The following is a 139,416-nucleotide window of genomic DNA, read 5'->3' on the forward strand; positions in this document are numbered from 1 at the left end:
CATACAATTCAAAGTTCATGGTTCACGTTTTTTATTCCTGTTCGTACTTAATAGGGAGCCGTATCCTATTCTTGGCACTTTTGATTCACTTCGGCAGTGGGGTTTTTTGAAAGCCACAGAACTAATATTTGGCCACAATATGCGTCGTACTGAAGTGCTTCTTATTGCAAAGTTTCAGGAAATTTGGCCGATAAAAACCCACCATGCAAAAGTGAATTATGGAGATGCCCAAGTAGCTCTGCACCCTACAAGCAGATTCTGTTTCACACGGTATTGATGCAACGTAGGTACTTATCTACTGACGAAACCATATCCTTCCATCAAATGGGGCTTGTCCTAATTGATAAAGGTGTGTCCTCTGTTCAAGCGACCAGCCCGCAAAAACGACTTTGACATGTTTATCTAGATCATGACGGCTTTTCGGAGCTCCTTTGAGCCGATATTGCGCCGGTTGATGGCTTCAAAGCCGTCACCAGCGTCGCCGTTCAGTTGAAAATAAATAATGTTTTCCTGTTTAAATTTAGACTTTGGTTTATCTTTAGCTCGATGGCATACTTTGTAAACATTCCTCCGGGCAAGGACGTCAGTGGGATATTTGAATTTTGTTTAAATAGAGTCAACAGTTACTGTTTAACCAATGTTTAAAATTACTCAATCCCGTTCGAATTCGCATTGGCAACGTCATTGACTTCTCCATGGCGCGGACGGAGATTTCCATCGTGTGCCGATGTTTTTCCGTTGACGTCATAGATGCGCAACTTCGGCAATCTTCGTCGGGACGATGGAAAATTAAACGACGCACTAGCGAATGACGTCAGTTGCCGGAAAATTGCTTTCACTTTTTTTTCGCTCATCGGTATTGCTGCCTGAAAGGGGTGGTAGCAGTAAATGGAAAACAGATGACACTAACACTAGCACAGTTGGATGGGAGGCTGGCTGGCTGGTTGCCGGTAGACTATGGAATCCGTGCTGACGACAACACGTGGTGTGTCTCGGCGCAAACGCCGACGCGTCTTGGGGCGCTAGATGTCGGTCCAGAGATAGGGCTACCATATTTTCAGGACATTATTAAAAAGTTTGTATTAATGTTCAGTTTTGGAACTTTTAGAGTCAGTTTAATAGTACAAATGCAGACATGGCTCCCAAGACCGTTATTATCAGAAAAAAAAAATCTCCATCAAATTTGTGCTCACCAGTCATTTCATTCATTTCATTTCGAAGGGTATCATAAAATACATGCATACAATTTTCTTCCATAAAAGCACTGCCGGCCAGTGGGAGGTGGATTGTATCACACACACCAGTCATTTCTATGACTTAAAGGCTGTACATTAATTACGTTAGGCAATTTCTAGACGCCTCCACCCCCCATGATAAGATTTTATGTATGAAACTCACAAATAATTTGTATGGCACGCAAACAATTTCAAACCATTCAACCACCTTTCATTTCGTACAAGAATAGGTACAATCACGACCGAAATGGTAACCCTATGGATAGAACAAAAAAGTGCTGCATCTTCCCTGGTGTACTGATATTTGGCAGCTACATGGCGGAAAGTTGACGACCGGTGGGAAGAGTACAACTTATACATATACACGTTTGCCGAACCGCGGTCAGAGTGAGGATGGTGCCCTCATTTGCTACCCAGTGTGACGCGATTTTATTTTGGTGTGTTGGCGGTAAAGCAGAGTTGGCAGGTAGAACCATTTTTAAGAAAAAAACATGATGAATTTATTCATTTAATTTTTTTTTTCCTCAAACAAAATTTTTGTTTCTTAATTAAGAAAACATTTATTTTAATCTTTCTGTGGATTCTTCTTCTACTTCTTGGCAGTAACGTCCTCACTGGAACAGAGCCTGCTTCTCAGATAAGTGTTCTCATAAGCACACAGTTATTAACTGAGAGTTTTCTTTGCCAAAGTTGCCATTTTCGCATTCGTATATCGTGTGGCAGGGACGATGATACTCGATGCCTAGAGAATTCAAGGAAATTTCCATACCGAAAAGATCCTGGACCGAACGGGAATCGAACCCAGACACCTGCAACATGGCTTTGCTTTGTAGCCGTGGAATCCAACCACTCGGCTAAGGAAGGCCCCCTTGCGGATTCTACCATATAATTTTCAACGCAGTTAGTTGAATTTGCCTTTTCCTCACGTTTTTAAGGTGGATCAAGAGGTGTAAGATCATCGTCTATAATCACGGATTCGAATTTTACTTCACATTTTGGAATCGAAATGCTTCAACAATGGAATTTGTTAAAGTTTCAAGAGCATTGTCAATATCAAGTTTTGTATATAAAGAAATTTTAACATCAAGATTAGAGTCAATATATGTTTCATATACAGTGGGATTCCGTTTTTGGTATGCTTCATTTTTGTCACCCCTCGATTTTGGCAAATAAATGGATCCGTTTTTGGCAACATTTTTGAACACCATTAAAATTTGTAAGTTTTTGTAAATATCATCGTGTATGTCGCTTTAGTCATTTGGACAACAGGTCAGAAACACACCGACTGCATTCCAGAGCTCCATCTTCGTCGATACTTCCCTCAATCCCATCAACTACTAAAGGCTTTCGTAGGCGCTTATTTTCTTCGGGATGACCATTGGTCATGCATTCACAACGTTTCATGAGGTCAATAATCTCCACCAGTATCTCAACTAGAGACCAACCTTTTTTCTCAGGAACTCGTACTGTTGACTAGCCCACTAATCTGCCAGTAGTTGATACACATAAAAAACACTTTTCTTCAGTTTTGGAACAGCTCGTTCGAGTTAAGTACAAGTACTGACACAGGAGCGTTAGCGTAGAAATGTATACTTCGTAAATTGGACACTAGCATAAAAGCAATAACCAGTCTCTGACTCACACAGAGTTTAAATCATCAAAATTGTCATACCTTTTCAGCTCACAGTTCTTATTATAATGGAATTACATTCATTGCTTATGAAAAAACACACATCAGTAATAGAATTGAAAAAGCAATAAGTCGTGTGTCTTAACTTTTAAGGAATTTCATAAAATAAATTGCGTTATTCTAGTGAATTGCAAAAGTGTTTATTTTTTAATTGATTAGAGCTACGTTCTCTCTTTGCTACAGATTTTTAAAGCGAAGTAGGCCGTCATTGAAATTTGTACCCACCGTTGATGATTGTTGCTAATTCATCTCACGATCTCGAATCAAAAAAAAACAGGTGGTTTTACACTGACACAGCTGAAAAAGTATCAGCACACTTTATGCATGTTAACGCGTGCAGTGATACATTTTTCAAGTCAATATAAACTATCAAGAATGAGTTTTATTAATTTGTAAGTGCACGGAGCAAAGTCATCATCGCCTTAAAGGGACGATGCATAAACAGCATTTTAGTTAAATAAGCCATTATTTAGCTACCAATGATGCCTAGGTATTCAAGATTTTCGATCAAGGATACGGGTCTCATGAAATGAATAAAAAAAATCTTACGAGCTGGCTCTATGAGTTTCCTCTCTGTACCCTTGAGAATCCTTAGGGGATTCTTGGTTTTTGAGGAGCTTCTCAGAACCTAGGATTCTAGAGGTGACTAAAAATTCCTATGAGACACTGGGAGGTTCTTGTGGGATTCTGAGAATATATAAATGGTTATTCGGGATGTGGTAACTTGGGAAAAACAAAATTTTGAAAATATTCGTCGGAGACTTGAAAATTTTCACCTATATCGCAGCGGAATCTTAAGATTTCAAACGATAATCTCAAATTTTTTAGCTAACTTTTCGGCATATGTTAATTTTCTATTGGAATCTTTGACGAGATCCTGAGAATTCTAGGTGAGTACCTTAATATTTCTATCAGGTTCTAAGTATTCATAGAAGGATACTGCAAATTTCCGTTGATTTTATAAGGTAGGTTTAATATTTATCAAACTGAACTTCTGGAAAAGAAACGCATCGTATTTATGGAACATTAGATGTAGTTGATTCGATATTGACGGCAGTCAATCATTCGTTATGAGAGTAAAGCATCGTGAAAAATATGTATACATTAGAGCAGCCAATATAATTTATCGAATTCTGTCAAATTTTAGGAGAGGTTAGAGTCAAACTGGTCTTTAACTGGTACTAAATATTCAATAAATAAAAAAAAAGCTCATGCAGTCCCAGAGCATGTCAAGTTATTGAAAAAATGTAACTTTGTGGTTATTGTTTTTACTTGGCCCACCCATACAAATAGTGTACATAAAACATATAAAATCTTTGAAGACATTTAAGTGATAAAAAGTGTGTAAAACGTATGCCACAATTAACATTACGGGGTTATAGATTCATAGCATAGTCCAACCGTACGGAAATCGACTTCGAAGTGGACCGTTCCGTTGTCTCGATGTCATATGCAGGGATGGGAAAAGTACTGTAGCCAACATTTAACACCTCTACATTTACTTGTTTCTACACAACCTATAGCCGTGTAGTTCCGGCGTATAGAATAGAACTACGGACGACCTGTTCCGGTGGTAAGAGTCCACCAAACGGGGTAACCCCAATTCAAGGTGTGATGCGAAAAACCGTGCTGAGGAATGAATGGTCGAAGGGGTAAAAAAGATGTTCGGCCGTTAACGGAGCCTGTGGGGCACCTGGGCACCCCTCACAGTATTTTGTCCCTTACCGCGTTAATGCAGGGCTCTGGCGTGGTGGACCTCTTTTCCCGTGCTACTCGTGGGATCCAATCATGAATACAAACTTAAACCAAAATCAAAATAATAGTAGTAGTGCAGGTAGTAGCAGTAGTAGGGAAGCGAACCCCTTCGCAAGAAGTGGGTTAGCTAGGTCTCCGTTGAGGAGAGCGGAAGCAGGAGGAGGCAGCAGTGCACGTAGTGCCAGTGCTGGAAACCATATTTCATCCCCGGCTAACGCATCGGGTGAGGTTATGGATGGAGCGTGGTTGATGAGGGCCATCAATAAAAGTAGAGATGGGCTCTCTGCGATGGAAGTAGCTGCACAGCAGCTCGACTCCATAATTGACTTTGCGTCCTCGAAGTCTAACATCAGCAAGGACCTCAAGCAGGCCCTGTTCAGACTTCGTAAGTCGATGTTCGCGGCCAAGCAGAACCATGCTGAACCCATGGTGACTGTGGCTGCGGCAGAACCCGTGAAATTGAAGGTGCCGAAGTCTACCCAGACGAAGCCCTTCGTCTTCGCGGGTAGCCCCAAAAGTGCGGAAGCGAATGCTTACAACAAGCAATCGCAGAAGCGCGCGAGGCAGCCGTCAGGGGAGGAGCTACCCGGCGGCGCTCGCAAGGCCAGGCGGATATTAACCCCGAAAACTGGCAGAAGTGCCGGAAAATCGGACCCCAGCCAGGCGTCCCGGAAAGCCGAGAAGGGTGGGCCCGAAAAGGCTGGCCCCTCACGGAGTGATGGGAACAGGGGGTTGCGACCTTTGAGAGGTCCTCAATCACCACAGGTTAGGGCGGATCAGGGGGGGGACGCCCCCTGGACAACCGTAGTGAGAAAGAAGAAGAAGGAGAAGCAGGAAGTTCAGGAGCGCAGGGATACCAGGCCTAAGAAAAGTAGGAGGGTAGGTGCCAAGCGCGAAAAGGGTGATGCGATCATCATCAAGACGGAAGAGTCCAAGTACTCGGAAGTCCTGAAGGCGATGCGCAGTGACGCGAAGCTCGCAGATCTTGGAGCCGACGTACGCAGTGTCAGACGCACTCGTACAGGTGAAATGATTCTCGAGCTTAAGCGCGACAAGGAGCGCAAGGGCGCCGCCTACAAAAGTTTGGCGGTAGAGGTCCTTGGCGAGGGTGTCGAAGTGAGGGCTCTGACGCAGTCAGTGACTCTGAAGGTGATGAACCTTGACGAGATCACCAACGCAGAAGAGCTCGTCACAGCACTGCGGCAACAGTGCGAGATTCAGGTGCCCACCGCTGCCGTTCAGCTACGGAAAGGTCCGGCAGGTACTCAGGTGGCCTTAGTACACCTACCTGTGGCGGACGCAAATAAGTCCGCTAAGGTAGGCAAGATCAAGGTTGGTTGGTCAGTATGCTCACTGAACATACATGAGCAACCGGTGATCTGCTTTAGGTGTAGGGAACCAGGACACAAGTCCTGGGGCTGTAAAGGCCCTGATAGGACCAAGTTGTGTAGGCGTTGTGGTGAGGAAGGTCATCAGGCACTAGGCTGCAAGAACCCTCCCAAGTGCTTGATTTGTTCCGGCAAGTCCGTGAACAACAATCATCCAACGGGAGGCTCAAGGTGCCCGACCTTCAAACGAGCCATTAACGAAAAGTCACAGTGCAGGTAACGCAGCTGAACCTGAACCACTGTGACGTAGCTCAGCAACTGCTGTACCAGGCAGTTGCTGAGTGGGGGACGGACATCGCCATCATATCGGACCCATACCGAGTACCCGCCGGCAACGGCAACTGGGTCGTGGATGGATCCGGAAAAATGGCGGCGATATGAACGACGGGTAAATACCCCGTCCAGGAGTTGGTGTCTACTACCTACGAGGGCTTCGTGATCGCCAAGATAAACGGGGTCCTCTTTTGCAGCTGCTATGCGCCTCCGAGTTGGTCGACCGAGCGGTTCACGCAGATGCTGGACTGCATGACGACCGTGTTGACAGGGCGAAGGCCAGTAGTAATAGCGGGTGACTTCAATGCCTGGGCCGTGGAATGGGGAAGCCGCATCACGAACCAGCGAGGTCAAATCCTGCTAGAGGCACTGGCCGTGCTAGATGTCGATCTGGCTAATGTTGGTACCAAAAGTACCTTCAGCCGAAACGGAGCGGAGTCGATTATCGACGTTACTTTTTGTAGTCCTGGCCTAACGAGTAGTTCGAACTGGAGGGTAGACAATGCCTACACTCACAGCGACCACCTGGCGGTTCGCTACAGTATCGACTACAACAACAGCAGGCAGCGCGTAGAGGAAGCGGCTAGGTCACGGCCAAGCCCTCGTAGGTGGAAGACATCGTACTTCAATGACGAAGTACTTAGGGAAGCGCTCCGTCGTGAGCGTAACCTACTCGGCCTAAGCGGGGACGAACTGGTAGCGGTGCTTTCGCGTGCGTGCGATGCGACCATGCCTAGGAAAGTCCACCCTAGAAATGGGAGACCACCGACGTACTGGTGGACTCAAGCAATTGCGAACCTGCGCCGTGCCTGCCTACGGGCCAGGAGGCGGATGCAGCGAGCACGTACCGAGCAGGAGCGTGAAGAACGACGGGCGGTGTTCACCGCTGCCAAAGTCGCGCTGAAGTCCGAGATAAGGGCAAGCAAAAAGGCCTGCTTTGAGAGACTCTGTCAGAGTGCCAACGTGAACCCGTGGGGTGATGCCTACAGGATCGTTATGGCGAAGACAAGAGGTGTAATTGCTCCTACGGAGCAATCTCCACAGATGCTGGAGGGGATCATCGAGGGGCTCTTTCCGCGCCACAACCCTAGCCCATGGCCTCCTTTTGTAGGACAGCCGGGGATTGGGGCTGGCGATGAGGATAGAGTAACCGATGAGGAACTTGTAGGGATTGCAAAATCCCTAAGCATGGGGAAGGCACCAGGTCCGGACGGAGTTCCAAACCTGGCCCTCAAAGTCGCAATCTTGGAGGCTCCCGGTATGTTCAGATCTGCTATGCAGATATGCCTGGACGAGGGAGTATTTCCAGATGCGTGGAAGAGGCAGAGCCTGGTACTATTGCCAAAGGCGGGGAAACCACCTGGTGACCCGTCGGCGTATAGACCAATATGCTTGATTGACACGGCGGGGAAGGTGCTCGAGAAGATCATCCTCAACAGACTGTTGAGGTACACTGAGAGTGTAAATGGTCTCTCAAGCAACCAGTTCGGCTTCCGGAAAGGGAAGTCCACCGTAGACGCTATTCTGACGGTTAAGAAAACCGCTGAGATAGCACTCCAGCGTAAGAGGAGGGGGATTCGCTACTGCGCAGTAGTGACTCTGGATGTAAGGAACGCATTTAATAGTGCCAGTTGGGCGGCTATTTCCGATGCGCTCCTGCGTCTGGGGATACCCGAGTATCTGTACAAGATTCTCGGAAGTTACTTCCAGAATCGGGTATTAGTCTATGACACAGAGGTGGGTCGGAAGTGCTTTCACATAACCTCAGGAGTCCCTCAAGGTTCCATCCTGGGCCCGGTGTTATGGAATGTCATGTATGACGAGGTGTTGAGATTAAAATTCCCGGCGGGTGTGGTCATCGTTGGCTTTGCCGACGATATTACGCTGGAGGTCTACGGTGAATCGATCGAAGAAGTGGAATTGACTGCAGCCCACTCGATCGCAATTGTGGAGGAGTGGATGAGCTCCAGGAAACTGGAATTGGCTCACCACAAAACTGAGGCGGTTGTTGTCAACAACCGAAAGTCGGTGCAGCAAGCGGTGATCAGTGTAGGCGACTGCACGATCACTTCGAAGCGCTCCGTCAAACACTTGGGGGTGATGATCGACGATAAGCTTACCTTCGGTAGCCACGTCGATTATGCCTGCAAGAGAGCCTCCACAGCTATTGTGGCACTGTCCCGGATGATGTCCAATAGCTCTGCGGTGTACGCCAGCAAGCGAAAGCTTCTGGCCAGTGTCGCCTCGTCCATACTGAGGTATGGTGGCCCGGCTTGGGGCACGGCCTTAAGTACCAAGAGCTACCGTAGCAAGCTAGAGAGTACTTATAGGCTGATGTGCCTGAGGGTTGCGAGCGCGTACCGTACCGTGTCACACGATGCACTCTGCGTCATCACCGGTATGGTGCCTATTGGTATCCTTATCATGGAAGACATAGAGTGCTTCGAAATGCGCGGCACAAGAGGCATACGCAGGACTGCCAGACTGGCCTCCATGGTCAAATGGCAGCGTGCGTGGGACAGTTCCACCAAGGGAGTGTGGACTCACAGGTTGATTCCGAGGTTAGATATCTGGGTCAATAGGCGCCATGGGAAACTAACATTCCACCTGACACAGGTCCTTTCGGGCCATGGTTGCTTTAGACAGTATCTACACCGTTTTGGTCAAGCGGGTTCTCCCGAATGTCCAGTTTGTGCAGGTTTAGAGGAAACGGTGGAACACGTTTTGTTCGTGTGCCCGCGTTTCCGCACAATGCGTCGGGACACGACTCCGGACAATTTGGTCCAGAGGATGTGTGAAGACGAGTTTTGCTGGAATGCCGTTTCATCGGCTATCACCCACATCGTCTCGGAACTGCAAAGGAGGTGGCGAGTGGACTCGAGGAGTGGCTAGTGCAGACGCTAAACAACAGGTGGTCCAAGGGTTCGCAGTCGGCTACGTAGGTCATACCGGTGCCCTACGGTCGAAATCGACCCTTACAGCGATTAAGTGGCCGCGGGGAGAACATCCTGGTAGCGCTGCTGTCGTGGCGCCGGCCTACTGGGTGGATACGAGCCTCTGGTTGTTCGGGGCAGGTGGAGGCCCCTTCGTCAGCAATCTCAGCTGGTGCTAGCTGATAGGGCCTGAGCCTTCAGTAGGTCAAATTGCGAAGCCCGCAGTATCAGTTCTTGATACCTGCGGTGCAGCTGGGCGCGGGCGTAGTGGTCGACCCTGCCCGCTTTCAGCGGACAACGGGAGGTGAGGACCACCTGGGAAGCTGGCAAAGCGCCAGCATGCTACCTTGGTGGACCCCCCTAAGCGTGTCATCGATGTTCGTTGCTGCATGGCTACGTAGCTAACCTGGAGGATGCGATGTGCAATAGCCCCTCTCCGAAGCAATGCCTTCTTGGTGGTCCCGGAGAGACGAAGGGTTTGGCGGCAATGGAAATGGTTTAGTGGGTCGGGGGTGTAGTCCTGTTTACTGCTTGCATGTAGTAAATGGTCCCTAACCCCACACGGCGTCTGTTGAGCAGATTATCCCCCCATTGCTTAGAAAAAAAAAAAAAAAACACAACCATCAAAATCCAAAGCAAACCATGACCATTCAAAGCAAAAAATGTCACGGCTCTTCAAAAATGTAATCTTCTTCATCGCAACGTTTTTTCAAACCCGAATGCGAAATGAGTCGAACACAGTGGTGACAAGATTTTTCCGGTTTTCGGGGTTTCACATTTTTGCTCGATAAAGGCAGCATGAACTGAACTTGTTTATATGTATCGCAACGAATGATTGTGCTCTTGCTACTAGCGCTAATAGATTTCAATTAATTGAAAACATAAGCAAAATATTAGCGATTGAATTATTTAACATTTTTTTCAAACATTCATCTTGGAATGGCTGCCCGAAAACGGTCATAGTGGAGAGACAAAAACAGTCAAGCAGTGTGTGGACCGTTGGCAGCGCAACGCCTGATGGTATAGTTGCTGCTGTTGCTTTGTGTTTTGGTTGACTGGCAGATTCGATGAACTGTGGTAAATTGTGGCCAAGCCTGGTCATATGATTCCATAAGGATGATGTAACAATATTCTAATGATGTTTTGAGAATCAATAATTGAAAAATAAAACTTAAAAAGTGGGTTCCGATTTTGGCACGGTTCCGTTTTTGGCAACTGAAAAATTCGAGTTTGTTGCCAAAAACGAAATCTCACTGTATATTCCAGTCGGCTAGAAAATAATTGAAAGTGGAGCTGATAGGATTGAGATTCGCTTCATGGGATACTTGAAATGTAACAAGGGCATTAACAGAATCAAAATCAGCATGAGTAACCAGTTAGCTACAAAGATGGCTAGAGTCGGTTAAGACCAAACCAAACGTAGAAGGGTTTCTATAAGAGGAAAAGCAAGTAGGGCTATAAGGGTATTGAATTGAGAAAAATCCTAAAGAGCACTCATCAAATAAAATGCCTGATTTTGGAATTACTTTCCAAATTATTCCATGAGCGATTAAAGTCACCAATGACATTTTTTTTTATTTATTGCGTGTCAATTTCAGCAAATGATTTTGAAGTATATTAATATGCAAATAGGCAGTATATTTGCAAAGCTGTGTTTCAACACAAACACCCAAAGTTTCAAAAACTTTGATTTCAAATGACAGAAAATGTTGATGTTTCATACGCCTTTGAAAGATGATTGTAACTCCCCACCTGCACCATCAAGTTGATCATTACGATATAAAAAAGGTTTGGACCTCCTTTGAGTTTGGAACCAGGTTTCAAATAAGTTTCAGTTATAACTGCTATATGTATATTCAGCCATTCCATGAAAAACCGATCTAGTGGGCCACCGAATTTCATGAAAATTTGCTCTTTTGTTCCTTATCCGAAATAAGGATACACGTGTTTTGGGATTTTTTTATTAGGGTGACCATTTCCAAAATAAGGTGACCAGAAAAATCGTGATTTTGAAAAAAAAAATATTTAAAGCGTCAAAAGTAATCATTTTTTAAGTGATTACTTTTGACGCTTGACGATTTTCAATTTTCTTGGACGAAATGAAAGCTAAAGATTTTAATTTTTCTGGAAAAATATAAAATTTCACAAAATATGTTTTTTTTTTAACATAAAAAAAATCAATAATTTCCGTTTTTTCGTGTTTTGAAGGCCTCGGGACCAAAGGGGCTATTGTTGTTCTCATTTTTTCTTGAAAGTTCAGAAAATTTTACGTTTACTGTCAAATTTTCAGCGATGTATGTTTTTTTTTTATTTTTTGAGATATTTTTTTAAAAATAAAAAAATCGGTCATTTTTCATCGGCACACACTGTATGTCTCAGCGGAATAGATTTTTTAATTTAAAAAAAACAGCTCAACCGATTTCCAATCTTTTTTAATGGTATGAAAACTTAAAATTTCAACCTTTCAAAAAAAAAAAATATAAAACTCTGAAAAAAAAAATTGACATGAAAAAATATTTAAAAATCTAGAGGTTTTTTTTATTTTTTCTGAAAAGTTGAAATCTTAAGCTAAACAGTATAAAAAAAAACTCGTTTTTTAGGAAATTTTTATGTGTTTTCAAGTTATTTTTTTCAGAGTTTTATATTTTTTTTAAAGTTGATATTTTAATTTTTCATTCCATTAAAAAAGATTGGATATCGGTTGAGTCGTTCAAAAGTTATGATTTTTTTTAATTAAAAAATCTATTTCGCTGAGACCTTTTGTGCGCTGGAAAATGACTGATTTTTTATTATCAAAAAAATATATCTGAAAAAAAAAAATACATCGCTGAAAATTCTACAGTTAACGTAAAATTTACTGAACTTTCAAGGAAAAATGAGAACAGCAATAGCCCCTTTGGTCCAGAGTTCAGAAAATATTACGTTTACTGTCAAATTTTCAACGGTGTATGTTTTTTTATTTTTTGAGATATTTTTTTGAAATAAAAAATCGGTAATTTTTCATCGGCACACACTGTATGTCTCAGCGGAATAGATTTTTTTTATTTTAAAAAACCTTTCGAACAGCTCAACCGATTTCCAATCTTTTTTAATGGAATGAAACATTAAAACATCAACTTAAAAAAAAATATAAAACTCTGAAAAAAAAATAACTTGAAAAAACATAAAAATTTCCTTAAAAACGAGTTTTTTTTTATATTTTTTCATGAAAATATTTTTTTTGAAACCTTAAGAACAAAATATAAAACCCTGAAAAAAAAAATTTACATGAAAGAATATGAAATTTCCTAAAAAAACTAGATTATTTTTAATATTTTTCATGTAAAAAATATATATATATATTTTTCTGAAAAGTTAAAATCTTAAGCTTAAACCATAAAAAAGATTGGATATCGGTTGTGCTGTTCAAAAGTTATGATTTTTTCAAATTAAAATATCTCTTCCGCTGAGACCTTTTGTGTGCCGATAAAAAATGACTGATTATTTATTTTCAAAAAAATATATCTGAAAAAAAACATACATCGCTGAAAATTCTACAGTAAACGTAAAATTTACTGAACTTTCAAGGAAAAATGAGAACAGCAATAGCCCCTTTGGTCCATAGGCCTTCAAAACACGAAAAACGGAAATTATTATTTATTTTTTCATGCAAAAAAAAACAATTCTTGTGAAATTTTATAACTTTCTTGGAAAGTCAAAATTAGCTTCCATGTCGTTCAAGAAAATTGAAAATCAGTCATCCGGTTCAAAAGTTATGATTTTTTAAAAATTAAAAATTTTGCGAAATTGCGATTTTGCTGGTTACTTTATTTTGGAACATGTCACCCTAATAAAAAAAAAACACGTGTATCCTTATTTCAGATAAGGAACAAAACAGCAAAATTTTTACGGAATTCGGTGACCCACTAGATCGATTTTTCATAGAATGGCTGTATTATTAGCTGATAGAAAATTAAACAGCTTGTCCTCTTTACCATTAAAAAAACGAGTATTTAAATTTAGCATATATAGAAACATATTTGGATCCATTAGAGAAATATAATCCGAAACAAATTTTATCAGTAAATTTTTCACCAACTTGGACTGCTTCAGCCACTGTGGTGGTTTGGAACATTTCATCAATTGTTCGGTTAGAATATAAAATCAGAGACAGAAATTTTACTAGAATTAGGTGCATTTTCTGATGATTTTCTTTGGAATTATCAGTTAATGAAGAGACGGAATAGGAGTTACCTGCAGCGTCAGGATTTTTCCATATGATTTGAAACAATTAGAACGGCTATCCGTTGGGGAAGGGGATGCGTTTAAACTGCTTTTGCAAAGAGTTAAAGTTCAATTAGTAGTTTTTTTCTTAAACTGCCTGCTACAATATCGGCATACGAGTTTTTTTTTGGGTACATCAATTCGAAATTAAAATACTCGAACGGCTATCCGGCGGGTGAAAATTTGCTTGTGAATGAGCATGATTAAATTTTACTTGATGGGTATGATTTTCAATCAAGCGATTTTTAAATAAAATTTGCGTTATTGGAGATTCTGCCTGGAGAATCCAGAAAACGAAAAACTTAACCGTGCATCTGCCTGGTATGAGCCTCGTCGACTCGCCTACGCGAAGGGCAATCCCAAAAGGAAGTGCCTTATGGTTGCCCCCGCAATTTGCGCATACAAACTTTGTGGTATCATCCTTCACAAGACAGAAGAACCTCCGCAAATCATGCATTTAACATCCATGCACCAATGTTTTGTGTCATGATCCCACTTTTGGCACCGACGCACAGTGCTTCGTCCCTTGAACAAAAGTCAAAAAATCAACTTTCATATTCGAAAGAATCAAGTAGGCCATGATGTTGACATATGTTTTGAGCGTGTAATACAGATACTAGAAAGTTCGTGCGCTTATCAAAACAAACCAAAACACCACGTGTTGACATGTTGTTTCATCGTTATATATAATTCATTGTTTTTGTGTCAATCAAATCCCTTTTTAATTCGCTTTATTCCAATACTAATCACATTTTTAAAGTGAAAGCTGATAAGGATCGTGTTGAAACTAGTAAGTAGGAGTCATTCCGTTTAATTTTCTGTGATACATTTTAAAAATTGTAGAAAAAGATGCTTCTGAACATTAAGCTCTTTAATACAGAAGAAAATTAAAACTCCTATCTTCTTCTAGCCGATACAAAAAAGTACCTCAAAGTACCTTTCTGAAATCCACTTTAAAATAAAATTTGAAGTATTTTTCAAATTCTGAAAGTGATTCCAGCTGCATATGTTTGCCGATTGTATGTCATTTTATGATTTTTAGGTTATGCTGCCACAATCACCAATAAAGATTGTTTCAAGCAATGGTATTCTGCCAATCCACGTATTCGAAAAAATCATGTTGTGGATTTCATGTAGGGTTGTTATAGTACTGATTCTTTCTCCCAGATATTTGAAAACAAGCTAATTACGTTCAGCAAATTTTATTGCTGCAAAATACACCAAAAATGGGGTAAATATAGAAGATCATACGATATTTTTGTGAAGCAAAACTCCGACTGATTAGCAAAGCCAGTTTTGCTTCCGCACAAACAGAAAATTGACAATGCAGAGTTTTCCAATTCGGCTGTAAAGGCTGGCATGGGAAGGCCTTTTATACCGTTCAATGAATGTTCATGAAAAACCTATATATATCTTATCAACAATAATGAACCTGAAGAGCTCGCGTTCGTAGCCTATGTTTTAAATTGTTTCTAATAATCATCAAACAGAAACCCACGACATTTCAACTCTCTTCGTAGAAAAGAAGATAATGATTCAATTGTTATGTTTTTGGTTGATTAATAGCTGGTAAATGAATTGTATAGCTAATAAAAATAAATTTTATATAACCTTTTTTATTGGGTTTGATTTTAGTCGTTGGAATAATCCGTGCTTTAATATGTTTATAAAAATTTGGTTATTGAGACACTTTCACATTTACGCATACCACATAAATCGTTTATGCAAACGACTCAAGTACTTTTTCATGCATTTTTATTTTAAACATTTATTCAAAATCGAGCACTGTTCTATGGTGTCAAATGTAAAACGTGGCGTATAAGCCACTTATGCCATTACTTATGTAATATGTGTCATTCATGTCAATAATGAGATCTTTTGTGTATAACGACTTTCTCCTCAACTTCGTAGGGCAAAACAGCATAAAACATCCAGTTCTGACTTTTGTCCCCAAGTGCCATACGTTCGAAGCACTGTGCGACGCACAGTGGGACGAAATCAGAAAAAGTGGGACATGTGTGTTTGTGCTGAAACCATTGGGTTTAGCGTTTTGACATGTTCTACAAAGTTTCATCATTTGTTGAGTACTTAATTTAGACACTGAAAAAAATTTCACTTGAAGTGATATACACTGAGAAAAAAAAATAACTTTTTTAATTATTGTCAAAATTGAAAACTGTCTAAGGAATTATTGTAGGCGACATCATTTCATGAAAGTTTGTCGAAGACAGGAAAGCTCTATCTCCTACACTGACGAAGCTAGGGGGTAAAAATGATGGGTCCCCCTTAAAACTCATATTTTCTCTATAACTTCTAAATTTGAATTTTTACATTTTTACAATGTTCTACAATGTTTAAGGTGCTGTAATAATACACATTTTTGCCAAAGACACTGAAGCGCTAGCTCTCCATTTTGAAGATTTACGAACGATTTTCTGATTTTTTCACATCAAATTTAAGTGTGCATATCTTGTAAAGTTGCAAGTAGTAGCAGCTAATATTAGCATCATGCTGTTCCTCAACCTATAGCCTTTTAATATTTGTACGAATAATTGCGGGGTCAAGCGGGGCTCATCGCAGTTTGTTTAATTGAAAATTGTATTTCCCATAATTAAATATATATTTTTTGCAGTTTTTTATATATGTGGTATAGTTTTTAAGTAGGTATTGTTTTCATTTTGCTATGGAATTTTTAATGTTTGCCCATTTTAAACGATGATAACATGTTATGTTTTACAGTTTTTGTCAAAATTTGAACAATTATATTTTTTAAAGTAATATTTATTTTTTCATGTATCTGACAACATTTTTATAAATGTATCAAAGAGCTAAATACCGCTACAAGAATAAAATCAACTGATCAACTGATTCAAATGTATAATTTGATTGTATATACTACAATCTTAGTAATAAAAAATAATTGAATTGCACTCCTAAAAACATTAAAACATAGAAATATACAAATTTGTTTTGATAGCTATCAATGACATTGCTTGGATATCTATTATAGCGTTGTATATCTGTATATGTATTGATTTCCTAGATTTGCAAAATTACAAAAAGTGACAAACGGTATCTAGCATAGGGACAAAATTTAGTATTAAGGGATTAATAAAACTGTGTTTAACTATTAATAAGCCTGATACACTTGAAAAAATCTAATAATTTTCACTGAAACAACAACTTTTTCTCTATAGCCGTGTCAAATTGAAACTTAAACAGTAAACATTATAAATTTGCCATTTGTAAGATGGGCCAAGAGTTAAATATTATAACAAAACATAAAAAAAAATTACCAGATAGAAAAAAAAAAACAATAATTAAATTTAAATAAACTGCGATGAGCCCCGCTTGACCCCGCAATTATTTGTACATATATTAAAAGGGTATAGGTTGAGGAACAGCATGATGCTAAAATTAGCTGCTACTACTTGCAACTTTACAAGATATGCACACTTAAATTTGATGTGAAAAAATCAGAAAATCGTTCGTAAATCTTCAAAATGGAGAGCTAGCGCTTCAGTGTCTTCGGCAAAAATGTGTATTTTTACAGCACCTTAAACATTGTAGAACATTGTAAAAATGTAAAAATTCAAATTTAGAAGTTATGAAGAAAATATGAGATTTAAGGGGGTACCCATCATTTTTACCCCCTAGCTTCGTCAGTGTAGGAGAAAGAGCTTTTCTGTCTTCGACAAACTTTCATGAAATGATGTCGCCTACAATACTTCCTTAAACAGTTTTCAATTTTGACAATAATTAAAAAAGTTATTTTTTTTTCTCAGTGTATATCACTTCAAGTGAAATTTTTTTCAGTGTCTAAATTAAGTACTCAACAAGTGATGAAACTTTGTAGAACATGTCGAAACGCTAAACCCAATAGTTTCAGCACAAACACACATGTCCCACTTTTTTTGATTACGTCCCACTGTGCGACGGCACTGAGTGGGGTTTTGAAAATTTCCTCCAAGTTTCTGGAATTGTTCGCATGTCACACGGAAATCGAACATGAGTCTTGCTTTTTCTTAAGCTTTAATATTATTCAGATCACTTTTGTTAAAGTGAACTAAATAATATTCTTGAGAAAACCCTTTCCGAAGAATGCTAGACTATGTTCTCTTTTTCGCACTGATTACTTGAACTAGGGAAAGTCCAAGTAAATGATTTATTCCATTTTTGATCTTTTATGTGACTCGAGAGTCCATTCAAGACGACTTTGAACAAACGTTTAGTTTTGTCGTCATAAGTAGAAAATGTGTGCTTCTTCTCTTCAAGAGGTTAGAAGAAGTTCGTGATCTGCAAGATCTTCCGGCAAAACGCGACAGTCTCCTTTCTTTGCAATTTGGAAGGAAACCTTGATTTCCCTCCCCCTAAATCACACAAATTCGGAACAACTGACCACGATAGGCGGCACTCTTTACTTCCTCACTTGAATCAAATAAGAGTATGGGCTAGAGGCTGATTCGATTTGGTGTTCAGAAAATTTGTCTAAAACATCGAACTGATTGCTTATTTCGATACAATTATCAGTATTAAATATTTCACCCTTAGAAGAAACGCGCAATTCGGAGAAACGTCCTTTATTCCATTATTGCCACTTTTAGTGATAGCTTAAAATCCCGCTTTTTTGGAAGGAAGTTGTGAATTTAGAGATTCATCCTTGTAGTTGCAATCATGTATAGTGAATAAACGAATGGAAAAGAAACCTTCTAAGAGGTTTTTCCCAAGACGGTGTCCAAGAAGGAATACCACCGCTAGCTTTCACGAACGGATCCAATGAAAAATCTTAGGCACGGGTCCTAAGAAGAATCGCAAAGACATCAATAGTAGAATAATACTTAAAAGTACTGTATTTGAAGGTACGATGCACGCTGTTGAACAAATAATCCACTCACCCCGCCGGTACACTACCCCCACTTTACCTTATAATTTGCTTATCGGGGCTTCTCTCAGTCTTATTTTATTAATGATACAGGAAAAATATATCGAAGGATAGCCCATATGACATGAGGTCAATTGGTATGAAATGATTTGGTATAAAGACGTTTGGCATAATTATATGAAAAACTGAGTAGACATTTGGCATAATGGTCATTAGGCATCCCACTATAGTTTTGTTTTAGATGTTTTTTTGTAAACGGTCCAAATGTTGTCGTTTCAAAACAACCCGGGCAATATGCCCCTTCTGTTGAAAAAAGTTCCACAGAGTTGTAGAAATGTTTTCAAGGAATATTCCACCACCTGCTAAGCTTAAAAGCGTCCATTAGCAGTCGTCTTCCGGTAAAAGTTTTTGTAAAAAGTATAATAGTAAAGAATGGGCTTCATTCACCCTGAGGCTTGCTTATCAGAAGCAAAATTTTAAACCAAAAACCTGATTTTTTATATTTTGAATTTCTATTGATTGTTTTTACTTCTCAAAGGACATATTTGTGTAACATATTTTTTCGGCTGATATTGAAGATGTGTAATCATATCTACGTGCAAAAGAAGCCGTAATCCAGTGTAAATGAAGAGGGGCGTATTACACCGAGTTACCCTACTTTACAAATCATCCGTTTGAATTTCCTGACTATTTTTTGTAGTAATAAATATGAATGACAACATATATATTACAAAATTCCAAACCGCAGACAATCTGCCAGCACTGTCTCCTCGAAGCGCGTACAAAAATCACCCACATCATCCATCGAGCGTGCAGCCAGCAGGACCATTTGCACGACACTTTCCCGCACTAACACTGTCGTGATTGAAGTAGGTATGTAAGGGATAGACAACTCGTAACGGCTGCCGGCATCGGCAGCTGTAAGTGGGGTGTGGGGTGGGTGTTGCTGGGTGGTGGGTGGCCGTTTTCCACTTTTCAGCCAATTTTCTCGGTCGAGGTTTCCCAGCGCGACTGGCAGTTTTCCTTCAATCTTTGCCGCGTGCGGTTCGTTGATCGGTGTTGTGCCTTCTCGTCGTTGTCGTCTCTTTCGGTTTCGGTGTGTGTATTCTATCTCTCTCTCCCTTTCACACACTCGAGCGGATTTTCCACCTTTGGGTGGCTGTGGAGTGGAACGGTGATGTCGTCGCGGTGTAAAATCTTCTACTCCTACGCTTTCGTCTAGGAGGAGTGCTGATGCCATTCGTGGATCTATTTTCTATCCCCACAACATCATCTCACAGTATTTCGGAAAACGGAGCAGAATCTCAAAATAAATGCACCCACGTTATCGAATTGTGATTTGAGACGAACCGGTTGTTCCGGACCCAAAAGTCGTTGGAGCCATCTTTCCAGCGGGAGGAATACTTTATACTTTTCGAATCGACTCCGGTGGAATTTCTGGTGAGATAACCGAAGAGCGCCAGAAGAAAGAAAGAAGTGAATGCAAGTGCTGCAATAAATAACGTAGGAAAAATAATGCTTTGGGGTGGAAAAATAACGAAAAATTGACGGAAAGCAAGTGTAAATGAGTTCGGTGAGCTTCTACACGGACGGGATGTGCACGGAGTCTGTCGAGATGAAAAAAAGTGGTCCATTAATATATAACGGAAAGAGTCGGGAAAATTCCTGCCTCTGTTCGCACTGCTATCGACTACTGCACTGTGGGCCTTGTGGGAGGAAAATCAGAAGTGAAGAATAGTAAAATTGGCTTTCCTGTAAGTCGTGTAAATGGTGATTATATATAGGTCCATTTAAAGAATAGAAGGGACTTATTCGATCAGTGTAAAAAAGCCATTTTTAGTGAATAATACTCTACTTCATAAAAAGTTCCAAGAGTTTTCAGCTGACCAATAATTAATCATGAATATTATACAAATTTAAACATGATTTCGACCAACTGATATCAGGAAAATTATCGTACAGACTAAACATTTGGAGATCATGCAGTGGGATTTGCTATTTGAATTTGAGAAAATGAAACTCTATTAAAGGATTCACTAAATTTAAAATGGTTATTCAACAATTGACTTTTTCTTATTTAATTTATCTAGAATAAGGTTAATTTTACATCTTAGTAATACGTACGGGAAGGTGGAGAGTTTTCAATAAGTAACTTCAATAAGTAACTTGCGTATTTTTAGCTTTTATGTTTATATGGCAATCAAACTAAACAACTAACAAATATTGGAGACGAACTAGCCACGGGCTGAAAATCTCGTTATGAAGCTAATAATTATAATAATAACTAGCAAAGATATATGGACTTCTCATCTCCATGTAATGTGATTACTCTAGATGATGATACTTTACGCTTAGGTGATCGAACAAAATCACAACCAACAGTTGGATCACTACTGAGACCAGAGTAAGTCAAGAGAACCTAGAGTCAATCGGAAAAAAAACAAGGGTGATTGGAGAATAAGTCAAAATAGAAATGAGAATTTCCAGGATTAGTCCAGAATAAGTCGAAATCAAAAATAAATCCAGGATGGGTCAAGGGATAGTTGATAGAATAAATACGGAGTTATGCAAAAAAAGAGTGTGAGTTCAGATTAAATGAAGAGTTAATCAAATTAGTATAAAGTATAATTAGAGAGTAATTTAGAAAAGAGTGGATAGTTACTCGAGATTCAGTCGAAAGTGTGTGTAGTACGAGTTGAGTGAAATGAAAGTCAAGAGTTAGTGGAGATTACGCAGAAAGTAATATAAAAGATATTTTCTTCGAATTGATAGATAAGAAAACTATGTAAGTTATTTTGAACAACTTCTTCTGTTATTTATTTTATTTCCTTCATTCAAATTTGTCATAATGAAGATGGAAGTGGTTAAGAAATGTCTCTTGGAATTGACACTTGGAATTTTAATTGTCGAAACCGAAGAATTTGAAAAGAGTACATTGACACTTATCATGCGTTGATGATGGATTCTTTCTCCTATTTTGCATCGCTGCCGGTTGCCCCTGGTGAAAAACTGCATTCAGATGAGTAAAATGCATCGGAAGGGAAATGCACTTGCTGCCTATCATCATAAGATATACAAGGACGTGTGTGTGGGTGTTATTTCCTAGCTGGTAGTAGTTGGTTTGATTGTGTGGAATAAGAGCGCGAAAAGTGTCGGGAGGGACTGAGAAGAACGTGCTGCCTGGTGATAAAAATGCTTATATCATTCCTTTTAAGGTATCATTGCAAAGGAATGTTCTCAAGGTGCAACTAAAAAAATAGGAAGTGTTACAGAACAACTGTGAGTTTTAAGCGATTCTTAAAGATAGAAATGCTTGGAAGTGATGATGTTTCGAAACATCGTAGTTCAATTGATTATCGTCAGAATTTTCATATTTCAACTTCAATACCCACCAAATATCCCTCCTAGATTTACAGAACATACAGTTGAGTTAGTGCTAGAACATGTTTTAAAACATAACATAAAAGAGAAAAATCCCATCAAAGCTTAGAGGTAAATCAAAAGATATCAGTGCTCATCAAAAAGACTCTGAAAGTTACGAATAATACTATCGCAATGCGAAGAGATAACAACTCAAGGAAAAACAAGGGACCTTGTAGAATAAACATTTAAAGCATTATTTTGGTAGTCATCATTAATTGGACGAATTTATATCATTGGATTTCACTCGGTTGGAGCTCTAGATGGTACAAAGTCCCATAATCGAATTTACAGCTAACGGGTGTTCAGTAAAAAAAGAGAATGATTTCAATACCTTTCCGTAATTGAAGTAAAGAGCGTATTTTTTTTCTCTCCAAGAAAATTGCTCTCTGGATTCTCTGAAAATGGGTGGCGTATCTCTTTTCGCTCAGGTGCTGTCAGTTCAATCGAAGATGGCGTTGGAACTGTAAGCAAGCACTCCACGAGCGTGCTGTCCGGTTTTACGGTTTCACCGTACGTGCCGAAAGAAACGAACTAAAAAAACTTGCCCCAGTGCCGTCCCATTGAGGATTTTTTTTTGGCTCCCTAATTTCCCCAGTGCACAAAAAAAAATGATGGATGAAGGATACGGAGCAGCTGATCACGAGGATCCGGAAGATGGATCTACTGCCGTTCAGTGCTCTTGTGAGAGCATAGCGACTAAGTTGCGTATCAGGTATCAGAAGGCCGGCTCCAAAGGCACGTTCCCCACCAGTTGGGAGATTTGTGCCATCGCCATATTTGAGCCTATTTCATCATCTACCCGATGGGAGAGGAAAGGGAAGGGAAAGATGGGAGAAAATAGGAGTGGGGTCCCTTGAAGAGGGAAGATCGCATAAGCGAAATGAGAGCATGTAGCTCCATACCACAATGGGTTCGAACAGCGCCCTAAAAAGGGCACTGAAAAACGCATGAGCGTAAAGAGAGCCTATAGCTCATTACCACAGCGGGTTAAGAATAACAGAATATCCTGAAGATTCAGGCTTCTGAATTCAGTTTCACTTAATAAGTGTTTACCAAGTAATTGGAATCGCATTTGCGCAAAAACTGGACAGTTACATATCAGGTGATACGAAGTTCCATAATCGGAGTCACAACTATCACACACAAATGAGTCAGCACGCTGAATATTTGCCATGTGATAGTTGAGTCGGCAGTGGCCTGTCAACGCTCTGACCAAGAGACTGCAATTCTGCTTTGACAGATTTGTTAAATACTTCGCCACTCTTGGAGATGGCTCAGTAATGTACAATTTTGTTTGAAGACATGACATGACTCCAAACTATTCCAATATTGCTTGTGCTGAGTTGCCGCCCAAGAATTTATCTGAAGCTTCACCCAGCACTTCGAAATTGGAATAGCCGGCTCAGGGCCAATGAAGTCATGCGATGCTCCATCGCGAGCTAGCTCATCAGCCAATTCATTTCCAACGATGGAAGAATGGCCAGGTACCCATACAAGGTTTACGGAGTTAACTGAATTCAGTTCCACAATTTGAGTTCGACATGCGATAAAAAGCTTTGACCTTGAGTTGGCCGAAGCGAGAGCTTTTATAGCAGCTTGACTATCTGAACAGAAGTATATGACTTTACCCATTACGCGCTGTTTAAGTGCTGATTGCACTCCACACATAAGGGCAAATATTTCCGCCTGAAAAACGGTGCAGTTTTTACCAAGTGAGTAAAACTGATTCAGCCTTAGCTCACGAGAATATACTCCTGCACCAGCTCTACCTTCAAGAAGGGAGCCATCAGTGTAACATACTATATTGTTTGATATACTTCTTTCCAAATAGCCAGACGTCCACTCTTCCCGTGAAGGGAATTGTGTGATAAATGTCCTGTAAGGAAAGTGACAAGCAATTGTGAGATCACTTGGAGCAAGGACAATTTTGTCCCAATTCACCAAAAGTGGAAACAACGAAGTGTGTGTAGATCTACGATTCACTGGATTTTTCTCCAGTAGATCCAGTACCCATAAACGGTAAGAGCAAGAAAGTGCTTCTTGTTTAAGATATATGTGTAGTGGCGCAACGTCGAAAAGGGCCTCGAGCGCTGCTGTGGGAGTTGTAGAGAACGCACCAGACATTGCCATCAAGCACATCCTTTGGAGATGGCCCAATTTTGATTGGATTGTTCTCACTTCGCCCTTTTGCCACCACACAAGACATCCATATGCCAATATTGGTCGAACAACTGTTGTGTAAATCCATTTGATATATTTGGGTTTGAGGCCCCAAGTTTTACCAAAGATACGCCGGCATTGACCGAAGGCCATGCAAGCTTTCTTGACTCTGAAATCAATGTAAGGTGTCCATGAAAGTTTGGAATCTAGAATGGCTCCGACATACTTTACTTGATCAGTCACATTAATCTCAGTGCTAAAAAGACGTAAAGGTCGAATTCCATCGCGGTTTCGTCTTTCCGTAAACAGAAAAATAGATGTTTTATTCGGATTAACCGAAAGGCCATATTGGCGACACCAACTCTCGACTACCTGAAGAGCACTTTGCATCAGGTCGAATAGGGTGCTTATGCACATACCAACTATCAGAGCTAGATAGTCGTCGGCAAATCCATATGTTGGAAAACCGCTATTATTAAGTTGCGTATCTGCTACGAGATTCCACAAAAGCGGTAACAAGACTCCCCCTTGGGGGCATCCGCAAACACTCAATTTTCGAATCGCTGCTTGACGCAATGTCGAGAAGAAATGTCGATTTTTGAGCATTTGATGAATCCAATTGGTAATCATTGTAGGTAGCCCATGGTTTCGTGCTGCTTCCAATATGGCATCGAAAGACACGTTATCAAAGGCACCCTCAATATCCAAGAAAACACCCAAGCAGGATTGCTTCTGAGCGAATGCTTTCTCGATATCGTATACAACTTTGTGTAAAAGAGTCACAGTGGACTTTCCAGATTGGTAAGCATGTTGATTCACATGAAGAGGCATGTTTGCCAAATAAACATCACGGATGTGATGATCGATAATGCGTTCCAGATATTTCAGAAGAAAAGAGGTCAGACTGATTGGTCTAAAACTCTTCGCTTCTTCATACAACGCACGTCCTCCTTTCGGGATAAACTTTACAGTAATATCACGCCAGGATCTAGGAATATACCCGGTAGCAAAATTGCTTACAAGTAGCTTTTTCAAAACATGTTTGATAAACTCAAACCCCTTTTGGAGCAGAACAGGATAAATCCCATCCGCTCCTGGAGATTTAAAAGGAGCAAAACTATTAAGTGCCCATTGAATCGATTCAGTAGTTACGATACTGCGAGCCGAGGCCAGAGACTCGTAACTACATGAAAAGACATTTGGTTCATCCGTAGATGCTATGTCCACACATCCGGGGAAGTGTGTATTGAATAAACATTCTAAAACTTCTTCATCGGAAGAAGTAAAGTCACCATTAGGTAAGCGAATTTCGTTCACTTGGAAATCCTTAGATTTTGCAAGGATTTTGTTCAGCCGACTGAATTCACTCAAACTGGAAACATTTGTACAAAATTTTTTCCAGCCAGATCGTTCAGCAGAACGAAGAGCCTTCTTGTAAGCCTTGCGAGCCGACTTGAACGACTCTGATCCAGCTGAACGGCGTCTGTTCCAACTCCTTCTACATTGTTTGCTGAGTCTAGTCAAATCGGAATTCCACCATGGGGTCCTTCTTGTAGTCTTTACAGACCGCAGAGGACATGCTTCTTCAAAAGCTTCCATAATGTAGGATGTTGTAGTATCAACGGCATCATCCAGATCACTTGGATTTTCAATGGACGGAGAATATCCATGAAATTTGGTCGCAACCAATTCAATATAGAGTTCCCAGTTTGTTGATCGGGGATTCCTACAACGCAAAGTCTGCGCAGTTACATTTGAATGTTCAAAGAAGATGTAGCGATGATCAGATAATGATTCCTCATCTGATACATGCCAATTCGTCAACTCGTGACTGATTCTATTCGAGCAGAGCGTTATGTCTAACACTTCTTCTCTATTAGAAACCATGAAGGTTGGGCGATTGCCTATGTTAAGTAATCCAAGGTCTGTACTACCTAAGTATTCCATCAGACTGGAGCCTCTCAAACTGATATTCGAGCTGCCCCAGATGATGTGATGAGCATTGGCATCACTGCCCACAATCAGCGGAAGGCCTTTTGTTACGCAGTGTACGACAACTCGTTTGAAGTCATCCGTTGGGGATGATTCATCATGTGGTAAATATACCGAACAACAGACGTATTTCCTTTTGAGGTCACCAACAGAAACATCAATTGTGACAGCACATACATCTCTTGTCGTCAACTCAGAAATGAGTGTAGCAACGATTGCTTTATTTACGAGCACGCATGCGCGATGCATGGAGCGCGAGTTTGCCATTTCAAGTTTGCTGAAAGTAGCAAAAACTGGGTCCACAAGGTTACCTATATAGAAGTTCCCTCTACGAAAGTAGGGTTCTTGTACTAGCGCCACTTGGGCTGCACCATTTTGCATGAGTCTGCAAAGATTGATCGTTGTTGTTCTTTTATGCTGAAGATTGATCTGAGCTAACCTAACCGTAGCCACTACCCAAACTAGGCAGGATTAAGCTTTTTGCAATCTCAGCACGAAAAAGACCAGCAACGAAAACACCAGATCGGTATCTATTTAAAGTCGCCAAAGGCGAAAGAGCACAGAATACACTGTGTAAAACGCATAATGCGAATCCATATAGGTGATAATTTAAATTAAATGTCAACATATTCATAATCCCACCCTTATTAAGCCTCAGGATAGAGACTGAAAAAGGGCAGCCGATTGTCTCGGAGAAACACAAGGTCACCTGCACGGTGTCTTTGTGGGGTAACTTTATTACAAAAAAATAGGTAAGTGTGAAATTTCGAACTAAAAACAATTAGACTTTGCTTTTCAATTTGCGACCAAAATCAAAATAATCGGTCGGGGGGTCCAGAACATTTTTTTTTTATTTTGTGTGAAGTATTCATGGATATGTGTTTTTTTTACCGACACACATTGCAATGCATTGCGTTGAATATAGATACGGGACAAACTGCAAGATCAAACCATTTGAACACCTTGGCTTGGAAGGTAAAGTTGTTCTTGCTCAAAAGAGCTGTAATAAGCATATATGACATATGATATACGCATAATTGCAAAACTGTCTCAAACGTCATTTTAGTTATTGTCCACGAAAAACCTTGAAAATCGTACTTAAATTGGTCATAATGATGTAAGAAGTTATTAGGAAATATTTTTAATAGGTAAAGATGCATCGATATCAAACCTCGAATTTTCAAGAGCTTGTTTGTAGATTTGTATCTTGAGAACCTGACAACCTTTTGCGTTGAACTCGCCACCAACGAGTGACCAGTGAGTTACCGGTTGTCTGCTTCTCTAGACTTGTGCTTTTGAAAATTCGAGGTTTGGCTTCTATGTATATTCACCCTTAAAACCATTGATAACCGAGTGTGTAGCTCGTTGTTATTAAGCAAATAAACGGACCAAAATAAAAACTGTCACCGCTGGGAGACAGAGGAGGATCTTCTCTTCGTCGTAGCATTGTGAAATAAAGTGTAAATCTATTCGTTTGCTCAATAATAACAAGCTATGGCTTTTAGGGCGAGATCATAAATTATGCGAGATTTCTCTTTTTACTCGTTACAAAAGTGATTTATCCGCCTTTCAAACAACACAATTTCAGTTATTCGAATTAACTAGTAGAGGGCTTCGCATGTGATAAACCTTGTTATAAGGCATGTAATATACTTGCCCCATGGTGCTGAAAAATACGATAATTTGGATGGTATTTGAGAAGTTTCAAATCTTATATTTTTTATGTTACTTTCTTTATGGCACAGTGCTTATGAAAAGATCAGAAACTAACATCATGAGGCTAAAATGGGTTTGGGATTTTTGTACTTGTTTGCAGTACTATAACCCCATATTAACCCCTCTACCGGAGGCCGTGTAGTTCCGGCGTATAGAATAGAACTACGGACGACCTGTTCCGGTGGTAAGAGTCCACCAAACGGGGTAACCCCAATTCAAGGTGTGATGCGAAAAACCGTGCTGAGGAATGAATGGTCGAAGGGGTGAAAAAGATGTTCGGCCGTTAACGGAGCCTGTGGGGCACCTGGGCACCCCTCACAGTATTTTGTCCCTTACCGCGTTAATGCAGGGCTCTGGCGTGGTGGACCTCTTTTCCCGTGCTACTCGTGGGATCCAATCATGAATACAAACTTAAACCAAAATCAAAATAATGGTAGTAGTGCAGGTAGTAGCAGTAGTAGGGAAGCGAACCCCTTCGCAAGAAGTGGGTTAGCTAGGTCTCCGTTGAGGAGAGCGGAAGCAGGAGGAGGCAGCAGTGCACGTAGTGCCAGTGCTGGAAACCATATTTCATCCCCGGCTAACGCATCGGGTGAGGTTATGGATGGAGCGTGGTTGATGAGGGCCATCAATAAAAGTAGAGATGGGCTCTGTGCGAAGGAAGTGGCTGCACAGCAGCTCGACTCCATAATTGACTTTGCGTCCTCGAAGTCTAACATCAGCAAGGACCTCAAGCAGGCCCTGTTCAGACTTCGTAAGTCGATGTTCGCGGCCAAGCAGAACCATGCTGAACCCATGGCGACTGTGGCTGCGGCAGAACCCGTGAAATTGAAGGTGCCGAAGTCTACCCAGACGGAGCCCTTCGTCTTCGCGGGTAGCCCCAAAAGTGCGGAAGCGAATGCTTACAACAAGCAATCGCAGAAGCGCGCGAGGCAGCCGTCAGGGGAGGAGTTACCCGGCGGCGCTCGCAAGGCCAGGCGGATATTAACCCCGAAAACCGGCAGAAGTGCCGGAAAATCGGACCCCAGCCAGGCGTCCCGGAAAGCCGAGAAGGGTGGGCCCGAAAAGGCTGGCCCCTCACGGAGTGATGGGAACAGGGGGTTGCGACCTTTGAGAGGTCCTCAATCACCACAGGTTAGGGCGGATCAGGGGGGGACGCCCCCTGGACAACCGTAGTGAGAAAGAAGAAGAAGGAGAAGCAGGAAGTTCAGGAGCGCAGGGATACCAGGCCTAAGAAAAGTAGGAGGGTAGGTGCCAAGCGCGAAAAGGGTGATGCGATCATCATCAAGACGGAAGAGTCCAAGTACTCGGAAGTCCTGAAGGCGATGCGCAGTGACGCGAAGCTCGCAGATCTTGGAGCCGACGTACGCAGTGTCAGACGCACTCGTACAGGTGAAATGATTCTCGAGCTTAAGCGCGACAAGGAGCGCAAGGGCGCCGCCTACAAAAGTTTGGCGGAAGAGGTCCTTGGCGAGGGTGTCGAAGTGAGGGCTCTGACGCAGTCAGTGACTCTGAAGGTGATGAACCTTGACGAGATCACCAACGCAGAAGAGCTCGTCACAGCACTGCGGCAACAGTGCGAGATTCAGGTGCCCACCGCTGCCGTTCAGCTACGGAAAGGTCCGGCAGGTACTCAGGTGGCCTTAGTACACCTACCTGTGGCGGACGCAAATAAGTCCGCTAAGGTAGGCAAGATCAAGGTTGGTTGGTCAGTATGCTCACTGAACATACATGAGCAACCGGTGATCTGCTTTAGGTGTAGGGAACCAGGACACAAGTCCTGGGGCTGTAAAGGCCCTGATAGGACCAAGTTGTGTAGGCGTTGTGGTGAGGAAGGTCATAAGGCACTAGGCTGCAAGAACCCTCCCAAGTGCTTGATTTGTTCCGGCAAGTCCGTGAACAACAATCATCCAACGGGAGGCTCAAGGTGCCCGACCTTCAAACGAGCCATTAACGAAAAGTCACAGTGCAGGTAACGCAGCTGAACCTGAACCACTGTGACGCAGCTCAGCAACTGCTGTACCAGGCAGTTGCTGAGTGGGGGACGGACATCGCCATCATATCGGACCCATACCGAGTACCCGCCGGCAACGGCAACTGGGTCGTGGATGGATCCGGAAAAATGGCGGCGATATGGACGACGGGTAAATACCCCGTCCAGGAGTTGGTGTCTACTACCTACGAGGGCTTCGTGATCGCCAAGGTAAACGGGGTCCTCTTTTGTAGCTGCTATGCGCCTCCGAGTTGGTCGACCGAGCGGTTCACGCAGATGCTGGACTGCATGACGACCGTGTTGACAGGGCGAAGGCCAGTAGTAATAGCGGGTGACTTCAATGCCTGGGCCGTGGAATGGGGAAGCCGCATCACGAACCAGCGAGGTCAAATCCTGCTAGAGGCACTGGCCGTGCTAGATGTCGATCTGGCTAATGTTGGTACCAAAAGTACCTTCAGCCGAAACGGAGCGGAGTCGATTATCGACGTTACTTTTTGTAGTCCTGGCCTAACGAGTAGTTCGAACTGGAGGGTAGACAATGCCTACACTCACAGCGACCACCTGGCGGTTCGCTACAGTATCGACTACAACAACAGCAGGCAGCGCGTAGAGGAAGCCGCTAGGTCACGGCCAAGCCCTCGTAGGTGGAAGACATCGTACTTCAATGACGAAGTACTTAGGGAGGCGCTCCGTCGTGAGCGTAACCTACTCGGCCTAAGCGGGGACGAACTGGTAGCGGTGCTTTCGCGTGCGTGCGATGCGACCATGCCTAGGAAAGTCCACCCTAGAAATGGGAGACCACCGACGTACTGGTGGACTCAAGCAATTGCGAACCTGCGCCGTGCCTGCCTACGGGCCAGGAGGCGGATGCAGCGAGCACGTACCGAGCAGGAGCGTGAAGAACGACGGGCGGTGTTCACCGCTGCCAAAGTCGCGCTGAAGTCCGAGATAAGGGCAAGCAAAAAGGCCTGCTTTGAGAGACTCTGTCAGAGTGCCAACGTGAACCCGTGGGGTGATGCCTATAGGATCGTTATGGCGAAGACAAGAGGTGCAATTGCTCCTACGGAGCAATCTCCACAGATGCTGGAGGGGATCATCGAGGGGCTCTTTCCGCGCCACAACCCTAGCCCATGGCCTCCTTTTGTAGGACAGCCGGGGATTGGGGCTGGCGATGAGGATAGAGTAACCGATGAGGAACTTGTAGGGATTGCAAAATCCCTAAGCATGGGGAAGGCACCAGGTCCGGACGGAGTTCCAAACCTGGCCCTCAAAGTCGCAATCTTGGAGGCTCCCGGTATGTTCAGATCTGCTATGCAGATATGCCTGGACGAGGGAGTATTTCCAGATGCGTGGAAGAGGCAGAGCCTGGTACTATTGCCAAAGGCGGGGAAACCACCTGGTGACCCGTCGGCGTATAGACCAATATGCTTGATTGACACGGCGGGGAAGGTGCTCGAGAAGATCATCCTCAACAGACTGTTGAGGTACACTGAGAGTGTAAATGGTCTCTCAAGCAACCAGTTCGGCTTCCGGAAAGGGAAGTCCACCGTAGACGCTATTCTGACGGTTAAGAAAACCGCTGAGATAGCACTCCAGCGTAAGAGGAGGGGGATTCGCTACTGCGCAGTAGTGACTCTGGATGTAAGGAACGCATTTAATAGTGCCAGTTGGGCGGCTATTGCCGATGCGCTCCTGCGTCTGGGGATACCCGAGTACCTGTACAAGATTCTCGGAAGTTACTTCCAGAATCGGGTATTAGTCTATGACACAGAGGTGGGTCGGAAGTGCTTTCACATAACCTCAGGAGTCCCGCAAGGTTCCATCCTGGGCCCGGTGTTATGGAATGTCATGTACGACGAGGTGTTGAGATTAAAATTCCCGGCGGGTGTGGTCATCGTTGGCTTTGCCGACGATATTACGCTGGAGGTCTACGGTGAATCGATCGAAGAAGTGGAATTGACTGCAGCCCACTCGATCGCAATTGTGGAGGAGTGGATGAGCTCCAGGAAACTGGAATTGGCTCACCACAAAACTGAGGCGGTTGTTGTCAACAACCGAAAGTCGGTGCAGCAAGCGGTGATCAGTGTAGGCGACTGCACGATCACTTCGAAGCGCTCCGTCAAACACTTGGGGTGATGATCGACGATAAGCTTACCTTCGGTAGCCACGTCGATTATGCCTGCAAGAGAGCCTCCACAGCTATTGTGGCACTGTCCCGGATGATGTCCAATAGCTCTGCGGTGTACGCCAGCAAGCGAAAGCTTCTGGCCAGTGTCGCCTCGTCCATACTGAGGTATGGTGGCCCGGCTTGGGGCACGGCCTTAAGTACCAAGAGCTACCGTAGCAAGCTAGAGAGTACTTATAGGCTAATGTGCCTGAGGGTTGCGAGCGCGTACCGTACCGTGTCACACGATGCACTCTGCGTCATCACCGGTATGGTGCCTATTGGTATCCTTATCATGGAAGACATAGAGTGCTTCGAAATGCGCGGCACAAGAGGCATACGCAGGACTGCCAGACTGGCCTCCATGGTCAAATGGCAGCGACTCAGTCGGTAGAGCATGAGACTCTTAATCTCAGGGTCGTGGGTTCGAGCCCCACGTTGGGCGCCAGAAATTTCGCCGAGAAAATTCAAACTATTAAGCGGTAATTGAACTGTTACTAAGCAGCACGGTAACTAGTGATTGAGTCGTATTGAGTGTTTTTAGGACTGAGCGTTATTTTGGAGGGCTATTCTACCAGACTTGAGTGAGTGATCATATTCAGGGTGAGTCGCTGATTGAATCTCCAGGGAAGCTGTTGCCAAATGGAGTGCGACGCTTCGGTTGGCTGCCTGGTCACGTTTTCTCCTCGGAGTTTCGAGATGTTGGACGGCCTGCAATCCTTGGGTTGGAAGTGAGGTGTGTGGTGGTTACTTCTTGCTGCGACGAGGATTCCTGTTTTAGTTGTTGGGCCTTCAAGTCAGCAGCAAGTGTTTTTTGTTGGCGATTCGCTCGTTGTCTGTCAGGAATCTGCTTACATAGCTTGAAAACTGGCGGATCATGTTGTTCTGTGTCTAGCAGGTTTATGTTCCGCGAGTGTGCAGCGACTCTTGTTGGATGTAGAGAATGATCGTTTCCGGATGAGGATTCTTCTGGCGCCCAACTAAAATCCGTAACTCAGATGTTGGAGACGCAATTGGCCCTAGATAAGATAGGATAAGATAGTATTGTAAGAGATATTCCGCAGCGCGCTCGCGCAGCGGTGAAGTTAATTTCTTGGATTATCTGGCACAAAATGTGTATCAAGAACCAATACTATACCGTTAGCTAATAAGATTTGTAGTTGGAGTACCGTAGATCAAATAAGGACCGCAATTCTCGATGACCTTAGGAGAACCTTAGGAGAAGATCTGTTCGAGATTGCTTAGGATACAAGTCAATTAGCCTTTCCAAGATCTGATCGTCTGCAGAAGATAGACGAAATTTTTGCGAAATGCGCATTCGCAAAAATTTCGTTGCCCTTTGTGTGATGTTGTGTTACCAAATTTTGAGATTATGCCGACAAAATTGTAAAAGTTTTTTTTTGAGTGCATACCGGTCAACAATAAACGTAGATCATCAGACATCACAGCGTCCAATCCCTCTCGCACACTAAATCAACCGATTGCTATGCCTCCCAAGCAAGCACACACTCTCTCACCAAGGCACATTGTATTGTGTAGTATTGCAAAACTCGAAAGTGGACAATAGAATAGCCAGAATGCTTTCTATAGACCTGGCGAATGGTTGGGTTTTCCCGGTGCAAGCTAATTAGTGCATGTAATTATAAAAGTTCCTATCAGCTAAAGATCGTCCTGCGGAGTGATAAGTGCACGATTATCCAGTTACGAAAGGTAATTGATGTGAATCCGATCCTTATAGCAGCACTAATAGCGACAAATCATTTGCACAGACGAACAACCTCATGCCAACCATGTGCTGATTCGGCCGGAGTTCATCTCGCCATCCTTCGCCATAAGGTAACATGAATCTAGAAAAATCATGCCTCCATATGCTCACAAGTCCCACAGTTCTTTCGCATGATCCATTCGCGCAACGCGATACCCTGGACAGTACAAGACGCCTCTTCGATCTCGGTGTATCGGATGCACCAGGGTGCAATAGTCTCCAAGGCCTATAAGCAGAACCAGGTACTATCATGTCCATCATTAGCTTCACTGGTACTCATAACACCAATTTCAGTTCCAGTCTGCCTGCATGATCAACGTTTAGCAATCTCGAAGTACACGAGACAATAATAAGGCCTTCAACAGGTAAATCCATTGTGGAAAGTTGTCCAACAGAGAGTATCTAACCTGACGTGATGCTCCTTCAATAGAAGGCCTTTTATTTGCAGCCTGAAGCGTCCCACAGACCCGAAAGGAACCCTAGCTCGTAGCCAGGCACCCGGCTGTCCACGCTCCGCGTCTCCATAGCAACACCCATACGCAAACCGCATATCGCGCAGAAGTGCATCGGTGTCGCGCAGATCTGAAACGGTCGGACACACCATACGATCGAGGTTCGCGAGAGAGGCATGCAACAAAGGCTTGCGACCTCGTAGGAGATAGTGTCACACGAGTGCATTGGTTGAGTCGGAGAAAGGGCGTGACGTGCATCAGTGTCACGTCGGTGTAGTGCAATCGGACTTGCGACAATTGGTTGTTGCATGACATTTTGAGCCGAGAGAAGGTGCATCCATGGAACAGAGCAGTCAAACCCTCTTGCTCAAGGGCGAAACATCAGTCGGTGCGACATCGAAAGTGCAGCAGATGCAGCAAGGGGCCCCCACCGATCGTCGTTAGCAGTAAGCGGTGAAATCGATGTAGCGGGTAGAAGCGTGTAACCGTATGTATAAAGCAGCAAATAGAGTTTAGTTGATTATGAGTTACTAGTTATCAATTAAGCAACATTAGTCCCTATTTTCGCCACATTTGTAATTGAGTTCGTTTACTTTTGCTTGATTATGTCGTATTGGCCTATCGGCTGCTAGCACACCTCAATCCATTCGTGAGGCTAGCCGGAGAGCAAACATTTGAGTATACAGGTGAGACACCACCCGATTGACCATTTTGGGACTTATCTCGGTCAATGAGTTTAGTATAAGCACGATTACTGAATCTAAAGCGTTTCCGTTGAGGGATTGGACGCTGTGATGTCTTCTGATGATCTACGTTTATTGTTGACCGGTATGCACTCAAAAAAAAACTTTTACAATTTTGTCGGCATAATCTCAAAATTTGGTAACAAGCGTGCGTGGGACAGTTCCACCAAGGGAGTGTGGACTCACAGGTTGATTCCGAGGTTAGATATCTGGGTCAATAGGCGCCATGGGGAACTAACATTCCACCTGACACAGGTCCTTTCGGGCCATGGTTGCTTTAGACAGTATCTACACCGTTTCGGTCATGCGGGTTCTCCCGAATGTCCAGTTTGTGCAGGTTTAGAGGAAACGGCGGAACACGTTTTGTTCGTGTGCCCGCGTTTCCGCACAATGCGTGACCGCATGTTAGCCACATGCGGTCGGGACACGACTCCGGACAATTTGGTCCAGAGGATGTGTGAAGACGAGTTTGGCTGGAATGCCGTTTCATCGGCTATCACCCACATCGTCTCGGAACTGCAAAGGAGGTGGCGAGTGGACTCGAGGAGTGGCTAGTGCAGACGCTAAACAACAGGTGGTCCAAGGGTTCGCAGTCGGCCACGTAGGTCATACCGGTGCCCTACGGTCGAAATCGACCCTTACAGCGATTAAGTGGCCGCGGGGAGAACATCCTGGTAGCGCTGCTGTCGTGGCGCCGGCCTACTGGGTGGATACGAGCCTCTGGTTGTTCGGGGCAGGTGGAGGCCCCTTCGTCAGCAATCCCAGCTGGTGCTAGCTGATAGGGCCTGAGCCTTCAGTAGGTCAAATTGCGAAGCCCGCAGTATCAGTTCTTGATACCTGCGGTGCAGCTGGGCGCGGGCGTAGTGGTCGACCCTGCCCGCTTTCAGCGGACAACGGGAGGTGAGGACCACTTGGGAAGCTGGCAAAGCGCCAGCATGCTACCTTGGTGGACCCCCCTAAGCGTGTCATCGATGTTCGTTGCTGCATGGCTACGCAGCTAACCTGGAGGATGCGATGTGCAATAGCCCCTCTTCGAAGCAATGCCTTCTTGGTGGTCCCGGAGAGACGAAGGGTTTGGCGGCAATGGAAATGGTTTAGTGGGTCGGGGGTGTAGTCCTGTTTACTGCTTGCATGTAGTAAATGGTCCCTAACCCCACACGGCGTCTGTTGAGCAGATTATCCCCCCATTGCTTAGAAAAAAAAAAAAAAAAAAAAAAAAAAAAAAAAAAAAAACCCCTCTACCGGCAGCCTCATTTTTTCAAAATATTCAAATCGCGATAACTTTTTTGTTTCTCAATATTTTTGAAAAAAAATTCCACAACTTCTCAAAAAACTCTCTTATTTTCAGAATCTGTATCGGTTTTGAACATTGGTCATCTATATTCGGAGATATTCCAAAATTCCTTGGGGGACCGACGCATAGCCATAGCTCTCGTAATTATCTCTGCTTACAGATTTTTTCTCATATTCGATTATTCGCTTTTCAAAACTAAACTTTGATGAAAGTCTATTGTGAAGAAATTAAACAAATCGGTGTAACTGTTTTTGAGCAATGAGCTTTTATGTTTTTGGTACCACTCTAGCCGTAACGAGATCTTGAAAACTTCTTAAAACATCATATTGAAATTTTATATGGGAAGTGTCGGTCCCCCAAGGAACATCGAAATATTTTTAAAACCAGTTGACCAATGGTCAATGCCGACAAAGATTCCAAAAGTAGAAGAGTTTTTTGAGAAGTTGTGAAAAAATGGTGGAAAAATATAGAGAAACAAAAAAGTTATCGCGATTAAAATATATTTTTGTGCTGAAAAAATGAAGCTGCCGGTAGAGGGGTTAAGCTAAATAATAGCAAACAAACTCATGAATATCTCTTCTGCTATCTGTCGAATTGAATTTCTCACTTCAGCAAATTTCTTTATTATGGTTTCAAGAATGAGCTTTTACAATGGGATAATAAGTTTGTACTTACATTACAGTACAAGCGTGTTTGGAACATACCTCAAAATTTCTTCATAGTAATTTCCATATAAACCTACATTGTCTTTGGGCCACCTTAAATCACCACCTAGAAAGCTGCGAATTTCACAGAACACTATATTTATAGTAAGGATAGTAAGGAACATATGTGAGATTGAATTCTCAAACATTTTTTAATTTTTAACCGCCCTAATGTACATAAACACATAAACAGACAAATTCAAACATATGTGCAAGTCTCTCGAAATCAAACAAAAAAAAAAAATTACTCTGGATCCCCCGACCGATTATTTTGGTTTTAGCAGCAAATGAACGCGAGAAACCTAGACTTTATTGTGGAGAAGTTTCAGACTTACCTATTTTTTTGTAATAAACTTGTTCTACGAAACACACCGTGACCTGCACCATTGCTTCAGGTAGCACAGGAAGGACTCAATACTGTGGGGGGCGCCCTGGTACCCCACAGGCTCCGTTAGCGGTTAGGTTTTATTTAGACCCCCCTAACCATTCATTCCTAGGCACGGTACGCATCACACCATAAATTAGGGGTCACCAGTGAGGTGGACTTTTACCACCGGAACAGGCAGTCCGTAGTATAATTTTTAGCCAGTTGAAACAACCGCTACCGACACTACGCGGCTATCTAGGCTGCTCGGGAAAAGGAGGTTAATATTGATGATTAACTCCTGACGTGCCCAAGCAGCCGTACACAAAAAAAATGATGCAGTGCACAAAAAAAATGATGGATGAAGGATACGGAGCAGCTGATCACGAGGATCCGGAAGATGGATCTACTGCCGTTCAGTGCTCTTGTGAGAGCATAGCGACTAAGTTGCGTTGTACGGCTGATCAGGGCCCTTTGTCAAATATTCATGGGCGTTTTTTTTCCTTTGAAGAATAAACATTCTTCTTCTTCTTCTTCTTCTTCTTGGTATTAACGTCCCCACTAGACTGGCCCAGCTCAGTATGGGAGAAAAATAAAGTTGTATGATTCCACGGGGCACCCGCCAGGATTATTTCTTGGGGTTAGAGGAAGCCTTTCTGAAAAATTCAGCTCATTTGGTCGTCCCATGAGCTGGCGCATTTGAATTGAAGTTAATATGGGATTTTCAGCTCGAACATATGAGCAACAGCACATCATCTACTGTTTGGTTCAGGAAAATTGATGATCGCGTTCAATTGGACCCAGAATGTCAAAAACACTACTTGATATAATAGCGAAGAATATTGTAGAAGATTGTATCATGATCAAAATTAACAAAGTTGGTGTTTTAACCATCTGAAGTATATCATGCAATACTGCTTGTATTTCTTCAACATAGCTGGAAGGTAACCACTAAGCGCATCATAGCCACCTATGACGCTGGGCGAGCTGAGGCACATGTCGCATGCATATAAGTGACTGTACGGGAGTGCTGATCTAAGCCTAACTTTCAACAACTGAAAAAGTAATGAAAATGAGATTAAATCCAGATACAACCTTCTGCAATTATGTTCATTAGGGTATCAACTAGTGTTTTTGTCATTCTGGGCTTATTTGAACGCGAACAATTAGTATACGGAACGAAACAGTGACATAGGATCAATTTTCAATATATTTGAGATGAATATCCCATACAAACTTCATATCGATTGCGCCAGCTGGTGGATCAACCAATTGAGTTGAAATTTTGAGAAAGCGTTTTTCTTACCCTAAGGCTCATATCTATGGGGTGCCCCGTTAAGTTTTACAACTTTTTTGTTTAGGGGCCAGTCTAGTCCCCACTGGGACAGAGCCGGCTACTCAACGTAGTGTTCTAAGAGCACTTCCACAGTTAGGGGTAGTCGGGGCGGTTTGACCAATAATGGGGTGGAATGAGCACCTTTTGAAAACTGCATAAATTCTTTAAATTTCATCTGAAATAACATGCAACTCCAAAGCTGATGAGGAAATAAAGCAATAGGCATGTCATAAGTCAGCGTTCAAAAATCAAATAAAAATGAATAAATGAAGTTCGAAAAAACTGCCCATATTGCCCCGAATGGCTCTTTTAAATTTCATCATTTCAGAATGATGATGTTTGACTGTTAGAATGTTCCTAAAAAATTATATCTTCTTGCACGGAGTGTTTATAAATACTAATAACTTTCAAGTGTATTAACAAAATAATTGAATTTTTAGATTATATGAGATTATATTGCAATCAATTATTGGGTGCTCATATCACCCCATCAGTAAAAAACCGACTTGAAAAGACAAAGAAAATCATGCGGATCTAGCGTATTCATCTCAAAATTGTTGGAAATCATGCAAACATTCGAAAAATTCATAATATTTTCAGCACTTTTATGGTCTTTTCCTTAAGGTGGCCAAACTGCCCCACTTTCCCCTATGCCCAGGGAAGTCAAGGAAATTTCCTTTAGGAATAGTTCCTGGACCGACCAGGAATCGAACCCAGACACGTTCAGCATGGCTTTGCTTTGTAGCCGCGGACTCTAACCACTCGGCTATAGAAGGCCCCAAGAATAAACACTATGTTTTTAATAAAAAAAATACTGAATTCGTTAAAACTTTTGTTTTTCTATATGACTGAAAAAAATCTTATCATACACAAATGAACTACCGTTTTGATTCATATAAGGACTCAGGGAAATATAACCCAGCATAGCGCATACAAAATAAATCATTCTGTATGATTCCTTAGCGCTATCGAGCGTCGGAAGCCCTTTACTTTCGAACGGTGGGTGAAGAATACGCTTCCGTAACTTCAATAATTTTAAATAAATGAAAATGTGTGACCTTTTCATGATTCTTATTCCGGACGCTTCCTTACTTTTGCCTCATATTCCGGACACTTTGAATCGAATTCCGGACAGCTCATGCTAATCATTAATGGAACAGTCAAATCATCAATCGATATCGTTTAACCACCAAAGAGACATCTAAGGTAGTTGGGCATTATAAATTTTCAAAGATATTTATGGAAAAAGTTTACTCAAACGAGTCTTGAAATTGAGAACTTTTGAACAGCAAAAATTGAAACATTTCGCGTGAAATGTTTCCCATACAAAGAAGAGTGTCCGGAATTTGAAGCTGCCCGTAATATGAATCAAAACGGTATCAATCGACTGTGGCTAGTCCAAGCAGCACAGTTTGATTCAACTCATGAATAAAAATATCTCTTGAAACTAATCAGAGTCGTCATTTGTTGAAAATATAACTTAAAATAACTCTGAATTGCAATGTGAAAACGAAAGTATAATACTTTATTCATTATGTGCTGTTGATGTGCTGAGTGCGCTCCACACATAAAAGCAAATATTTCCGTTTTTAAAGCAGTGTGTATCAAGTGAATAAAACTAAAGCAGTCTTAGCTCACGATTACATACTCCAGCAATAGCTCTATCTTCAGCGGGCGGCCAATCAAGCTCAAATTACCATAGAGGTAAATGAATCTGTAGAGAAACATGCACCAAAATAACTGGGTAGGGGAAAAGATTTATTAAGATATTCACATATAAATTTGTTTTGATCTTCCTTAAAACACTTCTTGAGAAATAATTTTACCAATTATTGGCAGAATCCATATTCTTGGTTTGAATTTGATACGATACGAGGGCGGAATTTCTAGGCTTTCAGGCAGAATTCTAGAAAACTAGAAGTCAAAGAAGGATAATTTCTAAAGAAGATTCTGATGGACCTTCTTGAGAAATATGTTATACTTGAAAATTTATTAGAGAGGTTTTTTTTCTATCTTTATTAACGAGATTTTTAGCCCTGGGCAAGTTCATCTCGGGACCAACGGCTTTACTTCCCTTCCGAAGGAAGTCGTCACTGAAATTTTTTTAGTGACTATCTCGGGGATGAGATTCGATCCCAGGTCCTCGGCGTGAGAGGCGTGTGTTCTAACCACTACACCAGGTCCTTCCCCCTAGAGAGGTTTAAACTATCCTGTAGTTTACCTAGAAATGATTTAAATAATCTTTTATTGTACCATTACCCGTCTATTGTTCTACCTGTTTTAAAATTTTGTTGTTTCTTCTTCCTTTGCATGACGCTTTGAGAAACTTCGTACAACAATCTTTCAATACTCCAAAAAGCAACATTTCAAAGTATCTGAAAAGGGAAATTATAGGAGTTTTGAAAAATTGCAGAATTCTTCCTGTTAGTCCATTGGGAATTGCTCAACAAACTTTCGAAGTAATGCAAAAGGTCGATAAATAGTCGATAAAAGACCCTTCAAAATATTGTTTGAAATTTCTGAAGTCAGGAAAAAATGTGTTATACATCAATATGTTCCCCATAGTATCATGAAACTTTAAAGTTCATATAAAAGTTTATCTAAGATTTTAGTTACAAATACTTTTAGTAAAAAATCCATCCGTTTTGACACCTTAGTTTTTCTGTGAGGTACATTTTCAACAAGTTTCAGAAATTCTGTGGCTTAATTTTACGACAGGAATTTAGTATTTATTTTCAGAATTATATTTAAGCTGCATCTATTCAAAAACAAAAAAAAAATACCGACAAAGTTCTTTCAAACCTTTATTTGTGTAAGCTTTTTGGAAATCTGATATGGAGTGATTTGTTGAAGCAATCCTTAAAAAATATTGAGATATTCCTTTGAACAAAATATGGAGGGTGGATAAATTTTTAAATGTTATTTATGAAAGGATCCTGAGATTACCATTCGAAAAAAAATTGAGTTATTTCCAGATCCTGAATGAATACTTGATAGAACTGCGAGATATTGCTCCTTGATATTAGAAAACCTAAAAAATATATATCTGTGAAAAAATACAGATAGATTTGCGGAGAACATCTCTGAAAAATCATGAATAATATTTTCTCAATTGAATTCATTGTAACTACTTGAGGAATATTACGAGGAATCCTTAAAGTAACACCTGGAACAGTATTTTTTTTTTGTAGGGGGTTTGGATATTTTTTGCTGAGATTTTTTCAAACAATCTTGTAGAGAAACTATAGAAAGAACTTCAAAAACAAAGTTGGAAAATCTGTTGGCGCACTCTCCTGAAAAATTCGTGGAATGAATCCTTGTTTGATGATTTTCAATATTTTCTTTTGGTGAGACTTTTAGAATTTGTTGTACTATTTGTTGTAATATGCGCCAAACCGGATTCGTGATATTACTCGCTAAAAGCATTGAACGCCGAACAAGTGTTCTTCGCTCGCCCCCGTAGAAGCAAGCGACAAGATCGAAGGATCAAACACTACTAACGCGATTCACGTTACTATTCCACCGTGGTACGCGAACGAAGCGTGACATGTTTGATCCTGCCCTCGGCACCCGCCCCCGCAGGAGCAAGTAACCAGGTCGAAAGATCAAACACTCAAGTTAATTATGAACACAGGAGGATACTTGAAACTAACAATTGGAATTTATATGTTACTAGTGGTCCCGGCAAACTTTGTTTTGCTATCAAGTAGGCCGTAAAAAACATCATGAAACGTCCCATACAAAATTTCAGTTTCGTTCACTCTCATTATTTCGGCTTTTAAGATCTATGTCCTAAGCTTTTTTACATACAAACATATCGGAACACTTCAGGAACATAACCATGAATTTCTAATGATCTAATAAATTTCTAATAATCTTCAAGAGATTTTCTAAACAATTAGATTAAGATTTCGAGAAATTTTCTGGTGAGATCAGAAAGTCTGAGAATGATGTTCCATGGGAATCCCAGGACGAACTCAGTGAAAACTGGTAAATGATTACAAAAAGAATTAGTCTTTTTCGTAGCGAAAATTGAAATTTAGATATATCACTGATGTGCCGCGAAATGAGACAAAATATGAAATAAATGAAATTAATAAAAATCTGTTAAAATTATGAAATTTGTGAAAATCATGATTATTGCAACTGACATTACTTCTGTAAAGCCGAGAATTACTTCTGTATGAGCCAGCCTCGGACTGCAAATCTCGTTAATGAAGGAAATAATAATTCTTCTGAAAAACAAGTATTTGCTATGCCCGCCCTCAGGCCCCCTCCAGAAAAAATCCTAGCTACGCTAATGCAGATTGTCGATCTAAGAGTGTTTTATAATGGGCACGATGATACTTTATGAAAGGGATATCAAGGAAATTTAAATATCGAAATGATCCTGGGCCTTCAATACGGCTTTGTTTTGTATTCGTGGAAGTTATCAGTAGACTAAGGCCTCATCAGCTATCAGTGTAACATAGAAAAAAGGTTTTGTAATATCAGTGATATGTATAAGCTGATGGCCGTTGGTGCTGATGTTGCTGTTGATCGACTTGAATTGTTTCGCAGTTTGCCGGTAGAGATTAGCAAAATCTTAGCGCTCATATTGACAGCGAGAAACTCTGCATTTAATATCTTCTTTCCAGATAGCTAGATATCGACTATTAATATACCTGGTAGTAAAACTGCTTACCAGTAGATTTTTCAAAGTATGTTTGATAAACTCAAACCTTTTTTGGAATAGAACATTATCAATTCAACCTTGTCAATGTTGTATCCTGTGTCAAACCAGAGGAGTTCCACCCTTGTTGTAGTCTTCACTTGGAGTGTCGATGTACGAATAGTATTCATTGAATTTGATCGCAGTCAATCCAATATAGAGTTCCAAGTTTGTTGATAGGTGATTTATAAAATAAAAATTGATGTTACATTCATGTGTTCAACGTAGATGTAGCGGTGGACAGATGATTTCTCATCTGACATACGCCACTTCGTCAACTCGATCGATATTGCTTTATAATTTCATCGAACTGGAACCTCTCATGTTAATATCTGACCTGTCCAGATGATGTAATGAGCATTAGGATCAATACCTACAATTAGCGGAAAGCCTTGCCCCGCCCATCATACCCTTCTAGCTGTGGCACCTTTCTAGATACTGGGTTCACCGAAGAGTTGCACAAGCTCGTGGTTCATTCTTCTCCTCCATACGCCGTTCTCACATACTTTGCCGAATATCTTCCTAAGCACACGTCGCTCAAAAACTCATAGCGCTTGCAGATCCTCTTCGAGCATTGTCCACGTTTCATGTCCCTAGAGCAGGCCTGCCCAACCTTTATGAAACGAGGGCCAAATCTCAGAAACGAAATTTGGAGGCGGGCCAAACTTTTTGTAGTCCACAAAAAATCTTATTAATAATATCGAAATCAGCCAATAAAGCATTTTTTTTTTAATTTGAAAAAACTTACAGCTTGCTCCCTTTATCGAGTTTTTTGAGTATCTTGTTTTCAATTTTATGAGAATGAAAATAAAGTTTTTGAAGGATAACTACTCAGAATTCTTTCAGAATACAACTTGTCCCTGGTTGTCCTGTGCAGGATCGTAAAAAACTGGTCCTGGATTTTTCAAGAAAGCTGCCCAAGATTTTGCCTAGGAATACATGAGAACTTTGCGCAAGATTTTGTAAGAATTGTGCATAGTATTATGTCAGAATATTGTTTGAGATTTGTTTCGTAATCTTGTCCAGGAATATATGAAACTGCTTTTTAGATTTTTAAATTTGAATCCTACTCAGAATTTTATCAAAATCCCACCTAGGATTATGTGAATACCCTACCAATAATTGTGCACCAGATTTAGTGTTTATTTGATCGAGGATCCTGCCGAAGTTTCTGAAGGAATCCTGCCCAACACACACATGAGAATCTTGCACAAGTTTTCCATAGAATTCATGTCAATGATTTTATAAGAATCATGCCCAAGATTTTTTGAAAAATCTTCCTAATGTTTTCAAAAATCCTGCTCAGGGTTTTGTTTGAAATTTTTCTTCTTCTTTCTGGCATTACGTCTCCACTGGGACGAAGCCTGCTTCTCAGCTTAGTGTTCTTATGAGCACTTCCACAGTTATTAACTGAGAGCTTACTGTGCCAATGACCATTTTTGCATGCGTGTATCGTGTGGCAGGTACGAAGATATTCTATGCCCTGGGAAGTCGAGAAAATTTCCAACCCGAAAAGATCCTCGACCGGTGGGATTCGAACCCATGACCCTCAGCTTGGTCTTGCTGAATAGCTGCGCGTTTACCGCTACGGCTATCTGGGCCCCAAATTTTTCTATAATGTGTAAAATTAACATCCAGAGTTTTGTGAGAACTCAGTGACATTTTGTTTGACCAATTTGACCTCTTTTTGTCGAAGTTCTATGAAAATTCAGTATATTTTTCTATCAAGAAGTGAAAAATAGGCTTTCTCATTACGAACATCGAAACTTGAACTTTAAGCTAAATTCCGATGAAGAATTAGTAGGGATACTCAAATTCTGGAAAAAGTGCAAATAATCCAACTTCTAAATGAAGTGAAGTATCCATGAAAAAAATAAGTAAAATTGTAATAAAAGTTCAGTTTGGAAATAAAAGAAAAGGGAAGAATTGGGTTGGTATGCTCTAACTTCAAGTTGGTAAAACTTTGAATGGGCCAGATATGAGACTCTTCGCGGGGCGCACAAAATGAAGCCGTACGTTGGGCAGCCATGCCCTAGAAGACTAATGTCCGTTTGCGGGGGTGAATTTTTCTAGACCGCAGTTTCTTTTGGAGCCCATAGTAGGCACGACTTCCACAGATGATGCGCCTTCATATTTCTCGACTAACGTTGTTGTCAGCCGCCAACAAGGATCCAAGGTAGACGAGCTCTTCGACCACCTCGAAGCAATCCCCGTCTATCGTAACACTGCTTCCTAGGCAAGCTCTGTCTCGCTCTGTTTCATACAAAGCATTCACTATCAGTCCGACCCTTAATGCTTCGTGTTTCAGGTGGGTGAACAAATCTCCAACCGTTTCAAATTTTCTCCCAATAATATCCATGTCGTCCGCGAAGCAAACAAATTGTCCGGATCAAGTGAAAATCGTGCCTCGACTGATAAGTCAGGCTCTCCGCATGACACCTTCAAGCGCAATATTGAACAGCAGGCACAAAAGTCCATCGCCCTGTCGTAGTCCCCGCCGAGACTCGAACCAACTGGAGTGTTCGCCCGAGATCTTTCCGCAGTTTTGCACACCGTCCAACGTTGCTCTAATCAATCTTGTGAGCTTCCAGGAAAAGCTGTTCTCGTCCATAATCTTCCATAGTGTCGTATGCCACTTTAAAATCGATGGACAGGTGGTGCGTAGGGACCTGGTACTCACGGCATTTATGGATTGCACAATAGTTTTCACACTCCAGTTTGTCGCCTTTCTTGTAGATAGGGCATATAACACCATGCTTCTGCTCCTCCGGTAGCTGTTCCGTCTCCACGATTCTGACTATCAACCGATTCGGACAAGCGGTTAACTACTCGGGGCTCATCTTGATTAGTTTGGCTCAGAAACCATCCTTCTCAGCGGCTTGTTGTTCCCGAGCTGTTGAACGGCATCCTTAACTTCCCCCATCGTGGAAGCTGGTTAGTTTCCACTGTCCGCAGTGCTGACGTAGCCATCACCTTCACTGTCTTGACCTTATATGCCTGTATTCTCTGCGCAATTCAGGTGTTTATCGTAGTGCTGCTTCCACCTTTCAATCACCTCGCTTTCGTCCGCCAAGATGCTCTTAACATTATCTCTGCACATTTCAGCTCGTGACATGAAGCCTTTGCGGGATGCGTTGAGCTTCTGATAGAACTTCCGCGTTTCTTGAAAATGGTACAGCAACTCTATCTCTTGGCATTCTACTTTTTCCAGGCGGCACTTTTTGTCCCTGAATAGGCGGGTTTGCTGTTTCCGCTTCAGTCTGTATCGTTCAACGTCCTATCGCTTACCATGCTGCAGCATTGGAGCCCAGCTTCTAGCTCCACGATAGGTTCTGACGTCGGTTGGGTCGGGGAAGTGCCGTCCATTGATCAAAACGTGGTCGATTTGCGATTCTGTCTGCTTAAGTGATCTCCAGGTGTACCGATACTGAAGGCTGTGCTGGAAATAGGTGCTACGAATGGCCATATTCTTGGAGGCCGTTCTCGTTCGTCAGCCGGTGGGCGCTTAACCAACCCCCTAGATTTCCGGAGGACCATTCCCCCTAAATGTTCGGTGGGCCATAGTGCACACTTTAGCTTAGTGCCCTTCTATTGCTTTCGGACGATGATCAGTCGCTCCTAACATGGAGTACATACGCTCCAGGTTTTCAGAAGCAAACCACCCTTCCCTGTCAGTATACGATAAACTTCTATCCTGCCCAAACAGTCGCCAGTGCCGGTTGCTTGTGTTCAAAAAATATTCAACGTTTTGAAAATTGCTCGACATAAATTCCCGTTTCATGCGGAAAAATCGGGCTGCCACTGCAACCAACCAGCCGGTCGTAAAGGTGCATGTCCCCGTTCGTCAATTGGAAAACCGACGACGTCTGAAAAAAATATGTGTGTGGTAAAATGTATGCGAGACGATATAAATAGCCCTCACGTTCCCTCATTCTACAGCTCACGCCATCATCGTTTGGACCCGTCAGCAAAAACAAAAACACCGCACCAGCAACAGCAGCATCCAAAACACACAGAATCGCAGCTCATCGCGACGACTCTTGTTGGTGATCCAATTTTGTGCGTTGAGAAAATAGACATTTTCATTCCGGTCGTATTTTGCGTTGATTCGAAGCTATCACACCTCATCATCACCATAGAGCGTCTCGATATGATGAGCATTTGGTCTCCTAGGTTGCATCGGTATCGGATCAGAGCAGGATTTCTCAATTTTTGTGTGAGTTTACTTTACAATGTCTACACTGATTAACCTATTTCAATTGATATGTTTAACCCGTAGGCTACGGGGCTGACCCACAAAATTCAAATTGCTCGTATTTGAGCACAAAACATTTCTCAATCCCCTGGTGCATCGTAACTTATTAAAAATAACTGGTCTGTACACTTTTTGTATGAAAACATTTAGTTTCCATATGATAAATGAGTTCTTAAAGGAAGTTTATGTGTTTTTTACCCTACCTGACCCAGAGGTGTTCTGGAATAACTTTATCAACAATACTCCGAATGTATACTTTTCCATTACTCATAAAACTACAACTAATAGTGAAGCAATCCTCAAATTTCCATTGAAAAATATCGAATTATACTCAAATACGAGGAATTTGAATTTTGCATGTCAGCCCCGTAGCTTACGGGTTAATATCTGGCTTAATCTCGTTTAATGAATGGCATTTTTTCGTAATAAGGTTTGATCAATTGTTATGTACGCACATTTGGTAAAAGCAAATTAGATATTGTATAAGTTATTCTCACAATAATTCGTTGCGAATTTCTCCAATATTATCTTAGAGATTTCCCAGGAATTTATATATGGATTCCATTCCATTGCACTTAGAATTTCTACCAGAATTCTTCCAAAATATCTCCAGAGATTTATCCTACAATATCAAAAATTCCTTTCTGCAAGAACACGTACAGTAATTCTATAATAATTCCTCCATGAGTTGCTCTAGAGATTCTTCCATTCCTAAGTAATTGGCCAGATTTTGCTTAAAAAACCCACCAGTGTTTTAGCCAGAATTTCTAAAAGGGATTCTCCATGTCCTTCTAAAGTGATTCATTCATTCATTCACTTTAAAGCGTTTAGAAATAGCTTTAGGGATTCCCAAGATTTCTCCATTAGCTCCTCTAGGAATTGCTCGTCCAATAATTCCTAAAACAATTCCTTCAGTAATGACTCTTTAGATTCTTTAAGGAGAGTTCTACCATGAATTCTTAGAAGAACTTCACTGGGTCTATGACGAGAAATAGGAATTCGTCCTGCTATTTCTTTATGAATAACTTCACAAATAAATCAAATATTTTCTGTAGGTATTTGTTCAGGAATTCCATCAAGGTTTTCCAAGGAATCTATTATAAATTATAAGTGGAATTTTCCTTGCATTTTGTTTCCCGTGATTCTAGCAGAAATGTTTTCAAAAATTTCTTCATAAATTACCACAGTGATTTTTTCATAGAATTCTTTCAGGGGTCCCTTAGGAAAATAGTTCAGTGATTATTCCTGGAATTTTCCGGTAGTTGCTTCAAAAAATCAGCTGTATTCGTTTTCCAAAACCTGGAAAAAATCCCCTCCAGGATCGTCTTCGGGGTTTTTTTTCAAGGCTTTATCAAATAACTACTCAAATAATTTCTCCAGGGATTACTATATTTTCATCACGTTAGTGATTTTTGCAGGATTTTTTTATATGAAATCTTTCAAAAATTGATCGTGGGATCCTGCAGGAATTTCTTCAGATTTTCACAAGAATTTTTGGGGATTTTTCTAAGAAATTCTTCAAGTGTGCATACAAAGTTATACGTCTTTTCGGTGAGAACCATACTCACGACTGTTCACTAGATAAGGCGCGTGACCCCTACACCACGAGGGAACCCATGGACGCAGAAGTTAACCTGAATTCGATTTCAACCCAATAATCACGTGGTCCTCTTACGGAAGAGTTAGATGCCCATCCAAACATAACGCATTCAGGTTAACTTCTACGTCCATGGGTCCTTTCGTGGTGTAGGGGTAACGTGCCTTATCTAGTGAACTGAGAGTCGTGAATTCGATGATTCTCACTGAGAAGACGTGTAACTTTTCCGCAAATTCACTTCAATTTGTCCATTTAATTCAATTGCGAAGTATGTTGTTTTGTTTAGTTTTATGGTAGTTGTTAAATACTGTGAATTTGTTTATCGGCATATCGGTCCATTTTGCTCGAAGTAAGAGGGAGCATGGAGAAGAAAGCAATGAATACTAGATGGATAGGTACCGTAAGGGAACGGCGAGAGAAATTGGATTAGATGTTGAAGAGGGCATACCATATTAAACAGTATTACTTGAAACGTCACTTCCTTGTGGCTAACGTCCCCTATGGGAACGGCTTGGGTGTGTTTTGAGAATGACACTACCAAGACACCCAAGCCGTTCCCATAGGGGACGTTAGCCACAAGGAAGTGACGTTTCAAGTAATACTGTTTAATATGGTATGCCCTCTTCAACATCTAATCCAATTTCTCTCGCCGTTCCCTTACGGTACCTATCCATCTAGTATTCATTGCTTTCTTCTCCATGCTCCCTCTTACTTCGAGCAAAATGGACCGATATGCCGATAAACAAATTCACAATAAAATTATCACGGTCGATATCTTTGTATGTTGTTAAATACTAAACGTAAAATTTTCACGATAAAAATGTTCATCACAAGCATGAAACGAGCTCACCAGTTGATAATCCATCCTCGAATATGCAATTGCCACTTTGTCATCAGCACGCTAAATATGTTCATAGGCAGATATATATAAAAGCACGCGTCGGAACGAAATCGCTTTCTTAGGGCTTCTCCAAGCACTCTGTCAAGATTGTAATACTCCTATCTGTCAAAGGATACAAACTCTACTTGAATTAAGTGGTATTATACCATAAAATACTTTATAAGAGTTTCATTTACGTTCTGGTATTCCACTAAACAGTTCGAAGATTTATTATCATGTTTTGACGTTTTGTGCAGATGTTTGCAAAACTTACTATTTCGCCTATAATTTCTTATTTTTCCGTGGGTATTTTTCGGCATTCATGCGGTATTAATTTTTGAAAATATTGAAATTGAAAACATTAATCAATTTTAAGCTTGTTTTTCGATTAGTATTCAACCTATATAATATATTTACGATTTTTATTTCAAAACATAAAAACCCCATCTGATAGCGCTATTTAACCCTTAAAAGCCCGAAACGACCCTAGAATTTTCATATGGCCGTAATTCAGAGACCAGTACATCAATTAATTTGAAATAAATTTTAAAGTAAATTCAGTTAGTTAAGCCCAACTTGTCATTGGGTGAGCCATCTAAACCCTCCCTTATTTATAGGTAATGGAAAAAACATGGACACGAGAGACCCAAAATTGGCCTCAAATGGATATCTACATCCAAATGAGCTAGAATTTTGGTGTCTTCGATGAAGTTATCAGGCATATCTAGGGCTATCTGGCGATGAAAAATCTTATTGAGAATTCATCCACTAGGTGACACTAGTGACATTTTTATTCAATTATCTATATCTCAGGATTCTTATCAGCTAAAAGGTTGGTGTCTTGGATCAAGCTATTCAGCAGATGAAGAGCAATCTGGCGGTGAAGAGTCTAACAGGAAATTCAACCACTAGGAGGCACTAGTAAAAAGAAATCTTCAGTCATCTCTACCTCAAGGTCCCTATCATCCAAAAGTTTCGTGTCTTCGACAAAGATATTCAGCAGATTTGAGGCTATCTTAAAGTGAAAAATCTGATTGAGAATTTATCCGCTAGATGACGCTAGTATCGAATTAGCTCCAATTGTCTGTATATTATGATCCTTATTAGCTCGAAGGTTGGTGGTTTCGTAATAGAAAATCATCCACTAGGTAGCACTAGTAAAATAAATTTTCAATCATCACTACCTGTAGATCCTCAGCTAGAACAGTGATTCCCAAAGTGGACGCCCCCCTGGCAGCGATTTTCAAAACCAAGGGGACGAAAATGAGCAAAAATAAATTTGGGAAGCAAAAAACTTAGAAAAAAATTGGGGGCAAAAAACGTAGAAAGTGGGCGAAAGTGATAGCAAGGAATTAATTGAAAACAACGACTTATCTCTATGGAAGAACATAACTGCATTTTTGAGTTCAATTCTAAATTATATTTGACACAAATTGAGAATTTTCTAAAAATAAGTTTGTGTTTTATGCATTTATGGTGCTAGTAACAAATTTTCATCAATTGTATATATCTTAAGATCCTTTTTAGCTAGAAGATTGGTGAAGGGATCTTCAATGTTCAATCTTATCAGCTAGCTAGAGGGTGGGAGCCTTAAGCAAGGATATTCAGCAAATTGAGGGCTATCTGGAGGTGAAATATATTGTCGCCTATGTATGAATTCTATATTATACTTTTTATCGCCAGATAGCCCTTGATCTGCTGAATAACTTTGCCGTAGACACCAAACTTCTAGCTCATTTGGATGTTGAAATAACTGTTTGAGGCCAAGGATTGTAAGACCAACTAACCGCATTTGCTTTAAAAGTTATTTCAAATTAATTGATGTACTGGGCTCCGAGTTGTGGCCATTTAAAAATTCAAGGTTAGTCTCGGGATTTTTAATGTTAAAACAAACATTTTTGCAAAAACAATTGTCAGAGAGCTGAGATATTGCCCTTTGAGTTTATGAGATAAACATTTTTTTCAATTTCTCTAAATGTCAAGATTTTAGCAGGGAATACACCATTAGAAGCGCATCAATAGTACCTATCAAATTTGAAACATCATATTCTCTAGTAAATAACTTGTCGATCCACGTGTACGATCTGGAACAGTGAATCTCATAGTGGGCGAATTCACCGCCTGGGGTCGTTTTTCCCAAGTAACAATTTATATTCTAACAGGTTTTATTTATTTTTATGAGAGTTTTATCGTAGATTTGCACATTTTTAAACGTTTTATAGTGTTTTTCAGCCTGTACAAACGATCCACAGTGCTTCGTCCCTTGGACAAAAGTCCAAAAATCAACTTTCATATTGGACAGAATTAAGTAGGCCATGATGTTGATATATGTTTTGAGCGTGTAGTACAGATACTAGGACGTTCGTGCGCTCATCAAAACAAAACAAAACAAAACAAAACAAAACAAAACAAAACAAAACAAAACAAAACAAAACAAAACACTACGTGTTGACAAGCTGTTTCATCGTTTCATATTATTCATTGGTTTTGTGTCAATCCAATCTTTTTTGAATTCGCTTTATCCTCATTCTAATTATAGGTATTTTCAAAGTGTAAATCGGTTTTTGACCGTGTTGAAACAAGTAAGTAGGAGTCATTCCATTTAGTTTTCTGTGATATATTTTTAAAATTATAGTAAAATATGCTTCTGAACAATAAGCACTTTAATACAGAAGGAAATTGAAACTCTTTTCTCCTTCTAGCCCATTCAAAACAGTACCTCAAAGCACCGTTCTGAAATCCACTTTTAAATAAAATTTGAAGTATTTTATGAATTCTGGACGTGATTCCTGTTGCATATGTTTGCCGATTGTATGTCATTTTATGATTTTTAGGTTATGCTACCACTATCATTAATACATATTGTTTCAAGCAGTGGTATTCTGCCGATCCACGTTATTAAAAAAAAAACATGTTCAGGATTTCATGCACAGTTGTTATGGCACTTATTCTTTCTCTCAGATATTTGAGAACAAGCTGAAGACGTTTTGCAAATTTTATTGTTGCAAAATACAGCAAAAATGGGGTTAATGTGGAAGATCATACTAAAGTTCTAAAAAAATTCAAAACATACATTTATTAAATTCTGTTAAGTGTAAGGAATGAAATTTATAACAAACTATAGAATCTGCAGAATATTGAGGAAAAATATAAAAATCAAAATAATGTGTCTATATGTCATCAAAAGTTTATCAACATATACCGAAAAGGTTTTAAATAGCTATTGTACCGTACCTTCGTTGGAGCAAATTGTTTTGGAGCAAAGAAGCTCAGTTTGTAGCAGCGGAAAAATATGGTGGAGTCAGCCGCATGTGAAATCTATTACTTGGTAGCTGAATTGCGGATACTACAACATGCAGTCCATATTCCGCTGTCACGAAACGTCAAATACAGCCAGTCGTTTTTATGGCTGAATAATTGAAAACGGTCTTCTAAGAGCATCCTTCTGCTCCCTGATTTAACAAGCATGTTTTAAAATCATCTTAAGGCCTCACGGAACGTCATTATAATCGCCCTATCCATTTGAGGAAGCAAATCTCAAGTACCACTTCATATATCGATGTGAAAAATTTATAATTCAATTCTACATATGTAGTGCACAACCTATTGAATTTTCAGCTTCATCGGTTCACTAAAATTCGAGATTTGCTTCTGCAAAGTTTTGATGAAAATTTTAAGAGTGTGACAAAAGGTAGGGAAAATAACACGGTCTTCCGTGTTACCTTAATGCGCGGGATCGTTTTGAATCCTGATTTTACCAATCTCAGCGTGCGCGATTTATGCAAGGATTCAATTCTACGATTGAATCTGTGTCATTACGCTCATAGGCAATCGAATCAAGGTTAGGGGCGGTCCATTAATTACGTAAGACAAATTTCGGAGTTTTTCAACCCCCCCTCCCCCCATGGTAAGATTTTTTGTATGAAAATCAAAAATAAATTGTATGGCGCGTAAGAAATCTCAGAACCCCCCTCCCCCCATAAACCCTTACGTAATTAATGGACGGCCCCTTAAATGCTCTTCGTCTGGAATATTTGACGTTTTATAGGGGATTGGGACAATGACTACCGAGAGATAAAGTAAAAGCGAAGGCAATGGAATTCAGCAGATAAGGATTGAATAAAAATGGTATCATACCACCGCAAATTGGGACTACTAGTGGTTATCTCTCAAGAAGAAATAAATTTAGACAAAAATTCGAACGAAATAAATTTAAAAATATTTTTGCTTATTTATTTAATATTCGAACAAAAATAAATTTAAACATATTTATGCTTTTATGTGATGCAAACGCAATATTTTTTTTTGCTGAGATGTTCATGAAAATACAGAGTGGAAAACACAGCAATCACACACTGAAAAAAATCCACACGTTTGATCCGTACTCTTATCAACGTGAATCTGTCGTGTCGATTGGCAAGGTGAACTGACGTTTTTCTTCTTCTTGGTATTACGTCCTCACTGGGACAAAGCCTGCTTCTCAGCTTAGTGTTTTTATGAGCACTTCCAGAGCTTTCTTTGCCAAAGTTGCCATTTTTGCATTCGTACATCGTGTGGCAAGTACGATGGTACTCTATGCCCAGGGAAGTCAAGGAAATTTCCATTACGAAAAGATCCTGGACCGACCGGGAATCGAATCCAGACACCTTCAGCGTGGCTTTGCTTTGTAGCCGCGGACTCTAACCACTTGCCTTAGGAAGTGAACTGACGTGTAAAGCCTGTAATTCTATTAAGGATTGACTTTGGTTCGATAGCTAAGTCTTTTGCACATTATTTGAACGTGTTTTACAATGGTGATATCCGTCACTAGTAGAACTTGTTTGCCGATCATGACAAGGACTCATATTTGTCAGACACGCGTGACATGTTTTTAAACATGCTATTTTTGGGGACACTGAGCGCCCGTAATGGGTTACTGGAAACAGAACAACAAGCAATCGCTAATAAGTCATTCAGCAAAGTTTTTGATAATTTGTAGATTAACGTGTTTCACACTTGATTTTGGAATTTTGATACCGTCTGATTGACATGTTTTACAAATAGTGAAAGTTCATGTGTGAAACACGTTGATCGAGCTTGTAGAATGTTTTCAAGAAAAAGAAGACCGTCTTCGCAAACGTAGTGGCATCGTAGAGAGGAAGGATATAGCTTTCATTTGAAGCTAAAATATTTTTGGCAGCCATTTGAATTTGGTCGCCATTTTGAATTTCGGTAGAAAACACCTATTTTTCTTATTTGCTCGTTTTGAATTCTGAGATCACCATCAGAAAGCTGAGAAAAAACTGAGTAAGACAGGCTACAAAAATTAATGAGCAATGGTATTTACCCTATGAAATGAACGATTTTCTTAAAAATGTTCTACGATTTTGACGTATATGACGAGTGCAATCAATGAAAATATCATTTTTTGTACAATAAAGAAACATGTTTTCAAACGTTGGTGTTCGAGTCGAGTGAAGAATAAGAGTATTAATTGTGAAACAATCTGACGATCATCTTGGATTTTGACGCCATCTTGATTTTAAGTAGACGCATGCGTTTTTCACCTTGTTAGCCCTTTTGAATTCCAAGGCTACCGTAACGTTTACTCTTCTTGTTCCAGGCATTGCGTACTGAAACAGAGCCTGATTTAGATGCGTCAGATTTGTTATCCTCAATATGAAAGTCCTGAGAGTCCTGAATTTGTAGATGCTGCCTTACTACCCTTATTCGTCTAAAAGTAGATAAAAAAACGAATTTAGAACTATACCATTTAATTACACTATAGTTTGTATCTGTTGACAGATACGCGCATTTCGACCTGAACTGTAAGGCTGTCTTCAGTGTCGTACTCGACTTATTCGTCTATTTTTCCCATGTTCTATGTAAGAAAATTTAAGAAAAATAGTGAGCTAGGAAAACTTTTGTGCAAAACGTCAATATTTTACATTTATTTGTAGTCAAAATGAACAATTTCATTTCATAAATTGATCTGCTGGAAAATTCTAACGATTTTTTTAGAAAGTTGATTTGTTCTACAAAAATGCTATAAATAAGCATCATTACTTTTTGAGCATTGATTTTGATCTCAGAGATCTTCAGTAATACTTCCAGTATAGCTCACAATCCAGGTATTTTTACTAAAATTAATCTAGGAGTTTCACCAGAGAAGTCTTCAGGCGCTGTCTCTGTATCTATGTATTTTTGTTAATATTTTCCTAGGTTTTTCTGTATTTTCAAAGGATTCTCCAATTATTCTTTAAAACGAAAAAAAAAATCCTCTATATTTATTCTCAGAATAATTTTCACAGAGTCTTGCATTGTTTTACATTTGTTTTCTCGTAACTAGTGAACAAATTTCCCATGGATTTTCCAAAAATTAAAATTTCAAGTATTACTCCATGAATTCCTGTAGCTGCCGATTAAAAACATATCAAACGGGTTTTTAACACCCTCTCCCACCTAAGTAGTTATTGAGTAAGCTCGCAGGAAATTTAGTTGTTTATCATATGTAGATTTGTAGATTTCAAAACTGTAATTCATTTCTATGAAGCAAAATTCTGGAATCTATCTATAGTTCAGCCTATTTCAGTTACATAAGAAAAGTTCAAGAACCCCTAGATTAGGGCAGTAAACGCAGTACTAATCCAACAGCTGTTCCTGCAGCATCTGTGCCAGCTCCATTCACAAACTGTCTGCGTCTGACTGGTGAATTGCGTGCGAGTTTTCACAACTATTTCTGAATCGGGTCGGCCAACGAAAACTTGCGCCATTCCACTTCCGGGCTTGAGAAATTCGTAGATATCCAAACGTTGTCGTTGTCTCTGTAGAAGCTCGCCGTCCCATCACCACCCTTATCTCCATTCCACTAAACTCCCCGAATAGAAGTGGCATTAAGTCGTTATTAAGCATAAAAGGATTCTTCGAACCCACCAGGAAGCCAGACGCGAACAAATCGAGGAATCGTTCCTGCTGTCGACATTTGCCAAGCGAAGTGATTTTATATTTAGATGAGCAGAAGTTCTGAGCTGAGAGCTGACAGCTCATTTGTGGTCGTTGGTGCCGTGATTGTAATTTTGCGTGTCTGTTTTCTACAGCTTGGAGCACATCTATACCTAGCACCTTCCTATATCCTATGGGGAGAAAAGTAAAAGTTTCAAGTGGATCTGTGAAATCGAGGAAAATTTGAATTTGCATCACCGGTTGTGCTCTGTCTAGCAGGAAGCAGAAGAAGAAGATACATGATTATTACGATGTGAATTTGTTTGTTTTGTGCTGAAACGAGGAAATATCTGCTGCAGAATGATGTTGATGTTCGTGTGTCATATTATTGATGCTTCGAATAAAATGTGAATCAACGAGTTTTATGGCGAGACGAGGAAGAAGCTGCGAAATAGTGATCTGATTAGTGAATAGAATATTGATGTTGTGAGCGATTCAGTTTATAACAGAAGCAGCTATTGTATTGAGTTTAAGTATTTTGATGCTTCGATTATGAAGGTAAGTTTATTTCAACATTTTTTGGGAAATTGGTATGCAACAAAAAATGTTATATAATAAATGAGATTCAAGAGAAAATTGAGTATAATTTAGATTTGCATTGTACCCTTAATGCTGCAACTAGCTTACAATTGATAGCAGCCTTAAACTTTGGGAGGATCATATGCTAGTTCTTGAGACATTTAATTTTGATTTTATATTGACTAGTATTTATATATTAGTTAGAATTGGCTTAAATGCGCTCAATGTGATTTTGGCAAAGCAAAGTTTTTTTCTAGCATGAGCCTTACTTAACTTCATCTGACCAAATAATTGAAATACCACACATCGTGACATCATGTCTACTTGAATGTTTTGGAAGCATTAGCAGAAGTCTTCCATTTTAACAAGTATACCAATGAAGAAAAACATTCAAACTTTTTGGAAAATGATAGGCTGCCTTCGTCATTTGGCAGGATTCTATTTCGTTAGGCCAAATACCGTTAGGCTGAATGTCGTTAATGTGAAGATGAATCGAAGCCAAAGTTCAAATTTTCAAGAGCACGGATCTGGAGAACCAAACATCCGTTTAAGTTGAAAACTTAATCGATTGGTCACTAGCTGCTGGTGACAAATCGATTAGGTTTTCAGCTCAAACGAATGTTTGGTTCTCCAGATCCGTGCTCTTGAAAATTTGAACTTTGGCTTCGATTCATTTCACCTTAAGCTGAATACCATTAGGTCGAAAGGGTTGTTAGGCCGAAAATGGTCGATAGTTGTAATGAACCGCAAGGGATAATTTGCATTACCTAGATGCCTTCGAATTAATTTTTGGGTCGAATGGATTGTTAGTTGTTCGATCAGGATAATTTGCATTACTTAGAAACCCACAATATTCGCTGTGAAAGATAACTAAAAATAACAGAAGGAAAAAATACTAATGAATGTGTTAGCTATTTGAAATAGAAGTAAGTGATCAATTGTTATTTTGACCAATAGAACTATGGTTCAATATCGGTGTCAGCGATAAAGTAGAAACCGACGATTTTGATGAATGGATATATAATTTTTCATACAATCGAAAGTTGGTTTTCTGTTTTGGGGTAACTTTGATAATGGAGTATGAATCGAACAAAATTGAATGAATAACGAACATTTGTAGGGCATTGCATACCTCTAGGCGTTTAACGTTATATGGAAATTTCTGACTTAGATTACAAAAATAATCCCAGTTTGGGACCGTCCATAAATGACGTAGCATTTTTTCACTGATTTTTTTACACCCCCTCCCCCCACGTAGCATTTAGTCACAAATTTTGATACCCCCCCTTGTAAAATACGTAGCATATCAAGGCACCCCCCCCCCCTCTTTATTTTTTATCTTTGTCATTATTATCCGAATTCAAAATTCAAAATCGACTTTGAAATTTTTGCAGTTTATTTTATTCTACACAAATCATATGGGAGTCTAAGCACCAAGCCAATTTTATACGAACTATGTTATTTTAACTGTTGGACCGGAAAATCACCCCTGAATATATCGTTGTAAAGCTTGAAAACAGTAGAAATTTTTAGTGTACTCCGCTCAAAACCGATTAAATTGTCACTCACATCCCTTTGTATTTGAGCCCCTCAATTGTAATATTTCGAAAATCTTAGCGACAAATTATTTCAGGGTGTTCATTCAAAATTAGTTTTCCCATTCCCGGATTTTTCCCGGTTGCCAAAACATAAAAAGAGGATGACAAAATGATCATGTGACTTGTTTTTTTTTTCATACAAATTTTGAAGATTTGATCTAATTGATTTATGGATTATTATCATTTAAATTTAAAGTTTTGCAAAAATATGTATGAACTATTTGTTGAAATATTTAGAAGACCGTCCACCCCCTAGAATTCATAAAAATTCAGAGAGAAATAGGAATGATACAAATAAATGTCGGCTCTGTGTATCTAATATTAGATTATATTTCCACGTATGGCTAAGTACAATAGACTGCCCATTTACTTCTAAAATTGCCTTTTGAATTATAAGTTAGACTCTTGTCGATGGCTGGTTCCTGGAGAAATTCTTGATCTAGTAAAACTCATGTTTGGACGGAGAGATCTTTTTAACAGACACGATATTTATAAAAATATTGTTTTGTTCTCCTATCAATCTGGATATAAATTTCGATGTAAATAAAAAATTGCATCTTCCAATCTCTTATCAAAGATATGGTCAAGAATACCTGAAGGACCTCGCCATTGATTCATGAATGATTTTACAAGAAACTTGTTGAGAATGATTGTATGAATTCGCTTTAAATTTTCAGAATTCCTTATACAATGTTATCACGGGTCTCATAAGAACATTGTCATAGATCAAGGACTAGTCAAACTAGTAATCCAGAAAAGGCTTTGCAAACATCAGTAACATCAACAATCCCTTAAATTCGCCAATTAATAATCGCCAATTTAATTAATCTGTTCAGGATTTAACTAGATTTCCTATAACATTTGACAATTTTTTTTTTGGTTCAACTCTTCGCCTTTCTCGAGTCTACTAAGAATTTCAAGCAATATCAGCCAAGGATATTTTTTAACCTACCTTATCATCAATCTACTAATATTTTTTCAGTTATCTCTAAGAAATAACTTAATAAAAATGATCAATTATCTGCTCCCGTTAGGATTTCAGCAAAGATCTTATTAAATGTTTCCCATGAGTCTAAATGAAAATCTAACAAGCATCTTACCAAGAACCTTGCCAGAAATCCCTTAGTACACTTCTGTGAATGATAGAGTCATTTCCATAATACTCGAATTCGATGGCCTTTGAATTGAATATCAATAAAAATAGATAAGTTGATTAGGTAGAGGTATTATGTCTTTTTAACAAATTGGAAAACAATGTTTACCAAGTCGATAAAGTGTTGATTTTCAATTATTGTTTTTAACTTTTGAATTGTTTGCATATAAATAAATTAATTTATTCTTTTTGAATCACCATTTTAAAACCCTGTTGAACCCAAACAAAAAAAAAGTTTAATAAAAAAACTGTATGTCAATTTTTTTCAGTGCTACTCTTTTTAACGACATGATTCAAAATGCTACGTCCACTAGTTGGGACCCCTCCCTCCCCCTTGTCACACATCGTCACACATTCGCGAAGACCCCCCTCCCCCCTAAAATGCTACGTCATTTATGGACGACCCCTTTGTGAAAATGATATTCGCTTAGAGATTTGAGACCGTATTCAAGTTCTATGATAACTAGGCTGTCAAAGATAAGTGGCCAACTATTCAAATCTACATCAAATAGTGATCGTAGAACAGATTGTTTGTAAGCGTTTCGAAAATGCTAAAATTATGTCAATTTTTAATATTCGTATAAGGCAGCGTCCATTTATTACGTAACGCTAAAATTTGAAATTCTCGACCCCCTCCCCCCCTCCGTAACGCGTTTTGTATGAAAAAAATCAAATTTTTGTATGAGCCGTAACGCTTGCGCCTACTCCCCCCTCCCCCTAGAGCGTTACGTAATTTATGGATGCCGCCTAAAAAGCCTCAAATGCAATTGATTCCAATGAAAATAGATTTGACATGAAGTGTCATGCTAACACTCTTTACTTTTGCATTTGTTTTGCTCAACTGATTAGCAGAAACTTCGTTATTTCGTTTAATATGTTGTGGGTCTCGTACTATCAAAGTTACCCCGTTTTACGGAATGTAGATTTTTACATACCGTTTTGACTCATATTCCGAACACTTAAGGCCAACAGTGACTTCAAATGCATCTGGGAGGCATAAATAAGCTCATATTTGTGAAAATTTAAATTTCTTCGCAAAGTCAAACTGTTAGCTGTTGGGTGTGTCGATAAAAATGTTCATTTAAACTTGTTTAGTATTGTTTTTACGTAAAGGTATGTAACAACATTTTGATTCAAATGCCGAACACTGCGTTCATTCTGTCACATATTCCGAACACCTAGACTCAAATTCCGAACAGCACGAATAAATCGCATTCAGATGAATAATTTTGCAAATAAATATATCTGAGCTAATTTTACTGACCTTGAGCTAGCGAATTATAACCACTCCCGGGGTACAACATATATTTAAATGCGTTTAAATTGAATTTAAATTGACTGCCATTTCATGGTAATTTGGTGACATATTTCAGCGAAACATTTCAACCAAATCGCCATACAAAAACAGAGTGTTCGGAATATGAGTCTGTTCGGAATTTGAGACAAAACGGTACCATCTGAATCTTTGTTAAAATGTGAACCAGATCCCAAAGTTTCAAAATTTTCCGTGCCCTGGAACTATTTTAAAAACTCGTTAGAAATTAGTATGGAAATCACTTTTGAATCACCCTTCGCCAAATTTTGCTGCGGAGCGAGCTGTCATCGTGTAAACTGAAATATCATTGTGTCTATGGATTGAAATCTGTTTTAATCATTTATAATATTGAAATTAAGATATTGAAGTGCAATAAAATTGGTGGTAGGTCATTTGGCATAAAGTCGTTTGGCATAAAGCCGTTTGGCATAAGGTCGTTTGGCATAATGGTCATTTGGCATAAAGTCGTTTGACATAATGGTCATTTGGCATAATGGTCGTTTGGCAGAATAATTGGTCTGAAATCAATCATTTCTTAAGATGACATTCGTTTTTTCGTTTCTATTAAAGCTTTCTGATGACATCAGGCTTGTTTTGAAATCAATTGACACTTTATTCAACAATCATATGCTCTTGAATAAACTAAAGCATATTAGGAAAGTAATTGCCAATAATATTCTGTTATTTATCCAGAAATTACCCTTCTTTCAAATATTAATTCTTCTTTTGAGTTTCGCTATTGGAATAAATTTTTGTACTGAAGATTTCGATATATTTAGCATAAATTTACTTTTCTTTCAAATGTGCTATGTTTTTTTTATCTAAATATGATGCAACCATAATTAAAGGTATAAAAACGGCATTACACGACATTTATGACCGCAAATGGCCTGCTGCGCTTCAAGAGATTGCCGTTTGGGCTCTCTTGTGCGCCGGAATTATTCCAAAGAGTAATGGAGCGGCTGTTGATTAACTGCAAAAATATCATCGTTTATCATGACGATATATTGATCTACGCGCTTACCTTGGAAGAATTAAAAGCACTTGTAGCTGATGTCAAAAGAGTTTTGAAGAACAATAACCTAACGATAAATTAAGAGAAATCGGTGTATAACCAAACATCCGTTGAATTTCTGAGTTTTGACATCGACGGTTCCGGCATTTTGCCCACCGGCAACAACATATCGGATATCAGGGATTTTAAACGTCCAAGGGATACCGCAGAGGTCCGCAGCTTTTTAGGGATGCTCACGTTCATTAGTCCGTTTATCGTGAACTTTTCGCACAGAACCAAACCGTTACGCGATCTGCTGAAGTCAAACACGAAGTTCATATGGAATGATGCTCACCAGCGGGCGTTCGAGGACCTTAAAAGCGCAGCAGAAAATGATTTGGTTAAGGTGAAGACCCAGACAACCAGAAATCACCTTTTACGTTATGCGATGCTTACATGCGCAAAGTTTCACGTATAAGATGATGAAAAAAGGCCTTATACGTACAAAAGTGGAGGCGCTATACGTGCATAATTTGTATGATGAAAAATAACATGCTATGCGAGTGTGTAAATTTTCTTGCGAACTAATCTGTAATCTTATGCGACTTAATTTATCATAACAAAATTGATTTGACAGCTGCTACGGGTTGATCCGACTTACTTTGTACGAGTATACGGGACGAATCGAAATGTTCATATGAACTCAGAAAATAGCGTTTTATACGAGGAAACTTATCGATCAAACGATATCATCCACCATGTTGTGTGGGTGTGATGAAATTTGTGCAAATAAACGACTTTGTTCGTAAACTGTTATGCGACTTCTGGTTATCTGGGGATGAATCGAAGCCAAACATGAAAGCTTCAAGAGCACACATCTGGAGAACCAAACATCCGTTTAAGCTGAAAACTTAATCGATTGGTCACCACCAGCTTGTGACCAACCGATTAAGTTTTCAGCTTAAACGGATGTTTGGTTCTCCACATTGGTGCTCTTGAAAATTTGAAGTATGGCTTTGTTTCATCTTCACCTTAAGCTAGATCATTTTGACGAAAAGGACAAAACCATTCTCTATACCGATGCATCGCCTTGGGGTCTTGGCGCTGTCCTTGTTCAAGCGGATAAGGATTCTGGAGATAGTCGAATAATCGAATGAGCTTCCAAGAGCCTAACGAGCGCAGAGTGTCGATATCCTCAGCTTCATCGTGAAGCACTGGGCAGGGCATCGTGTGGGCAATGGAACGGTTTGCCTACTACCTCCTCGGTCGGCATTTTGTCCTGCGTTCAGACAGTGAGGCTTTGGTGTTCATGCTGAAAGGAAAGGACCGGAAAGATGTTGGAAAAATAATCATGTCTAGAGCAGAAGGCTGGTTGCTTCGGACGGATCATTTTTGCTTCGATTTTGAACATGTGGCAGGTAGCAGTAATATAGCCGATGCTGCTTCAAGAATCGATATTTTGCGGAATGATCCACAGTTTGGGGCAGAACAAGAGTCACATGAATTGTGTTTTGTCGCGGCGAATCCTGGAACTATTAGTGAACAAATGTTGGCGTTAAGGTGAAACAGTTTGGAATCAACTTCTAAGATTGCACTGAAATTTCAAAGGCACAAAACACGCGAAGAAAGCATCCAACAACAGTGAACTTTTTATTTTGGCTTTGTGCACTAGCAGAAAGCTTAAAATAAGAAGATCAGAAACGGTTGTCAACTATTTCTCCAGTTTTGTGCCTTTGAAAACGTGAGTAGGGGCACAAGTCGGCCATTGTGACGGCCATCTTTTGATTCCGAGATGTTTCACCTTAACTAACAAGAAAGTTCAAGAAGTATCGCTGAAGGACATTGAGCTGCAAATGGTGTCATCCTGGGAGGGAGAAACCGATACAAAATTTATGTACGTCATAGTGAGCCGAGATTCTGCTGTCACGAAATGTCACTGTGAGCCCAGATCTTAAAGAATGGACAAACTTGATAAAAGCGCGTAATGGATCAAAACAATTTTTTTGCATTTCAACAAAGTTGACAACAATCGGTTGAAAATCAATTTCTGCACACCCAAAAGCATTGCTACGAAAGCACTTTATAATTTGATCGAATATAAAGTATTGAAACACGCATCTTTTTACTGTTTCTCTATAAAAAAAATAAAATTAAATACACATAAAACTATGGCCCTTTTTCCAAGTTTGTCCAGAAAGATCGAAGATACACAATGGGGCTCTGCACAAAAATCATTTTCTCTCTTTCACTCCCCCATGAAATAAGTAAACAACAAGGCCAGTAAACGTCAAAATCCCATACAAAATCAAAACAGTGCAGAGCCCTATAAAAGAAAAGTAGCGATTCTTCCCAAGCCTGCCTTGATTGTCGTTGGTGAGCGGGAGTAATCTTGCAGTTCGGAAAAGTGTTGAGTCTAGGGTTACTAGACGTACTGTTTTTAAAGTACATGTAGGTACTCTTTTTTGGCCTATAATATTGTGTACTATTCTTTTTTACTAAATGGGATCAAGTGTACTCTTTTCTAGATATCATTCAGGATTGCCGTTCAAATCCGATATTTTATTGAACGAATCTATGATAAGTACTTAGTCTCGGGAACGTAAAAATCATGTTGTCTCAAACAGCTTACGTTTTTAACTTTTGGGACAAACCTCTAGTATATCTTTAGTCATATATACTGCTTGAGATTATTATTAGAAACAGGGTTCTAAATAGGAGCCCCTCGCACTGTTGGGTATTCTGTACATTTTTACAAACGAGTATTATAATGCAAACTATTTTGCTACATTTTAAAAAGAAACATTTTAAGAAAATTACATTACAATAAATCGAATGATGTTTGCACTTGCAGCAATATAATGCTGTAAAATGATTATAAAAATCGTCTGTAGTCAATGTGGGTTACGACAGGCATGAATATTAATACATTGACCATAAAAGTTTAAGTTAAATTTTGGAAAATCTTTACTGAACAATTGAAATTTATGTTAATTTCAAAAAAGCATGTGCATTTGGGCGATATAATTTTATAATAAGCTTGCTTATAAATTTAAGGCTGAACTTAAATTTCAGCATGTTTTAAAAATAAAATTTCCTAGTTACAATTAGCAGCTTGACAGATATAAAACTACAAAATATTTTTATTTGACACGCTCTGTGATATTTTTGATTTTTTTTAACATTGCGGAGGAAATTGCATTTTGGGTTCTTATATTTACTCTAATCGAACTGTACTTTGACATTAATCTCCAAATTTCAGACGCATAACCTAATTTTTTATAGTCCATATTAAGGATTCATAATTTGAAAAAGCTGAGTATGATGAGTTCTACCTCAATAGAATAAAACAAACCTTTAACGAAAACTGAATTTTCGATTTCAGCAAAAAGCTTAGTGTACTCTTTTGTACTCTTTTACAGAGTAGACAAATTGTACTCTTTCCGGTTTGGGCAAATATGATAACCCTAGTTGAGTCATACAGTCATCTCTCCCTTACTCGATATTCTGTATCTCGATATTTCCCCTAACTCGATGGAACGCGCGGTCCCTTCAATCTAGCATGCTTTGATTCTTCTGTAAGTCGATACCTCTCTAACTCGATGTTCCCTAACTCGATCCCAGACAACCACAAGTCGCATAACAGTTCACGAACAAAGTCGTTTATTTATACAAATTGCATCACACCCGCATTACATGGTGGATGAAATCGGTGGATTGATGGGTTTCCTCGCATAAAACGTTATTTTCTGAGTTCATATGTACATTTTGTTTTGTCCCGTATACTCGTACAAAGTAAGTCGGATCAATCCGTAGCAGCTGTCAACTGAACTTTGTTATCACAAATTAAGTCGCATAAGAGTACAAATTGATTCGCAATAAAATCGATACACTCGCATTGCATGCTATTTTTCATCATTTAAAAATGCACATATATTGCCTCCACTTTTGTACGTATAAGGTCTTTTCGCACCATCTTATACGTGAAACTTTCCACATATAAGCATCGCATAACGCAAAAGGTGATTTCGTTATACGTACATTCTGGTTGTCTGGGATGCTACCCACTTTCAGTTTCCCAAGTAAGTTTACCTCTCTAACTCGATATTTTTATGAAAAGTTCCAATTGTTCTCCAAACGTTAATAAATTTCATGAATTTTTTTATAATGATTAAATTGATAGTAAAACTAAAGTTTATTGCCAATTTCTGGGTGCTAAAATTTTTAATTTTTGCTGATTGGTAAAAAGGTGTCACAAAGGTAAATGTGGTAAAATTGTATTGTTTTTCAAGTGAAAATAACTATTCTGAATGTATTTTGTCAAAATAATGAGAAGTTTAAAATTTGAAAAATATGTGTTCTGTATCTCGACACCTCCCTAACTCGATGGTCCCTTCAATATCGAGTAAGGGAGAGTTAACTGTATTTCGTGTGTAGTATCTGTGCCTCCCTCCCAGGTGTCATCTTACCTGGGAAAACATGGAAAGTGGCCTGCTGAGATTGTGAAGTATGAACCATTTCAAGGAAATTTGTATACTCACGGAGGCGTTCTGATGAAAGACGAAAAAATGGTGCTGCCTGCGAAACTACGAGGAAGGGCACTGCGTGTTGCCCACGGGAGTCATCCGGGTATGACCACGATGAAAAACATTTTGCGACAGGGTTTATGGTGGCCAGACATGGATCGGGAGATCGAAAACTTCGTGAAGAGCTATCCTGAGTGTCAAATGGTTACCGTATATAGACATCCACCACCAATTACTATGACAGAGCTACCAAACAATGTCTGGGACTATGTTTCAATAGATTTCTCGTCGGTATCCGAGTTGCATGATTGGAAGGCATTGATCCTTAAGGACAATTATTCGCGTTTCTTGGTTGCCATCCCAATGGAGAAAACTGATATGGATGCTGTCAAACGGGCCTTGAAGAAAGTTTTCAATACATACTACACACCCAAGACCATGAAAGCAGACAATGGTCCGCCCTTCAATAGCTCTGAACTCAAAGTCTGGCTGAAGGAAGTATGGGGAATCAAACTAATACACAGCACGCCGTTAAATCCTACTCAGAATGGATAAGTCGAACGAAGCATGCAGGGCATCAATAAAATCACGGCAATTGCCAAGCTCGGTAAACAGAACTGGAAGGATGCACTAGCTGATTACGTCGCCGCTTATAATTCCTGGCCTCACCATGTAACGAATATTCCACCAGCCGAATTGATGTTTGGCAGAGCCGTAAGAAGTCTACTACCAAATTTGCGTACAGATAACATCAATACAGGGGATGGCGAATTACGCGATCGCGACCAAACCGCCAAGTTCATCCGTAATACCCGAGAAGATACACGTCGCCACGCTCTAGCGTCTCAGATTACGGTAGGAGATACCGTATTGGTCTCACAGATGAAAAAGGATAAAGCGGACATACCATACAAGAGCACACTGCATAAAGTCATACAATTGACTGGAACGGGACGAGCAACAGTCATGGATATGGCGACGCATAAAACGTTTGATCGTAGTGTTAAAGGTTTAAAAAAGTTTGTTGAACAGGCAGTTGAAGATACCCAGGAATCATCATTGTCGTCGCCGGAGGAGGAGGTGGAAGTCAGTACGCAACATCATGCCAATCCGATTTTGGCCTCCCACACGCTCAAAAAAGAATTCTGGAAAACGTGAACTGTCAAAAATACACCATGAACTACCACAAATGGTCACATAAATATGATCTAGTTCACGGTGTATTTTTGTTGTTGACGAGTTCACGTCTGCTGTTCACGGATACGAGAACGGATTTTTTTCTGTGCAGTCAACATCCGCAGAGAGATCAGCACAGCAAGACACTGTAAGGACCAGAGAGGAACCTCGTGCTTCATCTAAAGAAGATGATCTCCAGAGACGGCTGCATCTTCGGACAATACGGAAGCCGAAACGATACATCGATGCAGTGATGTTCGAAGACGATGACATTTGAGGTCGACACTTCAATTTTTGTATCATATCAAATATCTATGTTGTAAGGCGAGGATGTGGGATCTAGATTGACTGAGTTAGATTTAGCGTGGATTGAATAATAAACAAGAGAGAAGTGATAATCAGTAAGTGTTAACCATCGATATTGGCGCATTTGCTCAAAAGGACACGCGGCGTATCCCAGAGGAAAGGAACAACCGCGGTTTTGCTCCCTTTTTACTTCATTCTTATGGGAGTTAACATTGCGGTGTTTCACCAAACGTGGTTGTTCCTTTCCTTAAACATTCGCCGCGTGGAATTTTGGGCAAATGCGCGTTTCTGGAAACTTTACAACTGCCGCGCGGTGTATAATATCCAGCGCACCAGTCAATAATAAATCCGAGAAAATACCAGGACATCACAATTATGTCTACGAAAATCTTTTGAAATTGCGATAAGAGGCCATTACTAGATACGTATTCTTTTAAATTCTGCCAAGTGGGGGCAACCTCGCCAACCATACGTTACGGTACCGTTAGTTGCTGATATTTTTTTTGCTGTAGTTGTTTACAATGTAAACCCTATTTTTTTTTGTTTTCTATTGTAAAAATTGTATTCCCGAACCTCTCTTTCAACCGCAACTGCGGATATAAAAAATATTTCAAATTGGAAAGTTTTAATTTTTATTTTCGACCCTTTTATTTGATCCTTACTTTGTAAGGATTTGGTTCCAATATAAATTGGTCACCATGAACTAAACACGACCATCAACATAGAAACCTTCTTTGAGTAGCACAGAGATTCAATGAATAGGGCTTGGGATTAGTGGGGAACCATTCTCAATTTACATAAATCACAAACTCAAAACTTTCAAGTCAATATTGACGCCAGCTACGTCATAACGGTTATTGGGGAAAGAGAGCTAGACAACCATTGTTACTAGAGATCAAGCATAGCTCTGTATCTACAAAGTTGTCATGGAAAAGCTTTTGGGTTAGTGCAAACAGGTTAAGATCTGGAATTCACTTTGCACTTGCATAATTGCACTTTGAAAGAACTGACGTGCTATATGAATCTTGGCTGTGCGCATTTCTTCCTAAAAGAATTCATCTCGATGCGCATATTGATTGCAAAATGGCCCAAATTACCGTACCGGTAAACGCGCAGCTATTCAGCAAGACCAAGCTTAAGGCAGTGTTTTCGAATAACACTGGTCAAGGATCTTTCCGTAAATGAAATTGTGAAGACTTCCGTAAGAATAGAGCATCTTCGTGCATGCAGTACGATATACGATGTATAAAAATAGTTAATTGACAAAGAAATCTTCCAGTCAATAACTGCGGAAGTGCTCATAAGATCAGTCAGCTGAGAAGCATGCTTTCCTCCAGTTGGGACCCAACGCCAGAAAATGTAGAAAGAAGAAGGTATTGATTTGTAAAAATAATCACTTTGCAATACATCATTGTTATTATTCTCCTACCGTGTGATTTCCAGCTCGCATCCTTGATGCTGATGTGGGATGATGTAGAGCTAGATTTGAAGACCATCATGTTTTCATGAAATTGCGCTCCAATGAATATTCAATTTTCCACAACGACATCCATATGGGATATGACGGCGCCTCCATCGATTCGCCTCTCAATTTTGTCGTGCTGGCAAACATCTTCCTGACATTTTTTTGAATCCTATTTATAGGCAGAATATCGTGTAGATAGACGCTGGACAGTGCTGATGCGCAATGCACTGAAAAATCGGCGGAGAGGGTGGCCAAATGTTCGCCACCAATTGGCTGAGTGAGGTTGGTTGGCCGCGAACAGGTGGTTTGATTGATTAACGAACGACCATCGAAACCGAAAATAGACGGATGTGGATCAAGTGGAGGATTTGTGATGGTTTATTTTTAAATCTATTCAAAGTAGGAAATTCGCAATTCGATCCGAGGGGGAAACATGTGGTGTGAATTGAGTTACGACGGTATGGCGCACCTGCTCTTCTGTGGAAATCGAACTACAGATCAATTTCGTTTCGCATAGCAATATTCATCGTTCTTGGTTTTAAGCATGGTTGAAATAATTGTCTATAATTCGATACTGAAGAGATTACCTATCGAGGAGGATGAATTTGTGTATTCAATGAATTATCCAATTACCGTTTTGATTCATATTACGGACAGCTTTTAATTCCGGACACTCTACTTTGTATGGGAAACATTTCACACGAAATGTTTCAATTTTTGCCGTTCAAAAGTTCTCACTTTCAAGGCTTGTTTTAACAAGCATTTTCCATAGATATCTATGAAAATTTATAATGCCCAACTTGCTTAGGCGTCTCTCTAGTGGTTTTACAATTTCATTTGATGATTTGACTTTTCTATTTATGATTTGTTTAACCTGTCCGGAATTCGAATCGAAGTGTCCGGATTATGAAGCGAAAGTTAGGAAGCGTCCGGAATAAGAATCATGTAAAGTCCACACATTTCTATTTATTTAAAATTAATCATGTTTCGGAATCGAAATCTTCACTCACCATTAGAAAGTTAAGGGGTTTGAAGGTTCGATAACGCGGAGGAATCATACATAATGATTTATTTTACATGCTTTTTTGTGAGTAAAACTTCACTGAGGCCTTAAGTGTCCGTAATATGAATCAAAACGGTATTATCATCATTTTCCAAGCAAAGCGATAAAAAAATAACACGATGATAATATATCTTCGAGCTTATTCAGTGCGATATCTATAAGCGTCTTTCAGCCTCAAATGTAAGGTCGTCTTCAGTGTCGTGTATTAGACTCGACTTTAGTCTGGAGTTTAGACTGGAAGTCGAGTCTAGTATACGACACTGAAGACGGCCTCACTGATGAGGCCAAAATACGCGTAACTGTCAAACGACACAAACTCTAGTGGAATTAAATGGTATAGTACTAAATGTTGTCTTTAATTATTCGAAAAAAAAAATTATTTAGCTCACCAACGCGAACATTTCGAAATAAGACTGGGAAATAAGGTTTGACTTCCATTTAATCCAAAGCCCAATGATTTTTCCTCACAGTTTTTAAAATTTATGATTGTTCAAAACAGTCGAGAAGCATTAAAAAAATCATTTTTCGTTTAGTTTTCTATGCATAATAACAGTTTACCTTAAGGATCAAGAGGGACACCGCAATTTCCTCACATAAAATCAAATGAAGTTTTGTTCTGCTTGTGTAATGTTGAATTGAACCAATGTTACCTACTGATTGTAATTCAAATAAACCATCTAGAGGACGTTACAACAGGTTGTATAATGTTTCATTATGTTTTTTGTTGTTAAGCATGTTAAATATATTCTGAATGATTTTTCGCATTTGCTGCATAGCTGGATCCAGAGATTGTGGAATTCGTTCTCATTTGATTTGAAAGCACGATCAAAGCAAGCGAAGAAAAACATCCCATCTGTAGTGGTCCATGATCAGCGATGTATCGCAAGTTGTAATAAAGTTGATAAATAAGAGCAGCGAACGAGAGTCCCAAAGAAAGAGCGATGATATTTTTTCTCTCCTGTTTACCATTGGGGGTAGTGTTTTACTTAACAGGCACGATAAACAATCCCCGAACATCCGATAACAATAGTGTCCCCCAAGTTTTGAGCTTGTTTACAGGGGTTTTATCATGTATTGGTAATCTCCCAATCTAATCAGAGCTGTAACAGCATACGATAAACAGGCTGTCATGATGTGCTGCAAATCATGATTGTTGCAGAGAGCAATAAGCAATGAGATACTCTCAAATTTCTCAGGATGCAATCCCTGGCTGAATCAATAAAGAATGTGAATTTGATTTGACGGAAAATGTTATTCAAGACAACTATGTTTGCGTAAGTAAAAGTAATTGTTTAGAGAATAAACATCTTGTTAAAACGGATGTTTTGAACATTGAACGAGTCGCAAACTATCCTGAACAAAATATTTTATTCAGATTGCTCAACGAAACGCACATTAAACACAAACACATCGAAAAAGGCCTCCATTGACAGAATCACGTCAGAGTCACGCGACGCCGACGCCGAATGACGTTCAACCGGAGCTATCGATGCTTGTAATGGCTGAATTGCTTTTCAGTTCTTTGCACTTTACACCCTTCGACGTCGGAAGCTAGTGTCACGACTTGACGACACGCACGCAAAGGCACGCTTCGTCTTCATTGCTTGACCGGACTGAAAGCACTATATATCATAAGTGATTTTTCCTCAAGGGAACGCTTGAACGATGCAGGGCTGGTAGCAGGTTTCTTTTAAGAAACTAGTTTACTATTCCAATGCAACTTTATAGAAGGTCTCTATATTTGAAGTCTGGATTTCAATCGAAAGTGGTATCTAAAGTTTTTTTTTTTACTTATCCTGCTTGTACAAAGTTCCATAGCATCCTTCCAGACTATTAAGAGACTTCAATTTCTTCGGGAATTTCTTCTCTATTTCGACTGTGCCACTGGGCGTTCCATTCTAGTCTGCTGTCTAGAGCAGTACTACTTTCAAAGGACATAACCTTCGACTGATAGCATTCAGGTGTCAGTGTATTTTTTTAAAAGAATAAGAAAATCTTAAGGAATTCCTCTACAGATTTCTTATGGAATACTTTCAGCAAGATTTTTCATGAGATGCTTCCAGATTATTTTTTTTTCATACATCCAGGAAATCCTTGAGCACTTCAGCACTCTAACACCTCCAGTAATTTCGAGAATTCGAGAATTACTTCAAAAACTTCCGTCGTGGCTGTTCCTGACTCTAGATATTTTTACAACAATTTTTCCAGTTCTCACGCTAGGAGATTTTCCGAAACTTGCTACAGAATTTCTTTTGTTAAATCCGCAAAGGTTATTTTTCGATTTCTGACTTATCTACGCAATTTATTGAGGATAAAGAAACCGGGGCTAGTTGAAACCGTTGAATTTCATCTTGCCCCACCCATTTCTACTTGCCTCGGTGTTTCTTATCATGTAAGACTCCCTTGCTTTCAAGGGTTACTTTATAACCTACACTAGTTTCAAATAAGGTTTCTTTAGGATTTTATTTAGAAAGAGTATCCGGATTATTCCAAAAAATCCTATCATAAGTTTTGATGAATTTCCCTGAAGATATCTCTGGAAGAATGCCTAGAAATGAATCGAAGATTTCCTTGGAAAATTTATTAGTGATTTTGTTTCAGAGTTTTTGGAGGAAGTTGAGTAATTCCCTAAAGTAAGTAAGGAAGTAATTCCCTAAAGTATCTTCAGAAAAATTCGGAATGTCAATTATGTAGAAAATCCTAAGGAATCCCTGTAGGCATGTTTGGTAAGATTACAAGTTGAATTGTCGGAAATGTTTTGAACAGAAAATCAGAAAAAAATTGATGGAAGAATTATTCGATTAAAACTTGGAAGACTTTAGTCTTCCTTGAAACATTTCTAATACAATCTTTGGAGGAATTTCTGATAGAATCTCTTAAGTAATATCTTTGGTTATCATTAGAATAATTCCACATTAAAATTAAAAGTCCATAAACCAAAGTCAGGAGGTCCATAAAACCACTATTATAGCTCCCGAAAAAAACCTTCAGAGCGTTATTTAAAGGTAACTTTGGACAAGTAATATCTGAAATAATTTCCTGAAGAAAATCATGAAAAAATAAAATTCAGTCCTCTGTCTCACTTGATAATTTCGCAACAGATTTGGAATTCTCCTGATCATTCCTGCAAACTTTTTTGCAAATGATTTTCTCAGCAATTTCTTGAACAATTCTTTTGAATTTCTTCTCAGAGTCTCCAGTAATTACTATAAGTATTTTATTCGTCTAAAAATATTCTACATATTTCTCCGAAATAGTTTGTCAAATTCATTCTTAAATTTTGGAAGGAAACATTTCCAAAGACTCTTTCAACATTTCACTTAGGGATTCCTGGATAACCTTTTTCCAAAAACAAAAATCAAATTACATCATGAATCTGATTATTTATGTTTTATGTTCTCAGATATATCTTCAAGACTTATTTAAGTTGCTGAAAGGATTCTTCCAAGTATTCGAAATTTCACTAACGGCATCGCCATGTAATTCTTTATATATTTCTAAGAAATTTCTTCAGGCTTTTATAACGAACTCGCTGCTCGAACCGGAATTTTTCAAGGTAGTAACTTTTGTTTATATCCATTTATAAATTTAGTAATCTTAAATTGGTACATCGTTTTTGTCTTACGATATCTTGCGTTACTCCCCAAGTGTTTTTACTTATTTTTCTGTTTTTTTTTTTATTATTTTGTAATCCTCCTAGAAATTGTATCTTTTGACACATACGCGTATTTCTTTTCTTTATTCTTTTCGCAAATAATCCATTAAATGTTTAATTTTTTGAAAAAAAAAACGTGATGCAGTGCAATTGGAGATTTATTCAGAAGTTTAACTTGATTTTCTTCTGTAAATATTTCACAGCAATCTCACCAAAAATGTAGATAGGATTCCAGAAGCCAATATCTACATGAACCTAGAGCTCAATTCCATGAAGCACTTGGTAATAATCCCTATAGAATTCCCCGTAATATGTACTGATATTTTAAGAGATTTTTTACTAAAGTTATCTTGAGAAAGCCATGATTTAAAATAGTTCTATGGATTTCAAAACCATATTTTGATGTGCTTCTCCAAGTATCCAAGTGACTTATTTTTGTTTAAGTATGATTTCTTATATACTTATATGGATTGGTATAACTATATTTCTTCAGGAATTATTCCTGAGATTTGTTATATATTTCCTTAGAATCCCACTAAGAATTATGCTGCAAATAACTATAAATCTAATTTCTAATATTTCTTTTTGGATGCGTTTAGAGTTTTTGGCGTACCCACTTCATAGAGAACTCCTGTAGAGAGCTCTGTGGAAATGTTTGAAAGGTTCTCGTGAAAATTACCGTAGAAATCTCTGAATGCGCTCCTGATAAGATTTGTGGAAGTATAAGGGCTGTTCATTTTATAAAGTGGACATCTTGTGATGCTTTGTAATATTTGTAATATATTAATCGCAATCGCAATGATAAAAAAACATTGGCGTAGTTAGGATTTATTTCTGGAGGGGGCCTAGGGGGGGCCTGGCGAATTCTTGGTTTACAGATCGGTCGCAATAATCTCGATTTTCACAAATTTCGTAGTTTGCATAGATTTGTATTGATTTTATTTGTTTGTGATTTTGTCTCATAACGCTACACAGTGATACATGTAAATTTCAATTTTCACTACGAAAACTATTAATTTCTTGTCTTATCCACTAAAAAATTCCATTAAGAATTCATCCAAAGAACTCACGAGGAATATCCCTTTGTAATTTTTACATAAATTTTTCAGGTATCGGGGATTTCTTCATGAAGATTTCTGTACTTTTGCAGGGCATCTTCCAAGAACTCCTTCACCTGTTTTCACTGAATTATTCCTGGGATTCCCACGGGAAATCATTTTCGGGATTAATAGTTATCAAGGATGGAAATCTAGTGATCATGACAAAATCCACGATGCATCGCGGTTGTTCTTTGTCGTGCGATCATAGCAACAACGATTAACCTTTTGTCGTTAAGATATCACAACAAACTACGCTCGGCGACTAATGCATCGTTCTGCGTGTGGGCTGGCGATTAAGTGTTCGCGAGCCATAGTTTTATCATACAGAAGATTTTTCCATTGTTATCTGTTGATTTCCCTTCGGATATACTGTTTGTGATTCTAAAATCATTCGGGCATGATTTAATAGCGCGAATGCGCCATGATTAAAGTTGATCGCTACTTGTAACAACATCCGATAAACTCTTTGTCCCACGACAAACATTGCATCGGATGCTCCTTATGTCGGTACAATGCGCGCGTGGTGAGGTTTTCAAATCATGCTGCTGCAAGGCCCTCTTAGACCGTTCGAATACCCTGTTGTTTGTCGCTAGAGACGATTTTTTTTCCATCCTTGATAGTTATTATTGAGCAGATTTTTTTTCTGAAGCTTTTGACTTTCTGATCTTACCAGAAAATTTATCGATGAATCTGTATCAAATTGCTCTTGTAGAATTCAGAATTTAAATCATTTTTCCATGTAGGTCCTCTACGTACTTATTATTCATTAATTCGAATTGTTAGTTTAAGACATCATTCAGTTCTCATTGATAATTTAATAATCATCAAAATCGTCTTCATGATCATAAAGCAAGGATTTTTTCCATTAATTCATCACCAACAGGGGCCCAAATAGCCGTAGCGGTAAACGCGCAGCTATTCAGCAAGACCAAGCTGAGGGTCGTGGGTTCGAATCCCACCGGTCGAGGATCTTTCCGGGTTGGAAATTTTCTCGACTTCCCAGGGCATAGAGTATCTTCGTACCTGCCACACGATATACGCTTGCAAAAATGGTCATTGGCATAGTAAGCTCTCAGTTAATAACTGTGGAAGTGCTCATAAGAACACTAAGCTGAGAAGTAGGCTCTGTCCCAGTGAGGACGTAACGCCAGAAAAGAAGAAGAAGATCACCAACAGTTTATCCAACTTTGCCTTTGAGACTCTTCCTGAAGTCTTTCTTCATATTCCTTGAACAAATCTTTCAGCAAATCTCTCTTCTTCAAAGATTACTTGATAAAATCATAGCAAACATTATCCAGGATTGATTCTTCTAGGGGGCGGTCCATTAATTACGTAAGACAATTTTCGAGGTTTTTCTGCCCCCCCCCCTCCCCCCATGGTAAGATTTTTTGTATGAAAATTAAAAATAAATTGTATGACGCGTAAGAAATCTCAGACCCCCCCCCCCATAAATCCTTACGTAATTAATGGACAGCCCCTAGGTTACTCTACCGATTCCTCTTAATATTTCCCAAGATTTTCTTAAGCAATTAAACAAGATTCAATTTGGGGAAATATTTTTAGCGATTTCTCAGAAAAGTTTGCCACAGACCTATCTGCATTTTTTCAACGAAAATTTTCTAAGTGTTTCTTCAGATTAATCTTAAAATCAATTCAAACTCCCTTAAGGAATGCGGGGACTCGCTTTCGAAAATAATATTTTAAAATATCTTCGAAAATATTCAAGACTTTTTTTTTCCAAATTTCGACATTCGTTTCTAGTGTTCATAAACTCTTCCGCAAAAAATCTCAAAAAATTCCCGAGAAATTTGTATTTATTTTGGAGATTTATATTATTGTTTTCCTGGAATGTCGTCCTACGATTCTGAAAAATTCACCAAAGATCCAAGTATTTTCAAGAGATTTTTTCAACAGCATTAGCGAATCTTGTGGGGATTTTTTAAACGACATTTTTCAACACATTTACTTAAGGATTTTGCAAATTCATTCTCAAACATCTCGAGAAAAAAAATTAGTAATAACACAAAATACTCTACGAATCACTCGATTTGTTTGTTATGATAATTTCAGATTTAATTGAATCTGGAAAAATTTACTAAATTCTTATCGAAAAATTCAAGGTTCACCGTAAAATTTCTGAAACTTTTTGTCGAAATATCGTCAAGAAAAGCGAAATATTCACAGAAAAGCTTAGTTGGTTTTGTTTATCTGTCGTTTATAATACAAAATTATTTACGTTAAAACAAACGGAATTTGTACTTAACGTATTTGCAACTTTTGTATGATACTCTGGCGAACAGATTGATGTAAAAACCAATTTCTTCCTACTTGCAGAAATTACAAACTTTTTTGGAGGGACTAACCATTGTGCTAGAACTACAGAAGTTTAACGAGAAAATATTGGCGGTATTGTGTGAGTTTATTGCCAAATATGTCTTATGGTAAAATTTGTAATGTAAGATTTTACCGAATTTAAATCTTGGGGAAATTTTATGTATTACTTTAAAAATTTGTTTAGGAATTCTTGAAGGATTTTCAGCTTAGCTTAACTTAGACTGACTACACATATCAATGGTTGCTATTCCGTGATTGACCGAAGTCAACTAGACGATCGGCTGGGATCAGCCATAATCTTCTTCAGTGTGCATAATTCAGTGCCTCTATTTATACATGGTCAATAACGGCGCTGGCTACGTCCTTGCAGTCAGGTGAGATTGGGGGTAGGAATGTTAGTGTGTATCCTTTGCTATTTGGAGACCATGATTGCCTCTGCATCTCCACAAAGGTTACTGGGAGGGATGTTTGTTAATAGGGAGGATCGTTGGGTCACAGGATTCACTTTGATAAGCGATTAGACCATGATAAATAATTATTTGTGAGATATAAACATGCTTATATGTAAACATAATATTTTCATTTGATATGAACAATATCTATGTAGAGAAAAAATATGCCGACACTTGAAGTGATGAACCTTTCAAAGTTTGGTGAATAAAGTGAACCTTTCGTAAGTCTACACTTGTAGTGTCGAACCATTCAAAGTTTTTTTTTTAATTACAAAAATAAAGGTAAAAAAAGGAGTTTTGAAAAAAAAAATAGACATAAATAATTTATGAATCAGAGTCGACACTCACAGTCGAGTTATGTCGACACTCACAGTGACGAACCTTTCAAAGTTTGTTGAAAAATCATATTTACGTCTGTTGTAACGATTAAAGGTGCAGGCATACATATTTTATAGATTAGAAATAGTAGCATGAAACGAGCTCACCAATTGATCCGTCATCCTTGTGCAGAAACAATCCACTTTCAGCTTCACTCGTTTGCTCAGCTATATAAAAGCACTCGAAGAAAATAGGCGCGCGACCCGAGAGGAAAAACAACTGACGAATTCTCGGGCTTTCTTGACGCACTGCCCAGGAGCAAGCGTCAACGTCGAAAGATCAAAAAGAACTAATCGAACGCGGCACTTTTTCACTTTACTCGACCGACGCGCGACATGTTTGATCCTGTCCTCATCGCCCGCCCCCGCAGGAGCAAGCGTCAAGGTCGAAGGATCAAATACAAGTCTGTTGAAAACGGAATCCCACTGTAACTCAATTACAGAAGTAATTTCCGATTCTCTACGGTGTCTCTGGACAAACGTACGAATATATTTTTGGATTAAGAATCTCCTGGAAAATTCAACAAGATAATCTATGAAAACAACCTTAATTTATACTCGTAAAAAATTGGGCAAGATCCCAAAAATAATACCTAGAGAATCCAAAACAAATCCCTATGAATTCCAGTAGAATACCTTTAAGTATCTTCCAGAGAAATGGTAGAAAATGTCATGAAGTACCTCTCTGTGTTTTTAAATGCAAAAACGTTGATGGAATACGTGGAATTCTACTTGGAGATTATTCTCTCAAGTTCCTAGAAATGAAATCACTACAGGAATTTCGGGATGAATTGCTGTCCTTCGCAGGAATGCTTCAAAGATCTTGCTGCACGATGCGTACAAAAATGGTCGAGTTATTATAAAATGAAATTAATTCGTTTATTCTTGAAATTTCTTTAGGAGAGCCGTAATCAACCTATTCCACTCACGATCAAATCTTCAGGCTTTTTCCAACCCACTGTAATAGAATGATGGGCGTTTACGACTTCCAAAGTGTTATATATCGTGCAAAGATTTGGAACAACCACAAAAATGATACGAAAATTATCACATTGAGAGAAATTGGCAAATAATCACTTAAGTGCCGTGGATAGTTTGTAGTGTTTGATCTCTTGATTGCGTTGCTAGTTCCTGCGGGGGTAGGTGGCAAACACTTGTTCGTCATACAATGCGTTTATCGAGTAATTTCGCGAATCCGGTTAGGCGTGATTACATCGTGGATCGCATCACCAATCATAGGTGACTCCCAGATCCTTACCTTATCGCACTATCCCTATATCCTTCTCATGACAAGAGTGGAGATGCAGAGGCATACAGTTGTCCAACTAATATTCCTTCCCTTCCCAGATGACCGTAAGGACATGAACTGGTTGACTTTTAAATGTTTCAAATGGATTGGCTCGGCAGTCTTATGTTAAAAAATCAAGCGAGCGAGTAAAATTTCGTTCGCTTGATTTTTCAACATAAGACTGCCGAGCCAATCCACTTGAAACGTTAAAAAGTATTCAGTCGTTAATTCACTTCACGACTTTTAAATGTTGTGCTCTCGATTTGTGAACATTGAGAATGATAAGCTAAGCCCAAGCCCCATTCATTAAAACTTTGTGATTGTTCTGGTCATTCATAAAGCAGCTACTACGATTTGTACGGTCATCTATGCTCATGCTATTGCTCAATTGACGAAAAATTACTTTAAGGTCGGTCATCACATCCCTGGAAATCCGGGCAACACCCATTGTAATACTTGTCCTAATATCATGAAGAATTGCCAGGTCTAACCTTCAGAAAGCTCTGGTCAGATTCTGTAAGAAATCAATCTCTTGTCTCATGGTTCTTGTTTTTTAGTTTCCCTTTTCATGTTTGGTCTTCCTTTTGTGGCTCTTTTTGGTCAAGCCAGTGTTATTTAAAGTCCCTTTCATCAAACCACTCAGTCGCTACCAGCCCTGACGACGGGACGAAACTTTTCCACCCTTGTTCCAAACTAAGCATTGCAATAACAACCATAATTACTGAATTCGGGGGAAGGAAATGGGGATGTGGGTGTCCGTGCCAACGGGTGCGTCAAACTCTTGGATTTCGCCACCCGGTGAAAGGGATGCCGTAGAAAATTTTTGCGGTAATACTGTATGACGTCAGTCGTCCGTCGCCCCAGTTCACATCCCGGAGGGTGAAATTAACCTGAGGGGAGGGACGACGACGACGCTTTACTACGACCGGGCGAGCGAGCGTAGCGTGGTGCGATCCAAATGGAAAACAGAAAACATGTGGGGGTTGCTGGCGACAGTTCGAGTTATGTAGGCTGTCGGCAAGGTCGTGTGGCGTCTGTGGGGACTCTCGATTTCCATTGGGTTGTAGCTAACTGCTGGGAGTAATTAGAGCATCACGCTTTTGATCTGAAAGTAACATTTTTTGTATTTTCTCTTTTTTTGCGATTACAGGAAATGAAACAAATGGCTTGAGCAGCGGAACGCAAGCCAAGGACTTGTAGCGTAGTAGTGACCTAGTAGTAACCTAGTGACTGACGTCGAACTCTAATCTTCCAATCATCAATGCAAAATGGCGCTGGTAATGCTGCCTTGCGATCTGCCTTGGTGGTCGAATGTCCAGAAGAAACTCGCCCAGATCGAGGAAACCCCAACGCTGGAGGTCGTCCTGGATGTAATGCAGAAGCTGCACGAACTCTGCAAGTATGGTTCGATTGATTAACCTCGAAGAACTTGTTTCAAATCTCTCTTCATATTTCCCAGTGTCAGTTTGGATCCGGACGACGACGGCAAGGACCAGGGGGTGTTCGATGGGCTGCGGCATTTCATCGAGCAGACGCTAACTGAGGAGGAGCGAGCGCACTTCCTGAACCATACCGTCAAACATATCGCCAAGCATGCGCGGAACCTGAAGCTGCACCGTCCACCGCGGGGACTGAGTTTCAGTCTACAGCAGCAGTCCGACAGCTACGAGCTTAGCTACCGGCTGGTGGCAGCCCTCATAGCCAATGCCTTCTTCTCCACATTTCCAAAACGTACTGAGAAAACTCATCCCACGCTACAAGACTTCAATTTTACGTATTTCTTTAGAGGATTAGTAGAGTGAGTAGCCGATAGCCATCACATAACAGTCACAAGCCCCAACTAACCTATCCATCTTTTCAGGAGTAATGTACAAAAGGCCAAATTTAGAAGCTTCCTTAACTATTTCGACTGGCTCGAAGCCAATCCGGAGGTGCTTCAGGGAACGCTAAAAGTTAACAGGAAGGTCATGACCGGAAAGCAGTGGCTAACGATCGAGGACTGGCTGGAGTGTGGTCTTCCACTGTGCGACGTAGAAATCAAGCACGAGGGTCGATTGGACAAAGCCAGTTCCGATACGATGCAGACGGTGTTTGCCAACGCTCGGTTGGGTGGTGATGTCCTAGCATCCGGTGATTCTCAAGAATCCCTCCAGTTCTTTACATTTCCGGAGATGTTGGCTGTGCTGTTGTACGTGGAGGCCTTAGAGGATAACGAGTCGCTACAGGTAGAAAATGCCCACCATACAGCACGGATAGTGGATCCCAAGGGCAAGGCTCTGTTTGAACCGATCGAGCAACCGAAGAAGACCTCATTGTGCTGTATTGATGCCGAGAACTACCGGGCAATTCCATCGCATCAGTTCGAAGAGGATGACATCCTCCGTGAGTTGAACAAGTGCCTTTTAGCGTTTAGACAGAATACGACTTGTCCGGTGGTGGAGCCAAGACCGGCCGAAAAACAACGTCCGACTCGGTTAGACCAGCTGGAAACTGTATCCAGTAAAGGTAGATTATCTCCCATCGGGGAGCGGGACCGGGAAGGTTCGACTCCTGGATCGCCGGACGTTTTTACGACGATCTTCATAAAGCAGCCTACACCGAACTCGAAGCGTTCCAGTAGTGATTCGAATAAGCTGGAGAAAGACATCAATAAGCGACGGTCTTGGCTTACGCCAGATCGAAATCTAGGAGGAGTATCATCAGTGGCCAGTACGACCGGCTCGACGAGTGGAGTTCTGACGGGAGGTCCTCGAGGACGGTTTATTATTCTAGGATCATCCGGAGAATGTCTTCCAGTGAATCGACATCCTCTGAGGATTCCAATGCTGAAGGATTCGTTTTCTAGCTGTGAATCGAGTAACGACGAGTTTCATAGTGCGCGTGATAGTTTCGACGAGGACGATGAAGATGGGCTGCGGGCGAGGAAGTATTCAACCGAGTTGGACACTCCGGAGAGGAGATTTACATTTGCTCAACGACTGCGGGAGGCTCTTCAGGATAGTAATTTACCATCCGGGAGTACCGAGGAGGATAGTAGCTATGCCGTAGGAATTAGTGTTAGTGGATCGCAGACGAAGGATCAGGATATTAGGGTTAAGAGAGGAGGTTCGTGTGGATTTGTGCTGGATGGATCGATGGGCAGCACGTCCGAAGAGCGGGAGTGGTTCGATCGATGTAAGAAGAAACATAATGGGATTTTGGAGAGAAACGAAACAAACGAGTCTTCCAGGTACAGCTTCGATTCGGATCTTGGATCGGAGCTGGAGGAGGTGTACGAAAAGTTTGCCAAGTGAGAGCACTATGGAACTCTGGAGCAGGATCAGATACTAATGCTTACTTTTTGCAGATGGTTAGAGGAACCTATCAGTAGTGAAAAGCCGAAGAAACTGGACGCTCGTGATGAAGCTGTTCTGCGGTTTGCCAATTCGCTGTTGAAGCGAACACTCAGCGAAAGCTTCGTGGGAATTCCATTTACCGAGGACGGTATGAGTGAGGAGAAAAGTACGGAAACTTCGGCGACGCGGAGTAACGGATCGCAAAAGGAGAAGGTAGTACTGAACGTGAGATCGTTATCGTTGGAGTTGGCCAAACACAAGCACAAACTTGCAGCACAATTGGTAAGTGTTCCTCCGTTCGGGTCAACCCATACTGTGCGGGTGATTGAGCGATTGGCAAAATTCAGCTTCGCTTGGGTTTGGTAGAAAACTTCACAGATACGATTCGGTTAGTTTATGAGTTAACTTCTTTTTTGAACCGTTTTGGTTTCGTTTCATTCCCAACATTCCCGATCCACGGCTTTGGTTTTGGTTTGGTTTCATTGTACAAATCATCATCCACCGCACCTCTTCCGCATCTACCCTGCTACCACAACCACCCATCAAATGCCATTGACGTGCCCTAGCGCAACGAGTATCTAGCCCTGGAGCCGGCCAAACTCTTCAAATGTCCCAACATACAGCTGAATCAGACCGACCAGCGGAAGCTGTTGCACAGATTGCGTTCTAGTAGTTCGATCTGCTCAACGACGTCCGGGCCACGTCCGATGGTTCCGCCTCGGGCCAAGAAGAAGTTCCGGAAGAGGCCAATAGAACGGCAGTCCTCTCTGAAGACCCGACTGCAGAACTTTAAACCGAACTGGTCCGTTTCGTACTACCAGGACGTCAAGTGCGAAGATGTCACCCTGAAGGTATAGTCTGTGTATGTGTTCTACAGCACACAGTGGTAAACTTAGTTTTGTTACGTTTGTATAGTTTTGTATGCCTTTGTGTTTGTTCTCATTGCTTTCTGACCAACCGAGCCAGTCTCTACTCTGTCCGTACTAACATCATTCAGCAATACAATCTTCAAGCATCATCAGGAAATTATAACGACCTTTCATTTTCAAGATTTCACAGCTAGCACAGAAACGCACATTCAACGTCAATCTGCGGCCAGTGGCTACCGGAAACTGGGGCTGCGGAGATTCCAAACGAGGTGACGTCCAGCTGAAGATGGTTATCCAGTGGATGGCGGCCAGTGTTGCCGGTTTGCCGTACTTGATCTACTACACGGCGGGGAACGAGAAGTTGTCGAAGGTACGTAGTTATTACAAAGATCCTGGGGGATAATGTTCTTAAGACGATAATTTAGATTGGCAAACTGTTCAAAATGTTACCTCTGTGATAGGGGTTTCAGTGCTGTTAAGCAAACTATCTCATACATTATCATTAGAATACAAGGCGAACAAGAGATTGAAAAATGTGTCCAATAATTAAATGTTGACGTTGACACACGATTATGAGCGTTTCTAAACAATCTTGGAGATTTCTTCGACTACATGAGAGTTTTCATCAGATTACGAGATTATACCAAGATCTTGCTTTTGCAATTTATCTTAAAGCTGGAAACTTTCACCTACTCAAGCTTATTTTAGAATCAATTGATTATTCTTCTACATGCGTTCTTCATTGATGCTATTCTCTGAGCAAAGAGGTTTCGAAGTCGGTCCAATAATTCCGTATTGTGTTTTAAATGAATTCAACAAGAATCCTGAAACGTTTCTAATGAACAGAAGTAAGTTGATGCAAATCCTGAATGGATTCTGATAAGAGCCATGCCCAAGCAACCAATAGTTCGGATAAAAGGGCATGTTTTGGCTTAATCAGCTCCCTTTTTAAGTAGTTAACCGAACTTTTCAGTTTACATAAAGTTCGTTTAAGTTTGATTGTTACCTTCAAGTACAAAAGAAGTTCAGTTCAAACTTGTTCTGAACTTTCAAGTTGTTGATGAGTTCATAAGTTACTTCTCTGAGAATGAAGTTCATTTAATATCCATGGTGTTCTCTTATTCAGCAAAAAAGTTTCAATGAAACTAGATTTGTACCAAAAGTGAACTCTGAAGTACAATCCGAACTATTGGTTGCTTGGGTATGCATTTTTTTAAATTATCGGACAGGTTTGGGCCGAAGGTTCACCGATTTGTATGAAATTTTCACCAGAGGTAGAGCTCGTGGATACATGCCCAAAAGTGAAATTCAAAAAAATTATAGTGGCCTATTTTCCCGGCAAACTCTAGATGAATTTTCACGATTTCCCTATATACCTTAAACTTTAAAAATCCATATCTCCTGAACTATGCATCGTAGAACAAAAGTTTTTTCGTGAAATCGAAAGGAAATTTCCGCAGTAATACATTAAAAATATAAAAAGAAAAACATTTCCCGAAAAAATTTTCACCGTGGAGAAAATTGGCGAAAAAATAGGGGAAAAACTATCGTCTGTATCATTGAAAATTTTCAAAAAAAATATGCTTTGTTTTATTAATACTCTAACTTTCGTCCATGGACGCCAAAGGGGTATCTTTTACCGTTTAGGCGACAGATCTGAAAAACCGATGACCACCCGCACGCTTCCCATAGGAAAATGTGTTCCATTGTGGGCCTCATAACCGTGCGCTAACGGTTAAACCATCGTTCCCTTTCCAGTCAGAAGAAGCTGGGTGATCTGGCCATGAATCCTTGAAATGAATGATACGGAATCTTTGAATGGAATATTCTGCCTACAGTTATTTTACTACGAGAAGCATATCACCCATTTAGTATTTTTCTTACGATGCTTACAAATTGATTATTTGTTCCAACGTCCATTGTGACCCAACAATCCTAATATCATCGCTCCAGACTCCTGATGAAACATTTCAATTTCATAATTTTTTGAACACGGTTTTTTTTTTTGAGGATATACATACAACAACTCTTATCAGTTTGAAAGTCTACATACGCATGTAACTCAAAAGTTTATTTCGTCAAAATATTTATAAGAGATACTGGTCGAGGATCTTTTTTTCGGGTTGGAAATTTTCTCGACTTCTCAGGGCATAGAGTATCTACGTACCTGCTACACAATATACGCATGCAAAAATGGTCATTGGCATAGTAAGCTCTCAGTTAATAACTGTGGAAGTGGTCATAAGAACACTAAGCTGAGAAGCAGGCTCTGTCCCAGTGGGGACCTAACGCCAGAAAAGAAGAAGAAGAAGAAGAACAGTATTTGTTACTACAAGTAGAACCTGCAAATTGACAAACAGAGGCTGTAACAAAGTCACGGGTGACTAGGATGAATTTGATGAAAAAATTTCCAATAGATTGCTTCGGATTTTCGAGGAATCCAAATTTTTCTTGCAACACGTAATATAAAGCTAGTAGATGTAATATCACATAAATAAATAATTAATAATAATGAGAAGACAAATTTTAAGCTTTGTGAGCTACTTTCTCAATGCCTACTACACACCAAAAAAATCTTAGATTTACACGTAACGTAATTTTAGCCTCAATCATGCAAAGCCATTTCTCATGTATCATTCAATGATAAAACCTATAAACACATCTATTACATACAACATTGTTACCAAAATCCTTAATATTGAACGCGAAACTTCTTCTCTCAAAGAATGTTGCATGCAAAACGGCTCGGTTTACATGATTTTGACGCTGAAAATTCAATCATAAATAATGAACATGACATGACAAGCCGTCGATCCAACCATGTGCATTATTTATGACAAAATATTCAGCGTAGAATCATGTAAACCACGCATTCTTGTTTGAAATTTCACTTTCAAGATGCAAGAAAGCATGCAATATTTGTATTTGTATTTGTATTTAAAATAATCCATCTGACAAAATAGTCTTAATGAATAAAAACTTGAACATAACATACACTTAACACAGATTACTGAACTACAGATCGTATTCTATTAGCAAAATGCCTCGTCGGTTCATCGAACTCGAAAAACTCTTCGACAGCTGAGAATGCTCGGATGCACGCTGTGATGGGTTCGTTGTATCCAAATACGGTGCGATAGAAACTTGATTGGAGCAGTGTTGTAGTCCGTAAGATCATGAAATGTTTCAGTTTCACTCAAGATTGCAAGCATTTTAGAATGCAATGAGACAGTTTACATTAATTATAGTTGAATGTTCAGCTGCAACTCCTTTTACATGATTATCATGAACAATTACGTGCCATGTAAATTTGAAAACTTTTTGCTCTGCAAATAAAAAAAAAATCAAATATTTCAAATCGATTTAAATAAAAATAGTTCTGACATGACGTATCAACTAATATAGAATTTATGTTATTTCGTTTAGTATGTTGTGGGTCCTGCAATACCAAAGTTACCCGCATTATGAAAGATATCATGTTTTACGGTACTATGAATCATTCCGAAAAAATAAATATAATAAACCCCTCCTCTCCTTGAGCGTACCCCTGGGCAGGCCACTGTGAGGTAAAGGTGTATTTATAATAAACTTCGAGTAAAACTGTTACTCTTCAGCCAAGTTCGTAAAAAACAACCAAATTTACTGAATGATAGGCTGGATTCTAGAATTGAGTGCAAATCTATAGAAATCTTGGAATGTAATACTGGGAAAAAATATCTCTGTAAATAGGGCACTGTTGCTTTACAATCTTGAGCCGGGTTCGCATATTATCATAAGCAGTGAAAAACAAAATATTGGCAATGATTGTTACAGGATGCTCTGTGGGATTCCACAGAATTATAGGCAGGATTCTCACACAATCGGGAATAAATGTGTATTTTTGGTAGTTTTTTGTAGTGAAAAGTTTTTGCATGCCAAAAGATTTAACATTTGGCTGAGGGATGAACTCTAATGCGAAGAAGTTTTAAGCGTTTTTTGAGCACAGTCGGGCTTAACCTTAATCCAGCCAACATACTTTTCACATGCAAAAAATACACTAAAATGTGCATAACTTTTTTGTTTCTCGATGGATTTTGTTGAAATTTTCAGAACTTCCCGAAAAACTCTTCTAGTTTACACGGGTAGAAATCAGAATCCAAAAACAAGATTATGACTCATGATATCATGATTCCAGCGTGTTTTCGTCTTATGAAAATACACCATGATTTGGACTCATGATATCATGAGTCAGATTGCCGTAACGCAACACACGCGTTAGGTTTTTGTAGCTGATTGCTCGGAATCATGATTCAAATGCCAAAAATGCTGAGTCGCGCATCCGTTTATGATCGACAAAATAAAAAAAAGTTAAAAATAGTATACATTGAAATTCGAGCCAAGAACCTTCCGATTGTGAGCCACGTTCTCTACCACTCAACCACTTCGTCATCTTGAATTTGATGTGATCGATACGAATGAGATGAAGCAAAGTGCGCCGCTTTGTGTTTTCACACTGGATCTTACGCTTATGAGGAATCATGATTATGACTCCAGGAACCATGATTTGTGATCCTGATATTATGACCTAACCAATTTATGAATTTCATGATTTGTAAATCATGGTGTGGGGATCAGATTTTTATCCGTGTATGGTCCAGGACACTTGGGAATATGGTCCACGTGGTTCCAGAGTTATTCCGGATTGTCTTGGGGTACCAAAATTGGCCACATCGTCCATTCAACGGATATCTCAAAACCCAGATGAGCTAGAAGGTTGATGTCTTCGGCAAAGTTGTTCAGCAAACTAAGGGCTATCCGTCAGTAACAATCCTAATGGGTTACATGCATGCCCTGATTCGCTACTCGTCACACCGTAACGCACATGCGCTAGTGTATATGCACGAAAAATCGCTAAAAGGTAACCCGAAAAATATTTGTATGGCGAAATGCAACTAACGAATTATTTCTCAAAATTGGGAACTATTTTCGAAAAAATATTCGGTACAGATTGTGCGTAATGATCAAGGCTATCACGCCTACCAAATATTTTTTCGATCAAATCTTCCATTACCAGGATATTTGAAGTTAGATGCCTTTCCCCATACAAAATAAAATGAGAAAACTCCTGCTGATCAACTGTGGGCAAGAGCAAAGCAGGTAATCCTTAGGGAATTTATCCGCTAGGTGGCGCTAGTTACAAATTTTCTTCAATCTTCTATATCTCAAGATCCTGATGAGCTAGAGGGTTGGTGTCTTCGGCGAAGTTGTTCAGCAGACCCTAAGCTATCTGGCAGTAACAATCTTAATTGAGAATTTATCCGATAGGTGGCGCCAGTTACAATTTTTCTTCAATCTTCTATATCTCAAGATACTGATGAGCTAGAAGGTTGGTGTCTTCGGCAAAGTTGTTCATCAGGCTAAGGGCTATCTGGAAATAACAAAATTAGTTGAGAATTTCTCCGCTAGGTGGCGCTAGTAACAAATTTTCTTCAATCTTCTATATCTAAAGATCCTGATGAGCTAGAAGGTTGGTGTCTTCGGCGAAGTTGTTCAGCAGACCCTAAGCTATCTGGCAGTAACAATCTTAATTGAGAATTTATCTGATAGGTGGCGCCAGTTACAATTTTTCTTCAATCTTCTATATCTCAAGATACTGATGAGCTAGAAGGTTGGTGTCTTCGGCAAAGTTGTTCATCAGACTAAGGGCTATCTGACAATAACAAAATCAGTTAAGGATTTCTCCGCTAGGTGGCGCCAGTTACAATTTTTCTTCAATCTTCTTTATCTCAAGATCCTGATGAGCCTGAAGGTTGGTGTCTTCGGCAAAGGTGTTTAGCAGACTAAGAGCTATCTGGCAATAACAAAATTAGGTTAGATTTTCTCCGCTAGGTGGCACTAGTTACAAATTTTCTTCGATCTTCTATATTTTAAGATCCTGGAGAGCTAGAAGGTTGGAGTCCTCGGTAAAGTTGTGCAGCAGACCAAGAGTTATCCGTCAGTAACAATCTTAATTGGGAATTTATCCGCTAGGTGGCGCTACCCGAGCAGGTGGAAAAAGCTGAGCAAGATCATAATTTGTTGTTCTAAAATAATTACTGACGATCATAATCAGCTATTGGTTTGTTGGAGATAAGAGATAAAAGATCAAAAATAATATCAAAAATTAGTATGGAGAAGTATTGATCAATATCTTGTTTAGATATTATAAGATCAAAACAATATCTGGCAAGTTCCTTGATTGACCAACAAATCAATATCAAAATATGATCTGATAGATAGCCAAGAATAAAAACAATAAAAAAACAGATCTACACACAGAGATGTTGCCCATTCGGTTATGCCTCTTAGATAGAAGAGAAGGGAAATAAGAGCATCAGGTTTTTCGCTTTCTGAGACTACACTTTGCTCCACGAGGTTGCCCCGACGTCTCACTGTTCCGTTCGGCCATTTTGTGTTTTGTTCCATGTCAAAGAACTAATTTTGATCTTGTTTACATATTTTCAGATGTTGAACTATAGCGATAAAATTTTCGAACATCTTTTCAAAATCAAATTGAGATATGCGATCATAATTTGTTCTTTCTGAGCTGTGATTTTGATTTTTCCGTCTGCCCGGGTAGTTACAAATTTTCTTCAATCTTCTGTATCTCAAGATCCTGGTGGACTAGAAGGTTGGTGTCTTCGGCAAAGTTGTTAAGTAGACCAATAGCTATCTGGTAGTGATTGGGAAATTGTTCGCTAGTTTGCGCTAGTAACAAATTTTCTTCAATCTCCTATACCACGAGATATTGATAAGCTAGAGGTTTGGTGTTTTCGACATAGTTGTTCAGCAGATCAAGGATTTTTGGGCAGTTGCAAACCTTATTAAAAATCAATCCCCATTATATGTCTCGAGATTCCGATAAGCTAGAAGGAAGGTGTCTTCCGTAAATTTGTTCAACAGATCAAGGTCTATTTAGCAGTGCAACATCCGGTTGAGAATTCATCCACTAGGTGTTGCTGGCAATAATGTTTTAATCTGCTTTATATTGAGATCGTGAAGAGCTAGAAGGCTAGCGGTAAAAAATATTAATGATAATTCATCTGCTAGGTGGCGCCAATAACAGTATTTCTTTTCTATGTATTGAGAACAAGCATGGGAAAATTCACTCACTCACCCGAACGCTACCGATAAAATATCTGCAAAGTATCTGCTGCCACCGAATGTTCAATGACTGCCGAATACTAGGGTGAGCGCAATCCCGACGAATCGTAAACGATTGAGATAAACCGAAAATGAAAAGATATACAGAGCGGAGAGAGCACCTATCCTCTCTTAAATTGGAGACACGAAAGAACGCGTTCGCCATTCGATCACTGAAAGCTTCCTGCGAAATGTATACAGATTTTGCGTTCACTGAAACATTTCGCCTTGTGTATTACCAGTCAGTGAACGCTTTTCAGCTCTCAAATACGAATGCCGCTCGTGCGGAATCGGAATGTAAAGAATCATTCGCTACAGCAATCGGATGCCTTCGGCACAAGGAGTCGGTAGTGAATCATTCTGTTGCCGTTTTTGTCTAACTTGTCGCTCGGCGAACAAGAAGAAAGCGCATTGAAAATTGAAACACTCAGCTTGGTCGGAGAAACGACAATCTCGCTCTTGACCGCTTGTGGATGAGAAAGTTTATATGTTCGGCAAAGTTTTTTTTTTATTTTGGCATGGTTTGATTTTGGCAACACGGAAATACATATGCAAAACAATGGATCATGGGTCAGTCAACAATCGTGCTAATCTCGAAATTTCTGTGAGCCGTCTTGAAACTTACCGTGTTCAATTTAATTCGTGGTCATTATCACGTTGATAGAAGTTTCAATTGAAACAACCGTTTTATTTTGCACGGTTTGATTTGGGCATCATAAAGGTTTTTTGGCATGTTGCCAAAATCGAACATGCACTTTATATCTGGCGGTGAAAAATCTGATTGAATTCATCCGCTGGAAGGTTGTTGTCTACAGTATATATTTCTAGACTGCGATGGTAGGATTTTTGCTATCCTATAATCCTGATAAAATTCCTAATATTTTAAGAATATACTATCGGCTACGATTATCCCTATAGTTGAGCAAAATAATTGAAATCGTTTAATTTTTATTGAGAAATATATTTCACTAGAAATTTCCCGAATATCAAAACGTTTGTTTGAAAAGGACGTTTGTGGGGATTTTTGTTTTTCTCCATTATGTACAACCGGTACTAAAAATATTTCTCTGAATATATTTTTAATATCGTGAAGTGTATAGTTTATCTGGCCAATTTTGCCATACAAAATTATTCCATATAGCTTTTTGATTTATGTGCATATATATAAGCATTACGCGTTGAGTATCGATTTTTTCGGTACAGGAATCCCCTTCAATTTTGATTATTCATGGAAATAACTCTTCACATAATCCCAGTAAATTAATGTTTTCGATATCGAGTTAAAGAACATCAACTCACGGAGTTTTTAATAACTCAAAACTCAAAAAAAAAATCAACAAGTTTTGTTATCAGTGACATTATTTGTTATTACTTAAGCATTTACTTGTACTCAGACTGCTCTAACTTTAAACCTTAGCGTTGAGCATTTAAACCGTTGTCTATAACATTTCCGTTGGATTGTTTTTAGGAAGATTTTTGTTGCTTGAAAAAAATCCTAAAAGACCGATATTTTAGCGTACGAGGATCTTGGAATAAAATTCTTCCTCAAAAATATACGGCAGCGCCACTAAAACTCAACCCAACTTGATCCCTATTAGGTAGATTTCAGCCATCCAATATTATTTGTCGAAAAACTAACCTTCCTGCTTATCATGTTGTTAAATTAGATTAGTTCTATGAAAATATCACTAGTGATATCTAATGAATAAAATTTGAATCAATTGCATTGCCAGTTCACCAAATTCAGAATATTGGAGAGGTTACTAGCACCATATAGCGAATGAATATTGGTTCAGTTTTCCATTTCAGATTGCCCTTGATGTATTGAACATCCAGTGTTGGTACATTGACACTCAAATCTCAACCATGAGGTTCTCCCACAAAAGCCAAATCTTTTGAGATATGCTTCGAAATTCTCACGAATGATTTTTGGATGCAAAATCACTTGCTCACGCTCATGCCGTCGAAAATATTCAATCATGAAACACATTGAGTGTCTGTCAAAACCCAATGTTACATTAGAAAGGTTCGTTATAATTCTAGCAGAAAAACTAGGAATTAGGACTCTACACAGAAACAAAAATCCATGTAAATTTCAGCAAAAAATCATGCACATAAAGGAAATGCCAGATATGTCGCAAATTTACATGACACATCGTGTAAAATTATATCAACATCGTGTAAATTTATGCGAATTGACGCGTAATTGGTTAGAGTCCATGCTAGATTACACGATGTTTAGCGGAAACTTACATGATGTTGATGTAATTTTACACGATGTGACGTGTAGATTTGCGACATATCTGGCATTCCCTCTATGTGCACGATTTTACGCTGAAATTTACACGGATTTTTCTTTCTGTGTATGTGGAAATGGACTCGGTATAGTCGTTAAAACATACGCTTAGGACCTGGGATACGACCCATCTAAGAGATGATCATTACAAATTTTAGTGACGACTTCCTTCTGAAGGGAAGTAAAGCCGTTGGTCCCGAGATGAACTAGCCCATAGCTCTTTATTTTTCTTGGCATTACGTCCTCACTAGGACAGAACCTGCTTCTCAGCTTAATGTTCAATGAGAACTTCCACAGTTATTAACTGAGAGCTTTCATTGCCAAAGTTGCCATTTTTAGTATTTGTACATTGAATGGCAGGTACGATGATACTCTTTGCCCAGAGAAGTCAAGGATTTTTCTCTTACGAAAAGATCCTGGGTCTACGAGAATCGAACCCAGATGTCTTCAGAATGGCTTTGCTTTATAGCCGCGGACTCTAACCACTCGGTGAAAAAAGGCTCCACCAAAAAATCTCGTAAATAAAATATAAGGCTTTGAATGAAAAAAAGCATATAAAACAAATTGATGATCAAACTTATGTATTGTGGCTGTTGAGCTGCGTAAGTTACAAATCAAACGTGAAAAATCTCGAACATAAAATTATGAGAATTTAAAATTTTCGCCACGATGTAAACAACTATATCGAAGACAAACTGGAGCCACCCAACATTGATCTGATTGTTAACTTTTGATACATAAAATTGAAGATAATTTGTTACTAACGCCACTTAGCGGATAAATTCCCAATTAGATTAATTGCTGCCAGATAGCTTTTGATCTGCTGAACAACTTCGCCAAAGACACCAACCTTATAGCTCATCAAGATCTTTAGATATAGATGATTGAAGAAAAGTCGTAACTGGCGCCACCTAGTGGAGAAATCCTCAACTAATTTTGTTATTGCCTGATAGCCCTTAGCCTGATGAACATTTTTGCCAAAGATACCAACCTTCTAGCTCATCAGGATCTTGAGATATAGAAGATTGAAGAAAATGTGTTACTAGCGCCACCTAGCGGATACATTCCCAAATAAGATTGTTACTGACAAATAGCTTAGGGTCTGCTGAACAACTTCACCGAAGACACCAACCTTCTAGCTCATCAGGATCTTGAGATATAGAAGATTTAAGAAAAATTGTAACTAGCGCCACCTAGCGGATAAATTCCCAATTAAGATTGTTACTGACGGATAGCCCTTAGTTTGCTGAACAACTTTGCCGAAGACATCAACCTTCTAGCTCATCTGGGTTTTGAGATATCCGTTGAATGGACGATGTGGCCAATTTTGGTACCCCAAGACAATCCGGAATAACTCCGGAACCACGTGGACCATATTCCCAAGTGTCCTGGACCATAAACTAGAAGAGTTTTTCGGGAAGTTCTGAAAATTTCAACAAAATCCATCGAGAATCAAAAAAGTTATGCACATTTTAGTGTAGTTTTTGCATGTGAAAAGTATGTTGGCTGAATGAAGGTTAATAACCGCACAGGGTAAGAGGAACAAAGTTTCCTACATGAATGTATCCTTCCCGCTTGTTATCACAGGTAGTCGTGGATGTATCTATGGATTTTAATGTAAAATTTGGTTTTATTTGGAGAGAATACTAGCCAGAATTATTTTGATAAAATTTAGGATATAATTCTGTTAAAAACCTAACTGTCAGTATCATATAGTCCTGTTTATGATTTTCTAAGAATCTTATGTCGGAATCTTAGATTACTTCTGATAGGTCATAGACGAAAGATACAAAAAAAGATCCTGATAGGTGATACAGTGAACCCTCCATGAGTCGATGTTCCCTTACTCGATATCGACTCATGGAACCATACTAAAATTCAAAAATCATGGTTACTGCGATGGACCTCTCAAACAGCTTTTCATAGAATATCTGTTCCACCACTCGTTATTTCCATGAGTCGATGGTCCCTTCAATATCGACTCATAGAGGTTTGACTGTATATAATTAAAATGTTTAAAACCTCTTATTTTTCCGTGATAAACATATTTCTACTAGTAATAGACTAATATTCTTAGATATCTTCGATAAAATATATTCAACAATATCGAAAATCTATTTAAAATTAACTGAGCCTCTTAACAAAATTTTATAATGTTTGCTTTAGTTTAAACAGCAGTTTGATGTATTCAAAAATAAGCTTATTCATGAGCATTAACATGATACTTCGTCAGTATTTTGGTGATGAGTTCAGAGAGAAGTCGCTAGAGAAATTAAAAAAAGAAAATTTTTTGGAATGTTTACGGTACGTTTGATGTCATCTTGTTTCATGAAAAAAAACAGAGATGAGTTTTGACTTTTACTATGGGGCGCTCAAACGGTGGTTCGCCAAAAACATTACGGCTCTGGCTTTACTATGCACAAAATATTTGACAACGTTTGTTGTACCCATGGTTTCGAACGTCGACGCGCCTCTGCTAGTTGTACTCCAGATAGCTTTCTTGAAATATATCGAGATCTATTCAAAAAATCACAAAATATCTCACTGGGAATCCATGAAGTATTTCTGTACAATATATGTTATTCATAGTTTAATAGAAAGGCCACCAGAACCAGTTCGGCCAGAGATTGAACTTCAGTTCCTAAATTGGCCAATCGCATTGATTTCCCATGATAGTTGCCAAATTAGGAGTGCCCTGGCTAATTTAGGCATATGGGAGTTATTATTATAAGGAAAATGAATTGTCTTTCATATTTATTGTATCAATTTGAACGAGTAAATGAATGTAGCTTTATCATGAGAATGGTTTATGCTGATTGGCTATGTAAAACGCTGTATAATCCATTATGGCTACAATTGTCGTATGGCCAAAACCGGTGTTTCTACCCTATGCATGAAGAACTCTAATCGATTTATTTTTTCCAGCTGGACACCGTCTGTCGGGTGCTCAAGGATCGCAAGTGGACCGTCGGGGAGCTCGCCTCGGCCACCCTGTCGCACGCTCGGGACATCCTCGAGGATCCCTTCTACTACAACAACGATCGCAACTATTGTTCCTACTTCGATAAGCTGATTGGCATCGAGCGGACAACGGGACAGTAAAAAATCATCATCCAGTCACACGCCAAACACGGACAAAATCTCAACTCAAAAGACAGTTGCACTCTCATGCAGTTTCATGGTAGAACTAGCCGGAAGAAACCAAGTCAACAAAAGAAGCAATATTTATTGTTAATGATCTGAAATGACCCCTGGCCAAGTTGAGAGGGGTGAATACTTGAAATCTTTAAAAATGAGGGATGTCACCGTTATAACATTAATCGATTGATTAGTAATTGATCGTTTCACGACATCCCTACGTTTAATGTTAGAGAGCATTCAGGTCGAACGAAAATATAAGCCATTTTTACACACACAAAAAAAAAACATACGAAGAAGTCTTCCTCCGACGACTTATTATAATGAAAACATGATAGCTCTGGTTTTACATACATAACAAGACAAGCGAGCAACAGGAGAAAGGCAAAAGTAGTGATCAATTTTGATAGATAGGCATTATGGGAAAAGACTTATTCGAATCACCTTAGCTGCTGCATCCTTCTCAGTTCAGTTCGATCCTCTGTGGAAGAAATGGAAGTAGGCATACCGAGTTTTAAGTCAGAACCCAAATTAGTAGCTCATTATACTTAATTAGCCTTAGTGCTATCCTTCGACCGTGTCAATATTCAAATTGCTAGCGAAGTTACTCAAAATTACCTATAAGTAAGCTAAACCAGACGAACCCGATGATTAACAGAGACAGATTTCAAAAACCAAGAATGCTATGATGGAAGAAAAAGAAAGTCGAAACGATTAGCTAACATGTTATGTAAAAATAATAAATATTAGGAAACCATTATACAAAGTACGTTTTATATAGAACTATTGTACGAGACGCTTACCAAACAGGAGGAAATAAAATGAAGCAGACAAATATGAACCGGCGATGTTTTTGAAATTTTTCATCTCACCGCCCTCGAGGAATGAAGTGCGCATGAGCTTCGCGATGAGAATCTGGTCTAAAGTGGTCGAAACTCGGCACGCCTCCTAGCGTTGGGTAGCGAAACCAGATGGTGTGACTGGTTTCCAAATGGGGAAGTTTTTCAACCACTGTTGCAGAAAGTATATTTTATTGAAAGCATGTACGCTTGGTTTTCGTTATGCAGGTAAAGTTGATTAAAACCGATATATAAACTTTATGATTGTCACAAATTCGACATTTACTCCTGTTTTCGAAGAACGATGATCACTACTGGAAAAAGTAAAAAAGATACTCGCCCAACGTGGGGCTCGAACCCACGACCCTGAGATTAAGAGTCTCATGCTCTACCGACTGAGCTAGCCGGGCTGACATACGTTTGGGTTGCCTGGTAACCATGAAATTTATCGATCCTAACAAGAGAAATCTTGCGCCATCCTAGGTAACGTGACAGGCGGCCATCAGTTGGAATTCGAATAGGATTCCATGATCCGAAGAGGACTAATTTCCCATTGGATTGAGCTGCGACTTAACGGTTCAAGTAGTGTTTGGGTTATTTTTAGCGCTTTCTAGTGCGTATTGACATTTATATTTGTCACTTCTTATCGAATTATAACCCCAAACTTTCTTGGAAGACTGTGCTGATTGTAATTTTAAATCAGGTTGTGTGACATAGAAATAGATAAGCTGTTCGTGAAAATAGATGGAAGATCCGAGAAAAGGGATGGACAAAAAGCAGGCAAGGGCGTTATTATTCACGGTCAAGGTTAGGCCACCCCTTCGATGTTTGATTTTCCTGCTTCTTGAAGGCGTTAGCCTTGCTCTTGATGTAATAGAGTGTAATAGTAAATTGAAGGACGATACATGGAAATGTCAAGCGATATTTTTGAAAAAAGCTGTCTGCTACAGAATTGTTTACTTTTTGCATACGACTGTTTGATATGTTTTTGAAAGAAAAAATGTGAATCCTGTTTTTTTTTTTCGTCTGTACAGCCAAACAGCGTTTTTGATGACGGCCAAAGATTGAAATGTAAAATGCTGAAGTTGGTGTGTTCGATCCAGTTGCAAAGCCTTATCGTCAATTACAGCATGCTATAAAACTTAAATCACCCCCTTCTGACATTCCTTGCTCACACTATAATTTGTTTATGGCATAATCAAAGTGGGCGTCGTGATATAGAATATTTTTCAAACGTCAGAAGCCAACAACTCCTGGTTTAAAAAAAAATGGAAAACAACATTTCTTAAGTTACAATTAAACTAATTCTATTATTTTAGGTCAACCAAATCGGATAAAAACAGCACCTTGGATAATAAGATTCGATTTATTATGAATAGTTGCCAGAGCTATAGGTACGAACTGGGTTAAAACAAGTTGGTGAAATTGTTTCTTCGACGAGACCTTCAACTGTGAAAACGGATATTTCATCACTACTCAATGTTCGGTTATCTTAGTAAAGGGTTCAAAAGGCATTATTAGTTTTATAATGTGCCTAGCAATTTTTTATTTGAATATAGACAAAAACAGTCACCCCTAAACGCAATCGCAAGCTTACGAAAGATTATATGAAACTAAAGACAAGCGGGCCCAAGGACAGGCCCAAATTGAACACCACGTAATGTAGATAGTCCGAAACTAGGACAGGACGTGACAGCTCAACTAAGACTTCCCCGTTGTTTTTCAGTCGATAGCCTTGACGATGCAAATGCCAGTGCTACCAGTATCCTTTTTAAGTAAATCTTGCGAACAAATTAAGATATCAAGGCTCAAATTTTGTTAGTTTCTTGCACGCTTCATTCATTTAGTGCATAGGAAGATGCTACATTCAAACAAAAATCAGGTTTTAATTCAAGACCGACGATATTTTAGAGAAACATGACACAATTTCCATTATATTGGTGTCAATTAGGTATTTTTTATTTATTTTAAAATTGTTGGAGCACATGCTTTGAACTTAACATCGAATATAGATAGATTTGAAACAAAACGATTTCATTGAAAGTTCCAAAACTTTCGATAAAAACGCTAAACAATGAACTAGCAGCACGGCCGGGCTAGCAACAAAGTGCCCTGTTGCAATCCAACTCAACGATGCGAAAGTAGGCCTTTGCCAAAACGACCAATGGGAAGTGGCCTTTTTTGACAGGCAATTGATTTCATTTTTGTACTTTGACCTGTCCGGTCTTGTCTTAGGTCCGAAAATAAGGCGTATTCCTTAATTCTACAGCTACATGATTGCTCTTTGTATTTCTAAAAATAAATGCAGTTACTAAACAGATAGTTAAATGTTTAAAATTCAGAAATTGATACTCCTTTAGCTGCAAAGAAACGGTTAAACAGATGTAAATAATGAAAAATCTTGACAGTTCAATCAACAATCTTGAATCTGCCTACTAAGATCAAGCTATAAAACTTGTAGGGAATAAATGTCAAACTCAATTCACCCCTCGTAGTTTTATGGCTAGCGTAAAAAGCTGGATACCTCGATATAACGTAACTGTATTTTTATTTTCATTACGTTATATCGCGGTTACGTTATATCAAAGCAAAATATACCTTTTTCCAAGTTTCGTTCGATATATATTTATGATGAGAAAATGGATAAATTGATAATACCTAGTGATATTATAGGTATTGACCTAGCAGTTAGTTTCAGTCTTTCTTATTTTTTTGTTATTTTTCTGTGTTTTTTTATTCTTATTTTCATTTTTTTTACTTCTCTATTGCAGTAATCCTTAAAGAAATCAGAAACACTCAGAAACTCTTAATGAAATTGAGATGAATTAAGAAGTTTGTTGAACAGTCCATGAACACTTCTAGCAGGGAATTATAAAACAACAAAAATTTTATTATGAGGAACTCGTGGTAAAATTCTTGAAACAAATCCTTTTGTAATTTCTTAATAGAATTTCGAAATAAATTTTCCACGAATTCTTTTAAAAATGTATAAGAGATTTCATGAAGGAATCGCTAGAAAACTCCATTAAAACAAGAACTATTCTTGAGGGATTTTTCAAGAAAAAGTTTCTGAACCAACACGTGGTGGGATTATCGGCAGTATCCAAGAAGAAATTTTCTGGGTGATCTGGGTATATCTAAAACTTGGTCAGTTTTTGAAATCCTGAATATATTTTTGTGATGAAAAAATCCGTAGAAAAAATTCTAGACGAATACTTTGAGAATTACTTGGAGAACCCACAGAAAAAAATCAAAGAGAACTGAAATTTCGGATGGAATCAATGAAGTATTTTGTTCCACATAGAGTCCTTGAAGAAACTTAAGTGGTACATAGAATGGTTCTTGCATAAACATTTGGAAAAAAATCTGCAGAAACTCCTAATGAAATTCCGGGATGAGTATTCGAACCATTTTTTGGAGGAATTCAACGAGATTTTTCTGATTAAATTCCTCAAAGAATCCTTAAGACGGGAATCCGCTAAGTCAATACTGATTAAATGTTCCTAAACACTCTTGGAGGAATCCCTAAAATCGCTTAAAACAAAAAAAAAACATCTATAAGCGAATTCCGGCGCGTATTTTCTTCGAGAAAAGAAAATTTTCTTGCTGGTGCGTAATAAAAGAAAATTTCTTCTCTTCGAAGAAATTGTTCGCCGGAATTCACCTACTAGAGGAATCATTCCTGAAGAAAATCTTTTTATACATGAATATCAAGAGAGTTAACTAGTGGAATTTCTGGAAAATCCCTGTCGGAAAATATGGAATAATTCTAGTTAAAATCTGTGATGAAATTCCAGAAGAAACATCATATTCTTTGAGAAATCATTTAAAGAATATCTGCAGGAATTCCTAAAGCAAAAGCAAAATATTTCCTTACACACTAAGCTCTTACGGTGAATTTCATTGTAATCTCAACAGCTGAACAGTTTGGTGAAATAAAACACCGTAATTCCGTCGATATTTTACGGATTCCGGTGATTTTTCAACGAATACTGTAAAAATTTACCGTACTCCGTTAGTTTATTTCACCGAACTGTTCAGCTGTTGAGATTTTACAGGAATCCGTAAAATAATTTAAGTGTGTAGGCATTTTTAGAAAAAAAAAAATATTGTCAAATATACCATAAATGGATCGGCGATGGCAGCGTGGCCCAACGACACACAAGTCTAATCCGAGTTTGATCTAGTCTTTTTGAATGCATAATCTAAATCAATAATTATCAAAGTTTTCATAGACAATTGTGTGAGTGAGTAGCAGGCTTGGTTCCTGTTAAGATGGTTCAGCCACGAACATGACATTGTTTTTCAGAGCAGATTGAATGAATATATTTCCGTTGATCAGCTTGAACTGCAAATAGCTTTATTAGATATATATTTGATTATATTATAATAGCTCGTAATTATCAGTGCTGTTATACGATTTTTAACTGGTTTCAAACCTGATAGATTCAATAGTTTAGATAGCAACTCCTTCTCTGTTAGTCTACTTTTACTTTCCTTTGTATTATTTAAGATAAGAGAACGATCGCATCTCTCTAGGGTTACCAACTATCATTCTTGTGCCAACAGTTCCAGTGGGAGGGAGCGTAAATGCAACAATAATGAAGAAGAATGATGCATACAAATCTACATCAACGACAAAATGTTGATTTTAACATTGAGCTTATATAGCACTCGATCTCGATTCATGACTGTATTCAGTAATAGTAAACGCTTGCATTGCTCTGATTTAGTACTCGTTGGTATTTGAATCTTGGAGAATGTTTATTGTAGTTTATAATTCATGTTTTTATTAAAAATTGGAAAAATAAATGGAAGCCAAAAAAAGTTACGTTATATTGAGGTAAGAGTTACGTTATATCGAGTTACGTTATATCGCGGTATAACTGTATCAAATCAAACATTTTTCAGATATTCACATTTTTAATTTTGTTACACTGAGGAAGTGTTGAAGTTTCAAAGTTTTGAGTAGATTTTCACACATTATGTTCTATGCGTTTTTTTCTCGGTTGATTGACTTATGTTTTTGTTTGCCAAATCATGAAAAACATCCTCTGTGTAACAAAATTTAAGAATGCATTTTTTACACGCATTCTATGGTATAAAGTCTACTTTTGATCAATGTACGCGTTTTGTTTTCAACTTTTAATAATGCCACGCGTTTTTTTTTGTCCTGACCACGACCTGGTTTCTTTTTTTATTCCGATGACCCTAAAGGGATCGGTTCTGTTTCTTCGTTTTTATTTAGTTACACGTGAATCGTATTCAAGCAACATTTAATTTTTATTTATCTTTTTTTTGTTCCTATGACCCTGGAGGGATCGAATCTGCTTTTTAGTTATTACTGAGTAGATAACCTTTTTGGTTCAATGGACCGATGCACGAGTTCACGAATTTGACGTTTGAGCGGTGCAGAATTCACTGGTCTCCATGGTCACATAAATAACACGGCACCGCTAAAACGTCAAATAGTGAACCCGTGCAAAGGTCCATTGAGACTTGAACGTCCCAAGTAACCACGAAGCTATATATGAATACTTTATGTCTGCTCTATAGTATGCTATCAGATTTTGTTTTAAAGTGACATAACCTTTAAGAGCTTTATAAAGCATAATTAAAGTGGGAAAGGGCCCCACAACAACCAAATTAATGCAATACTTAGTAAAGCAGTTTTAATGCACAAGCCCTAATAAAGCATTTATGTTTGTATATTTAGGGTTCATGATGTATATTAGCATAAAATAATGTATGTTTAGGGCATGCGTTAAAAATAAACAAAACAATGAATCCATTGACTACCTTTCAATGGTTTTCTTTACCAGCTTAATGATTTTTTTGTTGGAATCAGGATTCAAACCCACAACTAGGATGATGGTGTGCTGGATGCCTGGCGCGTTGGTGTCCTGTGCTGAAGCTGCTGATGTAATAAGGTAGGAACAAAGTTCCTTATAAACGAAGCCACCGCGTGTGTTAACATCACTATTCGCCCAGTTATTACGAATAGAAAGAATTCTCTTCGGCGATTGATTTCCTTTCCTCACCAAATGAAACAATAATTTGATCACCATTCTTTCTTGTAGAGGAAATAACAGAACTTAACCAAAGCCCTAGCGCATTAAACAAATTTCGGGGGAGAGAAATTGATCGACATTTCCTCTTGCTCCTTATGAATAAAAGATTCTCATAAATAAAATACAACAATTTTGAATGAATTCATATATTCTTAGATCATGAAATGGGGGTTCGAGATGAAAGAAAGTCATTTCATTATTCTTCCATATCCCACAAAACGTAATGAGCGAGTGCGAACGTGCTCGATCGTCTTACTTATTTATTACAGATTCGAGTGCGTTTAATGAGGTTATGTAATCTTGTATGACAGCATAACTGTATATTCACTCTAAACGCTTAGCATAATGCTATATTAAAATAATGCTACAAAGCATTTGCAATGTTAATCAAATGCATCATTGCTTGACAGTTATTGAATAAATGCATGATAACATTATTAATGCAAAAAATGTGGATTTTCGACCAAATTAATGCAATGGTATAATGCTTGTGGTTACTTGGGGTGGCTCTGCACTGTTTTGATTTTGCATGGGATTTTGACGTTTACTGGCCTTGTTGTTTACTAATTTCACAGAGGAGTGAAAGAGATCGAATGTTTTTTGTGCAGAGCCCCATAGGGTTCTGCACAAAAATCATTGCCTCTCTTTTACTCTTTCAGGAAATTTGTAAACAAGGCCAGTAAACGTCAAAATTCCATACAAAATCAAAACAGTGCAGAGGCCTGTAACGGTTGCATCAGGTTGCTTCGTCTTCATATCCAAGTTTACTCTACGATAGCAAAACTGATTTTGAGAACTATTTGAAACAAAATAATATTCACATACGGTAAATAAAATAAGTATCTTCTCCTAGGTCTTCTCTTTTGATTCCCGGCATTCAAAAGACTAAACTTAAAAAACTTAAACCAGGGTTGGGAAAAGTTATAAGATTCACACTAAAGTAGGCAAGCGTAACAAATCACAGTCAGTAAAGCCAGTGAAACTCACTCGCTGCTGTAGGCAAAATGCCTTGAAAATAGCTAAACTCTCGTTGCTAAGGGCCTGACTTAAACTACTATTGCCCTCGGTCTACCGCCAGCTTTTCGGGCGAACCCTGACCATATACCTATCCCAACCTTCACCTCCGTAGCACTTATGAAGGTGTCGCTGAGTCGGTGGCCTCTCATTAAGGCGAAGTAGGCCGTCATTGAAATTTGTACGCGTCGTTGATGATTGTTGCTAATTCATCTCACTATTTCGAATCAAAGAAAATCAGTTGGTTTTGCACTGACACACCTGAAAAAGTATCAGCATACTCTATGCATGTTAGCGCGTACAGTGATACTTTTTCAAGTCAATATATACTATCAAGACTGAGTTTTATCACTTTGAAATGCAAGCTGAAAGTCATCATTGTTGCTAAAACGAATGACGGGCTACTTAGCCTTAAGTCAGTGCTATATCAATATTTCCTTCCCCTATCCCAAGCATACTACCGTAACTACGCTAACGACTATTGTCTATGTTTTTGAGAAAAAGCAACTGGGCTATGACGATGGACACCTATATCGACGACTATCTGACTGCTGTTAATGCATAGAAGAAGCAATCGAAAAACGTCAACAGAATACTGAACTCCTGGAACGTGGCGGCTTTTTGATCAGAAAATGGGCAACTAATGAATCGTCAGTACACACCAAAAAAATCTTAGATTTACACGTAACGTAATTTTAGCCTCAATCATGCAAAGCCATTTCTCATGTAAAACTAAATGATAAAACCTATAAACACATCTATTATATACAACATTGTTACCAAAATCCTTAATATTGAACGCGAAACACCTTCTCTCGAAGAATGTTGCATGCAAACGGCTCGGTTTACATGATTTTCACGCTGAAAATTCAATCATAAATAATGCACATCTAGAAAGATTCTCGAATCAGGCGAAACTGACAAAATGTACACAATTTAAGAAAATATAGCGTTGCAATTGTAGCTCGATTATCTATTCACTGCACTTGAACTTTTCCCCTATCGATAATTTAACTATTCAAAAAACGCAAATTTGTAGAAGACGAAACTTCACCTCATACCAAACCACACACTTTATTGATTACGCCTGTGTTTTTGTTTAACAAAGTGATGGGCGCATCTGAAATCGAAATCAAAACACGGCGAGAGTAAACGGCGACACTGCAAACAAAAAATAAACAAGGCGTACATGGCGGGCTTAATTGAAACCAGAATGTAAACACGGCGCAAAAGTAATAGGCGACACTGAAAATAACATCGATTGCAGGCTCATAACATTGGGCGATACTGGCATCCTTGAGTGCGTTTAAGGCGTAATCTTATAATATTTAATTTTAGTACGAAATAGCTAGGGAAATTGTAGGAGATGTGTGTGGTATTGATGAGGATTTTAAAACTAGGTTTATGCAATGTGTATTAAAGTGGAAAGGTTAAAGTTTGAGTATATTTTCTCCAATTGGGATTAAAAATTGCACATGAGAATTTTATTGGTTATTTTCTCATTGTTATTGATTTGTCAAATGGGCCCTTATCGCGAATCCCTCTCGATTGCAAGCATTTTCGAATGCAATAAGACAGTTTACATTAATTACCGTTGAATGTTTAGTTGCAACTCCTTTTACATGATTATCATGAAAAATTACGTGCCATGTAAATTTTAGAATTTTTTGCTGTGTATAAACACATCTATTATATACAACATTGTTACCAAAATCCTTAATATTGAACGCGAAACGCCTTCTCTCGAAGAATGTTGCATGCAAAACGGCTCGGTTTACATGATTTTCACGCTAAAAATTCAATCATAAATAATGCACATGAAATGACAAGCCGTCGATTCATCCATGTGCATTATTTTTGACAGAATATTCATCGTAGAATCATGTAAACTGCAAACAAGAATTTACAATTTCACTTTCAAGATACAAGAAAGCATGCTATATTGGCAAATGTTGAATGTAAGATCATGTCATCATGGCTGATTGATAATTTTGAAAACGTTTAATCACAGAGAAACAGACGTAACACTTAGAACAAATTGCGATTAAAATCATAGTCGCGAAAACATGTACGCCCAATGCTAAAAACACTGTAGTTGGCCGATGGACCAACAGGTGGCGGTAGTGTGTAAACGTCACACACGAACAAAAACGATGCGAGCGCTGCGGGTGGTCAAATGACCACCTACCAGATATTCAAATCAATCGTTAAAAAGTTGGTCGATGGACAGTGATGAGAGTGTGACGTCTGTTTGTCTGTGGTTTAATGTTCAACACTCCGTCACCGTGGTCATCGTTATCATCGAAGCATAAAAAGCAGTATTTTTGTTAAAACTAAAAACTATTCGATGCAAATGTGTTCACTGTGTTTTTGTTGGAGAATAGAATACAGTGAACACATTACCTGTAAATTTTCTTGATTTTGAACGAAAAAATCAAAGCCTGCTTCTCAGATTAGTGTTCTTATGAGCACTTCCACAGTTATTAACTGAGAGCTTTCTTTGCCGATTGACCATTTTTGCATGTGTATATCGTGTGGCAGGTACGAAGATACTCTATGTCCTGGGAATCGAGAAAATTTCCTTTACGGAAAGATCCTCGACCAGCGGGATTCGAACCCACGACCCTCAGCATGGTCATGCTGAATAGCTTCGCGTTTACCGCTACGGCTATCTGGGCCCCCCAAGGTTTCTGTTACTACGCTGCACAGCTAAAAAAATGTTGTAAATTTAAGTTTAATTTCATGCACATATTTGGAGCATCAAAATAAACCTAAATTTCAACGACCAATCCATTATTTTTCAATCGAATTCGCTTTAAACTTACACGATCATGTAATATTCAACCATTATTAGTTGAAAATAAAATGTTTATACATTTAAATTTACATGATGCTGTAACAACACAGAAATTTGATTTATTTTTACAGCAGACTTCAGTTTACATCTCATTGAAAATTAAATATTTTTTTCTGTGTGGTCAAATAAAGATCTTGAAAATTTTATAAAACATTATACCGTAATTTTCAGATATCTCCAAGAATTCTTAACCGATTTGTATGATTTTTTTGGAGAAGCTCCCCAAGTAACAATGAAAGCTGAACAGCAAGAGTATTTGCTGAACATTGGCTGATTAATTGTGTACAAGGCTGAACACGGTGGCAGCTGAACACTAACATGAAGAAGAGCTTATTAAAAACTCTTGTTCAGCAGTACTCTGAAAGCTGAATATCGAGTTGAATAAACCATTTTACATCGATATTAGACAGTTTCACAAAAATAAAATTTTCTGGGATTCAACCAGTCACCCCCAAGTCCTAGTTGCAATACTAAAACAAACTACCAGACAAATTTTCATCCAATTTGGAGAAGATTAGGAGGTGCCTCAAGTCGAAATTGTGTTTTTTGGCTATTTTTTACATTCAAAAAATTCTACCGAGAATTTGAAAAAATGAAAATCAAAATAAATACCACTGGTTGAACGTATTATTAGTATTTTACAACTTTTGAGAACACTGTATGCCGATAAGAGATGGTTTTGACCTCAAAAAATTGATTTCTGTTCATTAAAGTACCTGTAAAACATACATTTCTCTACAGTTTTTGTTCTACGAGTTTCTTAACCTCATGCCTAATCATAAAAGTTCAATCGTAGTATCATTCCTTTGTCATTTATGAACATTATTGTAGTACATCATTTTTGTCTCCGAATTACAGATTAATTGTAAAAAATTGTCGGAAATACGACATTCCTCATTCCCCTGCATTTAGAGCTGCTGCCAAATGGCGCAATTGCTGACATGTTTAAAAATGGAACATAGTAGCTTTGCTTTTTCAATGATGGATGATGATTGAAGAAAACATATAGCAAATGTCATCAACGCAGTCGTGTTTTAAACAACATTCTCATTTGATGCCAAGCAATTACATATGTGATATAGCCCCGAAGTCAAGCTTCTCGACTACCGATGTTGAGGATCAGAGTTTGATTCTTTTTTTTCGAGTGAAACCAATGTTTATTATATGCAGCATAGAAAATGGACTAAAGGCGCAAATCACTACTTGAGCATTTCTCTTCATTTACTTAGGAGTGGGAGATTTTTGTGAGTTCTATTGATTAAGACTCAGCCACAAGATACACTTTTCAACAATGAATCGTGATGAAATTTGTTGGCCACAAGTCATTTGGTCCTGGGAGGGAGGCACCGATACTACACACGAAATATAGAACAATGTTTGTTTGAACTGCAAGATAACTCCAGCTTGCCAACAACAATCAAGGCAGGCTTGGGGAAAATCGCTAGTTTTCTTTTGTTGTGTACTTTCGATTTTTCCTGACAAACATGGAAAAAGGGCCACAGTTTTCTATGCACTAAATATTCATTTTTATTGGAAAAAGTAAAACGATACGTTTTTCAATGCTTTATATTCAATCCGATTGAAAGGTGCTCACGTGACATAACTTGCGTTGTGTGCATGAATTGATTTTCATTCAATTTTTGTCACTTTTGATGAAATGCGAATATGTGTTTTAATCAGTAACGCGCTTTTTCCATGTTTGTCCAATGTTTGAGATCTGGGCTCACAGTGACAGTTCGTGACAGCGGAATCCCGGCTCACTATGACGTACAGAAATTTTGTATTGGTTTCTCCCTCCCAGATTTGGTCCATTGAAAAAAAAAACACTCTAAATGAACTCCCGTAATCAAACTCTGATCCTCAAGATCAGTAGTCGAGAAGCTTGACCTCGGGGCTATGTCACATATGTAAATGCTTGACATCAAATGCGAATGTTGTTTGAAATACAACTGCGTTGATGACATTTGCTAGATGTTTTCTCCAATCATCATCCATCATTGAAAAAGCAAAGCTACTATGTTCAATTTTTAAACATGTCAGCCATTGCACCATTTGCCAGCAGCTCTAAATGCAGGGGAATGAGGAATGTCGTATTTCCGACGATTTTTTACAATTTATCTGTAATTCGGAGACAAAAATGATGTACTACAATAATGTTCATAAATGACAAAGGAATGATACTACGATTGAACTTTTATGATTAGGCATGAGGTTAAGAATCTCGTAGAACAAAAACTGTAGAGAAATGTATGTTTTACAGGTACTTTAATGAACAGAAATCAATTTTTTGAGGTCAAAACCATCTCTTATCGGCATACAGTGTTCTCAAAAGTTGTAAAATACTAATAATACGTTCAACCAGTGGTATTTATTTTGATTTTCATTTTTTCAAATTCTCGGTAGAATTTTTTGAATGTAAAAAATAGCCAAAAAACACAATTTCGGCTTGAGGCACCTCCTAATCTTCTCCAAATTGGATGAAAATTTGTCTGGTAGTTTGTTTTAGTATTGCAACTAGGACTTGGGGGTGACTGGTTGAATCCCAGAAAATTTTATTTTTGTGAAACTGTCTAATCGATATATTTCACTTTTGTTCAGCCAACCTGAATAAAATTGATTTAAGGAAGTAAATATTAAAAATATAGTCAAATCAATATTCTTTATCCAACTATTGTACCGCCGTAGCTTAATGTCGGCCCCCAAGGAACATCGGAATAGCTTAGCTTAGCTTAGCTTAGACTGACTACACATATCAATGGTTGCTATTCCGTGATTGACCGAAGTCAGTGAAAATGCACAAAGAATCAACTAGAAGTTCGGCTGGGATTGGCCATAATCTTCTTCAGTGTGCATAATTCAGTGCCTCTATTTATACAGGGTCAATAACGGCGCCGGCCACGTCCTTGCAGTCAGGTGGGATTGGAGGAAGGAATGTTAGTGTGCAACCTTTGCTATATGGAGACCGTGTTTACCTCTGCATCTCCACAAAGGTTACTGGGAGGGATGTTTGTTAATGGGGAGGATCGTTGGGTCACAGGATTCACTTTGATAAGCGATTAGACCATGATAAATTATTTGACGCGAGCTAAGGTTCGAACACTACCAACCTGCTTCGCGAACCGCGCCACTAATAAATCATGCCACGCGAGCGACGCGCGACACGATTGATCCTGCGCACATCAACCGCCCCCGCAGGAGCAAGCGACGCGAGCAAAGGATCAAACACTACTCTGTCGGCCCCCAAGGAACATCGGAATATCTTCAAAACCAGATCCCCAATGATTAATATCGACACGGATTTTTAAACTAGACGAGTTTTTTGTGAATTCGTGAAAAATAGTGAGAAAATATTGAAAAACAAAAAAGTTATAACGATTTGAATATTTATTTTACGGAAAAAACATGAAGCTGCCGGTAGAGGGGTTAACCATATAATTTGCAGCTCTGGTTACTAGTAACTCCTGCTGCTAAGCTAAAATATAGACAAAGGATTATAAAATTAATAATAGCCTTACTGTGTTGATTAGGTACATGAGAACACGATTAAAAAACTTTGTAAAAATTACTTTTTTTAAGCTTCCTTCGATTTAACTATAACAATTATAGTGTGAGCAAGAAATGTCAAAAAGGGGTGATTCGCATTTTATGGCAAGTTAAGTGTAAATAGCTGGATAGACGGAAACGGCAACAGCAGTTCTCTTTCGGGAGAAAACTCCGTCTGCCTGGAGGAGACGGAGTGCGAGGAGATGGAACAGCTGTGCCGGTCTCAAGAAACACGTAAGTTCTATCAGAAGCTCAACGTATCCCGAAACGAATTCGTGCCGCGAGCCGAGATGTGCAGGGATAAGGATGGGAGCATTTTGAAGAACGAGCGTGAGATGATCGAAAGGTGGAAGCAGCACTTCGACGAACATCTGAATGGCGCTGTGACCACAGGCAATGAAGGTCAAGACAACGGAGGAAATGCCTTCGTCGGTACTGTGGAGGATAGAAACCAACCATCCCCCACTTTGAGGGAGGTTAAGGATTCCAATCTAGAGTGATGCAAATTTTGAAATGTTGGCTCCCTTATGCTTAAACGATTTACATTATGGTAAATAGCATCCTCCCAAAGTTTGAAATGATTCGGAAGAAATTTGACTGTGCACAAGCCATTTGAAGTTCATATGGAGATTACTATGGAAAACGCCTACTTTTTGTGTTCAGGTCTCTATCTCTTCGACATAATATTTTATGGAAAAGTGAACAACCTCTGCTTATGTGAAATCCTTTCAGCTACAACTTTGCTGAAGACCACGTTTTGATAGGACTAAAGGATAATTGCTATTCTTAATCATAAACTGGGTTTGTATTTTGCATGCTCAACCAACTGCTTGGCAGGCAACAGTGGTGTTGTAGCTGGGAATATTTCACATGAGTAGAGTTTGTTCACTTTTCCATAAATTATTATTACGAGCAGTTAGAGGGCTGAACGTAAAAGGTTGGTGTTTTCCATAGTAATTTCCATAGAAACTTCAAATGGCCTGTGCACAACCAATTTTTTTCCAAATCACTTCAAATTTTGGGAGAATGATTTTCATCATAATTGACACCGTTTAAGCATAGGGGAGCAAAAACTTCAAAAATTGCATCAGTCTAATGCCATTCACCACCTCAAAAACAATAAAACTGCTGGTAAGGATGGTATCGGAGCTGAACTCATAAAGATGTGCCTAGAGAGGTTGGCCATTTGTCTGCACCATTTGGCTGATAGGCACAATCTGGGAAACAGAACAGCTACCGGAGAAGTGAAAGGAAGGGGTAATATGCCCCATCTACAAGAAAGGCGACGAGAACTTCCGAGCGATCACCATTCTAAATGCGGCCTACAAGGTATTATCCCAGATCATCTTCCGTCGTCTGTCACCTGTAGTAAACAAGTTCGTGGGAAGTTATCAAGCCGGCTTCGTTGACGGCCGCTCGACAACGGACCAGATCTTTACTGTACGGCAAATCCTCCAAAAATGTTGTGAATATAAAGTCCCAACGCATCACCTTTTCATCGACTTCAAGGCGGCGATAGTATCGACCGAGTAGAGCTATGGTAAATCATGGACGAGAACAGCTTTCCCGGGAAGCTCACGGGACTGATAAAAGCAACAATGAAAGGTGTGCAAAATTGTGTGAAGGTTTCAGGCGAACACTCCAGTTGCCTGTTGTTCATTATTGCGCTAGAAGGTTTTATGCGAAGAGCCGGGCTTAACAGCCGGGGTACAAGTTTTATGAGATCCAGTCAATTTGTTTGCTTCGCGGATGATATGGACATTGTCGGTCGAAGATTTGAAAAGGTGGCAGACCTGTTCACCCGCCTAAAACGCGAAGCAGCGAAAGTTGGACTGGTGGATAATGCGTCCAAGACAAAGTACCTGCTATAGCTGGTGGGGCCGAGCGCGACAGGGCTCACCTAGATAGCAGTGTTACGATAGACGGGGATACGTTCGAAGTGGTCGACCTCGAGTTCGTCTACCTTGGATCCTTGCTGACGGTTGACAATAACGTTAGCCGTGAAATATGAAGGCGCATCATCAGTGGAAGTCGGGCCTACTATGGCCTCCACAAGAAGCTGCGGAGCGAATAATTGTTGGATTAATTTATGAAGGATTTCTAGACAAAATCCTGCAAGAACTCCGGAAATAATTTGATGGTATCGTAAAGAGAATCGCTTGAAGAAGTAGAATCCACTTAATATCCTACAATAAAATCCTTAACGAAACTAGTTGATGAGATTCCTGATTAAAGCCTTTTAAGAAACTATTGGACAAATTCAAAGTTCCATAAATATTCCATAGATATATTCAAAGCATTTTTTTTTTATAATTCTTGGTGAAATTCCTGAAAGTGTTCTTATAGGTATGTTTTAGCCATTTCTTGGGGGAACTCGAGGAGAATATTCTGATGTAATTGCATGAAACAGGAATTCTTTAAGTCAATATTGATCAAAATAATCGGATGTCTCACGCCGAGGACCTGGGATCGAATCCCATCCCCGACATAGTCACTTATGACGTAAAAGTTATAGTGACGACTTCCTTCGGAAGGGAAGTAAAGCCGTTGGTCCCGAGATGAACTAGCCCAGGGCTAAAAATCTCGTTAATAAAGTCAAATCAATCAATCAATCGGATGAGAGCGAGAGGGAAGAGAATCTCTCATTGTTACATAGACTCTTTAGTAAAGTTACGCGAGAAATATTCAAAGCAACTATAGGAGGAATTTCTGAAATCACTTTATAAAAAACATATGGTGGAATCCCCAGAAACATTTTAGGAACTCTCAGAAGTTTTCGAGATGAATTTTCAATCTGAAGTCAATCTAGTCTTTTTGAATGCGATGTATGAATTAATAATTATTAAATCCGACACGAAAGCATAATGTAAGTATAAACTATCGAAAGTAAACCAATCAATCAATGTTAAACACTGTTTTCATAGAAAATTTAAGAGAGTAGCAGGCCTGGTTCCAGGGGGATCATAAAAATTTACAGCATATAAAAATGTGGAAGTTTTCGACATATCGCAAATAGTCAATCATAAAACCACTATGGCCATTGTGCACTTTCCATATGCCAAATTGAAGCATTTCTGTACACCGTTCAGTTTCACGTTTTCTGTTTGTCTCACGTGTGTCAGTATGACCTAGGTCAGGTCTGATGCCGGCTTTCACAACTGCACATCCATATACCCCACGACTCACATCGATGTACTAGTCAACTCTCGCGCTCATTCTCATTCAGTTGGGTTCAGTCGGTTTTCGGTTGGCTGGAAGATATATAGAGTTGATTGATCCTGGAGAAAGGACATCGCGCCAAATTTCCATACACCGAGTGAACGAGCAATGAGCTCTGATTTTTTTTTTTTTTTTAATTTCTTTATTAGTATCATTCCAAACATTACATTCATTTCTTATATCTATGTGTTCTGTGTTATTAGACAACACTATCATCCTAATTTGGTAAAACAAATTTAAATCAATGAGCTCTGATGTTCTCCCAATCTGACCACTATGCAATAGTGTGGTGCCTACGATGCTACTGGATTGGGTGGCTGCCGATGGGTAATTTTGACACCTAGCTTTCGCTATGTATATTGGGTAACCCGTTCTCGGTAAGCTCGGGCGCTCTGATCTAGCAGGACCCGATGCATCCTGGTAAAACTTTGTCCTCCTTGCACACGGTGCATACAGTCCTGTGAAAACCGTGACGTGCATCGGACCCAACCCACCAGTTCGGAGCGGAAGTACGTGCGATTCTTTTTTTTTGCGCTCGGTTCTGCAAATCGCCGATGTTACATCTTTTGGAATAGGTTTGTGCTTTCTTGAGAGTGAAAGGAATAAGGGCTGGTTTGAAGAAGAAGATTACGGCGAGAGTTTGGCGCCCAAAGCTCGTGCAGACATCTTCCGTCGTATGCGATCTGCGGAATGTTCGGGAGTGGAAAAAAGAGCTTTAAAGTGCGATTTTTTGTCAAATGTTTTTTTATGTGTAGAAATGTCCAATGAAGTTATCTGTCAAGTGTGTTAAATTTGATAGCTCGATTCGAAACTTGCCGGAAGTCATCATCAAACGAAGCAGGTAATCAATCAACACCGTCACCATATGTTTCGCTGTGGGAATTTCTAGAATATTCCAGATGCCTTTTTTCACGAAAAAATTAATGGATTTGCAAACGATTGAGAGTGAGAAACTCGCAATTACGCATCGCAGGCATTCGATCCGGATCCCGGTGAATGCATAGTCCACTCTCTTGCAAATCCAACCCGACGAATGGGGGTATCCCATTCGATACATAGGAAAGGGCATCGTATCTGCACCGTATAGTATGCATTACATTGGCGTAGCTAGTTTTAAATAAAACTATCATTCCACATTAAATTTCTAGACAAGTTTTAGATAAATTTTCCGAACATAAAATCGAAGTCCAGGGTCTTTGATTTAAGTGAGGAAACAAAGAGTTTCGCCAATCATAGGCCGTTGTTCCGTATTTGGGGGATTTAAGCAGGAGATCTAGAACTCTATTAGGGGAATCAAGGTTTCCTACCAAATCGCAAAGAAAGGAAACTGTCACATTTTGCCGGAAACTCTTAATGATCGCGAACTTCTCCTCAAACATCTTGAAGAGAAGAAGCACAAATCGAGAGGGATTCGCGATAAGGGCCTATCTGACAAATCAATAACAATGAGAAAATGATCAATGAAATTCTCATGTGCAATTTCAAATCCCAATTGGATAAAATATACTCAAACTTTAACCTTTTCACTTTAATACACATTTCATAAACCTAGTTTTAAAATCCTCATTAATACCACACACATCTCCTACAATTCCCCTAGCTATTTCGTACTCAAAATATCTTTAAAGGTTTCGCCTAAAACGTACTCGAGAATTCCAGTATCGCCCAATGTTATGAGCCTGAGTTATTTTCAGTGTCGCCCATTACTTTTGCGCCGTGTTTACCTTCTGGTTCCAAGTAAGCCCACCATGTACGCCTTGTTTATTTTTTGTTTGCAGTGTCGCCGTTTACTCTCGCCGTGTTTTGATTTCGATTTCAGATGCGCCCATCACTTTGTTAAACAAAAACACAGGCGTAATCAATAAAGTGTGTGGTTTGGCATGAGGTGAAGTTTCGTCTTCTACAAATTTGCGTTTTTTGAATAGTTAAATTATCGATAGGGGAAAAGTTCAAGTGCAGTGAATAGACAATCGAGCTACAATTTCAACGCTATATTTTCTTAAATTGTGTACATTTTGTCAGTTTCGCCTGATTCGCGAATCTTTCTAGAAATGTTTAACTTATGACGACAATGCTGAACATTTGTTCAAAGTCGTCTTGAAAGTCCTGAAGGGATCAACAAATGGAATAAATGATTTACTTGGATTTTCTCCAGTCCAAGTAATCATTATGAAAGAAAGAACCTAAACTGGTATTCTTTGGAAATGGCTATCTCAAGAATATTATTTAGTTCACCTTGACAAAAGTGATCTTATTAATATTATAGCTTTAGAAGAATCTTAACTTATGTTTGATGTACGTGTGACATGAGAACAATTCCAGAAACCTTGAGGAAATTTTCAGAACCCCACTTAGTGTCGTCGGTGTCAAAAGTAAGGTCATGGTACAAAACATTGCCGCATGGATGCTAAATGCAAGATTTGTGGAGGTTCTTCTCACGCTTAGGATGTCTGATATGTGAAGGAACATACCAAAAAGTTTGTATGCGCAAATTGAGGGGGCAACCATTAGTCTAACCCCGACGAATCTTCGAGGCTCGTACCAGGGAGATGAAGGATAATGTTTTACGTTCTCGGAATTTCCCAGTAAGAATCTCTAACAATGCACATTTTTCAGTTAAGGTGAAAGTCCATTGAGTACGTAAACATAATGTTGCCACCCACTCAAACCACCTACTAAAGCAACCTCTCCAGACACCCAACAAGACGGAGCACAATGTTATGTACGCCGGTCAAATATAAATGCAGTATAACTTGTACACACGTTCCATACAAAGGTATTATTGTCGATATGAGTGCATCAACACTTTAATAAAAGCTCAAAATCGCAGTTTTTTTTTATTTTGTAGTGGAAACATATATTTTTGGCCAAAATTATAAGAATTTTTCACACATTGCGTGCTTTGTTGACATTTTTTTTGCAGTTTTCTCCTCTCATCTCTTGTTTCTCACGGATGGAAAAAGATGCTATCAGTCTGCATTTTGAGAAAGATTCGCGAACTAGGCGAAACTGACAAAATGTACACAATTTAAGAAACTATAGCGTTGAAATTGTAGCTTGATTGACTATTCACTGCACTTCAACTTTTCCCCTATCGATAATTTAACTGTTCAAAAAACGCAAATTTGTAGAAGACGAAACTACACATCATGCAAAACCACACACTGTATTGATTACGCCTGTGTTTTTGTTTATCAAAGTGATGGGCGCATCTGAAATCGAAACCAAAACACGGCGAGAGTAAACGGCGACACTGCAAACAAAAAATAAACAAGGCGTACATGGTGGGCTTAATTGAAACCAGAATGTAAACATATGGCGCAAAAGTAATAGGCGACACTGAAAATAATATCGATTACAGGCTCATAACATTGGGCGATACTGGCATTCTTGGGATTAAAAATTGCACATGAAAATTTCATTGGTTATTTTCTCACTGTTATTGATTTGTCAGATAAGCCCTTATTGCGAATCCCTCTCGATTTGAACTGTTTGCCGAGCCACCCGCTCAAGCACCGTCTCGCCACCCAACAAGGCGGAGCACAATGTTATGTGCGTCGGCCAAAAATAAATTATCATGTTCCATGTATACCTTCACCCACAGAATTATGTAGCCAGTATTAAGGACTGTTCATTTTATAAAGTGGACACCTTGTGCATGCTGTATCTTTTTAATTTATCAATGAAATTTCAATCGGTTTTCTGCACATCGTTCGACTAGTATTGTACAATGTTGTAAAAATACAAATTCTCCAAAATAATGATATTTCACACAAATGTGTAACAACGATTAGAACGGTCGATTTTTGGAGGTTATCAAAATCAATGATTGTTAGAAATTGGCTGGAAAATTCGATAATTTATATTTTTTATTTTCAAAAAAGGCTTGTTCTTCGAAAGTATCATCAATCAGAATCCTGATGGAAAAAATCAAGTTATTTTTGGAGCAACAATTTTACAGATATAATTAAATCATTTTTCCCGTATATTTTTGAAGAAAAATATTTTAAATTTGAAGGGAATTGATATGAGTAGAATGTGTTGATTAAAAGTACGTCCTGACGGAAGTACTAATATAGTATTAATATGAAAAATAACTTACGCCTTCATAGAGTTACTTATTAAGTCCCCACGTCACATTTAAAGCACAATAGAAACACGATTGCTTTATTCCTAGAAGACCTATCAAAGTACATTGACAATCATCAAAATTAGCAACACTGCTGTAATAAAATCCATTTTTATTTTCCATATATCATTTTCATAATATGTTATTCTGAGATTACCAATTGAAAAAATCGGAGAAAACCGTTTACAATTTGCTGTAGAATGATAAATATGCGTACATGATTTTAAAAGTATGAGACTTTTTAGTAAAACTACCATAAACAGTAAAATTTATACTTAAGACTGTGGTTTAAACTCACGATTTAGCTCTCTTTAATAAAAATATAGTTTCTTTAGTAATCTAAACTAGTTTTGAACACGCTTTTCACTTTTCTCTGTTGCTGAGAGTGAAGGGATGGTGTATCAGCAAATTTGGCCATAAATGGGTAAATCACAAAAGTTACCTAATGTCAGAGAATGGTGGAATATAACTGATTTTTTTAAAGCTATACCTTTAGTCGAATAGTAAAGGATACAAACATACAATTTGTTCATAAAAATTAGGATTTTTGTTTTGCGAAAAATAGTGTTAAACTTTGACGAACAGCTTTTCTTAGGAGTTTTTTGAAAAACTATTTTGCTCTTCAACCAAAAGCATTTTCTAAGATTTTATAATTTCATAGCATTATAGAATAATAGTTCAACGGTACATAGAAAATCGATTACGATTTTATCAATAAATAAAAAAGATATAGCATAAACAAAGTGTCCACTTTGTAAAATGAACAGTCCTTACTTTCACACGTTTCAAACAAAGGTATTCTTGTCGATATGTGTTGTGTCCCGTAAATAAAACACGGCGGTTTACAGGAACAACTTAGAATTATATTTATTTACTTTAATTCGAATGTAAAGTGATTTTCACGAGGCAACTTGGTTGCTCACTCACTCACTGAAAAGCGGAAATCAATAATAACAAATCTCTAAAACTTATTCAAATAGTCTCAAGTCAGAAGAGTGAAAAAACTTACTTTATCGATCCTACGTGTTGCGCAGACGAAATTCCATACGTTTCGCTCTTACCCAACTAGATTTTTCACTTTTAGAACGTTTAATTCCGGAATTACAAAACGGCGTAAGTAAGAATTTTAATTTTCGCAACCCAACCGCTACTTTCACCGCTGCGTTGTATGGAGAGACAAAGTGACTTAACCACGAATCAAAACAAAACACTACTTGAGCCGATTTTAGACTGGTAGAAAAACGACGGAAGTAACTGAATGAAACGGCTTATCATTTCGTTATAATTATTTTTGTGGGAAATAATAGAAACTACCTAGTTTTTGAACGCAAGCTGATTGTATGCAAAATTTAAGCGATGTACACGGCGAAAAAATGTTAAAAAGTCATTCATTTTAGAAGGCAGGTTGTGATTCTTCTTAATTAATTTTCTCAAAAGCGTATAAAAGTTACTTACGTCGATTTGAAAAAGTAATCGAGAAATGTTGGTTGCAATGACATCTCCTCTCTAGCACCAAGGTAGTTTAATATTAGATGGTGCTATAGCATCTTCCTCTTCAGGACATAACGTAGTGTTCAAACCTCGGAGGAAGTCGAATTTGTCGTCCTCGAGAAGTGGTAGCCACGGAAATGCGGCTTCCATTAACAGCTTGTGATGGTAACTCTCGATCCTGGCCTGCAACAGGTAATTGTTGCTCACGGTGCTCAATAGGTTGAACATGTTGAGGCTCACGAACATCCGGTTCAACCACGGTTGCTCGTGAATCAATTTTGAATTCGTCCAAAAGCACTGACAACGGTAAAGCTTCTTTCGCCAAACACTCTTCATTTCCATTCCGGTCCACTGCAACATGTCGTGGCCGAAGCTGGTTGACATGAAACCTGATTAGACCGCATCGTTGTCCTTGTAGCCAGACATTGTAATTCGCCACTCCAATCCTTTCAATGACCTTGCCTGCTTCCCAATACCAATCGTTGCATTTGTGCACCTTGGCGTACACCAAGTCGTCAACGTTGAACTGTCTCGGATGCTTAGCGTTGTCTTGTTTTACGGACTCATCAATGTTCGGTGATTTGTTCACTGGTCGCAGTAGGTCGAGTGTAGTTCTCATTTATCTGCCGAACATCATCTGACTGGGTGATTTTTGTCCAGTGGATCCGCACGGCGTTGAACGATACGTAGCCAGAAATACATCCAACGTCTCCCTTGTTGATTTTCTTGAGCGCCCGCTTCATCGAGTCTACAAATCGCTCCACCTGCCCGTTGGATTGCGGATGGTAGGGGGCGGTGAGTAAGTGCGTGGTGCCGTTCACCTTGCAGAAGGATTCAAATTCTTCGCAAGTGAAATGTGGAGCATTGTCCGAAACAATCGTCAAAGGAAGTCCCAATCGTGCGAATGTGCTTCGAAGAAACTGTATTGTAGCCTTCGCAGTAGTTGTTTTGGTCGTGTAGATCTCCTGCCAGCGAGAGAATGCATCAACAATTATTAGAAACCAGAGTCCATCAATCGGTCCCGCGAAGTCAATATGCAGACGCTGCCATGGTCCAGATGGAGTTGGCCATGCTTCCGGCGTAGCATGAGCTGGAGACTTTGCCACTGACGCACAATCCTTGCATTGCTTCACAAACGATTCAATCTGTCCATCGATCCCGGGCCAGACGACAAAACTTCGAGCTAATGACTTCATCCGAACAATGCCCGGATGTCCATGGTGCAATCGCTGCAAAATTCGCCTTCGATAGAGCTGAGGAACCACTACGCGTTCACCGAACAGAATACAACCCTGACAGTGCGCATCGTGCCTTCGTGCTGTGCGTACACGAATTCTATCCAGGGTGGGTGTACGGCTGTCAACTATAAACAAAGCTCGCCTAACAATCATCTTTCGGGCGGGCCGTCCCAAACAGCATCATCTCTCACATGGGCCGATCCAAACAGCACAGGTTAAAACGCGGGCCATGCCAGACAGCAAACGCTGATGCATTTCAACACTCAAACAGCGGGATGCCTAGCAGCGTTGTGAGCCAAACGAATACACCCACAAAACATGAACGGTAGGCGAACCTCGTTGCGTATACCCCCCCTGATTCTATCTGCTCTTGGAAGTTTTCTTAAAAACTACCTAAAGCAATAAAACAGTACTTTTCAGTGCTACATAAACAGTACTTTTCAGTGCTAAAATTAAAAACGGTACTTTTCAGTGCTACTAAAACAGTACTTCTCAGTACTATTTTTCTACTATTGATCCCTTTACGATCCTTGTTTGGACCCGTGCCTTCGATTTTTCGTTGGACCCGTTGGCGAAAGCTAGCGGTGGTAATCCTTCTTGGACACCGTCTTGGGAAAAAACCTCTCGAAGGTCACGTCTTCTTTCGTTTATTAATTAAACATGGTATCAACAACAAACAAAAGGAAGGGTGAATCTCTGAATTCACTACTTCCTTCCAAAAAAGTGGGTCACTATACGTGGCAAGAATGGAAGAAAGGACGTTTCCACGGAATGCGAACTTTCTTCCAAGGGTGAAATGAATAGTTGTATCGAAATGAGCAATCAGTTCGATGCTCTAGACAAATTTTCCGAACACCAAATCGAAGCAGCCTCTAGCCCAGGCTCTTTGATTCAAGTGAGGAAGCAAAGAGTGCCGCCTATCGTGGTCAGTTGTTCCGAATTTGGGGGATTTAGGCAGGCGATCTTGAACTCCATTAGGGGAATCAAGGTTTCCTTCCAAATCGCAAAGAAAGGAGACTGTCGCGTTTTGCCGGAAACTCTTAAAGATCGCGAACTTCTTCTCAGACATCTTGAAGAGAAGAAGCACAATTTTTTTACTTATGACGACAAAACTGAACCACAGACAAACAGACGTCACACTCTCACCATTGTCCATCGACCACCTTTTTAACGGTCGATACCAAAATATGGTAGGTGGCCAATCCGCCACCCGCAGCGCTTGCATCGTTTTTGTTCGCGTTTGACGTTTACATACTACCGCCATCTGTTGGCCCGTCGGCCAAACACACTAATTTTAGCATTGGGCGTACATGTCCTCGTGACCATGATTTTAATCAAGATTAGTTCTAAATGTTACGTCTGTTTGTCTGTGACTGAACGTTTGTTCAAAGTTGTCTTGAAAGGTCTCTCAAGTGACTATAAATCACCTAAAGAGATCAAAAATGCAATAAATGATTTACTTGGATTTTCCCCAGTCCAAGTAATCATTATGAAAAAGAGAACCCAATCTGGCATTGGTCGGAAAGGGCTTTCTCAAGAATATTATTTAGTTCACATTAACAAAAACGAACTAAATAATATTAAAGCTTTAGAAAAAGCAAGACTTCTGTTTGATGTCCGTGTGACATGGGAACATTTCCAGAAACCTGGAGGAAATTACCAGAACCCCACTCAGTGCCGTCGGTGCCAAAAGTGGGGTCATGGTACAAAAAATTGTCGCATGGATTCTAAATGCATGATTTGTGGAAATTCTTCTCACGCCAAGGACGTCTGTCCAGTGAAGGAAGATACCGATAAATTCTTTTGCGTCAATTGCATGGGAAATCATAAGTCCAATTATTGATCTTGCCCCTCGCGCAATAGAGTCATTGAGGCTCGTGCCAGGCAGATGAAAGATAATATCCGTTACGATAACGGTCGTTTCCGGAATTTCCCTGGTAGAGTATCGAACAATACTCATTTTTCAGTTAACGATCGCTTGATCATGAATCATACCCATCAGGAAGATCATAATCATGCTCATTTACAAACTAATTTTAATCCGTTGGGTAGCCGTTCGAATCTTTCAATTTCGAATGTATCTACCCACGAAAAATCCTTTGCCGATATCGTAGCAGGAAATTTGAACTCCTCCCCTGTTCGTTCCATGAGTACCCATTTCACTTGTTTCAAATCAAATGGAAAAAACCCTACCGCCACAGGTAACTCTTACTCAGCTTCTTCGTCTACCGAAAATTCTAATGGGAAATCATCAAATGTACCCACTTCAAATGATATGTCTACCTCTGATTTTAATTTTCTAACTGAAAGTAGGTGTAAAATTTACAAATCAAATTGTTATTGGATTACGTTTTTCTAATGGATCCAAATAATAATTTAAATATTTTAAATTGGAATGCTCGTTCTCTGAATGGTAAAGAGGACGAGCTGTTTACTTTTCTTACGGTTAATATCGTGCATATAGCAATTATTACCGAAACGCATTTAAAACCTGGATCTAAACTCAAAAGAGATCCTAACTTTTTTGTTTATCGTAATGATCGACTTGATGGTGCATGTGAGGGAGATGCAATCATCATTCATAGGCGTATAAAACATCAACTGTTTTCGTCATGTGAAACTAAAGTTTTGAAGCTTTAGGTGTTTCTGTTGAAACACAGTTTGGTAAATATACTTTCATAGCTGCCTATTTGCCTTTTCAATGCTCTGGACAGCAAGTTGATTTGCTCAAAACTGACTTGCGAAAATTGACTCGCAATAAGTCAAAACTTTTTGTCATTGGTGACTTTAATGCCAAACATCGGTCATGGAATAATTCTCAAAGTAATTCCAACGGCAGAATTTTATTTGATGAGTGCTCTTCAGGATATTTCTCAATTCAATACCCTGATAGCCCTACATGTTTTTCCTCTTCTAGAAATCCATCTACGATTGACTTGGTCTTAACCGACTCTAGTCATCTTTGTAGCCTATTAGTTACTCATACTGATTTTCATTCTGATCATGTCCCTGTTACATTTCAAATATCCTATGAAGCGATTTTCAATCCTATCAGCTCCACTTTCAATTATTTTCAAGCCGACTAAAATATATATGAAACGTATGTTGACTCTGATCTTGTTGTTAACATTTCATTACAAACTAAACTTGATATTGAAAATGCTCTTGAAACTTTAACAAATTCCATTGTTGAAGCCCGGAGCATTGCAATTCCAAAATTTGAATCCGTGATTATAGACGATGATCTTAAACTCTTGATCCGTCTTAATAACGTGAGGAGAAAGCAATTTCAACGCACTCGCGATCCTGCTATGAAAATTATATGGCAGGATTTGCAGAAAGAAATCAAGAAACGTTTTGCTCAATTAAGAAACAAAAATTTTGCAAATAAAATTTCTCTCTCACCCTGGCTCTAAGCCCTTTTGGAAATTATCTAAAATCTTGAAAAAACCTCAGAAGCCAATACCGGCATTGAAAGAGGAAAACAAATTATTACTAACTAATTGCGAAAAAGCTCAAAAACTTGCTATGCAGTTTGAAAACGTGCACAATTTTAATTTAGGACTCTCAATCAAGAGAACGTTTTCGAAAATGCCTGTGAGATTGATTTGGAAGAAGTGAGAACTATTATAAAAAAAATTCAAAAATATGAAAGCTCCTGGCGATGATGGAATTTTTTAAATCCTCATCAAGAAACTTCCAGAAAGTAGCTTATCATTTTTAGTTGATATATTTAACAAATGTTTTCAATTAGCATATTTTCCTGACAAATGGAAAAAATGCTAAGGTTGTTCCAATTTTAAAACCAGACAAAAATCCTGCAGAAGCTTCTAGCTATCGGTAAAATTATGACGTGTTTTTAGCAAAGGTCTCGGCTAAAATATCAAAATTTTATTACACATGAAGATAGAAGATCAAATTCTGAAGCGATTGGTGTGCCAAGTATTAAGATCGGTCCAGAAACAACCAAGATATGGCCATTTCCTCGGAATCGGTGCCGGTTGTAGATCCGAATTGGGATCAAACTATTTATTCACTCAAAATGTGTCGCGAAATATTGTTTTCAGCCCTAGCTTATCATAAAATACCCTATTATAAATTGAAAAAGAGTCTTGTACAGATTTGGCCACTCATGGCGCCGCCAAATGCCCCGGGGGAACCTTGCATAGGGGACATTTCGATTTTGACACCAAAGCATATCATGCGACGGCTCATTCTTCATGTCTTGTCGTAAATAGGGCAACTGTAGACTCAAAATGGATAGTTGACTACAGTGACTACTTCCGGGACCACCGGATGTCCCCGAGGGAACCTGTAATTACCTGTAATAATCGACTTTTTTGTCGAACAGTGTAATTCAAAGTTATTTGTCAAATTGTACACTTCAGATTAATTATCAGAACTCCAGGTCTGAAAGGCTTCCTGGAAGAGCTGGTGTTCCCAAGGCAGCATTTTGGGACCAATATTATACAATATTTTCACATCTGACTTACCTGAGTTACCTCAGGGATGTCAAAAATCCTTGTTTGCGGATGACACAGGCCTCTCCGCCAAAGGACGAAGTCTGCGTGTCATCTCTACCTAGTCGATTGCAAAAAAGTTTGGATATTTTTTCTTCATACTTGCAAAAATGGAAGATTTCTCCTAATGCTTCCAAAACTCAACTAATAATATTCCCACATAAACCAAAAGCTCTTTATTTAAAACTTTCAAGTAGACATGTTGTCAGGATGCGAAGGGTTCCAATAAATTTGTCAGATGAAGTTAAGTATCTAGGGCTCATGCTAGATAAGAATTAAACTTTTAAAAATCGCATTGAGGGCATTCAAGCCAAACGTAATAAATATGTAACATGTCTCTATCAATTAATGTCTTATTAATAGAAAATCAAAACTTTGTCTGAAGAACAAGCTTTTCAAATTCAAACAAATTTTCAGGTCAGCCATGTTGTATGCCGTACCAATATGAACTAGCAGTTGTAATACCAGGAAGACAGCTCTGCAGAAAATTCAAAATAAAATTTTGAAAACATTTCTGAAGCTTCTTCCCTGGTTTAGTACCAATGAGTTACATAGAATATCCAATGTTGAAACATTGGAACAAATGTCAAATAAAATAATTAATAATTTCAGGCAAAAATCATTGCAATCTTCTATTGCCTAATGTGTTATATGTTTAGGTTAAGTTAGGTTAAGTATATTCAAAGCGTTTTTTTTTTCTCTTATAAGCAGGTGAAATCAACTCACCTGTAAAATATCTGAACTGCTACGGCAAATGGAATGTAATATATTGTTAACAAAATGATAATATAAAGTTAATTTTGTTTTACCAAATTAGGATTGTCTAACACAGAACACCTCGATACATGAAATAAATATAATTTTTGGAATAATACTAATAAATAATTAACAAAATGTATGTCTTATTTTTAATGATAATTTTGTCTCAAATAGTAGAACTAGATTGCGAGAAAACAATGTATTGTTTGCAATAATACAAATAAGAAAAATAAAAAACATTTTCTACGAATATGCATCTTTATTCAGTGAAATTTCCCAATAATAAATGCGTAACATAGAAGATCCAATTCTGTTGCACATCTTATTAGTAAAGCGTATATATTTATATAATCTGTTTCTGAAATACAAGCGTCCAAAGTTTCTGAATTTCGATGTCTTTGGACCTTACTCACAATAACTCACAATCACCATCCCTCTTTTCAATTTTCTTCTGTTTTTCTCATATATTGGAACTGAATTTTCTTGCTAAAATGGCCGTCAAATAGAAAACTCATTCAATTTCTCCTCAAAACTCATTTGATGGATTATTTCATCAATCTGAATTCTCATCGTATATGCACCTATTTTCCATATCGACTCATTACGCCATTGAAATGCCTTTCATAAACGACCTCTGCTCGCAAGTGAAACTGACGAAACAGGGTAGTGCAATGGATGCGGTCAAAGTTGAATCCAGTCCAACAACATCCTCCTCGTGGGGTCAGGAACACCTGGTGCCTTGAGCGGCACTACTGTATTCGGAGCCATATTCCGTTCATCGCACTCGTGTACTCACGGTAGTTCCCAATACCTTTCTACCTGAGCTCATCTCGCACGTTACCGCGTGTGTTGCTCCGAAACATTCCCGCAATGTAGCAGGCTGAGGGACGGATGACCTTGAACTTGTTTCGCGCCAAAAATGTTTGCGCGAGCGGCGATGATGCGCCTGCTCGCTAGCTCTGTGTCACACAAGTGAAGTGAGACCGAACCCACGAGCCAAGTCAAGTCGCGATGAGCGTGTGAACAAGCGAGAACTAGCTAGCCCCCATCGGAATCATGCGGGCCGCGTATGGTGCTCCGAGAAAGCGTTCTGGAGTGAGATTTTGGCCCGTCGTCGGTCGTGTGCTGTCGAGGAACCGACCAAACCGATCGCGTTCGGTCGTCGGGCTATTCGGTGACCACTGCACAGTGCACAGTGGTCCAGGAATCAGTTTTACGCGGAAAGATGCATTTTGAGCTTTAGAATGAAACATTAGACAAAAATGGTCTTCTACAAAGTTGTTTGTATTAGTTAAGCCATTTGTTTGGTGTTATTGAAAATTAGGGTGGACCACATTTTCATAGAAATTGTGTAACTAACTTTCTTATTTGTAGAAATTATATTATACATGCTTCAGCAAAGTTATAGACCATTCAATTTCAAGCAACTTTGCCAAAAAAAGTTTTTTTGAATCTCTTAAATTGACCGATTTAGAGCTTTTTTCCTGCAGTGACATAGGGTGGTCCGAACAAAACTGGTTTTCTGGCTCTAGAGCTTTCAATTCAAATTTCTCATCAAAGTAGTCTATGAAACACTTTTAGAACTTTAAAAAATTCGTAATTTGGTGAGTGAAGAAACTCGCTATCTCCTTTCGTTTAGGAGTTATTGTTGTTTTTCTCTTAAAAACATGCCTACTTTGATTGTGAATATCTCTGATTGGGGCAAACATTAAAAATATCTTTTGACGGCATTCAAAAAACAAAATAAAATTGTATATTATATCAAAAAATTACAGATGTGTTATTTTTGTAACTCTAATAAAATGCCTTGAAAAACAAAGGTTTTTAAGCAGAAAAACTTTAATAACTTTTGAACTAAAATAGATATCATCAATATTTTTGCATGGAAATTTGCGTTTTGTTAAGTTCTAAGAGTCGTTCATAGACCGCTTTGACGAGAAATCTGAAATAAGAAAGATAGGGCTCTAAAACTATTTTGAAGATTTTCATGGTATGTATTTCTTTATTATTTTACATTTTGAGCATGAAAATGAAATTTTAGACAAAAATGATCTTCTACAAAATTGTTTCTAAAAATGTAAGCTTTCATACTGTGTCATTTGAAACTAGGGTGGTCCACAATATCACACATATCATATAATCAAATTTTTTATTTGCAAAAATACTGGTATATGCTCTAAGCAAAGCGGTAGAACTTGAAATTTTGATCAACTTTGCCAAAAAAAGTTTTTCTGTAGCTCAAAATTTGACCAATCTAGAGCATTTTTTCCTAATCATCGCAGGGTGGTCCAACAAAAATAAGCTTTTTAACTCTAAAATTTTTAATATTATTTTCTCGTCAAAGTCGTCTATGAACGACTTTTAGAACTTAACAAAACGCAAATTTTCATGCAAAAAGATTGTTAATATCTATTTTAATTCAAAAGTTATTAAAGTTTTTGTGATAAAAAATGCTTGACTTTCAAGACGTTTTATTAGAGTTACAAAAATAACACATCTGTAAGTTTTTGATATAATATACAATTTTATTTTGTCTTTTGAACGCCGTCAAAAGATATTTTTTATGTTTGCCCCAATCAGAGAAATTCACAATCAAAGTAGGCATGTTTTTGGAAGAAAAACAACAATAACTCCTAAACGGAAGGAGATAGCGAGTATCTTCACTCACCAAATTACGCATTTTTCAAAGCTCTAAAAGTGTTTCATAGACTACTTTGATGAGAAACTTGAATTGAAAACTCTAGAGCCAGAAAACCAGTTTTGTTCGGACCACCCTATGTCACCGTAGGAAAAAAGCTCTAAATCGGTCAATTTAGGAGATACAAAAAACTTTTTTTGGCAAAGTTGCTTGAAATTAAATGGTCTATAACTTTGCTGAAGCATGTATAATATAATTTCTACAAATAAGAAAGTTAGTTACACAATTTCTATGAAAATGTGGTCCACCCTAATTTTCAATAAAACCAAACAAAGGGCTCAACTAATACAAACAACTTTGTAGAAGACCGTTTTTGTCTAATGTTTCATTCTAAAGCTCAGAATGCATCTTTCCGCGTAAAACTGATTCCTGGACCATAGTGCAGTGGCGCATGGCCGGAATAAACCTCAAAAATTGAAGTTCATAAAAATGGTTGTTGCATATCAGCCCACTTTCAAAATAGTAGTTTACGCAACAAGGTGCACAATGAAGATTTTAACAGCAGTCAGAGTCGTACGTTTATCGAACGAGGCTTACCGAGTGCAACGAGTTACGTTCCTACAACATTTTTTGCAATTTCATAGAAGACACCTTGAGGGTATCATAAATTATATCGGAATGCATTCACCATTATTTTACAATTTCTGAAAAATTGTTGTGTTATGATTCATTACGCAACTCATAACAGTTGCGTAATGATAAAGCATTGCGTAATGACTATTCCCGCACTGCATACTTCTGTGCAAGACAGTAGGCCGTTTCATGACAGATTGACGTAATGAAAAACAGCAAATTGTACAAAAAATTGTAAAAAAAAATTCATGAAAGGTTACTTGAGAAAAGTTTTTAATATGGTCCCCTACCGGAGAAATCCAATTTAGAATTTCTGTATCCACGTCACCAGTAGATTACACAGGACACTGCTTTCGTCGATCGTCCGCGTCTCTACTGGCAGATTCTGGGGTAGATATTTATGTTCTGAAGAGGTATATAGGATGAAAATCTTCAACTGTTGCTGGAGGCTACGTTGATATTTCCTTGCAACAATAAAATAATAATAATAACACAAATCCTAAGAACGAAAATTCATAGACCTCTCTTTTTTTCTAAGAATGATTGTTATTAAATCACATGTGCATCATTCCGTTATTGAAAAGCATTGCGTAATGAACCATCACGTAACTAAAATGCGTTGCGTAAGGACCCAGTGAACCACGTATCGTATAAGAATGTGTGCAAAAAATCTCATATTCATACGTCAAAAATCAGAATCGCACAATATGCCAAATCATAACGAATAAATGTTAACACAAATTGTATATAACTCTCCACTACGATTCATTGTCGACAAACTTCGTTGACAACAAACTATGCCGTAAATAGTATAATCTAGAATCGCGTCAAGTTGTATAAACTGACAGATCATATATCAATGCAGACTAGCATCAAATGAAATCGCAATAACTTAGCGAAATTTACCACCCGAGGTTGGTATCTTCTGGCGGTGGGCTTCAAAGAACAACAAAGCGTGTGTGTTGTAGAGCAAACTTCCTTTCATATTGGCAAATAATCACTTCCTGTTCATGAAGCGGTCTATGGTGTAGTGGTATGGTTTTTAGCTGGGTAACAGACTCAAACGACAATGCGGGAAAGTAGGCCATTCCATACCCGTAACGCTGGTAGATCACCTTTTCGTGGTGCGTTACCATATTGTACTCTAGTTGTATCTGTTCTTGTGAATACTTATAAGTTACAGTCGGAAGAGTATAAGAGAGTAACAAGCCACTAAGACCCACCTATTTGTCCTAGATGATGAGGAGGTCGAAGTGGAAAAAAGGCTCAATCAGCATCTGAGGCTGGTTTCAACTCATAAGACAAGTACTTTCCGAGTTCAATAGTTTATATTTCGATATCTAGGAGGGAAAAAATTCCGAATCAGTGGAGTAGCAGACCTCTTAACTTCTAAAATAAGCTTTTTGTTTCAAGGAATCTAAATGTCTCATGCGATGAAACCTGTTCACAATTTCAAAAAACGACTTTGAACCTTATAAGTAGAAGCAATAATTTGATACGCTAGAGTACCGATGCATGGTCAAAATCAGTATCATTCAACCAGCTTAGTGGCCGAACCTGATTAAGGGGCGCGCTTTTGAGAGTTTAATGGTGACGAACTGTTTTCTCCAAAAGGTATAAATAGCGGTATCTTTTTCTAAAGAGGCTCTATGCAAAATGGTAAAGAATGATATTTGTATAAAAAACGACTACTTCATTATTTCTCAATAGTAATGGAGTAGAACGACATGCACTAAACAAAGGACACGGGTATACCACAAAAGATCAAAGAAAATTGGTCGCAGTGGTTCATCCCGAACAGAAACAAAGAAAAAAAGGGCCATTACATGATGGGTTGGCGTGATGAAAAACAGCCTATTAGGATGAGAAATTGCAAAAATAAATGAACAACACTACGGCCTACTTATCTCACCAACCATAACTGTAGTGCTACTTTACAGCACTATTTCATAGCGGCGCTGAATACTAGTACTTTTCAGTTCTGTTTTGGGCGTTGACAAATTAGTATTTGAGTAATTCCATCGAATTCGCTCTAGATTTCATAATAACTTAGTCAATTAGGTTTTGATTCTACTTCCGTTAGACGATCCGAATTGGTCTCAGGTGAGAGATTCTAAGTTAAAGTAGGATCGATGCTCCTAGAAATAATTTTACCTCAACGAAAAATTACCCAATTGCTGAAAATGTTGTATGCAACTCGTAGCAAAACTCGTATTTTTTCAGCACTTGTCATATTTATTCAACTTGGCAAGCCTCGTTGAATGAATGTACAACATCGCGTCATTTTTGCATTGAATTATGCAATGTCGTAACAATATTACGCAACTGAAATTACTCATTACGCAATTGTTTTCTTCTTCATTAAGCAATTATTTTGAGTGAATTTTCCAATATGATTTCTGATTCCATCAAGTTGTGTATAACAAAGTTTTTTTTTATTTTATTTAGATTGATCAAGTTTATTGTCGTCTTAGAGTGCCATCTCACTGCTTGCGTACCCGCAGTTTGTTTTTTAAGATTTTCAAATCTTCAATCAACTGTCAAAAAATCATTTCTGAACTGATTTTCTCAAAAACAATGACATCCGGTGGTCCTTGTCCGACGAGATTGGATCACGGCCGATCGATTACGGTAGAGAGACTGTTGCTCATATTAATTGCACAGTTAATTAATAATCATGTAGGCAATTTTCGGTAGTTGTAAAACAAGCTATACCAAAACTATTACAAATTCTCCAAAGAAAGCGGCCAATCCTATAATATTTCAATTTACTAAAAGCAATGGATCATAGAGAAACAAAAAAATAGCTATGCCTAGAGAAGTCAAGGAAATTTCCATTACGAAAAGATCCTGGACCGACTGGGAAACGAACCCAGACACCTTCAGCATGGCTGGTAATTAATGGATAGCCCCTTGGCCTTTAAAATTCATGGTTCGTTAGAACATGAATGAAAACAACCGCATAGTTGGCAAATAGCTTGTTAGGATCTAATAAGTCTTATTAAGGGACAATACAACAACTTGAACCATTTTCGCCAGCCCTGTCGTCCTGCTTAGTCGCGCTTAGTCGACGACTAAGAAGCTTTTCTCAGACTTTTTATTAACGCCCTTTGGGACATCAGTTGAGAATTCAAGCTGTATCATCGACCTGAATTAATTTAACTTTGTTGCATGTAGATCAGGTGCAACTAAACGCCCTGTGCAACATCAATCGGAATTGTCAAGCTGTATCAACGCCCTGGAGTAATTTGACCTTGTCTCGATTAGATCAGTGGCCTTTAACGCCCTGTAGGATATCATTAAATAATTACAAGCATATTAACGCCCTGGAATAGTTTGAACTATGTAGATCAAGTGCATCTTAACGGTCTGAAAACATCAATTCCTAGTTGTATCAACGCCCTGGAGTATTTTAACTTTGTTCTATGTAGATCAAGTGCAACTCAACGCCCTGTATGACATCGATCGATCAAGCTGTATCAACGCCCTGGAATAGTTTGACGTTATTATACACAGATCTTTTCGAAATCGGGAGCATCTTTATGCCCTGTAGAAAATCAATTAAAATGTCTCTGTATCAACGCCCTGTAGTTATTTGACCTTATTATGTATGTATACCAGGTGCATCTTGATCAATCGAAATTTTCAAATTGTTTCAACGCCCTAGACAAATTTGCGAGATCTGGAGCATCTTTACGCCTTGTAGAAAATCGATCTAAATTTCCGAGCTGTATAAACGCCCTGGAGTATTTTGACTTTGCCCTATGTAGATCAGGTTCATCTCAACGCTCTGTAGCACAACAATTGAAAATTCCAAGTTTTATCAACGCCGTGCAGTAATTTGATATTGTTTACGTAGATCAGATAAATCTTAACTCCCTGTATGAAATAAATCGATCCATCTGTGTCGACGCCCTGGAGAAGCTTGATGTTATTCCACATAGATCTTTGCGAGATCTGGAACATCTCAACGCCCTGTAGAAAATCAATCGAAATATTCATGCTGTATTAACGTCATAGAGTAATTTGACCTTATTCGATGTAAATCTGGTGCATCTTGACGCTCTGTAGGGCATTAATTGTGAATTCCTATCTTTATCAACGCCCTGGCTCTATTCTACACAGCTCTTTGCGAGATCTATAGCATCTGAACGCTCTGTAGAAAATAAATCCAAACCTACGTGCTCCAGGGCGTTGGAGTAATTTGAGCTTATTTCATGTATATCAGATACAACTTAACGCCCTGTAGAACATTTATTGTAAACTCTAAGCTGGATCAACGTTCTGGATTAATTTGACATTTTTCCATGTAGATCAGGTGCATGTGACCGCCCTTTAGGGCTTAATTTGATGATTCCAAGTTGTATCAACGCCCTGAAGTAAGAGTCCACAAAGATCTTGGCGACATCTGAAGCATCTTTACGCCCTATAGCAAATCAATCGAATTTTTCTTGCTGTATCTAACCTCTACGGTTATTTGACTTTATCCTATGTAAATAATGCGCACCTCATAGCCCTGTATAACATTAATCGAGATTGTCAAGCTGTATCAACGATCTGGAGTAATTTGATTTTGCCTCAAATAGATGAGCTGTATCTAAACGCATCATTTAATAAATTCATTGCTGTATCAACGCCCTGGAGTAATTTGTCCTTGTCCTTTGACGATTAGGTGCATCTTAACGCCCTGTAGAACTTCAAATGTAAATTACAGGATGTATCAACACCCAGGAGAAATTTGACAGTATTCCAAATAAATCAGGTTTATTTGAACGTCTTGTATCAAATTAAAATTGGTCCAACATCAATTAAAACTGGTAAGCTATTTCAACGCCCTTGAGTAATTTGACTTTATCTCACCTATATCTTTGCAAGATCTGAAGGATCTAAAAACCCCTATGGAAAATCAATAAAAAAATTTCATGCTGCTTCAACACACTGAATTTTTTATCTTGTGTTATGTGAATCATTTTAACGCCCTGATTAAGATCGCTTGCAAATTCTAATCGGAACATACGACAAATTTGACCTTATCCTATGTAGATAAAGTGCGCCTTGACGCCCTAAATCAATTAAAAATTCCAAGCTGTATCGAGCTGAAAATTCAAAGCAGTGTCAACGTTCTGGAGTAATTTGATTTTATTATATGTAGATCGGCTGCATCTTGTTGCCCTGTACGGCATCAATTAAATATTTCAAACTTTATCAACGCTCTGAAGTGTATTGACCTAATTCCATGTAGATCATATGCATATCAACACTCTGTATGGTATGAATCAAAATTGTCAAGCTGTATAAATCCCTTGGAGTAAATTTTAGATCAGCTGCATCTTAACGCCCTCTATGACAACAATCGAAATTAACCCGAGCTGTATTAACGCACTGGAGTAATTTGATATTGTCTCAGTAACTCAGAATCATCTCAAGTAACTCTTGAAGTTTAATGAGATACATGAAATTTTTAAGCAGAAAAAAATAATGTACCTAATATGTTCTAAAGACAATCAGTTCGTATTCTTGTTCATTTTGGGCCAATAGTTTTCATGTGATAGTGACGAAAATTCATTATCAAGTACGCATCAAAAACGGCATTTGCTGAAATGAGTTTGAAAACCTGATGTAATGGATAATTAACAAGTCTAAAATCCACTAATAGATCCAACGCCAAACTACTATTATAAACAATAGCGTAATATTTTGAAATCCAGGGCAATTGTCAATTTTTTTGTTCTTTGATATCACTTCAAGAGCGACATTTCATTTTAAAATTAAGCGATATATTTGGCTGAAGTTCGAACCTCCTGTTTAATCCAAAAATAAGGTTCAAACTTTCTAGATGTCCCGCTTTAAGAAACCTTGAGCATTTGTTCGTGAACTTAATTTTTCGATTCTATTTTTATATAAAATAATATAAGGGAATTTACGCATTTTCAGCATTCTAAGCCAATGCCATGATTCATTTGTAATTTTCTCGGACACACGCAGACAAACTAAATGTTTGTTACGTTTATGTGCTGCTCAATCCTGTCTTGGATCACACAGGCAGGCTTGTTGAAAACTTTTTAGAAACGTTTTTACAATACTTCAAATATTAGATGCACATGAAAACCAAGAAAATACAGCATGATTTGTTCTTAATAATATAAAGAAATGAAAATCTTCTGGTGTTAGCAATCAAAGACAATCTTCCCGGTTGAAAAAATAGAAAGTATTAAGATGAAAATGTAAGTTATATACTGAATAATTGAATAAATAAAATTAAAAAAAAAAAATAATCTTATTTGTTCCATAGAAAAGAAAGAATCCCTTTTCAGTGTAATGAAAAATTGAGGCAGAAGCAGTTTTTTTTTCAGTTTTTCTTAGCGGTGTAATTTTTCATGAAAAATATCATCCATTCCGACTTATACTTCATTAAAACCAATCTCATATCTTTTTTTTTTCAGATGTTTTAGAAAATTTGCAATTGCTTTGATAAAAAATCTTTGTTTTTCCGATGCTTCGATTGAAATACGGGTTTTCAAAGAAAAGGCTTATATGATCATTTTCCACAAAATTGGCCATAACTCAAAAACGAAAAAAAAAGTACAAGTCAAAAATTTCAGCGATTAAAGCTTATGAAATTACTTTCTCAAAAATATATTTTTGAAAGTTTTCCACTAATTGGAACATAGTTTTTCCGGCTTTTCTTTACGAATTTTCTCAAAGTTGGAAAATTTTGTGGAAAACTGTTTCCAGTTAATATTTTTTTTTATTCCTGAGAAAATTTGCTTTCATTTTCATAAAAAAAACTTTGTTTCTACAATGCTTCTTTCTTGAGTTATGATTTTTCAAAGAAAAGGCTCAATATAGCACATTTGTACAATTTTTACAAAATTGGCCATAACTCAAAAACGAAAAAAATACAATTTCAAAAATTTTAGCGATTAAAGCTTATGAAATTACCTTCTCAAAAATATTTTTTTGAAAATTTTCTACGAGTTGGAGCATAGTTTTTCCGGCTTTTCTTTACGAATTTTCTCAACGGTGGAAAATTTTGTGGAAAACTTTTTCCAGTTATTTTTTTTTTATTCCTGAGAAAATTTGCATTCATTTTCATAAAAAACCATTGTTTCTATGATGCTTCGTTCTTGAGTTATGATTTTTCAAAATAAGTAGTGTCAGGGGAAAACAAAAAAATTCCAACTGAGTTTTCCGAAAAAATAGGTGACCCTGAATTTTTCTCAAATTTTTTTATTCATATATTGATGAGCCCTGTCTGGAGAAAAAGAGTCATGAAAATCTGAGACCTTTCGGCCCAATCCCGTACGAAAATAAGAAAAAATCCCTATATCCTAAAACACAAATCAAACTGAGAAAGTATGTAGCTTTCATATGCAATAATTTTGGTCATTTTAAACTTGGTCATCTTGAATTTTATCAGAAAAAAAATCACCATTAGTGCACTATTCGTTTTTAATTTCACCATCAAAAAGCTAACTACCCGAGCAAAGTTGAATAGCAAAATGAAAATAAATCTTGTTACCTGGTTATTATCATTTGATAACTGATTTTGTTATGATCTTGGCTGAAATAAGAGCCAACATAACAAAATTGAGAACTCAAATTTGTTTGTCAAATAGCAAAGTAATAGTAAATTATGTTATCTTTGAGTTCAAGTTGATAACTAAATTTACAGTATCATATTTTTATGAAGTTTATGGTCATAAACCACGGACAAGTTTTGGGAAGTGAGTGTTTGGATTAGACTTATGCTTCAAATTATTTGTTATATTTGTTATATTTTGTTATCAATCTGTTATCAATAATGTCTGTCACGGATACAATTATAACCAATTTTGTTATCATTCGGTTATCATTGATAACAGAATATCAAATTGATAACAGTGATAATGAAGGTAGCTATCATTTTGATATCATCCAGTTATCCGCCTTTGCTCGGATAAGGGGTCACCCAAAAATGACATTCATCATTTGAGGGAGGGCGATGGTCTACGAAAGTGTGACAGTGCTTTTATTAGGTATTAAAAGGCATGATAGAGGGGGGTGGGGGGTCTATAAATCCTGAAAAATTATGGACGTCATATTTTAAACTTCCCTAAGAAAACTGAGTTAGAACAGCTGCAAAAACTAGGTGAGCAATGGGATTAGTCGTTTGAAATGAACGATTATCTAAATTTATGGAAACAACATATTTCGTACAACAAAGTAAAAAGTATTAAATCGCTGGTTCTTTCCTCGAATAAATTGTAAAATGCGATTAAATTTTGGGTAAAAAATCTGGCGGCCGTCTTAATTTTAAGCAAAAGTATAAGTTACTTAATATGATGATACTCATCATGTTGAAATGAAATAAAAATTGAGTTGAAGCAAATACTCTCCATTTTGAAAAACTGTGTGAATTTTGATCATTTGTCCCTGGTTTTGAAGATATTCCGATGTATCTAGAGGGCTCGACATAATCCATATATTTTTTAAAAATTTGTAGGTGTTTCTCCGTTTCACATTTGAATTGGAATGAGCATTGAATTCTAACTTAACACGTGCAAATGCATATTAGTTTTCATGTGTTTGGAATATATATTAATTTGATACAATTTTCGTGTGAGACTCCCTCATTAACGCCTGAGAGTACAACCGCCCTCTGGGCTATAGCAACGCCCTCCTCAAAAGGGAATGACTAAGAAGCTCAAATTTTACGACGACAGGACTGATTTTCGCAAGAGGTAAACGAAGTGATTCTAAAAGCATATAATAATAGCTGTTCTATCAGGCAATCGTTCTCTAGTAGGGACGTACCATGGTGGAACTCAAAATTGGAAAGCCTTAGAAAAACATCTCGGAAATTGTTTAATAAAGCAAAACGAACCTCAGATTGGGCTCAGTATAGAAGAGCTCTAACTGAATACAATAACGAATTAAGGAAATCAAAGAGAAGAACTTGGATTCATATGTGCGAGAGCATAGATAATACACCATTTGTTGCTAGATTACAGAAAACTCTTGCTAAAAACCATACTTCTGAACTTGGCAACCTTAAACGCCAAGATGGGGTGTATACTAAAACTTGTAATGAGACACTTGATTTGATGATGGATACTCATTTTCCGGGAGCGGCTTCAGGCGAGGATATACAATATACTGGAGTGCAAGGAGGCTCTATGCAGACCATACCGGAGATCTGCAGTATAGAAAATCCAACACCAGATAAAGCTGATAAAATCTTCACGTTTGCAAGAGTGGAAAATGCAGTGAGATCTTTCCAGCCTTATAAATCTGCAGGTGTGGACGGAATATTTCCAGCACTACTTCAAAACGGAGAAGCGGTTCTGATTCCGTTCCTTATGAAGATTTTCAAGGCAAGTTTAAGATTGAACTATATTCCATCAAAATGGAGGTTGGTAA

General features: G+C 38.8%; 1 protein-coding gene and 1 non-coding gene across 9 annotated transcripts; one reads left to right on the forward strand and one right to left on the reverse strand.

Annotated features, from left to right (window-relative positions):
- The first annotated feature begins 19,446 nt into the window (after positions 1-19,446).
- Positions 19,447-97,904, forward strand: LOC5569294. Of its 8 annotated transcripts, none has more exons than XM_021849406.1 (9): positions 19,447-19,922; positions 57,042-57,444; positions 81,415-81,663; positions 81,724-82,062; positions 82,126-83,553; positions 83,611-83,881; positions 84,166-84,450; positions 84,650-84,838; positions 96,851-97,904. In XM_021849406.1, the coding sequence occupies exons 3-9, from the start codon at positions 81,533-81,535 to the stop codon at positions 97,025-97,027; spliced, it is 2,820 nt and encodes a 939-aa protein (XP_021705098.1). In that variant the 5' UTR covers positions 19,447-19,922; positions 57,042-57,444; positions 81,415-81,532; the 3' UTR covers positions 97,028-97,904. The 8 variants fall into 8 exon arrangements, with proteins under 8 accessions (XP_021705098.1, XP_021705103.1, XP_021705099.1 ...); XM_021849411.1 differs by having other exon boundaries at positions 83,611-83,812; XM_021849407.1 differs by having other exon boundaries at positions 19,447-19,859.
- A 335-nt stretch (positions 97,905-98,239) lies between these two features.
- Trnak-cuu lies at positions 98,240-98,312 on the reverse strand. Its single transcript has one exon. It is a non-coding gene; the product is annotated as a tRNA-Lys (tRNA).
- Positions 98,313-139,416: the final 41,104 nt, after the last annotated feature.

This window comes from Aedes aegypti, chromosome 3 (assembly GCF_002204515.2).
Source record: "Aedes aegypti strain LVP_AGWG chromosome 3, AaegL5.0 Primary Assembly, whole genome shotgun sequence".
NCBI classification, from domain to species: Eukaryota; Metazoa; Arthropoda; class Insecta; order Diptera; family Culicidae; genus Aedes; species Aedes aegypti.

Coding starts and splice junctions, on each gene's coding strand:
- LOC5569294 (XM_021849406.1), top strand. CDS start 81,533: ATGGCGCTGGTAATGCTGCCTTGCGATCTGCCTTGGTGGTCGAATGTC. Junction 82,063..82,125: donor TTCTTTAGAGGATTAGTAGA/GTGAGTAGCCGA, acceptor CCATCTTTTCAG/GAGTAATGTACAAAAGGCCA. Junction 83,554..83,610: donor GTGTACGAAAAGTTTGCCAA/GTGAGAGCACTA, acceptor TACTTTTTGCAG/ATGGTTAGAGGAACCTATCA.